A 122,636-nucleotide genomic window follows, 5' to 3' on the forward strand; every position below is an offset into this window, starting at 1 on the left:
AACGTCTTAAAAATGGAAAACTGCAGCTTATAGTGAATTTGTAATAAGCCTTTTAAAAAATAATTAACTTATTTTCCTTATGATGAATACAGATTGATGTGTGTGAATTGCATTACAAATGCAATGATGAATAGTAAGAATTAACAAAAAAAGATAAGAATTGCCTTTAGCTGAACTACGTATTCAACATTGATCGTAATTAACTCTTATATCACTAATTTGAGATTTCTCCTTTTTTCAGTTGCAGGTTGGAGAGGTATTATTTGGGATTTTCTTGTTTTTCTCTTTCGTGTTATCAGAATCTGAAAATGGATGTCTGCTGTACATCCTCTTTAAAAAGAAATTCAATGGATCCATAGGTTTGTACCATGTTTATTTATTGTACATTTGAAGTTGTTGTTGATCATTTATGTAATCCCATGCTAGAAAAAACTAATTTTCCTGTTTGGTGGTTAAAAAGGTGTGCGTGTTATTATGTGTTTATGTGTTTATGTGTTTATTTTTTAACCAGACAAAATATTGAGAGATAAAAAGTCAAGGTCACATCAGCTGAAGATAGACTGAAATTTCGAAAAACGTGATTTTCCGTATTTTATATTCTGAACCATGTCAACATAGCTTGACAATCTATAGTGGGTATCGGATGCCACTAGTTAACTTAGGGTTGCAAGGTCAAAGTTCAAGGTTATGGATAGACGGAAATTTTGGAAAAATTTGGGTTGTGCGTGTTAACATATTTCACCCTTATGTTTGGTGTGATTATCAACAATGTGTAAAGAAAGACCATATTGCTTTTCAGATTAGGTCGAAGATCAAAGTCAAACCAGTCATAGAATTTGGGTTACATTTCGGTTGCAGAATGCAAACTTTCAAACCATTAGTTACCAATCTTGATTAGATACTCCAAGATTGAGAGTTGAAAGACTTTTTTGTGTTAGAATTCATATGTCAAGGTTACAGAAACTATTAATATACTGAATATGGGGCAAATTTTTCCCCCCTGAAAATACGTTTTGAATTACATGTCCAATATCATACAAATGTCTCTTTTATCCTCTGATCGCCTAATTTAAATATCTTGGTCAACTGCTTTTTGCAGGGACACATATTTCCAAACTCTAAATGCAAATGATTATAACATAATGAATTAAAAAAAAAATAAGTCCTTCATAACAGAATGAAAATTAAAATATCTAAAAAAAATTTGAATAACTTCCTTTAAATACAACATATACCACAAATTACGATCGCAAATCGACTTTTTCGCCAATGGTACATCAATAATATCTTGTAAAAATAATATTCAATCTGTAATTAATGACTGGAATTGAAATGCTGTCGAAATTTTAATCAAGTTAAAGACTATTAAAGATACATTAATATTTTCTTTTGGACAAATGACCAGTGCAGAGAAATTAAATAATCAAGTCAGATAAATACATTGTAGAAAACAAGTGAGATCCTGGAAATAATGCTTAAGACCGTATTGTGAACTATTGTTTGTATAACATAAAGTAACTTATACAGATTGTTATAATTTTTCTGTTTATTTTAGGAAACTGGTTAAAAGTTATAACAGTTGCCAATTCATTGACCGGTATCTGCTTGGTTTTACCACCATGCATTACTATGATAGATGAAACTTGGTTAAAACATGAGCTGATTTGTCAAATTCAGGGATATCTTGGAAATGTATTTTTATCAACTACCTCCCTACTATTGCTATGCCAGGCTGTAGAAAGGTAAACACGATATGTATTGTAATATGAAGCGATGAATATGGAATAGTAGAATTGTCTGCAGCTAATTTGATGAAAACATGATTTTTTGGTAACCAATCTTTGTGGAGACGAATATACATGAATTCGTGATTTTAAAAACTTCAACTTAAAAATCTGTATGAAGTTTGTATACTATTTTGTACTAAAATGAGACTGAGACCAAATTTCATATTTCAAATTTTATCATTTCAAATAGGCTAATTTGGTATCATTATAATGAAATCGTTGATATTTGCCATAAGCAATACTAGTGTAATAATGTAAAAATGGCTTCCATGTCTAAAGTTACACCAAAATACTCTCAGAGGTATTTGTACATTAAAGTGTTTTGAACCTAAGAGTTTACTTGGTAATTAAAATACAAACGTCTAGATGTCTTCTGTGCGACGTTTAAGGTAGATTCATGGTATACCGCCATCTTGGATTGCACAATCGCAGTACAAAATCGGTCTAATTATTTACCTAAATCTGCAAATTTGGAGACAGATTTGCAATTCAATGGTTAGACTGTTTTTTCTATTTGAAGACAAATTGTTAATTAATCGTATTATTCAAAATATTTTAACAAATATCAATTTTTTTGGTATAAAAATTATTTTTTTCAAATGAGCCATTTAAGGGGAAATAACTCTTTTAGTACAAAATTTATACTGGGCTAATAGGGAAATTTTTTATTTTCACTTGTAGCAAGAAAACAAGTTCGGTGACACCATGTTTTCTTTTTATTTTCTTAAAACATATTATGAAACCTTTATTCTCACAATTTATTTCAAAATTCTATCTCATAGAATTTTTTTTATGCACACTAATGTGTTTTTTCATGAACAAACTAACCAAATTGTGGCAATTTTCAACGACCCATAGCTTGAAAAATAGCACGGTGACCCATACTTTTTATTAAATTTTTGAAAAGAGCATAATAAAATCTTCATTTTGACAAATTATGAAAAAATTCTGTCTCAAAAAATATATACTTGTGATCTACCTTAACCAGAGCAGCTGTCGATCATTAAGGACAACATTTCATGCCTTCGTCTTGGTCGACACCCTTTAATTATCAATGCATTGTTGTCCCGAATAATCATGATATACTTGCAACTAAACATAAATAAAAGAGCAATCAATTAGTAAATTCATTCCCCTGTGTATTTTTTTTAACTTGCATAATTACTTGATCAGATGAATATCTCATGAATCCATTTTCCATACTATGCGTTCCATAACACATATAATGATATATGTCATACAGGTATTGGATAATTCATTTTTTAGATATGCTGTTGTGAAAGGTTGTCGATGTGAACGACTGGACAGATACTATGGAAGACTGATGGTTGCTATGTTCCCAATTTCATGTATGTTTCCTTTGATAATATCTTTTTCTAACAGTTGTGTTTTTGTCGACTTCAACATTGATATTGTAGGGTTCAGTGATTTCCCAGACTCATTTTTAATGCAAATCCTTCTTTTTCTTCAATTTGGAAGTGTTTATTACAGGAAAACTTGTTTTTCAAGACGATGTATATATGTGATATTATAAATCATATATTCCTAGGTAAAACAAATCCTTGTCTGTCTTAGTTTATTTCTTCTGTTTTATTTTAGTAAAATTTATATTCATACATACATATTTATTAAAAAAAGGCGTGTTCGGGTTTCTGTATTTTTCAAATGCATTACAACTTATTGTTTTAAAAGGTATGCTTTAACATACTGTTTTATTCTTATTTATATGAAATATTCGCTTGATAATACGTCTATATGTATATAATTTGATGAAAAAAATGTAAGTTTTCTACCATAATTATTATCGGACCTTCCAATAAATGCAAATAAAAGTGTTCACAACATACCAATCAGTATATAAATGATTACATATTCCTGTCATTTGTTCAGTTAAGACTTCCACGATACGATCGCTGAACTTATATAATTATACTGATCTTATCTGATTAAAAAATCATCCAATAGTTTTTGCTACAAAATACTCACCAGTGACTCTCGTATCAGAAAAAAGGTCATTTGTTCATATGAGGCTGACTTCGTACAGGGCCGGAGGTTCTTTGTAAGAAATAAAAAGACGCTAGCATTATCATTTAGTTTTATTTTCCACTAAATTATGTTCTCTGATCTGCTTATACATACGAAGCACCTGGGATCAATCTGTTTTTTTTGGTGGGTCTTTTTTCTATGTTGTGATACTGTTGTTTGTCTTTAGATTTTCGATTTTTGCACGGGCGTTTTAAGTTTGTTTTGGTTTATAATATTGAGCCTCATTTTCAAATATTTAAAAATCGGCTAAAAACGGTATCTTTCGCCCCTCTTTTAAATTTTCAAAATCATGAATCACATATGTTCATGCTTTTCATATCGATATGAATTAATACAAACAAACAAATGGCAAAATTTTGGTTGATAAGCATAAATGGTATACGACTTAGTAGGTATAATCAGCCTTGGTTTAAACATGTTGAAAATATGTCTAGTGTCAAACGTGATTACCCAATAATGGCCCCTAATCTCTTTTTAGGCATTGCAGTTGGATTTGTGTTCATGAGAGAAGATCCCATTTCGTATATTCCTGGTTATTTCAGCTGTGGCATAACGAAGACGAAATTATCAATAACAATTTCAACAATCACGCTAGCTATTCCTTGTCTTCTCTGCATTTTGATATCGGTGTTGGTCATATACAAAGTTCATTGCAATGAAGGAAATTTGGTAGAAGCAGACTTCACAAGAGATAATAGTTTGGCGTCGGGACACTTACATTTTGTACAACCATCACGTATGGTAAATGAAATTTACAGACAAAGAAATAATAACACGCCTAGAATTTCGCATCTCAAACGTTCAATAATGGTGATATCCTACCTACAAGTTCTTCTAGCTACGATAATTTTTATAATATTTATATTAGATCATTTAATGACTGCAACACATGAGAAACTGTACAATACTCGAATATTTCTAACAAGTCTCACATGTTTACTTCAGCCGAGCATAGTGTTGATAATATGTAGGCCAATACTAAAAAGAGTCGATGAGATATTATGCAGTCGTCAGAGGACGATAAACGGTACTCTTGAACCATTTTCTTTAACGTCCTCGGTCCCTATGCCAAGAGTTGATACCAGCTATTCAAATATCTTGCCCAAATTTCTAAATGATGGCAATGGCTTAAATATTGAAGTGCAGATAGCTTCTGATACAATTAACGAAAATGCAACAAAAGATGATACAAGGAGACACACCATCGGTTCTAATTTTTCATACGATTTCAACATAAAACCTAGATCCCAAACTCGCGAATCTGAACAAACCGGATTAACAAGACAAGTTGATGAACGGTTGTCAATCAGAAGTTCGAGAACTAGTACGGATTCCGTGTTTGTTCGTATAAACACTTCTATCGAAAGGAGATTGCCATTTCAACGTTCATCTCAAAGAAGTCTCAAGTCGAATGGCTCGCATATTTTTAAAACCTATTTATCTATAGAAAATCTGACCGATATGAATAGGCCGTATTTTGAATCAGCAGTATCTACTCCGGACCAAGATTTTCCAAGGCGTCATACCAGGCCAATATTGAGCTACAACATGGTACATAAAATACTTCCACAGGTTTGGGTGTCGGAACACAAACAGAAAAGTCGGCCTTTATCAAGGCGACACTCTATGCAGATTAGTTCAGCTAGCTTTGAACATGGACATCATGATTTGCCCACCCCAGTGGAAAGTGTCGCATCATTGGAGTATTCACCTCCAATCAGTATACAGTCAAACTCATCCTATACCCGCCGTTCTTCAATTAGAACAAATAGACTTAACTACTGTCTTGGAAAATTGCAAGAATTTTCATTTGATCCTTCAGTAGCTGGTTCCAATCCAGAGCTATCTCATTCATAAGAATTGTCGTGACGAAAAAAAAAAGCGAAGAAATAAAATGCTTTCTGTGTGATTTTAATATATGCAATACATTTCGTTATTGTGATTTTTGTTATCTTGAACTAACGAATGATTATAAATGCACTATGTGTTTTTGTAACTGTTGCATTTTGTCTATTTTGTGTGTTTTCCAAATAAACGAAATAAGAACTTTTACGTTGTTCAAAATCACTCAAACATATAGACAGTGGAAAGTAAAATCACAAAAAAACTGAACTCCGAAGAAAATTCAAAACGGAAAATCCCCAATCAAATGGAAAATCAAAAGCTCAAACACATCAAACGAAGTGAATACAACTGTCATATTCCTGACTTAATACAGGTATTTTCTTATGTAGAAAATGGTGGATTGAACCTTGTTTTATAGCTAGCTAAACCTCTTACTTGTATGACAGTTGTATCAAATTCCATAACGTTGACATCGATGCGTGAACAAAACAAACAAACATAATAGATAAAAATGTCAAAAATAGGGGTACAGCATTGTGTTTAAATCTTATTCCTAATTAAAGGAAAAAAATATTTAACAATGAAGCACACGTCAGAGTTTATCTGACGCCCAAATGTCTGTTTTAAGGACTTGAAAAGGTGTCTGATCATCCAGTCTTTAGAATTTGTTATATGAATCAGCTTAAATCCCATCCAATAAAAACGATAGAACATGTGTTTGTAAAAACCAAATTCTCTGCAAAGACCATATCTGAGATTTTCTAATGACAGATTGTACCATCTTTGCGAAGGAATATTTCTATGTATGTTCTTCTATGTTTTCCTTGCCAATAGACACAGTCAAACAAGTTACAAGATAAAGACAAGTTATTTTGAAATATTCATAATCAATGGTGGCTATTCGTGTCAATCTGACGAGTCAAACCATTTCCAAAAAATATTTACAGATTGTTGTTCTTTTGTTTTGTAACACCTCTGTCACAATGATAAGATTTAATTTCAGTTAGGTTTACAGGCATTTTTGAGTTATAGCTGCTTTTAATATTACTCTAGAACATGCCTCTTTCTTGTGAACAAGTGTGCAACTGGATAATCTAGACTTGACATATGATTTAGCATAGCGATTACCATGACATAATAAACTTGATACTTTTTACACGGAATGTCATTTTTGGGAAATGAATATCAAAAGCCTTAGAAGTTTATTTCGTTCCCGCTTCAACAGTGAGATGTATTTGAATAAAAGGTATGAACAGAAATACGAAACTCCAATATTAATTTGAAAACTTGGAAGTATTTAAAACATAACAATATCGAACCCTCATCTCTACCAACCTAATGAAACAACTGCCACGTTCTTGACTTGGTACCGTTCTTTTGACAACATTGGATGATTAAGTCAAACAGGAATAATCTTGTCAATGATTGTGATCCAGCAGACAAAACTAAGTAAGAAAACATTACGAGCATATAGACACATCTGACTTAAACATTTTTAAAAATAACAATAAAGACAGAAGCCTGTAACTAAGCGGTTGCTGTATATTAGTATCATAATTGTGTTTTTTCATGACGTTTTTTTCCCCTCGTTTGAATGTGAATATAATTGCCATTTCATGATCTTTTATAGCTTGGTTACGGTATTTGCTTTGGTTATTTTTGAATGCATTACTTACCTATAGTTGCTTACCTCCTTTGTCATTTGGTCTGTGGTGGAGAGTGGTCTCATTTCAATCAAACCACATCTCCTTATTTTTTAAACAAACTTGTATATCTGTGTCAAAACTGTGTCAACATACATAACAGACATACAACACAAGTTACCTAATATTCAATCATATAAATCTGCATAAGCAGTCAAGAAAACCCCGCAATATGAAGTCGATAGGGCATACAGTATAGTAAAACATAATGGTATATACGCTGTTCCGATAAAGGTAAATTAAAGTACAATGTAAGTAAAATATATACAAAATGAAACCTTTTGCGTTAAAATCGTCACTCTGGCCCTCCTGCATCCGGAATGTTCGAGGCAAAATCTGAATGCACGAATAAAAAGCCATGTCAAAATGCATACGACCAAAAAGGAACATAATAGTACAAAGAAAAATAAAGGGAAAATGTATATAAAATGATGTAAAACGTCAACAGATAAAAGCTTCAACTTAAGACAATTGTGTATTATTTTTGATGTAGATATTAGATAGTTATCTATGAGGTCTTGGTACTTTTAGACACTACATTAAACCTTGGGCATTAATTGTTTGCTAAGACACCGATGACGTTTTAAAAGGTCTGATTATTTCGAAACACAGGTGTGCGTTTGAGGCATTAAATGTCAAAACTCCTTCCCCAATCAGAAGAAAAGGTTTCCTTATATGTTAATCACCATTTAAATGACAGAACCAACAGAGACAAAATTAAATGTCCTTTACATAACACAACTCTCCGGGAGAAGGATTAAAGGTCGACAAACATCCGCTTAATTTCCTCATTTCTGATAAACTTATTCATATTCTATTTTGGGTATTTCTCCTTCCTTGACAAAAAACAAAATTCGCCATTAATAGCTGAAATATCGCGTTTATTGTTGAAAACATACATGCATAGAATGATTTAAAAAACAAAAAAAAATCTATTGACATAAAAATTATGTCTAAATGAAATCATTCCTATGTATACACAGGAACATTTATATTATTAGGTATACTGTTCCCAGGTATACACATGAGATATTATCGTATTATGTTTTTGCATTAATGATTTTCGTTCTTAGTATTTGTGCAGCATTGGTAGCTGATTGGGACACCTCCGTGGCGCTTTATAAAGTTCGAGGGAAATGGACTGAATTTTAATACATTTGGATCATATCCGATACCATCTGTGAAACGAATATTTCATAACGGTCAGTCAACTCGTGATGTCGTCCGTAAAAGAGGGTCGAAAGATAACAAAGGGACAGTCAAACTCATAAATCGAAAATTAACGGACAACGCCATGGCTAAAAATGAAATAGACAAACAGACAAATACCAAAAAATGTAATAGTACACATGACACAACATAGTAAAATAAAGACGAAGCAACACGAACCCCACCAAAAACTGGGGGTGATCTCAGGTGCTCCTGAAGGGTAAGCAGATCCTGATCCACATGTAGCACCCGTCGTGTTGTTCATGTGATTACAAACCCGGTAATAAGTAATTTGGTAGGTCAAATTCATGAAAGGAAAGAGGGTTGTAGTTACGACGTAAGGAACATATCCGATATCACATGTGAAACAGTTATTCCATCACGGTCAACCAACTCGTGATGGCGTCCGTAAAACTTACGAAGGGATGATTTCAACTTCACCATTTGGAACTCTTGGTTAAATAGCTTTCTTGTGAGCAGCAACCCTCTATCAAGAAAATCATGATAGGAAATACAAGCACGGGAATATCGTATCAATTGGGAGATGTAGGTGCTGCTGGAATGTTTCTACTTAGAAATGGAAAGTTCACAATTGTGAAGCTGAAATCATCTCTTTTGTTGTAAAATTTTGTTTCCAACTGACCCCCATTGTCAGTTCTAGATGTAAGTCAAGATATGAGACAGACATAACTGTATCTCTTGTATCCGTGGAGTATGAATTAAACAGAAAACAGAATCACCAATTTTTTTTTATTATTTAGTGAAACAATATCACCTTTAGAGCGCAAATTAAAATTAAAGGATAGTGCTACCTTCTTTTCTTTCTTCCTAAGAAGTGCCTGTTTGATGTCAGCCTCATATGAACAAAGGAACAAGTCGACAAGAAAATGTGCACCATTGGTTCCCATGGAAAAGATAGCTGGTTATAAGGAGTAAGAAGGAAATATTCTATTTTCAGAAGTATTCTAACTCTCTGTTCCCTGGGGTCAATAAAAGGAACAATCCTATTAATGGCATAACAAATAAGTTTGGTTAAATGAGAGACAGGACATTATCATTAATGTTTTATGAGACGATGCAGTAGATCTTCAATTGACTCTTTAGAAAATTGATCTTGTTGTGAAGAGCATAGATTATTCAAAAATTTCGATAATACTTCAAAACTGTTGAAATTGTGATTGAAGAATTTAGAGAGAACTTTTTTAATTTTAAAGATGACCCACCTGAGTGACGATAACAACTACTCATCAGAATTTTTCTGAAAACAATCATATATTATAGAAAAAATGTTGTAGGAAAGAACTTTAGAAAGATGTTTAGTAGAACATCAAATCAACCCGGTAAACGTTTTCTGAAGTTGAGATACAAATATGCAAAACATGTCACATATGTAACGATTGTCACATTGTATTCTTGTCTAGTATGAGCTTTAACGCTTCACATTTGCATGAAATTTCCTTCTCGGAAAGAAAGCAACCCATGTATTTGCTTGGTTTTATGCAAGGCGAAGTTTGTATTTTTTCTTTCATGAAAAGAGTATACTGGTAAAATTTGTTTTACTCCTTTCATGTTGTTTTCATTTTTTATCTCAATCAAACTTTAATCAGTGTCCCCTCTGAATTGATGGTAAATCAATATCTGGATTGTATTCCCTATAGCGTGTTCTTAGGCACCTGCAATGAAAATAGTACGTATTACGAAATATTATCAAATCGGTCTATCATTTACACTTATGTCTTTCAAATTTAAAAACGATTTTAACAAAAGTTCAAAAAGAGATTGAAGGTTTATATGAATAATGATATGGAATTCATCACATTCGTTTCACATAAGCTTCGAAACCTTCAATAAAATCTGTAATAAATCAAATGAACATTCCTAATGGTAAATATTCTTTTGTCATAGTTACCCAGTAGAGACCAACTAAAACAATTTTTGGTTGCTTGTTGGAATGTCAGACAATATCCAAACCATAAAATATACATATTTGCATTTTAAAAATACTTTAATATCATCCAATTTTGAAAAGATTTGTTGTCAAATTCAGCTTTTGAAAAACTTTAAACTCCATTAAATAGTTTTAATGAAAACTTAACAGTATATTTATTGATTACTGGAATAGCACTTGTTTTTTTCATAAACTAGATGTAGTGGTATTTGATAGATATCAACCAGAACTGTCATCTTGGTGTTTTGTGTTAGTCTTTCCCACGTTTTATAGTCTCCCATTACGTATTGGTTCAACAATATGATATGTCTACGTAGTCTGTAGTAATTTAAGCTGTAGTTTTACTGATTGTTACTATTTCCACGTAGTGTTTATTCGTATGGCTGGTGATGCATGCATGCAGGAGACGATAACAATATCGACACAACCGGTATTGTTCCTTTTTAGAATCATGCGATTTCCTCAGTTTCTATTTTTTTTTTTTAGCTTTCTTTGTCTTCTGAAACGATTTATGGGGTATTAACATGGGAAATATCTTGTTCCGTATATATATTGACTTTTAATGACAGCTGCCTGATACTTTAGATACCTGTACTTTTCTGTTGTAAAGTTGCTGTCTCATTGACGGACATTACGTTGTTAGCTTTTTTCGATTTTTTTTTTAATTTGTTGTCTTACATTTTGTATAACATCGTTTCTAGCAAAATTACAGTCCTTACCATGCAATAGTTATTAAAATCATCAACAGCACAACGGAAACAGCAGCTATAATAGGAGTTTTTTCAGGAAGTACATGTTTTTGATGAAAAACTTTTATTTCTAAAAAAAATAATAAAATGGTATTACTGATAACACATTCTATCAAAAAAGCACCTGTTTATGCATGTTTTCGAGTTGTATGAGAGTACTTCTCTAGAACTATAAAATGTTATCTACTATTGTTATTCCATTTACGATAAAAGTTCCGAATGAAGAAATAGAATTTACAATAATACACCAGTGATCATCCAGTCTGTCGTAGACATTTTTTTAGGAATACATGTAATCAATTCGGTATGTACAAAGTCGGAAAGACTTCACTTGTTTGAGTTTTTGATTTTGCCATTATATAAAGATCTTTACGTTCTAAATATTCCTTAGAGTTCATGATTTTTTTTACTTTACCTTTTTTTTAGCAGAAATTGCAAGAAAATGAAAATGATGGAGATACAAATGTATACTAAAGATATCGTTGTCTCTGTATATGAAACACTGCCAAGTCTATTAGTGGTATGTACTACAGAAAATGGCCGAAGGCATATTCTTTTGTTTAACGGAATTATTGTTATTTAGAATCTTACCACTGGGCCCTGTGTAGACAGTGAAATTAGTTGCTGGCCCATATTTAAATGACCTAGATCTTATTCTCCAAGAAATGTTATAAATTGTATTGTCCTCCACATCATTCAGTACAATATTCCTCAGATACGGAGAAGCAGCAACTGTTATGTTCTTCACTATAATACAACAAATAACATGAGATGATTTAGTAAAAGCAGTGTGATCCTAAAAATCCACCCTCTACACTGGTAAAAATGCCACACATGTGAACATGCGTGACACATGCGTTTCACATGTGTGTCGCACGCATGTGAAAGAGACGTTTCATGCCACGCATGTGACACATGTGTGAAAAACAAATGTGATACGCATGATATACACATGTGATCATGCGTTTCACATGTGAATCACATGTGTAAGGAAAAACACCTGTGATACATGCGTGATTTCTGCATACAAAAGGCATGGTGCCTGTATCAAAAATTTTGCAAAATGTGTGATACGCATGATATACACATGTGATCATGCGTTTCACATGTGAATCACATGTGTAAGGAAATACACCTGTGATACATGCGTGATTTCTGCATGTAAAAGGCATGGTGCCTGTATTAAATATTTTTCAAAATGTATTCCTATTTGTCCAATTACCATGATCGTTGACATGTATCGAAGTTCTAATGTGAATTAAATGGGTTATACATGGGTTTTCCATATATATACACAGGCAAATTTTGTTCAGGTAAATTTCATGTGAGATTCACCTGAAACAAGCTTATACATGAAACTCGCGTTCAATTAATGTGAATTGAGCTCAGCTAACATGAAATTCATGTTAAATTTTTCATGTGAAGCTAACCTGAATCAAGCATTCGTATTAATTTTTCTAAAATGAAATGAAGGTGAATTGAGCACCAATCACACAAATTCACAGTATTTGAGCATATTTTAGATAAGTCAATGCTAATCTAGTGCACATTCTATTTTGATATAAATAAATATTCTTCTTGGTCTTGACTATGTGTTCATACTTCAATTGTATTTTACTTTCTTGATCCTTATCAATACAAATCCAAACTCACAATATCTCCAATGCAAAAGATAAGATGTAATAAAACAAAGAAGGCAAGCAAATATCCAGGTTACCTTAAGTTCACTCCTAAAATTTTGTTGGTTATGTTCAAGTCGCAATATTTTTTTAAAAAGTGATGTAAGGATTGGTAATTCAATTATAGAATATGTATGCACTGATGAATATTTCATTTTTAATATGTATATATATATATTTGTGGTTATCAGTCATGAGACAATCCAATCCCATTGTGGAAATTGTCTTACTTGCAAAAGATGCCAATGCTTCTTTAAAAATTTTGAAGAAAAAAAGTAGTTTACCCTGCCACATATTCGTGTGCCTGTTTTAAGCCAGGGTTTCAGTGGTTGAAAAAAAAGCATATCTAAAAAAAATTGTGTTAAAAGCAGCTCTTTGATTGGTATAGACTCTGGTTAATTAAGTAGATCATGACATTGTTTAGACAACTGTTTATTGTTGAGGACTGTATGTTAGCACCTTAATGCCTTTCATATGTTTTTGTTGTTGTGTAGCTGTCTGATTGATTTATACCTCATTTCGCATTATATTAATAAATTGAAATAGAAAGGTTCTGTTAAATATATTTGATATGCCATATTGAATGCCTTACAGTTATTTACAACTGTTTCCTTCTTATTTCAAAACAAATTTTGACAAACAACAAACATATCTGGCTTATACACTAAATTTAGTCCTGGTATCTATGACGAGTTTTTTTATACCATTAGAAAATTTCAAAGTTTGGCTTCACAATAATATAAAAGTTCTTGTTATTTCAAATATTTATATAAAATTCAGTTTAAAACATGCATTATTCATTTTTAGACTATAATTGTCATTTTGACACAATAATTTGAATTTGAATTGTCATGATTGTATTATATTCTGAAAGTACTTGTGTTTGAAAAAATATACACAATATTTAATTCCATGTGTTTGAGATTTCTTGCATACATCACTCCCATATCATGTCTTTGTTTAAGAGTTCTCTCCTGCATGTATCTGCTGTAATTGCTATTTGTACCCACGGCTTCCTTCAAACATTTGCACTTATCCTTCTAAGATGTTGCTTGAATGATAAAATCCTGTAATACATTATCAGCCATCAGACTCTTGGCATGCTTGGAATACAGTTGCTGTAATTAAAAAAAAAATAACCATAAAATATTGGCTTACCAATCAAGCAAAAATGATAACATAAATTTGATAAGTAATGATTTATCAAACTTACATATATATATATACATAAATATCGTGTGAACAACTGGAGTGGAGAAATAATAGTTGTTGTTTTTGCTACATGTATTTATCATGGTTGTTTTTTTTCGCTTTTATGTAAATCAGGCCCTTAATTTTCTCTTTGGAATTGTTTTACATCTGTCATTCCAGGACATAGCTTGCTTGATGCTGTATTGGTTTTGCTCATTGTTGAAAGTTGTACATACATGTAAAGTGATCTTTAGGTGCTAACATTCAGTCATTTTGACCTGATGAATAGTTGTCTCATTGACAATGATACTACATATTTTCCTTTTTTTTTTTAAATAATGAAAACTAACTCTATTCATGCATGTGTACTACACATTACCTGTGTATATAATATGTATGGCATTTGGACCTAAATTGTGACCAATTTAACCAGATACTCCGCAGGGTGCAGCTTTATACGACTGCAGAGGTCGAACCCTGAAGGTTGAGGCAAGTATGGACACAACATTCAAGCTGAATACAGCTCTGAATTTGGATTGTGATTAAATAGTTGACACATCATAGGTTTCTGACACAGAATAAATGTGGTCTAATGAACTTAATTGTTTTGCTTTTGAGCAATTTACTATGCTGTTGAATATTAATCCTCTCAAAGAAAAAATATTTGAAGAAATTTTCTTTTTTAATTCTGAAATCTAAAATGAGAAAAAAAAATTGACCCCCACCCCAATTTATTTTCCACGTCCCCCTTTCTCTTATTCCAAAAATGATCTCAATTCAAAATTCTAATGGAGTTTGCAACAATAACTACTCATTTAACAGTCAAGGGACTTACTGAAATAAGTGATTTTTAAATCACTTATTTAAGTAGCAAATTCGAGATTTTGTCACAAATTGGGATTTTGTAGTTTTTTCAAAATTTTAAACACATAGGTTTAAATAACATCTTTTAATTAGTAAATTAAAAAAAATATGAACTTTTTTCTTCTTTTAGGTAGCAAGGTTTATGACTTTGCTATCATTTACCTGAAAATTCTATTTTAGTTGAAAAAATGCTATAATAATGGCTTTAAATAATGAACTGATACTTTCTTAAAAGATTTTTCACAGCAGTGGGAGTATTTTTCCTGTGAAGTTCAAGGTTTCATCTTTCAGATTATGTAATAAAATTCTACTGTTCGGGATAAAAATTTCACTGTTCGGGGGTGTTGAAATTAGTTGGGGTTATTAAAAGAATGATACTTAAAGAAGTGATTTTTGGGAAGGAAATTGAGGTCTGATACTTAAACAAGTGATTTTTATGTCATTATCCTAGATTCAGTACAAGGTCATCACCTGAAATGACCTGGTCATCCTAGACAACACAGATGTTGGTTCTGATAAGTTTAGAAACATAATTAGTCCCTGGATCATTAGTATTCTATATTTAAAGCTACACTAATATTAAATCACTTCTTCTAGTGATTAATTTGTACTACTTAAATAGGTGATTATTAAAGAAAGACAACTCTAACTTCCAACCTTTATGGAAATAATGTTACTTGAATCAGTGATTTAGAAAATCACTTGTTTAAGTAAGTCCCCTGACTGTTTAAATACATCATAAAATATTAAAATATAAAATGTCATACAGTCATGGTTAGAATTAATAGTAACTTCTAAAAAAAAAAAAATGGGGAATGTGTCCAAAAGGACACAGATGATGCCCCCGCTAGCATATACATGTAACAGGGACATAACTCAAGAACTGTAAAAGTGAAGATGCCAAAAATTGAACTTAAACTGAGTTTAGAGGTAATAAGCATTATATACACATTTCATTAAATTTAGTTGAGACAAGCTTAAATTAAGAGAACAGAAACTAAAAAATTCTTCAATTTTTCCACTTGTAAAGGGGCATAACCCTAGAATGGTAATCAGAGTGCTTGTAATCACTGAATGGTGAAGATTGCTTTAATTTATCAGTTGGTAGTTAAGTGAATATTGCATTGTATATTGTACATTTTATATAGCCGACAACGTGACACCAATATAAGAACGCAAACATTTTGCGGTCGTATAAAAACGGGGACCAAATTAAAAAAAACTTAATACAGGGTTTGATTCAGCATATTAAAGAACCCCAAGAATTCAAGAATAAAACCCCATTGAAATTGGTCTAGAAATAAGCAACTTATACAAAGTATTAGAGAAGTATTGTTTTTGGCCCCTAATTCATTAACAGTTTGTGCCATAACCATTGATAACCCCCAAAATCAATCCCAACCTTTTTTTTTTTGGTATGGAACCTTCAAGTCCTTGTGGTACAATTTCAGAAAGATCCATACACTTATACACAAGTAATTGTCTGGAACCTAGGAAAATACTTATTTTGACCACTTTTGGGCTCCTTGTTCCTAAACTGTTGGGACCATAACCCCAAAATCAATCCCAATCTTCCTTGTGTGGGTTCAAACCTTGTATTTAAATTCCATAGAGATAGAGATCCATTTACTTAAACTAAAGTTATTGTACGGAAACTATGTCCAGTGGCAAATATTTTATGTATTCAAAACAAGAACAATTTGTCAATTCATAATATACATTGTATAGGCCAGTCTGACTAGGTAGGTTTGTAATATAAATGCTGATTATTTGAACTTCTGAGTGTGTGTGTATGGAGCAGGAGGGGATCAGGGTAAGGATGACTTGAAGCATACTTGACATTAGAAAGAGAGAAAAATAAGCAAGTGTACATGTACAATTATACTTGAGAACAGAGTGCATCAAATTATTTATATTTACTGCAATTCTGCAGATGAACATACTTTGATATCAGTTCTTTTTGCAGGACATTCACACCTACATGTACAGTACATGTTCACCAGTGGTTTTAATACTGTACTTTCCATTCTTTTGGTAACAAGCTAAAATTGTATAAAATCTAAATTATTTAATCAAGAAGTCCATGAAGTCCAAACAAAAATTAGATGTAGTATGAACATATTGAACTGATGCTCACTAATTTATACCTTTACATATAGAATAAAGGACTTTTTGTTTTTGATACTGACTTTATCACAGTAAAATATCAGGTGAGCCCGAAGGGCGAGCCTGATATTTTCTGTGATAAAGTCAGTATCAAAAACAAAAAGTCCTTTATTCTGTTTATCGGTAATTCAAAAAAAAATTAAAATTACTACAATAATAGAGAAAATAACAAACGAACTTCTTTTTCGCGTCGAATCACGGCGAATCACATTTGACGTCACAGGCTGCATTACGTCATTTGAAATTTTGTCACAGTGCAGTAAACATGGCGTTCTCTTGCACAAAGTATTGAAAAGGAATTATTGCATGTGTTTCATTAATACTCTGCTTTGGACATGACTCTAACAATGGCAAATATAATGATAGCATACCGGTAAGTCAGATTTCTTTATTTTTCACAAAGCATCAACATAGAGGGGGGATAGGAGGGTCCTGATCCCGAAATCCCGGGTTTAAAAACGAAATCACGAGGTCCCGAATTTAAATCACAGGAGTTTGTAATCCTATCAATAAGGGGTTAAAAATATACCAAAGTCGACTATCACAGTAGAGCTCTCGAAGAGCTCTCTTCGAGAGAAGCTCTACAGTGCATGGAGCATAGTAAGTCAGAACATTAAAATGATACCGGGATACGATATGAATCTGCAGATTTTTCATCGATCATCATTTTTAAGTTCAACGACGTCAAGTTATAATTATATTTTACTGAAAGGCTGACTGTAATTTGTAAATTATCTGAACAAGCTCATTTCTTGTCTACTTCATAATTATTTCAAACATTTTAATAGATGGTGCCCCGGTTACCCACTTTTTAAAATTTATCCCAGATTCGCATATGAATAAGTTCACTTTTTTGTTCTTTGTTGATGTTCTATGAATATCTGTCTTTAAATTGACAATGAAACCACATCTTTTAAAATTGTATATGATGGTCCCACATTAGACAAAAATGTCGAAAATGAGTAATTTCATTTTTTCTAGCTTCTCTCATGCAATACTGCCGATAGCGGTACCTTTTTGGTCACTATTTGTGTGTTGCGTTTAAATATGAATTGTAACACTTTATAGTGACTGAACAGGTAAAACAAATACTTCTCAAGAAACAGAAAAGAAAACTACTAGGAACGGCACCAGGCTATGTATTGGTATTGTATGAATAAAAACTCGAATTGGAATTGTCGGCTTTTTCATGCATTTTCTGTTCACATTTTCACAACAAAAAAGGCTAAACTAACTTTGTGAAAGTTATAATTAATGTCAAGTATTTCATTCGCCAAAAATCTCGTGCGATTCTGCGATAAAAATCACGCGCAATTTTGTAAATGAAAGGGGAAAGTAGATCCTTACGCGTTGCATTCGCGCATGTCATTTGCGTACTAACCCAATAATTTTTATATCACGGCCAGTCCACTGATACTGACATTATCAGCGAGTACACATCAAAGGAAAAATGTACAAATTACCGATAAAGAACTATATGTACTTTTACTTTTGAGTGAATGCAAAGAACATGTAAGCAAACAACAGAAAGAAGATCAACAGCTTAGCTAATAAATATATGTACAGTATGAACTTTCTGGTTTTAATCTATCTATTCTGCTGTATACAGTTAAAAAATCATTCTAGGCATTAATTACTGTCAGATGTTTATTAGATCTTGTTTTGCTGTTTTAAGTTAACAGGCAAAAATGTTAAAATACACCATTTTGATATAGGAAAGACTAAACTCGTGAACATTAGAGCTGGTAGAAGTTTCTATAATTTTGATATTATTTGTCTCACTGGTAGTACACTACACTGTAAAAATCTTTTTGAGAAAGAGCAGGTGAGATTTTTTTAATTTGAATTTAATGCACTACGAAAGAACTGTGTTCTCGGGCCTGTTGTCATTTGTGTTATAATCCGTACTTCAGGCATTTAACAAAAGAACAACTTTTCAATGTACATGTATCTTGCCAATGTGTGAATAAATTTACTGTCAAAAAACACGTCTTGTGTGTGTTTTTGTTAGATGCATTTCTTTTTTGTATACTGTATAGATCTGGTGAGTTAAGCCCTTTTCACATCAATATACATGTACCAGGTTAGGTGGGTTTGGCACCACAAACTGCTAGCTATATAGTCTAGCCCCCATCACATCCTTCAATTAGTATGTGCCTGTCCCATGTCAGAAGCCTGTAATTCAGTTTGAATTGTTTTTCGTTTTCATTTAGGGTCTTTTTATATACCAGACTACTGTAAATTCAGAAATTATTGTGAGGTTTTTATTAGCATGATTATTGCTAAAAATGGGACAGAGTTTAGTTGTAAACGCAATAATTTAAACTCGCATTTTGAAATATTTTTTATGAATTCAACAGGATTTTTCTCAAAATCCTAAAAATTAAACTTTCATTTAAGTCTTAAATGATAAAATCAGAGGCAGATTTAGGTGGGGGCCAGGGCCCCCTTTTTCTGGGAAAAATTTGGTTGATTATATAGGGAATCACTGAATCATGACCGGAGCGAGCCCCCTCTTAGGCAGTCAGTGGGCCCTCACTTATGAAAATTTCTGGATCTGCCACTGAAAATGGCAATGGTGGCAATAATAAATGCACACAATATTTCAGAATTTACAGTATATATCGTCGCTGTTATGCAAAAACCTTGTATCTCAATTTTTTGCGGAAATCTTTTTATCGATTATTTAGGATTAAATATGTATGTTCCACTGTGTGCGAAAATATCTGATCTTCTAACCAATCATTAACACGAATTCTGACATGTGACGAAAAAGTGAAGTCGGATTGGTGAGACATTTTGTTGTGCGAAAATATCGTATCTCAAAAGAAAAACACATTGCACGGCAGCGGACATTATACATGTTATAACAGGTACAGTTTTATCAATTTTAGGTTCTCAAAGCTAATATATTAGCTTAAAAATAATGAAAAACTTTGAAAATACAATTTAAGTGCAGAAATATTTGCTCGTCTTGGTTATTGATTTGTTAGAAGATCAGATATTTTCGCATACAGTGGAACATACATATTTAATTCTAAATAATCGATAAAAAGATTTCAGTTTTTACTGCCTGGTGTAAAATTGCCAAAACCTTAAATACGAGGTTTTTGCATAACAGCGACGATATGGTATAATGTATGGGCTTTGCTCATGGTTAAAGGATGTATGGTGACCTATAGTTGTTAACTTTGATGTCATTTGATCTCTGATGGAGAGTTGTCTTTTCTCATTAGTGTAAACATTTTTTTTTTTTTAAATAATTAGGTAATTTAAACATTACAATATAAGACACTTTTATTAGTATTAGGATTGGAAAACAAGTGAATTTTCACTTTTACAAATTCCTCTCTTTTCTTATTGGCAATCATACTACATTTTCTTATTTTTATATTTACATTACCTTTCATCTTCTTGAGCGGTCCACTTCCTCAGTACAACAAGGAGTCCTAAATGCATGATTTTGAGTTGGCTAAAAAACCTATAAGATATATTATGATACAATTAACAGGTTTCTTTGCAATTATCTGGCAAATCAATAAAAAAATTAAGCATATAAGAGTAGTTAAATAAATGTATTCTCCAATAAATACATACATTTCCCCAGTTGACAAGGCAAAACTAAGGAGGGAGCCGCAATATTGAATTGATTGGATCAACAAAGGTTCGATTTACTACAATGTTGTCATTAATAGAACAACACCATCTCCAATTCACTGTTTTATAGTGATTTTATCCAAATTTGAATCGAAGAGGCAACTTATTAACCTCCAATTTGTAAGTTTTCATTTGTATGAAGTCATATTTAGCCATGACGTCTTTGCGCGAAAATCATTCATGAAGTTTCACAGATTTTTTTGTATGTCAAATTTATACATTTTTTCAAACTCCATCGTATTATATCTTTTTGTTATGAATTAGAATCGGAATACCAGTACTGTAGTTGAAGAGTTGTCAACGTCAATTGTGGATTTGACGGTTGCAAATGCAGTTTTACTGGTGACAGTCACATTTTTTTTTAAATCTGGGAAGATAAGTTTTCATTTTTTAAAGTAGGGCAAGTTGGCAGACCTTTATAACATATACATGTATATAAAAAAATTTAAATCCCACCTGCCTTTCTCAATGAAATTTTTACAGTGTGCTGTACTACTTTTGGGACAAATTATATCAAAATTATAGAAAACTTCATCGGCTCTAACTCAAAATATGGACAATTTTATATATAGGGCGTCTTGAAATCTTTTGACAGCTTCCGAGGTGCTAATTTTTAACCTTTTTCAGCTGGACCAAACTCTACTTTCCTAAAAAAAAATTAGGGATCCAAATTTTTTTTAAATGTAATTTCACCCCCTTTCTTGCAATTTGAGGCATTAAACATGGAGAAATAAATTTGGAAGGGGTATAAAAATTAATGGCAAGTAACCCACTGTCAACACTAGGGACTATATTCGTGAATAACGAAAATCAAGGGACGACAATTGCGGTCTCGGACCTTATGCATCTTTATTGACAACATATATCATGTATACAGTAAAAAAAAGAATATGAACTCGTGATACACACAGAAACGTAAACAAAAGAAATGAGCAGTGCCTTTTCCTATCATAAAAAAGTGCCCTGCCCTCCACTGGCACCCTGCCCCTTTTGATTTCTAGCTGGAGCACTGTATATTGATGTATTCATTTAGATTTTTCCCAAGTAAGGTGAGTTGCCACTGTCATGACTGTTGGCAGGAGTATAATTAGGGATTGAAGTATGAGCATAAAAGCATAAAAGATTTATTTAAAGTCAGTTATACATATAACAATACAACATAATTAAGCTCTGTAGAGCTTTTATCCGACATATAAGCTGTCGGATAAAAGCTGAAGTTCAAATTATGGCATAGTAGCCCACATCTTATATTTTTTACACAATTTATATAGTTCTATAAAAGAAAAGCAGAAGTTTTAGAAGCCCACTCCAAATTTTAGGGGCATTTGGGCCCCTGCTAATTTCAAACCTGGATATTTAACTGGATTTGATCCAAAGTTGCATATACATGATATAAAGTGGGGTGAGTTGGTAAGGTAGTTCCCACTTGGATTTTCAAGGGTTTAGGGGGGGGGGGGCTATGATGAAAATGTTATCCTGCATTGTCGATGAATGAGACTGAGCTCCCTAAAAAAGAGTGGAGCAATTTAAAAAACAGGCCGTGTTATTAAAAAAAGTGGGGCGTTTGGCGGGGTGGGTCTTTTCACCACCGAACACCATTGCACACCGCCGAACACCTGAAAAACCACCAACCACTAAGAAAAACTTTGATATTATACAATAAAACGATAAAATAAATTAAATTACATATAATTTAATCAATTTTTCGATTTTCATGGGCATCATTTTTATGTTAAAATCGAAAATCAATATAAGGAAAAACGTCTCCGGATTCATCACTTTCCGGATTACATTATGTGTGTTATAAAATTCAAATATATTCATAATTAGTCATCAGTTCAAGTATCCTGGATCTCTGTTCATTGGTTAGATTTTGAAATTTTCTCTTTTATTATTATTGGTACAACTATTTTATAGAAGAGTTAGAAGAAGAAAAAATGGAAAAAAGTATATTTGAGGTGTCCATGAGGGCATGAGGGTCAGCGGAGTTCAAAAAGTGGGGTGTTCTAAGACTCTTCCTTTCTGTTTTCTGTAGATATTTGGACTTTTAATCTTCTGATTTGTTGAATTAATAACATGAATATTATATTTTATTCACATTGATAACGATAAAAGACAAAATAATAAACTTTTGGGGTGTTCGGTGGTGTTCGGCGGTGTTCGGTGGTGAAAAGACCTACCGCGTTTGGCGTTTTACCAGCATGACCAGTGGGGCGAACTGACTTGCTTCCGTTTTTGTCAATTTTTGACTGATTTTCGGGGTTTACATGCATGACGTGGATAAAGTGACTATATATTTTTTCATGAAAGTATAAAACGTGTCTAACATCGTCCTAAAAATGTGCATGATTATATTTAGTCCAAATAATTATGACGTCTTGAAAGGCTATTATAATTTTTTTCTTTGACGCCTTACTTCGACGTCGAAGTAAGGCGTCTTCTTCTTCTCTAAGTAAATTCCTCCGCAACGGAGCACCCGTGTCACACAGTATAAAAAAATCCCTTAATTTTTATTTATTGCTGTTTAAAAACATGGAGCAGACTAGATTAGAATATATACACTCCTTAAAAGATAATTGTTGTCCTAAAACCATTTATTAATGTAAAAGAACACTAAAATAAAAATATTTACACCTACTATTTTATGTACATTAAGCATATAAGCGTCAAAGAAAAAAAATTATAATAGCCTTTCAAGACGTCATAATTATTTGGACTAGATTATATTTACCTTTCATTGGACAAGTACAAAAAAGTTATCCGGATACACTTTTGTTGCGATGACTTTTTAAAATGTATGTTTCGTTCCCCGGTTTCTTCCAGTTAATCGGTAATGTAACCCATTTCAGTATATCTGTTTACAATAGCTTTTTGAACCATCTGTTTGAAAAACCAAAGTTCTTTGTATCAACTGTCTGACCATTTCAAACATCAGCAGACGAGCGTCCTTTCGCGTCATATTATACAAAAACGACCACGGTGAAAAGATTTCCGGTTTTCCGTATTCAAGGATCCAAGCTTTCGTACATTTACGTATAATATCATATCATTTATGTGAGAGTTAACTTAGTCTGGAATCGAGAATGGGGAATTAAATAAGGACAAAAAAACAACAAAGTTAGTTAAAAAGCAAAAATATAGAATAAAGGATCATTATTCTCAGAGCATATATATAGTGTCTCTGGAAGAATCATGAGAATAAAGAAAAACTAAATAAAGGATATTCAATCAATTATCTATTATTTATAACTCATTCACATTTTGTTCCATTCATAATTAAATAACTGTGCAGAGGGGGGCATGATGGTGAAGTTTGGAAACGAGAATTACTCTAAATCAGAGAATAATTAAATGTAACTGTTAGACAGTTAGAGTGTAATAAATAAAATATCATGTACATATATTTTACAAAATGAGGTCACAGAAAACACAGATTTTTGTTATTACTAATAAGAGTCTGCAATTTGAGTATCACTGTCAGTGGCGGTTCCAGAGGGTGGGGGCAAAAGGGGGGGGGGGGGGGGCGTAGAGGGGCATACGCCCCCTTTGCTTGGACATTTTTTTTTTGTAAACTGATTAATCAGACAAGACTTCAAGACAAGACTACGAGAACTTTGCCATTTCCCATGTATTTTTTTTTCATGCGACAATTCTTTACCTTAAATGATGTTTTTTGCTGGTATTTACTGATTATGTTAAAGTCGTGTGATTCGCTATAGTGGAGTTGACCAGTTCGCCGTAAAAACGTCACTCAGTCATTTTGAAATTCAAATTACAGTAACACATGGATAGACTGAGGATGACAATCATGACATCTTCAAAGCGACACAGGATTGAGCAAGAATGTATTGACTTTAATTCACAATTCCACGAGACAGAAACGGTTATACTCTATTACACTTTCATAAAAAAAAAAGCAATATTATTTACCTACGAACATGTGTTACCCAAAACGCCTCAGCCTATTTTAACTAGAAATAACATAGCTGAATGATGATCCTCAGTCAACATAAGCTCTAGATACGAACCATTTGTTTGAGAAGGCAGTCTGAGATATTTGAAAGAAAAAATCTGACTCAAACAAAAATTATGGCCATATCTGAATTGAAAACAATAATCTTGTCCACTTTTTTGCTTTAAGAAACGAAAATTTCGAACAGAATCATTTAGCATTAAATAAACATGATGAATAAAAAACCGGGCATATTTTTTTGGGGCGGGGTTTTGCATGTGTGACTGGAATGTCAACTTGTTTCGCCGAACTGATATATTTAATACCTTTTTTCAAGACCATACTGCAAGCAGCTGCTCAGTGGCCGGGTTGTGGCCTTTATGTCTCCATTTTTCGATCGTCATTCATAAACTCGTTGTCATTTTAGACTTATTCGTAGCCTTTGGTTAATTTGGAACCCCTCACTTCCCTTAATTTTGTTGGTTGAAACATTTGGATAAAAATTGCTTGTTTGTCTTTCTTAAATCGTGTCGGTCGTATTGTAAATTTCATCGAATAGCCCGGCGTATATCTGGTTTACAGCAAGAAATCTGTGAGGTTATTCTAACTTAACATACAACAAACGAGAGTTTTCCATGTCTATTTTTTACTGACAATTCCCACATGTAATTATATATCAGTACATAGCTTTGGTTCCATACTATCATTTTATGAAAGACAATTAATAGGGAGAATACAGCATAAAAATTTTAAATGTCCAACCCTTACACTTTACACCAACTTTAAAATATACATGCCCAAATAGGGAACCATTAAAAATATGCATTTTACACTTATTTTATGTTTTTTAGCCCCAAAAAGTCCCATTTTTCTTCAAAAATCTTTAAAAAACTTCGCTCCACCCCCCTTTCTAAAATTCTGGATCCGCCCCTGCCTGTGACCGTGTCCAACAGTTGTCAGTGAATTAGAAATTTTACTATAAATCTGACACAAGTTCAGTTAAGAATCTGTGACAATTTGGATTTTCCTTGTAATATTCTTAGGAAATGTCCTATAAATATAAAAAAAGAAGATGTGGTATGATTGCCAATGAGACAACTATCCACAAGAGACCAAAATGACACAGAAATTAACAACTATAGGTCACCGTACGGCTTTCAACAATGAGCAAAGCCCATACTGCATAGACAGCTAGAAGTTTCAAATTCCTACTGCCTCATTCGCCTCCTTCATTTAAAATTACATCATAGGCGGATCCAAAAAGGGGGGGGTCTAAATGTTGGACTTGATCTGTTTGTCCAAGGTTAAACAATATATTTTGTTTTATAATTCTCAACTCATGAACTATGCAAACATTTTTAACACTATCTTCTCATTATATTCAACAAAAAGCTCACCAGTTCTTATCTTCACATGTTTGTCAAAATGACCAATCAAATCAAAATTTTATTTACTAAATTTGCCGTGAAATATTCTAAAACATAAGTTGCCAAATATTGAAGTTCCTAACTGTTCATAATTCACAGTACCTGAATTCACTCATGTATTCCCCCCCCCCCTTTTTTTGAGAAAAAAATTGATTGATTATATAAGGAATCACTGAAGCATTACCGGAGCGGCCCCCCTCTTAGGCAGCCAATGGGCCCCCACTTATGAAAATTTCTAGATCAGCCACTGCTTATGAAAATTGCTGGATCCGTCACTGGCACAATTTTAGTTTTATGTCATCGTAAGTCCAACGGGTTACTGTTGTTTTTATCCTTCATTCTTTTGACTTTTCTCAATTTATTGGATTTATGGCTGTAATTAACTACTACTTTAATTGGTATCCAGTACCGTACGGAACGAAGTATGTTGACTAAGTGTATGTCGTGATTTAAACACGATAGTAGTGTTTCTTTCCCCTAAACATTATGAGCCGCATTGAACAGGATAGATAACCTCAGACCTCAAACAGTTACACTCTGAAACATTTTCAAGTACTTTCTATATGCTCATGTGTATTTTCTTGTTAGCATAGTTTTGTACTTGGACAGATAATCAGAATGATCAACAATCATGTATTGGCAATGTTAATTGGTCACGTTTGTTTGACTGAACAACCAAACCAGGTAATTTTTAATTTTGACATGTCATGCATGTACAATGTTAATGTATATACATTCAGTCATTTTTATAACACAAGGGTTACAAATAAGAAAATCCTAAATAAAATATGCAAATCTATAATCAAGTGCCATAACTTACTGTATGAAGCACGGGGGGGTCTCAACATGGGATTTTGGGTACAGGTGTGCAGCTGGGATTTTAAAAACACCCCCCATTCATATATTGAATAATTGTGAAATCCCTACCTATACATATATTTCACAGCGAAATCATAACCCATTCATATATTTTATGAAATTTATGACCCATTGATATATCACAATCGGTCAATTACTACCTATTGATATATTTCCTCGGTAAAATTGCACCCCATTGATATATTTGACGGATAAAAAAAGGGACCCATTCCAGCGGCACATATGTATATACCTTTATATAGGAAGAGACCCCCCCGTGGTATGAAGCACCTGTTTGTTCTGAGACTACTATAACACACATATATATATATATATGTGTAACTGTTATAGTATTCTCAGATTTGGTTTAAGAATTTATAAGGATTAAAGACATTTTTCAAACTCGCAAACATTACCAAAGGACTTTATTCAGTTAGTGAGTTAATCGCCCTGGTTTATACATCACTAACCTCTAGAAAAAATGTTAAATCCTAAAATCATTGAGATATTTAATACTGATAAAGCTATAATATATTACTATATAAGTCCTTCAAATTAATCTAGGTATCTGAAATTTGAAATCAAAGATGTATACACACATATATATTTACAAATTCCACCCTTATGACTCTACAAGAGAAAAACTTGAACAATATAAAACTTTTTGTAGTTGCATCTAATCCACTATCAAGGGAGATAATTTATGCCAAATAAAAAGATTAGTAATAAAATCTTTTGATGATTATATGTGCCCCTTTAATGGAAAATCTTCAGACAAAGGTGAACAGCTTTAATGATTAAATTCTTCAAATAGAAAATGGAATAAATATTGGAATACATAAAATTCAGGTGAATTTGTATCTCATACTTGTATGTTACAAAAATTGAACTCAAGAATGTTAAATTTCTGTAATGAATTCCATGTTTTAATTCAGTTAACATTATAAATATAACTTTTTCACATGAACTTTGTCATGTTTGTTATTGTTAATTGTTCACATGAATTTCACTGAAATTAGATTGTTTTTAACATGTTTAAAGTAAATTAAGATTTTCAATGGAATACATGTCTTGCAAGGTATAAGATGTTAATAAACGATTTTAATTTTTTAATTTTTAATTTAATTTATTTTTTATGTGAATTTCACGTGAATAATCTATCGTAAAAATCATGTGAAAAATTTAATTTAACTTCATGTCACCAAAATTTGCCTGTGTAATTTACACATGTGTTACACATGCGTTTTACTATACATGTGTTACACATGCAAATATCGCATGTGTCACATGCGTTATCCAACACATGCGTGACACAGGTGTATTTCTGGCACATGTGATTCACATGCGTGTGTTACGCATGTGAACGCATGTGTACAACACATGATTCCCATGCGTGGCAAGAAACATGTGTTTTACGCATGTAACACACCTGTGACACATGCATTTTTAGGCACATGCGTGACACATGTGTGGCATTTTTGCCCTAGTAGGAAGGGATCTTTAAATAATTTGAAAATAACATTCAAAGGACAATGTGTCAGAGACAAACAATAGGCTAAGTACTTTTGGAAAGCGAAATAGGAAAAAAAACGTTATCCAAAATTGTCGCATAGTTTGTATGAAGAAAATGAAATCTTGTTTTGATAAAGTTATACAACCCCAACACGTAGAAATTGTAACCAAATAGAAATAACATGTGAATTCTGGACAAAACAAAGTTTTGTATAATAAGACATTTAAAAATTCGACCAATTCAGAATTACCATGAACTTTTTCGTATCTCTTGTATAAACAAGTATTGTTGCTTAATTTTATTTTCAGTGCATTTTTTTTGTGGACTTGTTTTTGTCCTCCTATTTTTGTTTCATCTTTACCACATTTCAAATTAAAACCTATAGATATACAACAGTTTTTAAGCAAATGTTAAGTATAACATCAATCATACATCAGGCTGTGTTTTGCTTTTAGGTCGGGTCGTTATCTTTTTTTATTTTATTTAAGCGTTAAGTTTCTGGAAATGAAAAGTAACCTTTTTCTTTTACGTTACCTAGTGATACATCATCCTGTGGATAGTATGTAATATAATACGATACTGGAAGCCATTGGTTCTGGCTACAGAAATCCTCAGTCAGAAACAAGTTCAATGTGTTCCGTATTTTCTTATCTCTATTTGAGATTGATGGTCCTTTAGTTGGAACTAAAATTAAAAAACATTACTTATATAAAACAAGCGAACACTATTTGGACATTTAAAGGAAATAATCAAAGCCATTATTGTTTTGGTTAGTAATATTTACTTTCATTTAAGCCAAGTAGATAATACTTCTGTGCTGACAAGAATTATCATTGATATATGGTCATAATTATAAAATTAATTGTTTAATAAACTTTACATTTTTGAAAAACCAAGGCTGTTCTACCTCAGGAATAGATTACCTTAGCTGTTTTTGGTTAAAAAAAATAGGAATGTTTGATCCTTAGCTGTTTTTGGTATAAAAAATAGGAATGTTTGATTCTCAATGCTCTTCAACTTAGAACTTTATTTGGCCTTTTCAAGTTTTATTCCTGCGTCACTGATTTTGTAGACCAAACGCGCGTCTGACGCAAATACAAAATTCCACTCCTGGTACCTATAATGAGTATATTACTGGTCGATGCCACTGCTGGTGGAGATTTATTTCCCCGAGGGTATCACCAGCCCAGTAGTCAGCACTTCTGTGAGGACTTGAGTTATCATTGATTTGTTCATAATTATAAATTAACTGTTAACAATCCTTTGAATTTTTGGAAAAACTAAGGCTTTTCTACATCAGGAATATAATACCTTAGCTGTATTTGGCAAAACTTTTAGGAATGTTTGGTCCTCAATGCTCTTCAACTTCGTACTTAATTTGGCCTTTTATAACATTTTTGATTCGAGCATCACTGATGAGTCTTTTGTAGACGAAACGCGCGTCTGGCGTAAATATTAAATTTTATTCCTGGTATCTATGATGAGTTTATTCATAAATGATAATGATTTATATTTCGTAAAAAAAGCATATGCCCTTCTTATGGTGAATGTCAAGGCAAAACGTGAAACTTAAGGTTGATTATCTTAATGTTAACAGAAATCTTAGCACGTTGTTAACCTTTATATGAAAAATCTACGCAGCGATTTTCCAAACAAAAAATCAAAAGAAAGCCACTTATTTTCCATATTCATATTAACATTTACTTACTGACTTCCTACACATTATTTGTTAATATTTTTGTCCGTCATGGAGATGTTCAATTTCATTCATCATTACAAGGGTAAAATTTTCAGCGGTTTAAAGATACTGATTTCAAGTGATATCTCCTATTTGCATGAGCAAACAGTTTTTGGAACTTTTCCTTTCATTTCACCTTTTATTATAACAGTTGTATTATTCATAAAACGAGCAATATTTACTGCTTTCTAAACTAACTTTCCTTTGATGAATGAAACCACAGTCGAACACACAATCATTTCAACTTTCAAAAATGAAGGAAAGGTATGTTTGTATTTGAACGCTGTCTGCACTACTATTCTTAAGCTTAACATTATAATTGACACAATAAGGCATCCAAAAGTTAAAATAAAGAAAAGCTAACAAGCAGGAAAACAGTATATTGAAGGTTATACTGTTCAAATGCTTCCTTAAACATAAAAAATTAACATGCAACCTTCCACAAAATGGTATACATGTATATGACAGAATTCCAACAATATAATAAATCAATTCGATAACTTCGGTTCTAACTCGGACCGAGTAAAACGTTTTATCAAATTTCAGACAATAAAAACATGTACAATTGATTACAATAAGTTACACTTACCACACAATCTACAATTAAAAATACAACTCTGTCGTGCCCAAACCATTCCAGGTCTATCTTTTAAGGCTACACCGAATTGCCAGTGGTTGTCCGATGCATTATAAAGTTCTAATCGCACATTTTGATCCGGTTTAGTGTAATTAAAACTGGACTGAATGCGTCATGGAAAAAAAATCAGCATGAGTTGGAACTCGCTAAGGAACTATACAAGTTTTTATTAACAAAAATGCAGTTGAAAATATTGGTTGTCTGAATTCCAGATGTAAAGAATATGCATAACATAGAATATTATATTGACACATTGCCTGTTGCTGATGACTTTTTAAGATATTTGCATTAGTTACTGTCTAATTAAGTATCCCTTATATACTTTAATGTATTAGTTTTGCAAAGACACTGCCTGCGCTTAACAATGTAATATGTATCGTTTTGACTGTGATTAAATGCAAACACACGACGGGTGCCAGATGTTGAGAGGTTCTGCTTACCCATCCGGAATCCCATTTTGTTAGGCTCTTGATGCTTAATTTTTGTTTTGTTTTTCGTACTGATATATTTGGTTGAGCCATTTTCAACCGACGTTTACAGTTTGTTATTATATTGTTTTTCTAAAACACCACTGTCCCAGACAAGGGGAGGGTTGATCGCTCATACACATATCTACACACAATGTAAACAAGTGAGCAAATAAATAAAAAAATAAAGGCAAACATATTACATCATATAGTATATGGATATGAACTAACTATTTATTTACCTGACACATCACATTTCCAGACATGCTGACTATTCCCCTACACCAGTATAAAGTAGTCACATTGTTTGATGAAACTGGGTCAGTATAAACAGAGAGCCACACATAGCTACTGTTCTTTTCCTTTTCCACAATAACTGTCACTCTGTCGTTTTCAACTGTACAAGGTGAAAAGAGAATATTGGTGTACGTTAATATCTAATTTACTGCAGTTTTCGTGATACTATTCCGATGTATTTGTCATATCATACGGTGACAATCGAACAGCGGTATACAACTATTGCCTTTAGTTACCGATGTACAAATCTAATGGTGTCATCACACAAATTTCAAAAGGATAAAGACTGAGTTCCTCTTGCCAAGACTTTTCGGTGACGCTCAGATCAAAATACTTAGAAAGTACAAAGTTGAAGAGCATTGATGACTCAAAATTCCACAGAAGTTGTGCCAAATACGGATAAGGTTATCTATGCCTTGGATAATAATATCCTAAATATAAGCATAAGACTGTGAAAACATTTCGTTTGTGAAATAAAGTACACCATTTAGTTCTTGATGGTTACCGTAAACCTTATGTAGTATCGATATCAGTCGTTATGTCGCATTATTATAAGACATAGTTATAACTTGGCGTGACATTTTTAAATATTTTTTTTTATAAATAAAAGATATTTCGCTGTCAAGTGTATGTGATTAAACTTTTTCTCATATTATCAAATTATCATTGCTTTCGAAACTCACTTTTTTTATTGGTGGTATTTACTTGCAAGGAAGTTGGTTCCAATGATGTACCATTGATATTCCTGGCAAAGATGTAAACCGTATGATCGTTCATCATATTTTTATATTCTATTTCAAGCGTAAGGTAGTCTGATGTGTAGTTTACTGTAACATTGTTTGGGTAAACGACTTGATATCCAATAACTAGCCCTCTCGACATTTGCAAATCCATTTTCTAACAAACGAACAAAAATGGAATGAAAGCGAGTAAATATTTTTTAACGAAGATGTCATCAGGTATGCTCATATTCCGGTTAACATAAAATCATTATAAGAATGGGAACCAGAAAGTGCAGCACCAAAAGACAGTGAAACAACTATAATATTTCAAAATAGGTTAACCGACCTTTATTTGTTATTGTGTCGATATACTATAAAACAAAATATGTACAGTTTACTGGTATTGTATTGAAAAATATTTTTAATTTTTGATAGTTATTCAATAGAGTGTTTTCTCATTTGATAACAACCATTCCTTTGAAGAAACTTTTTGAATGTTTTAACTGAGATCAGTAAATTATACGTGTACCCATGATTTTGTCCGAACTTATTTGACGTCTTTCTATTTTTACTAAGTAAGAACAAGAGAGCATTAACAGCTCTGTTAAATTAAGAAGTACCTGGGTACTTAATTTTGCCAAATTTGACATCCTGTGTTATTTAACATGGAACTCATCAATTTACATTACATGTAGAAATAAAGTCAAATTTTAGATAACTTTAATTTTATATATCTAAAGCTTTCTTGAAATATATTGTGTTCGTGTGTTTTCTACATTTGAAAATGCCTGTACAAAGTCAGGATTATAACATTTGTTGTCCATTCGTTTAATGTGTTTTATCATTTGATTTTGCCAGTTGATAAGGGTATTTCCGTTTTGATTTTTTCTTGGAGATCAGTATTTTTGTGATTTTACTTTTTTTAAAAGGTCAATACAAAATAAGGTTTCTTTTCAATATTATTTAAAATTGTATATGTGTCTTCAAAGAAGATTCAGAAAGCTATGAGTAACAAGAGGCACCAAATCAGCAGTAGTAATGCCACGTGGACAAAACAAGACTAACGAGAATAAGTTACCTTGAAATAGAGGAGTATTGAATTGTTAATACAAATAAAGGAATTGGTTTCCAGCTCTGGTCCAACAAGTGGTCCTATAGAAACAGATATAATAAACAGATTATAGTATTGGTCAATATTATATTTTTATTTCAAATAAATATTTCAAAAACCAATTCATGCAATTTATTAGAAGATCGAAAAGCTATATAAGCGCTAGTTAGGTTGTATTAACACTTATGTTTTTCTTTAATTATTAGTAAATTGAAAAATATTTTGCAAATGTATGCTTCCGTCTGAAAGGAAATTATTGCTCAAAGTTTGAATGCAATTAACTGTTGAAACATATGTTTTGGTCTGGTGTAACACTCGATTGAATTGGCCAATTTGTTTTTTTATGTACTTGAAAGTGTAAAAAAATAGTTTTTATATATTTTGTTTATTACTTAGATAAGACTACTACGTATGTAGCACCTCCCATCACACAATGTTTTGCCACTGTTTTAAAGAATGATGCAATTCACAGAAATTTTATTTCTGTATTTTTTAAATTTCCTGATAATTTACTCTATTTTTATTTAGATTGTATAACAATGCAATTAACTTTTTTGGTCGCATTTTACTTTTGAAATATTACAGACAATTCTTGAAATTAACTTCGTGAAGTTAAACCAATCTTCATCTTGGAACAAGACTTATTTGGTTCTAATAAGCCCTCACAAGACCAGTACCTCACTCATCTCGAGCTATACAGATCTGTTGAACATCTTGTAGACCCCAGTCATTTGAAAGCTTTACAAAGGGTTAGGGGTTTATGGAGATTATATTTTGACAATCAGGAAGACCGAGATAAAACACTCACAAATGGTCTTGTTATTCGTAAAAAGCTAATACAAACATATGCTAGAAATCCCAAAACTGCTGAAAATGAAGATCCTAACAATGTTCGAGTAAGAATAAAAAATATACCTTGCTCAGCAGATGACGGTCAAATTCAAAGAGCCCTTGAATTTAATCACTGTGTAGTACATACATTATTTCGTGAAAGGCTACGAGTCGATGGACGCGTAACAAATTGTCAGACTGGCGATCGCATTGCAATATGTGACCCAATACCAAATCCTTTGCCAAAAACTTTATTCATAGGTAAATACAAAGCAGTGGTACTCCATCGAGGTCAAGTTGACACCCGTACAAACATTAAATGCAATAAATGTCTACAAGAGGGACATAAATCTTATGAATGCCCAAACGATTGGGTGTGTCGAACATGTGGTGGCAGCGGTCATAAAGCAAGCTATTGCTTTACTTGCCCAGATGATTGGGTATGTCAGACATGCGGGAAGTCCGGTCATACAGCAAAATACTGTAATGCAGACTCCGATTCTTCTAGTGAAGATAGCCAATCTGAATCAGAATCAGATTCAGACATTCCCACACATCCAGAAAGCTGTCAAAAGGATGCGTCACAAACAACCCAAGCAGCTGAAGCAGAACAAAAAACGCCTAGCTTTACTTTTAACAAACAGGCAAGCAACAATCTTGAAAATCATTCAAACCTAAGTGAAAAAAAGGAACAACGACATGTCAAAAAGGCTAAACGAGCAAAAAATAAAAAGGACAAACAAAATTCAAATAAAGATCAGCCGAGCATGGAACGCTTCCTAGCAGAAGCCTTTAGAACTCCATCAAATAAAACCAATGAAGAGAAAAAAACACGTACTAAACAAACAGCAAGTACTCCTACTGATGAGCTTCACAAGAGAGAAGAACCAGTGAAAAAAACAAAATCCTAAGCTCATCTTAATTATAACTATCAACTACAAATCTTCATGTGTTTTAAATTGTATATATTGTATATATTTCTTTGTTTACTTTGTACTATAAACATAGACTGTGTTTATCAAGTGAACAAAATTGTAATTTGTGAATGTGATGTCTATATTGTAGATAGCATACATTCAAAAGAGAAATATCAGAATAGTTGTTTATTTAAAAATGTAGTAAATACAGCATATATGAAATTATTTGTAAATGAAAAATGTATAGACTATGAATATAAAGGTGGTAAATCTTCTTGGATAAAAAATATTGTTCCATGCACATCTAAAACAAATGAAAATTGCTTAATTGGTTGGAGCACTAAATTAACGAAATGCAGTATTCATAGACACACTTTAATCCTTTGTCATAATATATTCTTGGAATCAAGTAAAAAACAGCCAGTCTTGAAGTATAAAAGTACAGTTTCGGTAAATGACAATCTTCCGATGTTCTTTTCTTCAGGATACGAACATATTTCTACACAGTTATTTTTTATAAACATTAACGAAACAGCCAAAAATATCCAACTGTTCTTGAACTTAGATATCACACACTTCTTTGTTGTGCACATATTTCCAGAATTAAGCACTTCTAGTAAAGTCATTTGGCTAACAACATTCTGTGACACGATTAATTCCATATCTGTAAAAAAATATAAAAGTTGTAAATACAAAAGAACCACCCGCGCTATCAAAATTACAGTAAATGACAATGCTAATGTTTACAAAATACAAGACGTTTTCAGAAAGTCAGTAATGAAACTAAAAATAGAAATTAACTTTACCTGTGCTATTTATAGGTCTAAAAATAACTACATGTTTATCTGGGTCACGATACATAGAACAGGTTTATACATTTTGCTAGATTTAAATAAATCGTTTAAGAGATCAACAATTAAACTTCTTTAATACTATAATGAAAACAAAAAACTTCCACATTTGCTCACTTAATTGTCAAGGTTTAGCGAGAAAGGAAAAGCGCTTTAGATTATTCTCTTGGTTTCAACAGCAGAAATGCGACATTTTAATGGCACAAGAAACTCACTTGTCAAAAGATTTGATAAAGCAAATTAACAATGAATTCCATGGCAAACATCTTCACAGCCTAGGCACAACAAATTCAAGGGGAGTTTCTTACTTTATTAATAAATCACTAGACTTTAAATTAATTAATGAATTTTGTGATAAAGAAGGGAGAATTATTATAATTAATATAGAAATTCAAGATAAGATTTTTACCTTAGTAAACTTGTATGCACCTAATGAAGTTCATGCAAGAAACCAATTTTATAAAAAAGTAAGTAAATTAATTGAAGAACACACTCTTGGTGCTCTAATAGTAGGGGGAGATATGAATGATTTACTCTCAGCTTTAGATACAAAGAACAATAAATTACATAAAAAGTTAAAAAAGCCAGTCAATGGTTTAAAACAATTAATTAAAACACATAAATTGATAGACATTTGGAGACAATTAAATAAAGATAAAAAACAATTCACATGGAAAAGAAAAAATTCTACAAATGAAGCTAGTAGAATAGACTTCTTTATAATATGCACACAAGCACGCCTAAGTACTGTATCTGCTGATATCAGGCCTGCACAAATTTCATTCACAGACCACCAGGCTATTTCGCTTAAATTAGACATTTATGCAAATAATCGGGGTAAAGGATATTTTAAAATGAATAACAGTATATTGACTGATACTCAGTACAATAAACTAATAAATAAGTTAATTGAAAAGTATGAGCAAAATTTTAATCTTACAAATGTCCTAAATCAGTGGGACCTGCTAAAAACTGACATAAGAGAGTCTACTATCCAATACTGTAAATCAAAAGCCAGAGAAAGGAAAAATAATATTTTAATAATGGAAAACAAACTAAATCTTTTAAATGAAAGATTAGACAAATTACCTGATAGGAAAAATAATGAACTTTTTAATCAAATAAAAAATTTAGAAAAAGATTTAGAAGAGATATACTCTTTAAAAGCCAAAGGAGCCCAAGTTAGATCAAGAATAAAATGGGTAGAGGAAGGGGAAAAAAATACTAAGTACTTTTTATCTCTAGAAAAAAATAGACAGGCTAAAAAATCTATTAATAAATTAATGACCAAAACCGGTGAGGTTACTGTTGATCAAAGTGAAATTTTAGATGTAAGTAAAGAGTATTATAAATCTCTGTACAAAAGTACATGTCCCGAAACTGAAATTTTAAAGACATACATAGAAAATACCCCCATTGATCATTCTTTAACTCCTTGTGAAAGCAAACAAGTGGATGGTAAATTAACTTTAGAAGAGCTAACATCTTCTATTTATAATATGAAACTAAATAAGACTCCAGGCAAAGATGGCTTAACAGTTGAGTTTTATCGACAATTTTGGCCAAATTTAAAACATATTGTATTGAATGTTTCTAATACATGTTATGATAATGAAACTTTATCTGAGACCCAAAAGATTGGGATAATATCATTGATTTTTAAAAAAAATGACCCTTTGTCCTTAGATAATTACCGTCCAATTACTTTATTGAATACTGATGTAAAACTTATTACATATACTTTAGCACAAAGACTAAAAAAAATCTTACCCCTAATTATACATAGAGATCAAAATGGTTATGTTAAAAATCGATATATAGGATTTAACGTACGCCAAATTCAAGATATTATAGATTATGCTGAAAACTTTAATATTGATGGAGCTATACTATTTATTGACTTTTCTAAAGCGTTCGATTCACTCGAATGGGACTTTATGCTGGAATCATTAAAAAAATTTGGATTTAATAAGTCTTTTCAAAAGTGGGTCAAAACACTTTACCATGATATAAAAGGATGTATTTTAAATAACGGGTGGATTTCTGAAACCTTCGGGATTCAACGGGGAATTCGACAAGGATGCCCTTTAAGCGCGTTATTGTTTGTTTTATCAGTTGAAATACTGGCTTGTAGGATAAGGGATAATAATGATCTGAAAGGGATACAAATAAAAATTGATAAAAATACTCACAGCCTAAAAATCTCACAGCTAGCAGATGATACAACTCTCTTTCTAAGATCTAAAAATGAAATAAAAAATGCACTTAATTTAATAGAAACTTTTGGATCTTTTTCAGGGCTTAAACTTAATAGAAATAAAACAGAAGGTATATGGTTAGGTAAACTAAAACACTGCAAAGACAAATTTGAAAGTATCAATTGGAAAGATACGGTGAAAAGTCTTGGCATTTATTTTGGCCTGAACAAAAAAGAATGTGAAACAATAAATATAGAAAGACAGTTTGAAAAATCAGAAAGGATACTAAATGATTGGAAGAAAAGAAAATTGAGTATGATAGGAAAAATAACTATAATTAAAACACTAGTTATTCCCAATATAACATACGTTGCTTCATTGATAAATCTCAGCAGTGAAATTATTAGTCAATTTAAAAAAATCTTATTTAATTTTTTATGGGAGGGTGGTAGCGAGAAAGTTAAACGCTCAGTGTTAAGAAAAGATTATATTGAAGGGGGATTAAAAATGACAGATATTGACGCATACATTGAGGCTATTAAAATAAATTGGGTTAAAAGATTAACTGATGAAACTTGTGCTAACTGGAAAATCATACCTACTTTTTATTTTAGAGAGTTTGGGGAAAATAATTTAATATTTAAAATGAATCTTAATACTCATAAGTCACTAGAAAACCTTAAAAACTTACCTACATTTTACTTTGAAATTTTGAAATGTTGGATTAAAAATGGAGGTGGAAAGACGAAAGTACCTGATAATTATAGAGATATAAGAAAGCAAGTTATTTGGGGAAACCAATATATAAAAACAGGTGGTAAAAGTTTATATTATAGTAATTGGGTAAAGGAAAACATAATTTTTGTAAATGATGTAATTGATGATAAAGGAGAAATTTCTCATAAAATATTAGATAAACTTAAAAAGAAACAAAATTGGATTTCCGAAATATGTTCCCTTCGGAAAGCTTTACCCAAAAGTTGGATCCAAAAATTAAAGAGCAATATATCAAAACATACTAAAATCAACATTACACAAGACATTAAAATGTTAAGTAATGGATTGTATTACGATCTAGACAAAATTAAGTTTAAAGAAATTTATAATATTATTATCAGGTCAAATAAAGAGCTTCCAGTAGGTTTTTGCTCATGGAAAAACCAACTATCAGGTGAAAATGTTATATATTTCATTAAGAAAAATTTATCTTTCACCTTTCTTTTTTTAAAAGATAATAGATTAAAAATGTTTAGATGGAAATTACTGCATAATATTTTAGCTATTAACCATAATTTGTATCGCTGGAAGGTAGTTAATAGTGAAAACTGTGAACTATGTTCTAAATCTGATAGCTATAATCATTTTTTCTTTGAATGCACATGGGTAAAAAATTATTGGACATTTCTACACAAAATATTTATGTATCTTAATATTGGGCAACATGTTTTTTGTCTACAAAATCTTGTAGTAGGGTACAAAATTGAAGATGTGGATTATCATGTACTTAATCATATTATAACAATTGTTTGCTTTGTGATTTATAAATGTTTTTATTTATCCGAAAAGAGAACCAAATATGTGAATATGATGTCAGTCCTAAAAAACGAAATTGATACACAAATTTTATATCATCCGGAAAATTCCTTTTTGAGAAAATTTCAAAGAAAAATTTTAGAAAATTGATTCTTTGGCTGTCATATTTATAGTTGATTGACCTACATTTTTGAGAATCACAAAAATGTCATTGAAATAAAAAGAAGACAAATTTCTAACGAAATTGCCTTTTACTTTTTTTGTTTGATTATCATATATAGTATATCATTCAATGTTTAGCGTACTTGAAAGATAAGACACTATCTAAAAACTACCATAATTCAATTATACTGACCTCTTAATCCGATCGAAACCATGCTCTTTCACTTTCGATTAATCCAAAACTAAAAGCTAAACAAAAGACGGTCAAAGTTCCGTTTTTCTTTTCATTGTGAAGTAAAGTACATGTTGTAGACAGCTATTACTCTGTTAATTGTAACTAACACGCAATACTACATGTATGTAAAATTATAAAAAGTTTACCAATAAAATCCCCTGGTTTTATTGGTAATTAACCATACAGGGCAGAACCTTAATGCCATTGTTGTAACATTAAGGAGATTTGTTAACAACTATTATCATAGTAAAATAAAGTATCTGAAGTTGTAAAAAAAAAAAAAAAAAAGACAATTCTTGAAATTAAGTATCACGCTTCATGTGTGCATGCTAGCCTGTATTATGTGTTACGTATTCACAGTCATTGCATCACCTTCTATTTACTGTAAACTTATATATAAACCATTTGTCTTTTGCACAGTTTACACAAGTATTCCCCATTTCAAACTAATTGAAAGAGTTGGTATTGCTTTGTTTCATTAAAAAAAACCGGCCAACGTAGATACTAGTAACTTGTCTTGGGGAGGGATAAATCCTACTTTGTAAAGAATCACTCTGATTTAAACAAAAATATTCTCTGAAACTGACACCATAAAGATGCTTGATATCTTGATTGAGAACATTTTTGCAACTTTTTGAGGACGTGCTTTTCAACAATCTATTGGCATTCCAATGGGAACCAATTGTGCCCCTCTTCTTGCGGGCGTGTTCATCTATATTATTATGAGTCTGACTTCATACATGAACTTTTTAAGAAGAAAGATAAGAAGTTAGAAATATCCGTTAACTTTACTTTCAGCTATACAGATAGTGTTCTTTCACTTAATAATTCAAAATTTGGTGACTATGTTCAACGCATCTATCCCATCATATAGAGACAAAGGAAACAAGTCTGTCTCATATCTTGAATTACATCTAGAAATTGACAATGAGGGTCGGTTAAAAACAAAACTTTTCGACACAAGAGATGATTTCAGCTTCCTAATTGTGAACTTTCCTTTTCGATGTAGCAAAATTACAGCAGCGCCTGCATACGGGGTAAATATCTCCCAATTGATACGAAATTTCCGGACTTGTGTTTCCTATCATGATTTCCTTGATATAGCTTTACTGCTCACAAGGAAGTTATTAAACCAAGAGTTCTAAATGGTGAAGTTAAAATCATCCCTTTGTAAATTTTACGGACGCAACACGAGTTGGTTGACCGTTATGGAATTTACGTTTCACAGATGATATCAGATATGTTCCTTATGTCGTAACTACAATCCCGTTCCCTTTTCACTAATGTGACCTACTGAATTAGACTATTAACCGGATTTGTAATAACATGAGCAACACGATAGGTACCAAATGTGGAGCAAGGTCTGCTCACTCTCCCGGAGCACCTGACATCGTGTTAATTAGTCTTTAGTTTTCTATTTTGTGTCTTGTGTACTATCATTTGTCTGGCTGTCTTTTTATATTTTAGCCATGACACTGTCAGTTTGTTTTCGATCTATGAGTTTGACTGTCCCTCTGGTATCTTTCGCCCCTCTTTTATAGCGGTATCATTATTTAGAAGTAGCATATTTCTGCGGGTTTATAATTATAAAATTATGTTTTTTAACCTTTGCAAATAACATATATACATTTGTCTAAATTTTATAGTCAAAGTAAAAATCTTACTGTCAGATTTTGTTGAGAAAATTGCTGACCGAGCTCCAGGACTCCAATATGCGGACTTTGAAAGTTTACACTGTACTTGTACTATATACTGTGTTGCTGGCATCATACTGCTGATGTTAACTATCATATTTTTTTGACGGATATTAAACATAACGGATTTCTAAAAAGAAAACCTACTACAGTTTCTAAAGTTGATATACATGATTTAAAATGATGATCTAATATGAACAGACGTTTTGAAAAAAAAACCACACTTCTGAGTTAGATATCAAACTTATGTTAAAAAGTAGAAATCAGATTTATTTTGTGAGTTTATTTGAATTAAATGTAATTTGTAATTTCTATTAGAATAGAGATACCCTGATAAATACGCTTTATTATATTAAAAGTCAACCACTGTTTTCATAAAAAAAAATCTGAACAACATATACTTACCTTTTCCCTACTCGTATTGGAAAAAGTTTCTACCAAACATGTGACATTAGTACTGAGATTGAAAGGCTTTGGGAGAATTGGCATTGTCCATGAAGCTTTTAATGTATCAACAGTGGTAGTAACACTCAGCTGCTTGACTGGATCTAGACATGCTTCAAATTATATTATTATTAGTTAGCTTTCATTTTACGATAAGGCTATTTTCATTTTGTCAAAATTAACTAAAAAATATCGTTGATGAATTATTCACTTTCAAGACAATAATTCGACTTTATTGAATCCGTATTCACGTGGTTGATCTCTATTTATAGTTAAGCTTATATCGGGTTAAAGACCTTCTAAAGTCTTCAGAGTTATCATCTTGAGAGTTAATTACTAAGTAGATGACGTCTAGACAAAAATACACATGAAATATACATGTACATATAATAAAGTCCATAAATGTTAATTGTTTATTTAAGACTTTTTGCAATTTAGATATACGTTTTAGTATGTTCTAAATTAAATACTGGAACTTGAGTCAAATTGATGAGATTAAAACACTTTTATGCAATACATGTATTTATGTAATTGTAAATGTACAAAATCTATATCGACAGAATTTTACTTTGGTGAACTATTTTTTTAGTAATCTTACACGGAACAAGCATTTAAAAAAACTGCATGATTTCATTTCTATGGTGATTGCAAAACATGGTCTTTGAATTGTTATATATTTGTGTTTTCGTTCAACGCCACTAAAACACCTCTAAACCTTATATTTACTTCATTAAAATAATTTTCAAAACTGTGTTGTCAATATATAACTTACTGATATTTTCTTGAATATATATTGATCGATTGAACTTAATTTCACCCCAGAGGTTCTGGGCATGAAATGATAAAACCAGTTTATCATTTGGTGTTATTTCTGTTAGCTGTATGACACATCGACGACACAAGGAAATGTTTTTGTTATCATATCTAAGGTAACATAGTGAACTTCGACATTCTTGTTGCTTACAAGTATCTGAATCAGAAACACAACTTCCATGTGCAGAACTGAAACGAAAAATAAAATATTGCGCATAAACAACAGGATATAATCATCATTCTCATAAAAGTACTATTTCCATATCAATATTGGCTCTTTTTTGGAATAAAAAACAATCCACCAAACACACGAGTAAGACTAAATAAATGTATTATTACATAATTCTAACAATAGTAATGAAAGCTTAAAATGATTTTTGCTGCTGCTGCTGATACTTATAATTTTTTTTCACTCACAAGAATAAGATTGTAAATTATTGATCATTTTTCCTTAGGGTTTTATGGAAATGGCAAAACAACTTCACTACTTTTTGAATTGATAACTCTATACTTGGAGAGCAGAAAAAAACTTTTTTGATTTTGAAGCCCCCATTTACAAGCAAAAGATTTTAGTTTTACTTTTTCAAAATTGTTGTTTTCTGATCTCATCTATTATCCAACAGCTTGATTATCTGCACTCTATCTCGACCAAATTACATTGTAAAAAGAACCCTGTCTCGCTCGTTTTTGACTTTATGGGATATCCAACCTTTTGGTTTTACCTTTATTTGTATCTTCATCGTGGATTAACGATATTTGAAAATCGATAAACTGCTGCTGTCTCTAAATTGACAAAAAAAGTATATCCAATTCATTTAACATCAATAATTAAACATTGGCCTTACATTGAAGAATACTTTACGCTCCATTGTATGCAGTCATCATCAGAACTCCAATTGCAATGTAATGTGCTATCACTTTTTAGAATACATTCTACTGTGATCATATCTTGTGGTTTTTCTAAAATAATTATAAAACAAACAATTATGGCTGCATGTCAATAATAGAGATAAAGGAATAGTTTAATATCTATCTTCGTGAAAACAGTTACTAGAATAAAACGATATAAAATCATCACTAAAAAATCCGTATACAAGACTTTATTAAAAACGACAAAAAATGAAATGAATTCGAGATGTGTTTTATTTAAAACAAATGTCGCGTTTAAAGAAAATACACTTTAAATAAAATTTGTATTTGCCATTGCAATGAGTAACATGACTTGTGCCAATAGAGAAATATATACCTTATTGGTTCAGATCAACCGAGTTCACCACTGGGTTTTTAGCAGGATTGTGATGAAACGAGTAACACAAAGTGTACCACTAGAGGAAAAGCACTTACTTACACAAATATAAATGTTCTACCGCTCGAGCCACACCTATCTATCTTAATTAAGTTCTAAATACCCTCCTTGTTAATTTCTAAATGTGAGTACAACAAAGGAAACAGAATTGGTATAAATGCGATCAAGATAGTCACACAACTGTAAACTATACTGCGTGTGAATATCAATAATAATTTAGCGTTAAATTACAGGCTAGCTTCTTTATTGGAGACTCTTTTTTTTCTCAATTTGCTTAAGCCTCGGTCACACCTTACCGGATAGCTCGAACGGACGCCTAACGGATAACTTTTTTTCAATCCGTTCATGTCCGTTAGACGTCCGTTCTTATTGTTCTATATAATAAGAATGTTCTTATCCCGGGCATAAAAACAATGCCGTATTTTGCGAAACCTTTTCAACTTTTGATCTTCAGTGCTGTACAACTTTGTACTTTTTTCACTTTCGATCTTTTATATCTGGGCGTCACTGGTGAGTCTTGTGTGGGCAAGGCGCGTTTTTGGCGTATTGAATTTTAAACCTGATGCTTTTTGTTATCTATTAATCATGTTTTTCTGTGTCTAATATGTTCTCCTATTTATTTGTATTGTAGTCCTGTAATATTATGTTGTCATTTCAATGTTATATTTAACTTTGCCATTAAAGTGCGAGGTTTGGCATGCCTTAAAACCAGGTTCAACCCACCACTTTTATTCCCCTTTAAAAGTGTCCTGTACCAAGTCAGGAAGATGGTCATTGTTATATATTGTTCGTTTCTCTTTGTGTTGCATTTTAACGTTGAGTCGTTTGTGTTTTCTCTTATTTTTGAGATATTGAGATAAGACGTGGCACGGTACTTGTCTATCCCAAATTCATGTATTTGGTTTTCATGTTACATTTGTTATTCTCGTGGTGTTTTGTCTGATGATTGGTCTGTTTCTGTGTGTGTTGCGTTTCGATGTTGTGTCGTTGTTCTCCTCTTATATTTAATGCGTTTCGCTCGGTTTTGGTTTGTTACCCCGATTTTGTTTTTTGTCCATGGATTTATGAGTTTTGAACAGCGGTATACTACTGTTGCCTTTACTTATCCGTTAGACGTCCGTTCATATCAGTTGCATGTCCGTTAAGCGTACGTTTTATCCGTCGGTGTCCGTTCTGTCCGATGGAAAATTTTGAGCATGTTCAAAACTTTGAACGGACGTCCAACGGATAAAATGTCCGTTGAACGTCTGTTAGGCGTCCGTTTTGTACGGTACTCGTTCGTTTCGTTTCCGTTTTGTATCCGTTACGTGTCCGTTATACATCCGTTGGAGGTCTGGAAGATAAATTCACCAACGGACTTCTACCGGACGTTTAACGGATAAAACGGATGAGAAACGGACTTCTACCGGACGTATAACGGATAAAACGGATGATGAACTGATCTGAAACGGATAAATGCAAATTGAAAATTTCGCGTCAGAAATGCCAATTATTGCAGATTATGTCAGATTTCTTAAGGTTCATGAATTCTTATTATTCATAATCGATCTTAGTGTATAGGCACGTCTTCACAATCAAGCAGTTTTTATTCAGGCCAGACACTGCCCTTTGGCGGAATTTTGAAGAATAAACCAAAACCAGTTACACAGAAACATTTTGAATATATATGCGATTTACATGTATTATTATTGTCGTCTTTGATTTTTCCGTATATCTTGTCCATCCGTTTTAACCGGTACGCTTCCGTTAGGTGTTCGTTTTATGCGGTACTCGTCCGTTGGATGTACGTTCGACATCCGTTCTGTCCGGTACGTGTCCGTTTCTCGTACGTTGTATATCCGGTGTGTGTCCGTTATGCATCTGTTACACGTCCGTTTTATTCGGTCAGCACATCAACGGACTCCCAACGGATAACAATGTTATCAACGGACAACTTTTATTTTCATCCGTTAGGCGTCCGTTCGTGCTATCCGGTAAGGTGTGACCGAGGCTTTACTTATATCGCAGATACAGGAAAAGTGACACATATAGCAACTAACTGATATAAATATTGAAACATGTTTAATTTTATTGACATCTACTTTTTTTCTGTAAAACTTGTATGTATACTTTTCAATGTTGTAAACTCCATAAATTTACATAACAGCTACAAGTAGTGTGTACATAGTAGAGAGAACAGAATATATTTTACGGAGATATTACGCAGAAGATAAATTACAAACAACGCGAAAAGTAGGAAGAAAAATAAGGCTTTGAGTTATAATGGTTCCATTATATCTAGAGCAATATGGGTTGACCTGGAAAGGGAAGCACATTTAGCATTTCAATGCCAACGTATTTTTCTAGCGGTAAAAAAACGATTTTTAGTGTAATGATTTTTTTATTTCAATTTTCACCATGTAATTGGCTTAGCAGTCCATTTTTAATAAATAATCATCTAGTAAGTAAAATATTCACTACTACTAACTTACCACCAACAATAACTGGTATGCTTCCCAGATTTTTGCTTAAGTCTGCACAGTTTCCTGGGCAACAACAGTACCATTCTATTGTATTTTTGTCAACAAGACTTGTAACTTCTGCGGATAGCGAATGTTCCGATCGTTTGCTGGTAACATTGAAGGCTGTTCTGTTTGAAATGCGAAACAAATCATAGTTCACGGCTGAGGTAAAACCTGTCGTATTACAGGTAACTTTGAATAAAGATTCTTTGCTAATAATCTGGTCATTAGCTGTAACATGATTAGGGCTGTTTGCTAAATGATACAAGAAGATAATAAAATGTAAATTAGAAGATACATAAACTAAAAGATAAAATATGTTCATTGCTTTACGCCTTAGAAAGTACCGTAACCAACTAGAATATGTAGCAATATGATCTCATTAATGTCATTCAGTGATACAAAATCCAAGAAACATCAGTTAACGGATTATAAATATGAACATTGAACTAGAGGCTCTAAAAAGCTTGTGTCGCTCATCAAGGTCTATGTTCAACTTCAACGATGAAATGTGTCCCACTATTGTGATCAGTAACTGAAACTTCTTTTTTGTTGATCTTAAAATTGAGAATGGAAATGGGGAATATGTCAAAGCGACAACAACCCGACCATTGAACAGACAACAGCTGAAGGCCACCAACTCCCGCACCTTGTAAAAGCTAACATATATTTTTGTCACTGTCTTCTATAGTTTTCGCCAAAAACACAAAAAATGAGTAAATTATATGTAAGTATTACATGTATAAGAAGACAAATAGACAATTTTATCTATGCTGACTTATTATTTATCTATCTTTTATTGTTTTCAAGGTACTGAACTAAGTGTTAGGAAAAACACATTACAATTATCTTTTAAGGGTAGTAACTCCAATAAAAAGTTGACCAACGATTTCCACAAATTCTACTTATTTGTAGATCTTGCCTCCTTGTGGATAATTTTTAAGCCACAAAAATTATTCACAAGAATGCAAAATCTCTTTTTTTCTTATAGTTTCAAAAACAATGGGCAATAACACAAATCATAAGTTTAACAGTTAATCAATGGCTACAACTCCTGCAAAAATCGACTGATGATTTTCGTTTAAAAGCAATTACATGTAAATAGACATTTGTTATGGTAGATCTTGGTAGATTTAATTATTCTCAACATTAATACGTTTGTCAGATTTCTCTAACAATAGCGGTTTTCAAGGGAAAACAATCAAAACTTGCATGTTACACTGAAATTGTTCTATTTCTTGTCATTTCGACCATGTTGGTTGGAAACATTCGTATTTAAAAAGATACACCAAAACGATACACCAAAGATGAGTGGCTCCATTTGACCCAGTAGTTTCAGAGGTGAAGAATATTTTGTAAAATTACTGAACGACGACGACAGAATGCAACTTGTGAATGCAACGTTCACACTGGCCCTTATGGTTAGGTGAGCTATATTTAATGATGTGTCAACATATTTTATTATATTTAGCAATATCGAAAACATTTGATTTCATTAAACATTTGTAAAATATTGAAAACATGATACCGACCTAGATTAATTTGTTACAGCATTAAAATATACAGGTTTTTTTCTCCATAGAAATGCTGATTTTATCTGGATCATGTGATAAATTTTATCTTTTGATAAACACAAAAGATTTTGATATTGTGAATTATAATGAAACATCCACCTTTTTAAAAAGAAATGACCTTGCTTATGAAAGACAGACAAAAATATACCGTTGAAAACCGCCCTACTTCTGTGCACGTGTTATCTGTCATTTAAGTTGACATGTTTACAATCTAAGATAACATTCAGCTAAATGTTACATGTGACGATATAAAAAAAAACCACATTTTCTGATATTCTCTTTAAACGATGGTCGTATCACTTACTCGAAATAAATATTGATAAATCGTTTTACCATCATAATTGTTGAATTTTCTAAACATATGAAGTGGCCAATTTAAGAATTCAGAGACTGGTCTTACATGTGGACACAAAAAATCATGTTCATGCTCAGTGAGACTTACAGTCAATTACTGCTTCAAAAAAATGTCAAAAGAAAATGGTTGTAAAAGTACTATCACACATGACGACTAACAATACTAAGGAGTATGAAACTTTCAAGAAAATGGTTTCAAACGAGAGTTGTTGTTTTTTCCGTACAAATGGCAAATCAGTTATCAAAGTCCACAAGTCTTACATAAAAAAATAAATGTCCATTTAAAAACGTACAAATGTAATAATAAATAAACTCATCATAGATAGTATATACGCCAGACGCGTTTCGTCTACAAAAGACTTATCAGTAACGCTCGAATCCAAAAAAGTTATAAAGGCAAAATAAAGTACGAAGTTGAAGAGCATTGAGAACCAAAATTCCTAAAAGTTTTGCCAAATACAGCTAAGGTGATCTATGCCTGAGGTAGAAAAATAATCTACACTCAAGTACAAAAATGTCCTAAAAATTTTCAAAGCTTTCTGATGTATGGATTCAGAATATTTCCCGAAATGTCAATAAAAGACATTAATTGGCCACAGCAAAAAAAAATCAAATTAAATAAGCGGTAAGTTTTTTTCCAACTATACATGGAGGATAACGGTATCAGAGGGGTATCGTTCACTATGTGTCATCATGATGCAACAGAGTGAAAATGGTCAAAGTACTATAACCTTATTGTCAAAGCAAAAATACATGAAGTCCGTAACAAACAATACTACCAGACTTCCGGCAATAGGGTTTTGGGTAATAGTGCGACATGTTAGACAAGGAAGATAAAGGTATACAATACCAAAATACAGAAGAGCATGATAATAAAATTGAGAATGGAAATGGGGAATGTGTCAAAGAGACAACAACCCGACCAAAATAAAAAAAAACACAACAGCAGAAGGTCACCAACAGGTCTTCAATGTAGCGAAAAATTCCCGCACCCGGAGGCGTCCTTCAGCTGGCCCCTAAACAAATATATACTAGTTCAGTGATAATGAACGCCATACTAATTTCCAAATTGTACACAAGAAACTAAAATTTAAATAATAAGTATGCCTTTCAACATTAGAAAAGTATCAGTCGGTGAATAGAAACACAGATAGTGTACTCGGTGATATTAGTTAAAGAACAATTTATAGACTTTGATAATGACATACCACAAAAATTATACACGCAAACCTCATTTAGTAACTTTTTTTTTTTTTTTAGTTTTTTAATAAAATTATTTTTATTAACCTGTGTAAGTTAGTTTCTTTGGCGGCATTATGTCCAAGGTTATGGTGTCTTTCTTGTATTGCTTTCCATCTAACCCCTTGTTTTATTAGTTTTGTATTAACATTGTGTCATAGATCTTTATTCGTTCAGTGTATGTTCACTTGTTTTTTGTTAATATGTCTTTTGATTGAGTTAAGCCGTTTCAATTCATATTTTTAAGTGTGTCTTTCTATGTTGTGATGTTACACCATTGTTTCAGGTTGGATGAAGGTTGTCGTCTATTAAAACGTTTAAACCCGCTGCATTTGTTTGCACCTGTCAGGAATTTGATGTTCACTGGTTGTCGTTTGTTGATGTGATTCTCGTTTCTCGTTTTTTTAATATATTAGACCGTTGTTGTTCCTGTTTTAATGGTTTTACACTAGTCGATTTTGTGACTTTTTATAGCTTGCTGTTCGGTGTGAACGGTTGCTCCGTGTTGAAAGCTCTACTTTGACCTATAACGTTTTACTTACAAATTGTGATTTTGATGGGGAGTTGTCCCATTGGCACTCATACAACATTTTATAACCATTGTTCACGCATATCTAAGAAGTTTAATCGATCAGTTTGACCAAATTAAAACGGAAAACCACCAAAAACTTCCCAAGCGTACACAGTGAAGTATACTGTAAATTCAGATATTATTGCGTGCATTTATTACTGCGATTTTTCAAGAATGGACAAGATGCGAGTTTTATTATTGCGATGTTTGCGATTTCAATAATAAAAAAATACATGACAGGGTTACGTTTCAGTTTAGTTTTCAGAATGACAGTTCTTATTATTGCGATACTCTACCAGTAGCATTTTTCGCATAGATAAAAACCTCGCAATAATTTCTTAATTTCTGAATTTACATCAATGTATAGCATAAAACGTTTTACTATCATTTAATGTATTTTTGACAACGTACTTTTATCCAAAAAAAAAAAAGAAGCCCAATCAAATCTCGTGAAATAAACAATACCTACGATATCTACATGCTGGGAAAATATTTGACATCGTCGTCGTCGCAAGTACTAAGAATTGACATATCATATTTCCGATAGCATATTCTAAATAGTGTCAGTGGTTCATCGTTATCGTTCATTGACATCATTTGCCATACCTTTAGGTTCTGAAAAAAAAAAATACAGTCATGTTCATGATATGTAAAATGAAAAGGCTTATGGGATGTAAAATTATTATATTGGTTCGCATCACGGTGCGGACTATTAGTTTCATACGATATTCACGCCATCTTGAAATTAGGACTTAACACATTTTGGCTCTGATTGGTTGCCTTAAGATGAAGCTAAAATTCGATTGGCTAGAATGAGATGTAAAAACCTAGAAGGTACATCCACAGCACAATATTCGATTTTAGTATGGTTATACAAGACCCGATCAACCAAGTATCTATGGATTCATATTGGCATATTTTATGATATTGTGAGATACTCCGTACTTTTTAGAGAGGTTTTAGACATGAAAATGTACTACTTTCCACTTATAGATGACGCATCAGTCCCTTGAAACCAACTATATAGAACATTTAAACTTGAAATGTCGCAAATTATTATTAAGACTGTATATAAGTATTAATTAATGTTACTTGTCTTATCAGGAGTTTACCAATCATCTGTTGCATTAAAAATGTCAAAGGGTTTTAATCAGGCTCCGGGTTTTAAAGGTACATCCTTTATCGTTCAAAAGGTAACTCCAGATCTCTTTTGTTGGATAATTTTATAATAAGATATGGGTTTTCGAAGTATAATTCATATAAATTGAAATGAGGGATCAAAATTCAATTCATATATATATATTGGAAAGGAGGGATCTACATACATAGAACAAATCTTGCATTGAAAACAAAAATGTGTAAGAGCATCAACAATATGAGACCAACGTTCCTGTTTTATCAATGACACCCGATGTGACTCAATTTTCGCATTCCTACCTAGTCAACAAAATTGACTGATTTTCGATGATAACATACACACACAAAGATCATAACATTTAACAAGTACAAGGTCATACAAGCAACATCATTTTGACTCAAAGTATATCGTATTTTGTTAAAATGGCAACATGTTTACATAGAAATAATCTTGAGTTTCTCCATTTCAGAAAAAAGATGTAATTCTACTTTGTAAAAATGAATTAAAATGTGTACTTACTGTGCACACCTATGTCACATTGTGAATTAAAGGGATTTCCAAAATTGTTAACCTGTATTATTATGATTATTTTATCAACTTAGATAAAAAGAAGATTAGCCGCACCTAAAACAGATCATATCGTTTATAAATGTTTTTGAACATAATAATTTTCGATACCAGGAAACAAAAGACTTATTATATCAGGTCTTTTCAAGCTTTAAAAAGGGCTCTTTTTGACCTGAAAATCGGAAGTGTCATGAAATATTTATATATATATGTATATAACAATAAAAGAGATGTATGTGCCATATTTTAGATTATTGTTTTTCAATATATTAAGCCACAGCTTTTTCATAGTAGAGAAATAGCATAAATCTACGAAATATTCCCAAAAATGCATTAGTTTGAGTATTTATGCGAGCAAGTGAAACACATTGGCAATATCGAACACGTGACGGTGCAAGTAAATATTAGCACGTGTCAATAAAATTTCAGAGGCTTAACCATAAAATCTGTAAAGACAATTTACAAGAGTGATCACAATCGATATGGCATTCACAATAAAATGGGTAAAATATGCAGATGCACTTAAGGATTACAAATATGCAACGTTATTTGCAGGATCTAGCTCATATCGGGTAGATTTATAGAATTAGCACAGCTTCACATATTCGAAGAATCAAATGAACATTGCTTTATAGTAGCGATCTTCGGCCTTTCAATGGTTTTCAACTGCTATCCTGCAATGGCGATAACGCCTTCAAGTTCATAGCGTGAATGACCGATAGTTTTATAAAATCTGTTGAACAGTAATGTATATATACTCTACAAATATTTGAGTTAACTTTTACCCTGTAACCCTCATTTTAAAGTTTCTGTCTATCGAGCCAAAATGCAAAATAAAATAAAAAGGGTAAAGATCATCATTTCAAAATATATAATTTGGAAACTCGACAATTACGCCTATAAAAAGACGTCTGATAGTTTTGGTGAAAACAGAATTTTACAATTATGTGTTGTTTCCCAATAATTGTTCACTTTTTCCACATTGAGACTTACATGGAAAGTTGTCTCATTGCACTCATACCACATCTACGTTACGTATATCTAAGTAGGTAGATTACAAACGATCTGAACTTTTTTGCTCCGATCGGATTTTCTCTATCCATAGCAGTTTTCGATTTAAAACACAAAACTAGCATTTCACCCCTATGTGTTAAACTAGACACGTCAGCAATGTTGGTTGGTAGGCGGGATCGTCGGACATATTTCTAAAAGCTGATACCCCGATGAGAATTGCTGCAATTTTGGTTAAATTTGATCCAGTAGTTTCAGAAGAGAAAATTTATGAAAAGTAAATGAATGGAAGCGACGAGTTATAGACGCAAAAATGACGATAATAGCATTTTTGTTGAAATCTCGTCCTTTATTTATAAAACTTAACACGTTTTTATTACTTATAAAAACCATCCTGTATTTCAGGCGAAGTAAATAACAGTTCAATGTCATAACTTACGATTGTTATCATAACTGTTTTAAACGATGACGTGTATTTTCAAAATTTAAAGGTTATATTTTTAATATTATAGCTGTAAATATTATTTTACTTAAATGCCAAAAACTGTAAATTTTTGTGACAATAAAGCAATTGAATTGATTTGATTTTAATCCAAAGTCCAAATGATACGTTAATCGGACATTCCAGGTGTTAAATCAATATATGTCCGTGTGACAGGAAGGGGATGAAGCGTAAAAAATATTTACAATTTACAGAGCTGTAGAACAGAAGATATGGTATGATTGCCAATGAGACAACTCTCCACAAGAGACCAAAATGATACAGAAATTAACAGCTATTTTAACGCCACTGAATACTATACTATCTGAGACTCGAGAATGGATGTGTCTGTATCTTCACGTTATCTTAATGTTTAGTTTGCTGTTCTAGTTATAATAATCCAAAACCAAGCATTTAGCCAAATCGACCTCTTCCATAGTTTCTTTTTTCAAATTGGGTGTCTTTCTTGTGCCATGTTACCAGCATCTTACCAGGAACACATATTTTGTTAATATTATTGTCTGAAAATATAAAATAATATTATATTATATTGCAAAACTATTTGGATTTAAAATCACTTAAAGAAATATAAAGAAGTTAAAGTCAGTTATTTACACTTGATTTAAAGTCTCATAAATATGGGATCACGTTTTACCATTGACGCGTTATTAAGTAAGCAATGGATAATCCTAAGCTTCAAAATTATTATTACATAACATCTTTAAATATCTTATGGCACTTCACATATAGATTTAAGTCAATCTTTCAAATTCTTGTGCTTGCTGCTTAATTGTAATTGTGTACTGTAAAAAACTGTAATTTCATATTTTGTTCCATAATGGCCGACAAAAGTTTGTGGGATTCCTTCATTCCAAAAGCAAAAGTAATCGGTAGTTTTGCAAGACATTGTAAAGATCACAAAAAGGAACGTGCCGAACTGATAAAATTTGTTGAACACATGGTGGAAGATTTGAAAGAAGACGAAGAAGATATAGACATAACGGAGCGGTATCAGTTTAGAGTACGAAAACTATCTGTGGTACCAGCGCCAAAAACTAGAGACGTAGAATACACGGTAGGTTCAGCCAATTCATAATAACACTTGATATCTTTATTATGATTATTAGAAAAGACATTTAACAACATCAACTACAAAAACAAAATTATTTTTATATGTTTGTCTATTATGTATACTCACAGTTGAGAACAACTTTAAAATATATTACCATCTTCTCAGCAACGCATAAGATGCCAAGTAGAGGTATTCACTATTTTCTTTTCTATACATTTTGTTTATCATATCACGAGAATAAAGACGCAGTGGGTTGGAGGTAGGGTTGGGGAGGAGGTTGTAATTACAAAACCGACCAATATTCATGTGCATGTTCAAAGTAAGTCACATCGTCAGTGGTTGTTTTTCGTCTTTTTGTCATTTTAATGTATTTGATGTAGATGGTAGATCTTAAGATTGGCAGTCTCCATAAAATTTATACAACACTGTTTCCACCAAATGCATCACATACGATTAAGTCATTTGCTAGTTGTTGATGAAAGGATGTTGACCTATAATTTTTTTAAGTTTTTGTTGTGTCGTTGGTTCGCTGATTCCCGGATGCAGTACCTACAACTTCCAAAACCACGTTGAAAGCACAGAGTTGCTTCACAAAAGAATATAAAGATTTCTACTGCAGTCTGGGATTATCAAGAGAATACAAAAGTCATTATGATTTAATATACCAAAATGTTAATGATGATTATTACTTACAGCTTAATAAGAATGGTCACGATGAGTACTGTTTTGTTTGCGAAGAACCTTTTCCTCACTTTAGTAAGGAGGATGTATATCCTTGTCGCGTGTGTACCCGTGCCTTCCATAAAAAATGTGTAGAATTGTTGAGTGATTCAGAATGTTCCCAGTTTGACAAGGAAACCATGGATAGAAGACATACAAATAGTGGCTGGAGCTGTTATAAATGTGTAAGTACAAATAAATTTACTCACAAGTATTCATGTTCGGAGCTTTTTTGAATAACATTAAAATCAGCAATCTGGATACTGTATATTATTTAATTCTCAATTTCGTAGAGACAACAATTTGGATGGCAAGTCAAATATGTCAACACTTCATGGTCATTGACATTAAGTCTTAAAAATACAAACCTAATACAATATAATTTAAAATATATTTTCGGTTTATAAAGTTGAAACCTTCGTTTCATTAAAGACAGGAAATCTCTATAAACTGAAAATCAATTTGGCTACGACAACATGGCAGTTGCTACTAGGACCATCAATCTAAAAGTATGTACTTCTGGGGTGGGCACATTTACATTTTTCTGGGTAATTGTTAAATAAGGGACTTAAACTTAAAAATGCAGCATACTTTGGAAAATAAATGATAGCAAAACACGCCAAGAACAGATGAAAACCAGCTATAAATTTTAAAATACGAAACAAAACAAATCGTATGGTATCGATTCTCGTGTGCACGACACGTGTTCCCGGAATAACCATTTTCATGTACATTCGAGACCAAATTTTGGAAGGCTAAAATTATATGTATTGAGTTTAAAGTACAAGCTTACAACTTATTACCAGGCATACATAACACAAAACCGGTGTTATTCTTGAAAAGGATATTCCTTTCTAGCATTTCTTGCAAACTATTAACATGTGTGTGTGTTTGATTTTGTATGTGTGTTTTATTTGTCGTTTGATTTTTTTACTCTCATTAACGTGAAACTAAAAAGGACCTTTCTTTTAATCAAGAATAAATAGTAATATTTCATCTACATTTAAAAATCAAATTATGTCTTAAATGCAGTATTAAGATAAGGAGATGTGGTATGATTGTCAATTATAAAAAAGTTCTGTTGCATTCCAGGAATCGATACCGACTTTTATCTTGTCGATAATTAGTTGTATTGATCTATTATTGATAGCTTTAGAGTTTGGCACCGATCACATCAATTCCTATCTTTTAATATTTATATTTCCTCATTTTTCCCAGGTAAACTTATCTCATCTTCTAACAGACAAAGAAACCTCAACTCTTTTTGAGATATTTGATGAAATAGACACTAATGGCGGTAAGTATGCTTTTCATAGAAAAAATGGCATGGTTTTAAAGCGCAAAGATAATTGCATATTATGCTATATATACAATTCTAGACGATCATACTTTAGAATTTTTCAAGAATGATAAAATTGTAATCTTATATTTTCAAATGTTTAAGTTATAAAACTTAAATCTGTTCTTCAACTTTTACAATTGTATTGATAATTAAACCTTCATGGAATTACATTGCATGTACTAAAATTATGAGTATATTACACACGATATTTTATAATTCAGATTCGTATATTTCGCAAGAAGAATTTGTAAATTACAAAAATAAAACGGTTCACATGGCATCAACAGACAGCGGAAAACAACAAATCGTTTTACAGTTTAAAAAAATAGATACAGACAAAGATGGACGTATAAATTGGTGGGAATTCCTCAGTCATGAATCTAGGTTATTTCTGGCAAAAAGACCAACGGTAAGTAAAGGTACTAGCATTGGTAAGAGATTTCATATCAGGAATTCATAAATTTGAGCTTGCTTTCAATAACTGCGGTGTTTTGACGTTGTTGTTGTTTTCACGCGACGTTCTTTAAGCATATTCAACCCTCCAGTTGTCTTTATTTACGCTGAATTACTCATATAACGGTAAAATCGTGGTTTTCCCTCAGTTATTCCAATTACTAGTACATTTCTTTCACTAATCATTTCCTAATTTAGTGATCTTGATAGTGTTACTGTGTATCTTATATTAGAAAAATACGCTGTAAACGAAAACAAACAACTCAAAACTGGCAAAAAATTCACCTGAGTTTTTTTACAATGTCGAGTAGAGTGCGAATGGAAATTGGGAATGTGACAAAGAGATAACCCAACCAAAGAGCATAAAATAGCACGAGGCCACCAATAAGTCTTCAATACAGCGAAAATATCCACACCCATGATAGGCTATAGGATTATTTTGGGGGCTTCTGCAAACGAACTGATTTTAAGATGATGATGACGTATATAAGTTGGACGTGCGATAAAAAATTTCTTTAAACACCTTCAGTTGCTTTAATTCGCAGGACGAGTTATTAGACATGCTAACAGAAAAGGAAATAGTTCATGCGAAGGCTGTGTTCTCTCACATGGATGACGATGGCGATGGTCTAGTGACACATACCAAAGCTTTGACGGCATACAGAAACTGGTACAAAAGATTAGATGTGTCAGTATTTAGAATTTAATGTATTGCATTTTTTAAAGCGATTTATGAATATGAATATTTTTTTAGAAAATATTTTTTTTGGGGATTAAATGTGATAATTAGTGAACGTTGACGATGTTTTAGTTAGTTAATTAATCAATCAATATACTTCTGTAAACATCCCCATGTGAATGGATTCACCAGTTATAAGAAGGTTACAAGAGCGCAATTATCTGTACATTTTACCGGCATTTTTTTTAAGATGGTACTCAGAATAGAATCCTATTCTGCTTCTGATTGGATGATACAGGATTGGAATTACATTTTATTGAAAGCTTATCCAATTAGGTTTAAAAAATTCAGAAAATCATATTCGCATTTTACAAAGTATAGAAAATATCTTCCATTTCTGCACGTCGGACCTTTTAAAAATATGCATTTTTTCATTGATCAAAAAAACATATACGATCTTTGTCAACTGCATTTTAGTCAATTTTTGCCGCATGACCATATATATATATTTTTGGTTAAAATACAAAACTGGCATCTGTAGTAATAGGAACTGCTACCCGTTTTTTCCTAGTTTGTGTAGTCTTCGAGGGAAAACAAATACGGAACACCAGTGATTCCCTATGTAATGGAAAATGCATGACGAATAATTGCGCTCTTGAAACAGAAACAAAAAGAAAAAAGACACAGTTGTCTTTCTTTGGAGCTTATAGTCTCAGCAGGGTCAGTGTGACAACTTTGTTTGGTTCTAGCAAACAATATTTATGCATTGCTTAAATACGTGTTTGTCAAACTAAATGTCGAACGTTTAATTAGTAATTTTAAAGAATTGTTAGCACTTAAAATTCTGTTGATATACATGTACATATATTAAAGTACAGTTTTGAGCATATCAGAATTTTGAGATTGAAAAAATACCTCCCAAGAAATTCTAAACATACGAATTTATGATATGCAAGCTTTGAGAAATATATGCCTATACACGTAAAAAGACTTAATTACGTAAACATCAGAGAAAACATACACATTGTAGTCACAGAAACAGATTAGCATCTTTATATTACCATGCCGGTATTAGAATAAATATGATTTAAAATATCAGCAACACTTTTCATCTATAAATATAAAGTATGTAGTCTTTATTTCATACAGAACAGACTCGTCGACTTTAAATCTTCATGCAGATGTAGCTGCGCAAATGGTAATGGAACATGACAAGAAAAACAAAGGGTATGTCAAGTAGACTTTATAGCTGACTATGCGGTATGGGCTTTGCTCATTGTTGAAGGCTGTACGGTGACCTAAAGTTGTTAATGTCTGTGACATTTTGGTCTCTTGTGGACAGTTGTCTCATTGGCAATCATACCACATCTTTTTTTTTATATTGATATGATACAACAAGTCTTAATATCAATTATCAGCCTGATACCTTTGATAACTATTAACACCACTGGGACGATGCCACTGCTGGTAGACGTTTTGTCCCCGAGGGTATCACTAGCCCAGTAGCCATCACTTCGATGTGACAGGAATATCAATTGTTTAGTCATTTTTATAAATTTACTGGTTGGAAAAGTATAAATTATTCGAAATACTTTTCTTATCCCAGGCATATATTACCTTATCCGTATTTGGCACAACCTTTTTGGAATTTTGGGTCTTCAATGCTGTTCAACTTTGTAATTGTTTTGGCTTTCAAACATTTTTGATCTGAGCGTCACTGATGAGACTTGTGTAGACAAAACGCGTGTCTGTCGTATACAATTATAAGCCTGGTACCTTTGATAAGTATTGGATACTTAAGGCGCTTATTGCATTTTAATATCTGCATGGCTTTTCTGTTAAAAATATCTGAAATGAAAACATTGAAAACAGTTACAACTAAAATATGACCAGATCATAGGTCGATTAGAGTGCATTTCTGTATTTGAATGAAGTAAATATAAGCAAAGGACAGCCATACACTGTACCACACAGGTTTATTTTAAAATGAAACTAGAAGAATGACTATGTGCGTAGGTTATTGAAATCAGATCACTGATTGGCATAAAACGAAACTTTCATTTACAAAGGAGTAAGTACTTTTGCTTACTTTTGCAGTTTAAATTAAAAAAAAAAGGTTTTAAACTTTTATTTTTTCCTACCTCACATAAACACTTTTGACCAAAACTTAAACAATTTATTTGCCAACCTACTGCAATTTTTTTTTTTGAAATGGAGGAAACATATATTGTGAAGTATAGGATAATGGTGTCAACTTTAATACTGCACCATTGTGTTTAATTTATTCATAGTATGACGATTCGATTAAACACAATGATTGTACTTATTCCAATATTAAAATAGCAATATAAATATTTGAAGAGGAATGCTAGCCCCTTGTCCTAGCTCCGCGCCTATGCGCGATTTAATAGAATTCAAAACTTCATACTTGCACCACTGACATAGTTACTCGGTATGTAACTTGCACATTTAATTGTGAATGTTTGAACTAATTTTATGATTGCTCAACCTTCTAAATATACACCAAATCAATCAGCTGAATAACAAAATTTAGAGGATAACACAGAATAAAAACAAATCGATAAAAACTTAAGAGGCGACAAAAGCACGGCAACTCGAAACACATGCTTGCATTAACTGAATTAAAGCAATGGTCAAAATAATACACCTAATTCGAATTCGATTCGCATTAATAATTAGTTTAATTCGCATTCGAAACGTTTAACGTCATTACGTCAATTCTAATTCGAATTGCAATGTGCGTCAAATTCACTTTACTGTCCGAATGACGTTAACTTTTAATTCGTATTAACAAAAATGTATTTCTAATGCGCATTGGATAGTTCGAATTAGCCAATTCGAATCAATTCGAAAGATGAGTGTGTGAACGCGATTAGCGAATTCGATTCGAATTGAATTTGAATTAAATTTACGTGTGAACGAGGCATAATATACTTTTTTCGTTTTATTTTTCAATCATGCCTTCTTATACTCTAATATAAATAAAGCACTGCACACACTATCATTAACACTTCATTTTATGAGTGACATGGCTATACCAAATAATTTTTTTTTGTAGAACCGTAACCTGGGTTGAATTCCTGACTGGACAAGCCTTGTATATAGTTTGTGGAAGACCTAATTTATAATGTCTGCTGATTTGTGATTCAGTAATTTTTTTAACGCAATTTTCAAAATCACAGAATTTTTCAAACGACATAATTACCATAACCGTATACAACTACATAAATGAACAGAAAAGACAGCCAGACATCAGAAAGCTATCTAGTCATCACAGGCTATTATGAAGATATCTAATACTTTATTACTAGTGTGCGTTTCTATGTTTTGATTACTCACATTATATAGAATTATAGAATAGCTAAACGATTCTTTGAAGCCAACTGCCATCATATGCAACATCCCAATGGTGGCGTTCATTCTCCCTACGTCATCCGCCGTCGTCTGCTTCACATGTTTCGTTTTTTGTTTCATCTATGTGGACATATTTTTAAAGAACTATCAATTTAAGTTAATTACACTGTATAGAGGAACGTCTGTCTGTGACAGGGTTAAACTCAAGGATCACAATTGGTTCCGTCCATTAAGCTACATGACTGAAACATCTATTAAACGCAGGACAGGAGATTTCGTCTTCATTGCAGTAGTTTCAACATAAATATTAAACAGGTTTATTTACCAGACAGTTTTATAGAAGGTTAAACCCATACTAAGTTTCTCAATATCTCTATTGCAGTATTCTTCATATCTTTCTGATTTTGGAGAGATTCTTTAATGTTGTACTTGACCGTAGACAAATCTCTAATCAACCTCTTAATGAACAAAAATGAATGTAGCTGAATTTTTTATCCTATAATCCTATAACATAATAGGATACAACATATATTGCTTTTATTCAACATATGTACGTATATGTATAAAAGCTGATCCTAATAAAGAAAATTCATATTATATACATTTTTTTTTAATTTTAAGAAATAGAAAAGTTGATTTGACACAAGTTTTAACAACATTAGAGACGTCCTCGCCCTATAAATGTTTTATATATTTATGTCTTCTCTTGATGAATGATTGATCAGAATACAAAAATGTTTTTTTTTTATAATGCAAGTTCTTGGTCATATTTGTACTTGTATATCCGCCATCAGTACAGGTTAACTGAGGCCAATGCCAAAGCAATTGTTGTATGGCGCCTTTAGATCCCAAATAGCGACAGGACCTATTAAATGTAACACAAACAAATGCCTTAACAATATAATAACCTCTAAATGATCATGGTTTTATACAGACTGTATGGGGATTGAATACCAGAAAAGAGAGGTAGGAGATACATAAAAAATGCAAACAGTAATTCACAAAACACTGCAAAGAAAACTTAAGATTTTGGAAGAAGGATTCTTTTATACACAAAAGGCGCCCGATGAAAAGTTGACATTCAACAAAATCATGACTGTAGAAGAGAGAATTTTCGAAGAATTAAATTCCGATATGGAAAGTAACGCAGTTCTAATCACGTTAAGTTTTATAAATGATTGATTTGAACGTTAGAAAATTAGGTTTCATGTATTATAATTTTAAAATAAAACAAAGACAAGTAAGATGAACAAACAAACATCTTGTAATATCATACAGTAGGTTGAATTACACCAAGTTTACAACAATACCAGTAATAAGATTTCGAATCATTTTCCAGTACCGATACTGGTCACCTTTTTACCGATTACCGCATCCCTTCAAATTGCAATATACTTCTATGGTACACTGGAGTGAAATATCCTGGGTAATCCTGTAACTTGATTGGTTATCTTGATAGGGTATATGAGCCCATATATCCAGTGAACGGAATGAAGGATCAGAATTGAAATTTATATTGTAATCAGGACGCTCCAGTGTAATACAATTGCCAAGTTATTTGTGCCTCACGGGATGTGGGACCACATTCCATGCAAGTGCCTGATATCCTCATCGACTGGCAGCTCATTATATATAACACACAGACAAGAAATATGTGCAATATCCCTTTTAAATAATCCGTATAACATATAGTATCCCTTCACATTGCGATTATTACTCTGTATCCCTCATTGTAAGACCTCTAGCTGTTAATACACAAATCCACAGTTACCCGTAGCCCTTGTAGGACACCGGAATATCAAAATTTAAAAAAATTATTAAGCTTTTAAATTAAAAGAAGGACAATTAAGTTATTAAATCTGATATGTTTTGACGATAAAATCAGTGAATTAATGTACATAAATTCATGTTTTGTCACCTGTTTTAGTTAAAATATGATTTTACACGTGACACGTTCCTTGTTTAAAGTAAGTTAACATAACTGTTCTTGTTAATATGTCACGAAAAGAAGACTTATTGTCTTTGTTTCGATGTTGAAAGCCACACAACACGTTTAGTCTGAGGTAAGTTTATCTATTTTCAAAACATTTAAAAATGAATGCAAGGTGCAACATGGCATTTATAAACATTTATGCACAATTTGTTTAAATAAATTGCATATATCTTTTTAAAAATATTAAAATGAATATTAACGAAAGCTTGCCAGTAAGCTTAATATTTGTTTAACTAGCGATACTTTGTAAAGTGAAGTTACGCACACTATAAGTTAGGAAACGTTGAAGAAATTGATTTAAAAGTCATATGAAACAAGTTTCTTGTCACTATAATACTGTGGATATTATTGAATTAGAACCAATGCAAGCATTTATAGTGAACTAAGTCCTATATCCACGTTTTCTTACATTTATAGACGAACCTTTTACGTAGTTTGAACCAATGATGTTTCTTCGGTAATTGTTGATCGCAAGCTTATTAACTTCGACTTTGTTACCGAGGTTTACCGGATCGTAATCAATCAAAATGAATACAAATCTCATGTAAAAGTACACTGATAGAGCCATATTTTTTCAATTTTCCAAGCGTTCCCAAATGTTAATTTAACTTTTCTTAACAGTTAATAATTCAAAAACATTTAGCATACTTAATTTGTTCATTAAGAATCCTTCCAGGGAATGTTTGTTCCATCGCCGTTTTCACCTTGCGCCATGCGGTGGCAAAAATTTCAACGACAGGTCTCGTTGTGAACTCAGTGCATACAGGAAATGTCGGGAATTATAGTACGGGGAAGACGATAATGTAATTGCAGTACATTTATGAAAATGTTGATATTTTAAAAGGATTGTTTTTTACGTGGAAGTTCACATACATTTGTTTTAAAGTTAAACTTAGTTATATCAAGCACATTCAATATTTCTTGTTTCCCATTACAATAAGAATGATAAGAAAAGGTGATATGTAAACTCTGAGACTACTATATGTTATAGTAGTCTCAGGTAAACTGTATATATTCAATTGGCCTATCAAGCATCATGAGATTATATTACGACATTTCCATTGGCTATTCGTTAGTTCACAGAAGACTTCCAAAGGTAAAGACGATGTAATTTCGTCCCTGACCGGAAGTAGCCGTCCGGTAGTAAAATCCTTGCATTGGAATGTGCGAGTATGTAGACATGCACTGTCGAAATGATGAGTTTAAATCTGAAGCTATGTGAAGGAATAGTGGTATGGTGGTTGCATATTGAAGGGCTATTACAATAACTTTTCGAGGGTTTCAAACATAACTTATTTCAAGGTCAAATATCTTGCGCTTCCTAACAAACCCTCTTAGCTCAGTGCACTCCAAATTTCCAGCTCTTCATCTCAATCAACAAACTTTGCAAAAATACTTATCTAAACTGACATTTTATTTTGTCTTGAATATTCATGATATATTTTAAACTGATCTTTACACAAAAAAATCAATTACTAATATCTAATTCTGTGCTAATTGACGTATTGGTATAAACATAGAAAATATACACAAGATAAAAAAATAAAAAGCTATTCTAAGTTATAATTCTATATATAAATCTATAAGTTATATAACGCCAGTATCTGTATAGAGTTGTTTTTCAAAATGAAGTTCTTTAATCCACACTTTAAATAGAAGCCAAAGATACCAAAAGGGTACTTCAAACCCATTAACCGGAAAACCAATGGCAAACACTGTACTCTTGGTTTAACATAGAAATACGCGAGGATAAAGAGTAAATGCATTAACGAGACCAGCTAACGAATAATTATTTGGGGTTTTATATTGTACCGGTACCCTCAACCTTTATTTGTTATATAACAAGAGAAAAATTTAAAATATTGAACTCATCCGACTTTCTATATCAAGAGATTTGAAAATAAAGAGTTAGTCTTATCGTTTCCTGATCATTTGCTCTTTTATCATACACCATTTAGGGTAAGCTATTTTAAGTTCCAACAAAGATGAAATACAGATTACAGGGTGAATTGTTTGAATCCGGTATTGTCTTTCCTGATCCAAAATTTACTTCCTTGTACAAAGTTTTTGTGTACCTGATATAGACTTTACTGCACTGGTAAGGCAATCTGGTGCATGATAGATGTTTATAATTGCAAATCATTATTTAACTTGATACTCATGATATAAAAAGTAAAATCACAAAAATACGGATCTTCTTTTTTATATGAACTCTGAGGTAAATTCAAAAGGAAAAGTATCTAATCAAATTGCAAAATCAAAAGCCCAAACACATCAAACGAACGGAAAACAACTGTCATATTCCTGACTTGGTACATACATTTTCTTATGTAGAAAATGGGAGATTAAACCTGAATCTATATCTAGCTAAAACCTCTCACTTGTATGAGAGTCGCATCAAATTCAATTATATTGGCAACGATGTGAGAACATAACAAACAGACACAAAAATATCATAGAGACAAATCATGGGCTTTGCTCATTGTTGAAGGCCGTACAGTGACCTATAGTTGTTAATTTCTGTGTCAGTTTAGTCTCTTGTGGACAGTTGTCTCATTGGCAATCATAACACATCTTCTTTTTTACATTAACAAAAATGAAAGACAAAAATACGAAAGAATGATAGCGTTCTTGGTAAATCGGAAATTGTCTCCCTACAATAAGTACACTATGTTAAAGTTATGCATTCTGGTTTGTCCGTCCTTTCGTTCGTCCGTCCGTCCGTTTATCTGTCCCGCTTTAGGTTACAGTTTTTGGTCAATGTAGATTTTGATGAAGTTATTAAAGTCCAATCAACTTGAAACTTTATACACATCCCTGTGATATTATCTTTCTACTGTAAATTAGAGTTTTCACCCCATATTTCACGACCCACTGAACATAGAAAATGATATCGATAGTGGGACATTCGTGTACTATGGGCACATTCTTGTTTATTACTAAATTTCGGCATGAACACTCAAAACGAAATCTTTGAAAGCTCAGTAAAAATTCACGAACTAAATAATCATAGAACAGTAAAATCAAAATATTATACGGCGAAATTTATCAAAGTGAACCAGAACAGTATTTTTTAAACCTTTAAAGTCATTAAGAGAAAGCTTGTAAAAATCAAGTCAGTATCAAAGCACTGCTAACTTAAAGATGAAACCCGGCTACTATTATTTTAAGTGTTTTGTTAGCAGAGTTGTGGTATTCTATAAACTTAATGATAAGTAATAATAATACTAGTAGATCATCCTATGATCAGTTTCAGGAGATTGGCATGGTACATGCACGTTAATCTATTGCAATAAATCCGAGAGTATCGAACGAGACTTATTTGAAAGCCAAATGGTTTACTCTTCTTACGCACTATGTGTTCAGAAGAGACACTTTAAATTCGGATGAAAGGGTCCAGAATGCATGTTCCCTTATGGAGCGACATAAATGGTTTATTGCATAGTTTTGGGTCCCCATGCTCCCTTTTTCAAACTACTGGCAAATTTTTTTTCCTTTAACTGTTTTTTAATTTTGTTCTAAATACGCTTGAAATATTTGTCGCTGAACAAGCGAAAACGATACAATTACAGAGGAGGTAATGACGTTGCTAAAGTGAAATGTTGTTTTCGCGACGTCAAACTTTGACATATCGGGAAAAGATTCATTTTTTTGAAGATCATTTGTACCAATTTTCATAAAAAAGTCAATAGTACATTTTTTTTCATTTGATAAACAGTCAGCAAAAGCTATTTTCTTCTAAATTTATGAACATTTGATAAAAAATAGTTATTTCTACGAAAAAATGCACAAATTTATAGGATAGTTATATAAAAAAGTTATTACAAATAATTAAACAAAAAAAACAGCTTGTGTTTATCTTTTAAAACAAAAAAGTTATGTTATTCTTACGAAAGGAAAAATACGTCATTAAATCCGAATTTTAAACAAATATCTGTAATTTCGACCTTATTTTATACAACAATTGACACATGAAAGTATTTTGTATTACATATTTGAATTAATCTGGCAAAAAATAGCCTACATGCAAATTTTCATCAAAATTTTAATATAGGATCAAAACTGTATCGTATGCCGTTTTAAAGAAACAATCAGAAACCTAGCTATGCTCATTTGCGTATATATCGTGGCATTAACACAGAAAATAGAAACCATGTTAAAGAATTAAATCATATTTTACGGTCATGTTATAGGAGTTTACAAATAAATTATACATATGAGGAACTCAGTACCTGCAGATAAAAAGTTGTTTATTACGTTTTGTATATAGATGTTTTCTTATTTCCTATAAGTTAAGAGTTTTTTTTTGTTATTGAGTTGTGAACCTTGAACTTTGTAAATTATATAACAAGAGAAAAATTACAATTGAAACATTTTTATATCTTTATAGATTAAAAACAAGTTTAGACATCCTTTCCTGATTATTTTCTCTTTCTAAATAAAACCACTTCAAGTAAGCTATTTCAAGTAATAACAAACAAAATCCGGATAACTGGTTAAATTGCTTAATTCCGCCTTAGTCTTTGCTGTCATCCAAATCACTTCCTTATGAAAACTATTCGTGTGCCTGAATTCAATTGTAAGTTTGTAATTTGTTCTTGACAGATGTTTCACTAGCAAATCATTGTTGAAATTTATATTATGAAAGCGGAAATATTGTCGTTTTAATAGGTAAGCAGTAATGCAAGAGTTAGTGTAAAATGAAAATAATATTTTGTATATACAAAACGCCGGGGATGGAAACTTACTGTGCCCGATTGTAAGGATTTTACTAGCGGAGTCGTATAATATTAGTAGTCTTTCATTATTGAAGAATATTGTGTATGCCCGAATTTATTTCTAAAACCAGAGTAATGTGGAAAATCATGAAACATATAAACACGTAAAGCATAGGCTTTATTTGATAAAAGTGAATTATTTTAGGTGGTACATCATTTATATTTTAATCTGTAGAAATTCTAACAGCAACCGATAGTTTCAAATAGATGTACACTGATGATCATATGGTGTACTGTCTCGACTCTGTAATCGTTTCTATATAAACTAGAACACACCCGCGAAATCGCGGGCATTCAGAGCGTAGTTTAAAGTATGTAAAGTGTTGTTGGAAGAATTTTGTGAAATATTGAATGACTGGAGAATTTCAGCAAAATTATCATAAATCATAGGTTATTGGGGACAGGAAAATGTTTTTTTTTTAATCCCTCCTCCTTTATTTCCAAAATTCCCAATGTGTGGTTTTCTATCGATTTCAATATGAATATACATTTAGTATGTTATGAACATTTAAGTAAGTAGCCTGTACTTCAGTGGTTGTCGTTTGTTTATGCGTTACATATTTGTTTTTCGGTCATTTTTTGTACATAAATAAGGCCGCTAGTTTTCTCGTTTGAATTGTTTTACATTTTCATTTCGGTGCCTTTTAAAGCTGAGTATGCGGTATGGTCTTTGCTCGTTGTTTAAGGCCGTACGATGACCTATAGTTGTTAATTTCTGTGTCATTTTGGTCTCTTGTGGAGAGTTGTCAACATGGCAATCATACCACATCTTCTTTTTTTTGTAATCAATGAATTTTGTAAAAGATTTAATGACTGGAGAATTTCAGAAAAGGTATCAAAAGTGCACATGAATAATTTTAGCGCTTATCTGTATATTATGAACATTCACTATATAAATAAAGTGTATTTACTTTCAATTCTAAGTTTTCTAATCGATCCATGGTGGTCATTGATATAGTATACAGACCCTCTCTATTTAATAAACTCTGTGACCACCGTGGATAGTAAACTTGAAAATGGTAGCAGATAGAATTCTGAAAATACACTTTATTCGTAGTATATGTATGTTCAAAGTATACAGAAAAACGCAAACAGGAAGTATAATCTGACTTAAAATTTTGTCCAATGACGGGACAATATTCGGATGCCCTTTTTCTCGATTTTCTCACAAAATAACTCAATCTGAATAATCATATGAATGGATGACAAATGCGACTATGCACTGTACCTATTAGGACACAGAGGCGTGTTGATTAATTTATTGTGGAAAGAAGAGAAGCAACACCCAAAATGAGGTCTTCTCGTTTAATAGTATAGATATGTTCAAAACAGTAAACAAATTATAATCTATAATAGAACAAACGAAGGAAAATTTTCTGCAAATATTCAATCAGTTGGCCGAAAAAAACCCCCAACTACAAGATAAAAAGTAAATAAATAGATAAATCACCACGTCTCTCACAGAACATATATATATTAAGGTATTCTAAACTAGTTTTGGAAAGGAACCTATTGTGAATAGGTAATTAGAATTATCATACTTCACGTTAACATGCCATATTTTGATTGTTTAATACGAGGGTGTTAATTTACTTTGGCACATTTCATTAGTTTTAAAATTTATATAAGTTTTGGCTAAAATAATGTAATGATGTATTAGTATACTATAACTAGCAGCAGAACAAACTATCTCACGAACAGACATTCAGTTATAATTGTTAAATAATAAGGCGCATATGTTCCAGAAACGTACAGATAGTTATTTTTATGTGTCGGTCCCGAATCAGGTATTTCAGTGGTTGTCGCTTGTTGCTGTATATCATATTTATTTTTCGTTAATTATATTGTACATAAATGAAGCCGTTTGTTTTCTAGTTTGAGTTGTTTTACATTTGTCATTTTCGTGGCCTTTTATAGCTGAAAATGCGATACTTACTTACTTATCCTCTTCATCCCCAGTGGGACATAAGGCCATAACAAACTGCCTCCACTTCTCTATGTCCTTGGCCATGTACTGGGTTTGGCCCCAGGTGTAACCCATTGCTTCTTATTCTGCTGTAACAGTTCTTCGCCAGGTGATTCTAGGTCTCCCTGGTTTCCTTTTTCCTAATGGTGTCCAATATAGAACTGTTTTAGGTGTGCGGTGTTGTGGCATTCTCAGTACATGACCTAACCATCTAAATCTCCGTTTTTTAATTTCTGCTGTTATGCTCTTAGCATTACATTTCTCCAAAAGGCTCTTGTAGCAGATCTTATTTGGCCAGAATATTCTGTTGATCTTTCTTAGGTAGCTTGTATGGAATGCATCTACTTTTTGAAGGTCACTAACTAAAACACGCCAAGTTTCTGAACCATACAGTAGGACAGATTTAACACTGCTGTTGTAAATTCTAGTTTGGTCCTTAAACTATACTGGTTGGATTTCCAGATTGTATGAAGTCTTGCAAATGTTGCACGTGCCTTAGATAGTCTTGCCTTTATATACTTCCCTGTCCCATTATCTTTACTTATGATGCTTCTAAGGTAAGTGAAATCTTCAACACTGTCCACTGACAGATCATTGATTTTTATTGGTGTTGTATTTCTGGTGTTTATTGACATTACCTTGGTCTTCTTGGCATTGACATTCAGACCAGTTTGCGATGCATAGTTGTTAAGTATGTTGGTCTTCTCTTGGAGGTGTTCACTTGTTGTTGATAATATGGCAATGTAATCAGCAAAATCAAGGTCTTCTAGCTGGTTAAACATGGTCCACTGGATATCCCTTACCTTGTCTGATGTTGTATGTCTTTGTATCCAGTCCAATGACCAATAAAAATATGATTGGTGACATAATACATCCCTGTCTTACACCAAATTTAACTTCAAATGAGTCTGAGATAGAGCTATCGAGGATGACACTGCATTCAAAGCTGTTGTAGAAGGCTTTTATTAGCATCAAAATATTTGGTGGAATTCCATATGATTTCACAATTTTCCAATGAGTTTCTCTATGTATACTGTCAAAGGCCTTTTTGAAGTCAATGACATTAATGAAGAATGGTGTGTTCCATTCAATGCATTGCTCAATGATGTTTCTCAGAGTGAAAATTTGGTATTTGCATCCTCTGCCTCTTCTAAAGCCAGCTTGTTCTTCTCTAAGCTTTTCATCCACAATTATCAACTTTGTACTTGTTTGGCTTTATAAATATTTTGATTTGAGCGTCACTGATGAGTCTTATGTAGACGAAACGCGCGTCTGGCGTACTAAATTCTAATCCTGGTACCTTTGATAACTATTTATCAATTCTTTTTAGAAGAATTTTGCAAAATACCTAACTAGGGACAGAAAGTAATGTAATCCCTCTCCAGTTGTCGCAGTTGCGAAGATTGCCTTTCTTTGGTAATTTCACAATCAGGCATTTGCTCCAGTCTGATGGAATATCCCCTTCTTTCCAGATGACAAGGAAAAGATTGTCGAGAACTTTGGATGATGTATCTAAGTCTGCCTTTAACATCTTTGCGTGAATGGAATTAATGCCTGGTGCCTTCCTTGTCTTCAATGATTTAATGGCATTTCTTACTTCTTCTATAGTTGGTGGTTCTGTGTTGATGTTTAAATCGTCTTCCGATGGCTATGATATCAGGCTCAGGGCAGTTTAATACCTCTTTGAAATGTTGGACCCACCTTTTTGCTTGTTCCCTTTCTGTTTTCAATGCTTTGCCATTTTGTCGTTTACATGTGCTGTCTTTGCATTTGATGTTCCACAGAGTTGTTTGGTGATTTTGTAAACTGTGCTCAACTCTCCAAGAATTGCTGCCTTTTCTGCTTCTTTTGCTAGGTCCTCCAGATGTTACTTGTAGTTGATCTTGTAACCTTTTGGACTTTGCATTCAATGATTTCTGTTTTATAGTCTTTCTTTCTTCAATTTTTTGCAAGGTTTCCGATGTTAGCCAGTCCTTGTTCTTTTTTGTTTTGTGACCACTGTCTTTTCTGCCGTTTTTACATAAATATCTTTGATGTTATCCCACTTCTCTTGTACACTGCCTTCTTCATCATCAGAGTTTTCTAGCACACTAAACCGATTTTTCAATTCTAAGCAAAAAGCTTTCTTCACATTTGGTGACTTCAACCTTGCTGTGTCTAGCCTCTTTCTATTCTGGTTTTCAGTAGGTGCCTTTCTTAGTTTTAATTTGATGGTAGCTTTCAGTGATCGCTATTTACATCTGCACCCCTCAGTTCTCGTACATCTCTTAATGATCTACGCCACTTGTTGTTCACCAGTATATGGTCGATCTGGTTAACTGTTCTTCCATCAGGTGATTTCCATGTTACTTTATAGATGTTTTTATGTGGAAAGATGGTCCCTCCTATCACCAGTTTATTACAAAGACAAAGTTCGATAGCACGTTCACCATTCTCATTTTTCACCCCGCAACCATGCCTGTCCATGAAATTTTCAGCATCAGTGTTGTCCGATCCTACTTTTGCATTTCGATCTCCCATTATTACCAGCATGACGTGTTGAGGTACTTTGGAAATGGCAGTCTGCAGTTGTTCGTAAAAATCATCCTTGGTCTCATCTTCGGCATCATTTGTTGGTGCGTAACACTGTATGATAGAAAGTTTACAGTAGTCAGAGTTAAATCTTGCTGTTACTAACCTTTCACTGATTGGTTCCCATTCTAGTAGTGTCTTTGCCTTTTCTTTGCATATGATATTTCTACACCATTAATATGTCTGTCAGTGTTTCCAGAGTAAAGAATGATGTTTCCACTATTTGTTCTAGTCTTTCCTGAACTAGTCCAACGACATTCGCTCACACCAAGAATGTCCAACCTTTAGTGCTGCATTTCCTTGATGACCTGTGCAGTCTTTGATGTTTCATACATGGTTCGAACATTTCAGGCTCTTATATTTATTTGTGCTTTATGACCTAGAAGACTCATATTCATTTTCCTAGTTTCCACAATAGGGCTTTCACTAGGAGAAGTCATTCCGCTGTGGTTTGAGTCCCCCATTGAACCTATAACAGAGGGTAATGTAATTTCATTTGTTGTGGTTTCTGTAACTGTAATAGTTTCTACAGGATGGGGAAGTTAACCCCATGCCCAACACTCCAACCTGGAGGGCCAGGGAATTTGTGTTCAAGGTTTCCATCCTCTAGAAGGGCTGCTGTCCTGAGCTAATGAATCCATTCTATCCAGGTTTGTTATCGAAGTTACCATCTCCTAGATTAGTTGCCCGACTGGGCTACGACTCTCACCTAACCGCCTATTTACCCATAGCTGGGACAAGGTTGATAAGTGCTAGGGCATGTCCACACACAGGTGGCCCTACACACTGCTTCTCTAGGGACCTTGCTGCTCCGAGATATGAAAATGCGGTATGTGTTGGTAATTTCTCTGCCATTTGTTTTCTTTGTCTCTTGTGGTGAATTGCCTCATTTTCAATCATAGTTACCACATCCTTTTTTTAATAATTTAATTTTTCATGCTTAAATGCACCGTATAGAACGTTTCTCGGGATACATTTAAACACACGAAATATACAGACTCTTACCCTGTCTCGCTGTAAAATTTTGAATGTTCTTTTTACCGTGATACACATTTCATACATCAGAGTCATTAACCTATTATGCCAGAGGAAATGTTATTGTACAATGCCCAAAGTGTTAAATAAAATTGTGTATAATTAGAAAGACCATATTACTTTCATTTCAAACTATACTATATAATATGAATAATAATTATAAAAAGTAAACTAGAAGTAAGCGAATTAATGTCAGAAAATGGATAGAAAGAAGGTGCAAGTTATAAGCACTAACGACTTTGCTCTTGACCTCTCTATGCATTTCCAAATAGCAAAATTAAAGAAAAAAAATGTATTATATACTATATTTTAACCACATTATTTCAGTTAAACACCTTTATTATAAACCATAAAATGGATATTGTACACATTAACCTATTTCAGGTGACATCAAAAGCTGTCATAATGTGATGGGAAAAGGTAAGTTTGACAACATTATCTTATATAAAAACAACAACATCAAATTACAAATTCATTTTATATTCACATAGGAAGTCAGAAGAGTATGCACTTTAGCTTAAGGATACTAATTTATTTTAGAAGGACTTTATATTTATATAGATAATTACATTTTGTTTTATTATAGAAAAAAACTTGTCAGATTGACAAGATTGTTTTCCGTTGAGGTCGCACTGTATAAACCCTTTTTATTTCTTATAAACATGCAGCACTTAATAATTTCTTTTGAAGAAAAAACCTGACAGATTATTTTGTGAAAGATATTTAATTTTAGACATTTGTGTTCGCTAGAAATTAATCTGGAAGGTTGAACAGCTGTTGTGTCTTCAGCGATTTATCGGTACAGGAGTTTGACATTTATAAACTTTTGACTATTTACTGGTCGATTTATCGTTGGATTTTAAGGTTATAACCTTGCTGAAACCGTAAGTATTTCTGACTATTTCTTTCCTATTTCACTTAACTAATCATGTTTTATGAAACCATATTGATGGATTCAAATGTATTGGGTCATATTTGGTTTTAAAAAAGTAACGTCTTAGCACTGAGTCTTAGCATCTCACTTCCAGTAAGAGTCATGTTAATTAATGGGCATGTAGTGGGGTTACTCCCCCTCCATTCCGTTATTTTGTGTACAGTAGATCACAACCGAACATGATTTTTTTAAAGCTTAATTTTTTTTGTGAAATAGGATCAGGGGTAATATAACATATCTTACTGTAAATAAATAATGTGGTTTTTTTTCTATTTTTTTCCAGTGTTGTTATAGTAGTTTTTTGCATTCACTGTTATTTACCTCCGAAAGGGGAAGTTCAAGATCTAGGCCAACTTGAATGAAATGCAATTGATAATCTTTAAAAATAGATTTTTTTTCTCAAAATGAAAACCAAATGTACGCAAAAATACATGTACCATAGACTTTGACATAACTGAAATGAAAATCAAAACGAGCAAACAGTACCAATTTAGGAAATGAATGACGAATTTCAAATCATACAGATTTAGTTTCTTATAATACATGTAATAATATTATGGAAATTATTGAACAAATGCATGCAAATATAATAAACTGAGTCCTCTATGAACGATATTTTACATTTATTACGACCTATAACGTTTTATGAACACATAATATTTCATTTACTGATAGTTGATCGCCAGCTTATTAGCTTTCGAGTTTGTTGCCTTAATATATCGGATTATGCCATTGATAAACAACCAACTCATGAGTGTGGACCACGTTTCTATTCATAAATGATTCCTTAATCAAGGTTTTCCATGTGCACTTGCGCTGTGTGGGAGGCGGTGTTCTAACGAGAGGTCTTGTACTTGCGGAAAAATATCTGCGAATTGGAGTACGAAATGACAACTTATAGTTTTGAAGATTTTAATAAGATTAAGGATATCATTATGCAAGAACATCCATGTACATTTAAGTACATACAACGTGGTATTTTTTTTTTAAATCTGAATTATCATATGACTTTAACAATTATGACTTATGCGTATTTTATAATTAATTAGATAAACTATACATTATGAATTATGAAACTGCACTTCATTTCATTTCCATTCGTCCCGAATTTTGACTGAGCAATACCAAATTATTCTACTGATGAGATACCAGCTTCAAAGACTATATGGAAAATAATACACATTTTTACTGAAAAACGTTTTTAGTTTTTAGCATTTGAATAAGTTTTACACGCTTATCGTGCAGTGATGTAATAAAACTACCGACCGACATAATAGCCTGTGCATTTTCACTTAAATACATCCATTATGACATGTGATATATGTAACTCTATATCTGATTTGTTTCTATTGTTCATTGCTTCAACATTGCTTTAGTGGGAGAAACAATTTGTTGAATTGTCCGCCATTGTATAGTTTTGTTTAGTTGATAAATACTGTCAATGAATGGACAATTATAAATTGTCAAAAAACTAAAACACAAATTCATGTTTATCATTCGTAATATGATACAAATATTGATCATTGTAATTAAAAGGAGTAGATTTGTAAGGTCTTAAATGAGAACGATATAATGTGGCTTTTAGAAAAAATCCCAAATATCTATTGTACCATGGGTTTTGATAATTTTCTTGGCAATATTTAAAACGCGAAACGATGTTTTCTTTGGTTGAATTTTCACACATAAAACTTTTCTGAAAAAAAAGTGTTGCCAAATTATTAATCGCACCATGCTAAAAAAAATAGTTCATCCGAAACGAAAAGAACACTCGATTCTTATACATATATCTTAGGAAAAAAAAACTTAAATCAGCGTAATATTAAGTTTCAATTGGTATCTAATAATATTTCAATATTCTAAAGCATAACAAACAAGGTCAACAGGTTAGGTATTTTGAGCTTGCTTTCAACAACTGCCAGCATTTTTGGATAATTATTGCTTTTTGTGCGTACTTGTGTTTCTTTGCTACCGTGGTCACCTGTCTGTCCAAAGTTGAAAACTTCACTTGGAGATCTTGGGGTTGATGAAAGTGCTTGATTTTCTCACTGCGTTGAAGACCCATTGATGGCCTTGTGCTGTAATCAGCTCTTTGGTCGGTTGTTGTACCTTTAAAGCATTCCCCGTTTCCCTTCTCTTTTCCATAAATGTAGTACAGCATATTATTTATTATAGTTTCACGCTTCACCTTCTTGTTCTCCGTGCTGCAAAATTCTAGCATGTCGTTAAACATTGTTATTTTTAAGAGAGAGATATTATAAGAAAAAAAAATGTCGAAAAGGTCTAATCTATTTCCATAACGTTAAATCCATTTAGATTTTATTTGTTTGATCTTTAATGAAATGCACTTCTATACTTATTAAAATGAGAAAAAAAATGAAATAAAATTGTATTCAAATATCAGTGATATAAAACCAATTCAGAATAGTGTTGATGACATTTAAGTAAAGTCAGATTAATTGGAAGTTTAATCCAGCAAAATATCAGACGGTCTATCCAAATACGTGTAGGTATTATAAACACAAAAAATTAATAAAACGGAATTCATATAACAATGACGAAATCTGCTTTAAGACTTCTTCCACTTCTTCACTGGAAATTTGTTGAAATGATTTACCACATGACCACCTCTATGGACTCCAGTTTGACATATTTTATCAGACACCACAATTGTCGGTGATCGTGTGTTGACCTCGGGCTGTTGTGTTTTTAGTTGTTAATTTGTTGTCTTATTTTATTCACATTAAAACAAATCTGTAGTGAAATTCTCTCATTGCCTTATGTTTATTTTAGAAAATAATGGTTACAAATACAAAAAACACAATCGAAATCACGATCAGGACTATCAGAAAAGTTTTCTTTTTCTCACAGATATGTTTGTTTTGTATTTATCAGCGTACGAGACAAAAGTGTCCACTTATTGAACAGTCCTTATTTTGAAAGAAGAGAGCAATACCAATTTGTCGTTAACATTCTGTTACAAAACTATCACGCCTTTAAAAAAAATGTTTGTTATCAACTGACTTTATGCTTCCCTTATGCAAGGTTGACCTTAGATATATTGATTAAACCACTTCTAATCGTATAGCTCTTCAAGTGTTAAGATATCTATACACCCTGGCATGCAATGTAGTGGGTTGGTTCCTGGTGAACGTAGATCCGCAATACGCGTTTTGTTTGCAACGGATCTATAAAGTATTATAATCGTTTTCATTAATCTGAAATTTGAAAATCAATTTACACGGTGGTAACCTTTAGTTCACAAGACGTGTTGTCATAGTTTAGGTAATCATCTCCAATCCGTGCCTTCTTTGAGATCGTAGGAATCGATTTCTATGTACCTTATTTGTATTTTGAATGTTATTGCCTTATGATATTAAGACGGAAATGTACTAATAAAATTGTTAGGGAAAAAAAAGAAGATTGTTTGTCATCCGTATACGTTGAAAATGACTGGCCTTCGTTCGGTTGTTCAATTGATAACGTTACTAATTAGTAATTTACGGATCAATGTGTGAAATTTGATGGATAAATTCTATTGAAGCTGACTTATTAATTGCGTATCAAATAAAAGATAATTCTGACGCGCACATTCTCATAGATTTGTTTGCTTTGAATTCAGAATACCAACAATACGTGTATTGCTTTACATAGAGCAGATAATTTAGAATATCGGCTTCCAAATTGAAGGGTTTTTATAATTGCTTTAATTGTTTACGTGGGACAAATTAAAGGACAACTTAAATTGTCAAACAGGCTTTGTTAATTTCATTCTTATGTTACAGAGATTAGAAAATAGAACGGTAAAAGTGGGAATGGCTATCAAATTTTGAATGCCCACGCTCGGTGCGCTCTTGATTCCCAACTTGTTTTTGAACTCATATGAATTGTATCTATAAGAGAATCGAAAAATACCACAGGGACTTTCAAACTCATATTTTAAAAAAATGACAACGCCATGACTAAAATACAAAAGACGAACATACAAACAATAGTACACAAAACACAACATAGAAAACTAAAGACTGAGTAACACGAACCCAACCAAAACCTGGCGGTGATCCCAGGTGCTCCAGAAGGGTTACAAGATCCTGCTTGACATGTGGCACCCGTCGTGTTGCTCATTTTAGCACAAACCCGGTTAGTATAATTCAGTAGGTCACATTCGGGAAAAAGGGTTAGAGATTGTAGTTACGACATTAGGAACATTTTTGTTATCACCTGTGAAACGGATCGATATACCATAACGACCAACCAACACGTGATGGCTTCCGTAAAATTTAAAAAGGAATGATTTCAGCTTCACTGCTTGGAACTCTTTGTTTTAATAGCCGCCTTGTGAACAGCAAGTCTCTATCAAGGAAATCATGGAAGGAAATGCATGCCCTGGAATAACGTATATATGTATGCAGATACTGCTGGAATATTGCTACATAGTAATAGAAAGTTTAAAATTAGGAAGCTGATCTCATCCCTTTCGCCGTAAAGTTTTGTTTTCAAACGACCCTCATTGTCAATTTTTAGATGTAAGTCGAGATATGAGGCAGACTTAGCTACATGTATATCTGTAATTTCCTTTATCTCAAGATTGATGGGATAGATGCGTTTAACATAGTCTTCAATTTTGAATTATTTAGTTGGACAACATCATCTATATAACGGAAAGTATAAAGTTAAAGGAAACTGCTAACTTCTTAATTTTCTGTATTTCATATTGGTAACTGCCCATTTTTCAGAAGTGACATATCGTTTACTCGAACCTATGGCATTAATGTATCACCAGTTGATCATATATGATAGAGCGTCATTTCGTAATGTTGATTTCACTAACTTTGAAATAAGGTCATACTCTAACAAGGCTACCAGAAAAAAAATGACCGTAACTGTCACATCATATATTGTAAGTTTCACGGTTCTTAGACAATTCAACCCCACCACAGAGTCAGAATTTCTCAACTCACCTTTGACTATAGGTCCAGCATATCCACTGAGTCAATCTGACACAGGCGCCCATTAAGTCATGTTCCTTCTGATGATAGTTACTACTTTGTACATTTGAAATTGGCTGTTCGGTGATGTATGCAAATCTTTGTGCGCTTTGATTCCTTGTCGGAATTTGGCAATACTTTTGGTCCATTTTGGTTTGATCTGCTTTTCAACATTTGTAATAGGTTTCGGATATTTCAATATATTTTTACCTCGAGCATCACTAGAGAGACATTATTTGTCGAAATGCGCATCTGATACATCAAAATTGGTCTAGCTTATGTTATAAATTAATGTTGACCATCTCTTTGATATTAACGTCTATAAATGTACATTTTTTTCTTCTTCAAATTATTAAAGCACTTCAAAGTTTGATATTTGCATTGCAAATGAGATATAAGAGCAGGATAGCAGACAAGACAGTAATAGGATAGAAACAGTGTACAAAAGCCCTTATTTTAAATGGCGAAACAGATGAAACAACATGGATTCACAATGGAAACAACATAACATTTCAATGATAGACAAACGGTCACACCATACTACATGACCTTCAAGATTTGCTATCTTTCTATCGATGTGATTTCACTGCGGGTTTTTCTATGATGAATTTTCATATATCTTTCGTTTTGATTTGTTATATCCCATAAGAATAATTGTCTGCCCTTACTTTTACATTATTAGTATAAAGATGTTTTGGTATGTTAAGCTGACTCTAATTTCATTTTGTCTAGCTGTTTTGGTATTCGATCAATCATTTCATTATCCTGTGATGTAACTATATTTTTGTTCCTACTTCTTAGCCATGGGATAAGTTTTGACTCTTCTGGATCAAATGTTGCACGAGATTGTATTGAAGTCACGCACAATTTCCCTTAAGGTGAATACCATATTGTGACTAAAATTAACTTGTTTAACGCTAGAACTTAGTACAATTGTGTCAATTTAAGGGAAATGATTTCCAGTAATATTTATATTATTAAAATATTTTCATACATGGACGTTGAGAGTGAATTTGTGATATATTTTATTCTCATGCAGATTTATTTTTGGTTTTAAAATGAACTCATCAAAGATGAATATATAGGCCGCATAGAATCATTTCACAAGGATAATTTACATCAGTCTCTCAAAGCATGCTTTAAAAGATATATAATTTTCTGTTGGATCATTTTGTTTTTATCGTTTGCTGATGTTTCGCACACAAATATGAAGATTATATTTTTTTTAAGTCAGTATGTTTGCATTGCTGGGGTGTCTTATGTGTTATGTAACGTGATATTTAATCATTATACAAAATAATCAAATGTCAATAGTAATTTATCGATGTTGAAAACTCGACAATCCATTTTGAACATACAAACAAGACCTTAAAAAAATAACTGATGGATTTGCTTGAAATCCCCCCCCCCCAAAAAAAAAGCGAGACAGGTATCTTAAAACTTTGAGGCATATATATCATATCGTGGCAGTCAACTACTGTGTGGATGAAACTGTTAAACCTGTGCAACATTAATTAGTTAATGGAAATGGGAAAATTGTAATAGTCAAGTTTGTCATAGATCTTAGTTTTAAATAGTGCATCTATTCCAAATTTAAGGAAAAGATCAAGGTATGAAGCTGACTATCCGATTAATAAAGTTCACTGTGATATATAAAATTGAGAGTTGAAATGAATACTATGTCATAGAGATGACATCCCGACCAAAGGACAGATAATAGCCGAAGGCCACCAATGGATATTCAATGCAGCGAGAAAATCCATCTCCCGGAAGTGGTCCTCATGTACATCAGATTCAATTACTCGCTAAAGTTTTAGTTTTTGAGCGACAGGACATTTTAGATAAATATCCTAACATGAACCTGAAAAAAGTGGCGAGATGATGTATCTTTTCGTTAATTATTAATCCAGGATACTCGACAAATATATGATCGATCCAAAAGGCGTTTACAAGATATCGTGGTCAGAGTTTTCTTGATGAAATGTGTTGATTTTTTCGTGACCTTAAACAAAATTATTAATCTCTGATTCATATTCAGAGGAAAAAGCACTGTGTATATAATGAGAATATGGTGTCGATAACCAACATTGAGTGTTTCGAATAACTCCTCATTTTAATTAAGCTTTTCGTTATTGGATTTAGACATATTTTCTAGTTTTTATTTTGCTATTATTTTGTTTATTTCATATGTGTTATATGTCTCATTGTGTTACAAATAGCGATTTGATTTTAAATCATGAACTGATTTAAGGAGTTTCGTATGATACAAGTTTACCGTTTGTTGATAAATATAAATGCGTCATAATAACCAACGGTTATGTCTGTAAAACTCGTTTTATTCAGTCATGAGTATAATCTGATAAAGAAGCAAAACAAAAATGTCGATGATTTTTTTAATTTTAGAGTGTGTATTTGAGTTGTAAGTGATGAAGGATATTTTTGATCATTTTATTGATTTTTAAAACTCGGGTTTGCAGTCTGTCGGAATTATTTAGTTGGTTAGCGAAAAGGTCCAGTTTGCACATCAATAATCTACTTAAAATTATTTTTATTGCTACAGTAATCAGCTTTCGTATGATCATATGATTTCAGGTGAACTTCATTTTTATGCTCATTCTTTAATGTCGTCGTTTTTCTCATGGTTGGTATAAACTGATTCTTTAAATAATGTAAACAGAAAAAAGAATCTCAAGTTAAAATTTATGTATTGTATTTTTTGATTCAATTCCAATCTGTAATGCGTTTAAAATCTCCTTCAAATTTATAATATTACAAAAGTGACATTAAAATGTACTCCCCAATTTGGTTTTCGTAATATCAAAGAAATGATTGGCCTTTGGTGTTTCTGGTCTTATCAACTTTTGCTAGCGTTAATATGTAAATCCTTTATGCATTGCATTTAGCGGATTTTGATACTAATCATTGATAGATTGTTGTACTCAACAGATAGACAAATTCCATTGGGATTATAGGTAACCTCTATTACCTCTCCATATGTAGGTGGATAATTGTGTTTATAGTTTTGTTTTTGTTGTATCAATTCGTAATAAGCATTTCAATTGACAATTCTATAATTACAAATCATGAAAATGTGATAATGAAAGTTATTAAGACTTGCTGTCTCTTGTGTGTGCAATATATCCTGTTCAGGGGGTTTGGTACCATTATAGACAAGAAACATGTACACTGCTTCCAGGTTTAACTAAGTCAACCGCATTGTATTTTTAAGTATTTCAAGTAGATGTTATATAGTTGGAGGCATCGACTCACATCTTGACACGATTGAAAGAATCGGCAAATGTTTGAAAAGGTGTTGTTACAAGATTCAGTTCTGAAAATGGTATGCAAAAAGTAAAATGGCAAGAACACAGAGCTCTACGGACAATAAAAAACGGAAAGTCCGTAAAAATGTCATATTAGTATCCTCTGAACTATTGCATATTTTCTTGGAAATCTCAACAAGCTGATATATTTTAAGATACTTATCACATAATTAGATGTGTCTATTAAGTTCATGTTAAACACTTTAGGGCTATTTAACTTGATCATTCACTTGTAAGTGTTTTGATCGTTGTAACCCGGATGACACTACCAATTATATATCTTATGAAACATAAATTAATCGTTTGGTGTCTTCTTAACATCATTTGAAAGGATATGTCGAATAGAATGCAAAAATTGTTTCCTTGCAACAGGAAACCTGAGGACCGTCATAGAATTGTTGAAATGGGGTTTACCGCCAAACGAGCACTTTTCTTACTCACGAATTTTAAGACTGGATAGTAAAAAGTTTAAGTGGTCATTTTCTATAAACAATTAACCCTTCCGATAGCTGATTAAAACTAACGACATAGAAGGGTTCACATTTGACTTTTGTGGGACCTACACATTTTGGGATTTTGAAATACTAAGGATTTCTACCTCGGGAATATATTACCTAAACTTACCTGGCAAAACCCTTAGGAATATGTGCTCTTCAATGATCTTTAATTTCGTACTGTAGTTGGCATCTTTAACTTATTTATTCGAGCGTACCTGATATGTATTTCGTATACCAATCACGAGTCTGGCGTACATACTTTTAACCCTGAAATCTATGATGATGTTACCCCGACACTCACAATAAATTTAAAATCAGTTTTTTAATTCAAAGATTTGGTGATTAAAGTTAGATTAAACATTTATCAAATAGAATATAAGAAAATAGATGTTAGATTTTTCACCAAAATATTCCCGTATTTGATTATATCTAGTGATAATGATTGAATGATGTCTTACAAAATATTTTTTTTCAATTTGAAGCCTACCAATGCTGTCAATGATAATCATCAAACTATATAACAGTAGGATACCTTTGTTCAAAAGTCATACATCGATTGAGAGAAATAAATCTGGGTTACAAACTAAAACCAAGGGAAACATATCAACTATAAGAGGAAAACAATAGACACTGGAGTGCAACAAAAACCAAACGACAATGCAACATACATATACCAAAACGATCGTTATCTTAGAAAATGTATCAATGTGCCTAGAAGACAAATTCGACGCGAGTAATTAATCTTTTGGATATTGTACATGCACTTTATCCCCCCTTCTCCCCATTTTTTAAAATATAAAATCAATCCAATAAAATATCAGCAGTGTAGCTACAAGCGTTATATCATTATACATCATTAGAAATGTCAAAACAAGGTCTTTTTGAACGAGTCAAAAATATGAATTTAGTTGATGCTGTCGTTTTCTATATGAAAGCACATTTGTCAAATTGATGAAAGAATATTAGAAAGGCATACATTTAAGATTAGCTAGTAGATCGGACGATGCAACATGTATTCACTGAAAAGTCGTGCAATTTAACCATACTTAGTAAATCGACAAGCATTTAGTCAATCTATTACACATAATGTCTCGTACTATAAATATGTCATTGGTTCTATATTACTTAAATACTGTGATTTATGAACAGTTCTAATATTCTTTTTAATGTAAAATATGATTAATTTATAATCTGGATTAAAAGTATAAAAGCATGAATTTTGTGACTTGCATATTTCTATGGTTAAAGTGTAAATATAATTTAGTATATAATCCTTACTTTTCCAATACTATAATTAGAATTAAGACAAAGTGATTTTAATACATCACGAATATCGAAATTTCTCTGAATATAAAATAAAGCTGTACTTTTACATGATAATATTTTATCTGATGCAGACAAAACGTTAATTTAAGCTCTTTTTGCAAATTATTCCATCATCATTCATTAGTGATACTGTTGATTAAGCTTACAGTTAATAATCGATCAGCCTTGCCTTGTTCAATCAATGGTTATTTAACATTTTAGTCTTTTAAATATGAATTATATAACGGTGTTGTCAATGATTGTGCTTGTTTTTATTAAACTAAATTGCAATATTATGCTAGATAAAACAATGTTGTTTTATTTTCAAAGCGTTGGATTATTTTTTCATTATTACTTGTCTCAATTTATGGGCTGTCTTAGCCCTTAATGTATTCCCTAAGACGTAATCTCTTTTTAGCTTCTTCTCAACGGTTTTTTTTTTTTTTTTTTTTAAATCTATCCACTGTGAAATTGTGTAAGTCGTTCATATAAATATATGCGCTCTGTTTAAGATAGTGCAAAACTGTTCTTGATTTGGACTAAAATTGAAGTCATGAAATTAAGGAACATGTTATTTTATTTAAAATTACAAATACTTTTGTTCATATTTGACGAAACCGTATATATACCATGAACTCTAATACCATACACTTCGGAGGTTTTGTGAATTTTAAAACAAGCTTTAACAAAAAAAATAGTCTTTACAAAATGATTGCACAAGGCAGGTATATTACAGTTGTTAACAATTCGGACCGTTGGTTAATACAGTCTAACGTTTAATTTTGTAAAGTTATATCTTTTTAAATTTACGTTGGAGTTGGGAACCGTATATGGAGTATTGTATTTTTGTTTATACGTTTTCTGATATCTACTACCTGTTTGTTATTGCAAAATAGTCACTTAACATATATTTATTATGCATGATATATCCAACGAAATGAGTAGTTGAAGGAAAGCACTAGGTATTTCCAGTCTTGATTGGAAGTCTATCATAACGAATAAAGGGAACCATTGAAAAGAAGAAATAGTTCCAATGCTAATTTTCGATTAAATAACACTTCAGAGAAATGTTTTGTCAATAGAAATATCTCGATTATATTGAAATGATTTTAAAAAACCAACATAATTAGAGTGGTTCCATTGAAAAGAAAGATAGTAACTACATCTTTCGTTACTCTTAAGAAAACAAATTTGATCATACCCTAGTGATATCATTTGGATTTTTTTTTAAAGGAACGGTACTAAACAATATACAGGATAACATAAGGAGATACCTTTAAATTGAAAATTTGAAGAAAATAAACAGAAACCGTAGTGTACTTCCTCGTATATTTGATAAATCCATTTTCGATGACATTATTCTTATAAGATTTCACATAACTTAATAACATTAACAAGTTTAACAATGTATAAACCCTTTACGGTCTGATTGGATATTATATAGTTTCAAGATCACCAATTAATTAATATAGAAAGCACAATTTATAGACAGAGTGAATTAACAAATAATAACTATCACATTATCTAGACAAAAATGCTGTTGTAAAAATTAAGTATTCCATTCCATTAAATTCTACAAAGTACCAATTACTCTGAGGAATAAAATATTTTATCAAATTTGTTTGATCAAGAATATTATGTAATAATAATGTACTATATTTTCTATGGGCAACAACGATATTTCTCGCGGACATTTATCGTTGTAACTTAACATGTTATGGATAAAAAGACATAACAGAAATATCCTCTTATGAAAGATAGCGGTAAAAACAAGGTCTTACAATGTTTAATATAGATTGCAACAGAGCTTTGTTCAGACAATAGCAAAATATTTCCAGAAATGTTCATACAGCTATACTATAAGAAAATCAATTAATCGTATTCTGCATAATTAGTTATCAAAGGTACCAGGATTATAATTTAGTACGCCGACGCGCGTTTCGTCTACATAAGACTCATCAGTGACGCTCTTATCAAAATATTTATAACGCCAAACTAGTACAAAGTTGAAGAGCATTTAAAATCCAAAATTCCAAAAAGTTGTGCCAAATACGGCTAAGGTAATCTATGCCTGGGATAAGAAAATCCTTAGTTTTTCGAAAAATTCAAAGTTTTGTAAACAGGAAATTTATAAAACATAACCTTTGTTTTTTATCGCTCTTTTTCGTCTATAAATCGTCTTGTATCTGAACAAAACATTTACCACGGAACATAAGCATCCACATAGCATTATTATCACAACTTATGGTAGACTGGTTCGACTATCTAGATCAATGTTCATATTACATATTTCATATATATGTATAATTGATGGCTCAACTTATAATGTTATATATATTATAACATATTTTTGTAACATAAGCTTAATATTTTAATTGATAATTTTAAAGAGGAGGCATGCTGTAAAAAATAGTATTATAATTAATACTAATAATCTATGTTTTTGTTTTTTCTTCAATGCTACATGTTTGTAGTGTTTAATGACTATCGTTTTGTAATTAATATGCCACTGTCTGTTTGTTTGTTTTTGTTGTATATTTTAGTAACAATCCTATTGTTTGGATTTTAGACTAATAAAATTCTTATTCTTATTCTTATATCATTTATAGAACAAGGTGATTATATAGCGGAATCCCAGTCTAAACGGATGGTCGTTCTCGTGAGTTTAATTTCCGGCTGAGGACTGATAAAACACAGGCACGCGCACAACGTTGAGATAGTTAAAATCACAGAGGGTATGTTTCTTTTGGGTTATGGGCAACTTACAATAGGAAAACTGATTTCTATAATATTGTGTTTATCTTAATCTAATCATCTTTAATGTATTTAATATAGGAATCTTCACAAGTAAGATTTTTCATGACCTAGAACAAATTTACAAAAGTATGCAAGTAACGTTTATCAAAAACTGCGCAGTTTTTTTTATATTACAGTGATATGCAATTTTACTCATTGCATTTAAGTGTTTACAAATATATATCATGACTCATTTATAATTGGTTCAATCTTAGATGCGCATTAAGAAACGTATGAAAAACAGACCAATTCAATAATTTTAATATACATAAATTAAGTTACTGTATAATGTGAATATATTGGTAAATAGTATATATGGAACGCCAAAACTGTCTTGTTATGACCATTTTCATTATATGATGTGCATTTACCTTTATATGATGTGCACTTGTCATTATATGATGTGCATTTACTTTTACATGATGTGCACTTGTCATTGTATGATGTGCAAACACCTTTATATGACGTGCAAATATGCTTATATTATGTGCAAGTATCTATATATGATGTCCAAACATCTCTATATGATGTGCAAATATACTTATATGATGTGCATAAATACTCATATGATGTGCATACATACTCATATGATGTGCAAATGTTCTTATATGATGTGCAAACATACTTATATGATGTGCAAACATTCTTGTATGATGTACAAATATCCTTATATTATGTGCACATATACTTATATTATGTGCAAATGTACTTGTATGCTGTGCAAATATACTTATATAATGTGCAAACATCCTTATATGATGTGCATTTTCCCTTATATTATGTGCAAACATCTTTATATGATGTGGTTGTGTCATTATATTATGTGCTTGTAATCTTATATCATGTGGTTCGATTAACTTCATTATATGATGTCGAAACGTCATTATATGATGTGCTTTCATCGTCGTTATGGTCAATGAACATGATTACGATAAGAATGATTACTGTCTACGTCATAACTGATTCCGATCTGCTTCTGCAGAATTAATATAAACCCGGATCAAATATGTAGCTATCGTCTGGAAAATGATTGAGATGTAAAAAGAAAAAAACCTTAACATGCTTGTTTCGAGATTTAAGATGAAAAAAATCACACCAGATATTATTGGAAAATTTTCAAATTGTGAATTGCAAAGTTTAGTTTTAATCAATGGGTCTACAATAATGAACATACGAGGTTTGCAATAATCGGCATACAGTTAAAGTTATTAAATTAAAGAAATGATTCTTTTATGCCATGCTCTATGCTCATTGTACTAGGCTTATATTTGACAATATCTTTATATCTTGCGTTAGCGGCTTTTGTTTTTTAAAGAAGTAAATACATGAATTTCCAGTATGTTCATTGTTTTGTAAAGTTTGCTTTGCTGATCATTTTAGCTGTGGAAGTTTGTCTTTATGTATCACTTTTCTGAAGAAAGACACAAAAATGGACAAAAACCGGACATTGATAGGGTAATGACTAATATGATGGACCGGTCATTTGCAACACCCATAAAGAGGGGATAGGAAGAAATTCAGGGAGCCTTTAATTTTGATTTTTTTTTAAAATAAAATGGTGGTATTTAATTGTTTATATTTATAGATTTGACGCAGTATAATGTTTTTGCGATGTGTTCGTTGTCCGTAAATACTTTGTTGCCAGACAAAAACTTTTTAGAAATAATGGGCCAAAACGGCACTTAAAACAAGCAATTCTTATGGTTCTTTGATATGCTGAATCTAGCAATATATTTAGATTTCGGATATTGGACAATATAATAGGTATAATTGCCAAATTTCAACTTTTGGAAATCTTAGACCACATTTATTATGTGTCACAAACCTATGATGTGTCAGATATTGAATGATAAATTAATTCAAATTCAGACCTGTATAAAGCTGGAATGGTTATGTCCATACTTGCCCTAACTGTTTAGGGTTTGACCCTCATCGTATTCTGTCCCCCCCCCCCCCTTCCCCCCAGTAAAAATAATAGTTTCGACTCGAAAGACGTCAATTTTACGCATAGCTCCGCTAGCCTCATCTGTTAAAATCTAAATCCTTATTTTTTCAACAAATACTTTCTTCTAGCAGAGTATGGTTTCATCTGAAACTAGTAATATTGAATGAAGGTGTGATAAATATCAATGAGACCATAACCGGCATATCCAAATTAAATTCAAAGTCGCAAACAACTTCTACACTTGAAGTTTTAGATCCACTATTGATGTGCTATTTTAAACTTATATAATGCAAAAGGAATTTAATGTGGTTTTTTTTCGTTTTGTTATTACGAACAAATGTATTGAGAAAGGTGTATGTAATTGTTCTCTGGTGGTTTTTTTTTAGGGGGGGATGTAAAGTTTATGTCTTTGGAATGATTGTGTTTTTTCCCCCTATTTCACGGTAATTCCTTGGAAAAAAATAGAGGAATTTCCATCTTTCCTACCCCGTTCCCACCACCAATGATGAAAATGACAATAATTATAATATACTTATTTTTAAATCTGTTCTTACAATATAAAAAAAAAAAGAAAAGAAGATGTGGTATGATTGCCAATGAGACAACTCTCCACAAGAGACCAAAATGACACAGAAATTAACAACTATAGGTAACCGTAAGGCCTTCAACAATTCAAACGAGAAAACTATTTTGCTAAGAAAAGGTTTCTCTATAAATAAGTATCAAGATAATAGGCAATAAAACAACAAAACTCATAAGGGCCAAAATGGGACCATAAAACTTACCATAGAATATATTCAGACACATTGCACTATTATTATTTTAATCTATTGAAGTTGCCGATAAACGCAAAATATTAAAAGTCACCGCCGTAAATCTTCACTTAGAAAAATTGAAAACACAACTCTCTATCTTTCAGAGACCACCAGGCCTCAGTAAACAAAAAAATAAATACAGTGTTTTTATGTTCATTCAGACACAAATCTAATTAAAGTACAGATATTGTGTGTCCAAGCTATGCTTACGCGGATCTGAAAACGCTCCATTCTATTTTCTGTTTAAAGACCATTGGGATTCTTGGTTTTGTCGGATTTATATACACCTTCAAAAATGTGAAGGCTGAATTTCATTGGCTGATGTAATATTTACTAGAACAAACAGTATCAAAGGACTGAAGTACTGAAGATCGGATGACCGCAAGTTCTCGCGGATGGTCACACGCACTTGTCTAAAAGAAAATTACATCTCAATACCTGAAAGTGAGGTTAATTTACAGAAATATATTTTTTCTGAGACAAGTTCGTGCTTGGATGATGAATAAATGACAGGGAATTCAACCTCACTATAATCACAATTATATTGTAGTGATACAAATCAGTATACTCTGGTTTGTTGTTATATATTAAATTAATACTTGTATATAACAGTTACATGTATACATAATTTTGATTCAAATGCTATAGCATTCTATTCTACTATTCTAATAATAGTGCAGTGCAAGTGCATGGTGAAAACTCATCTGTAATAATTCGGATTTTCTAATAGTTTGGATTTATGTAGGCATTCATTTTTCCCGCATAAACGTTCTTGAGATATTCTTCCGCATGCGTTAACACAAAAAACACAAAAGTCAAAATATCTGTTGCGACAATACATCGGAATGCCCTCACGGTCATCGTGATGTAAACATGAAGTGTGGGCAGGAGGACGTGTACTTCCTTGTTCCAGGACAAACATATTTTTCGACTTTAATGAAAAAACTCTTTTTTTTTTAAATAATATGGTTATTTTTTTGAATTTCATTATTGTTTTATTTTTTCTCTCATTTTCAATGGAAACAATTATTTTGATTCCCTCCTGAAAAAAGATAAAATATCTTTCAAGAAACTTGGAATCAAACATTTACAAAAAACATGCCCCCCCCCCTTTTCCCCCGCAATCACTCCCCAAAAAAATCAATGGTCAGTATCTTAGCCCTGTTCACGGAGTTGTATATCTGAACGGCTTTCCTTTTATATTATGGGTAACTGTCTAGTGGCGGTGCTTTCATGGTAGCATGTTAGCATCTAGTGTTAATGGTCGTAGGTTCGAATTCCGGCCGGTTCAAAACCAAAGAATTTAAAATTGGTATTTGCTGCTTCACTGCTAAATTAAGGAGTAAAATCGAAGACTTGTTCGGCTCGGAATCAGAATAATCTGTCCGGGTAACACCGTAAGGTAAAATGGATTTCTACGAAGTAGCATGTTAAAAATCCGACTCAGGGTGTCGGTCTATTACAAAACAGGTTAATATTCATTTCACATTAATATGTTCCCAGACGAATATGCACCTGTCCCAAGTCAGGAGCCTGTAATTCAGTGGCTGTCGTCTGTTGATGTGTTACATACCAGTATTTGTTCTTCGTTCATTTTTTGTACATAAATAATGCCATTAGTTTTCACGTTTAAATTCTTTTACATTTGTCATTTCGGGGCCTTTTATAGCTGATTATGCGGTATGGGCTTTGCTCATTGTTAAAGGCCGTACGATGCCCTATAGTTGTTAATTTCTGTGTCATTTGGTGTCTTGTGGAGAGTTGTCTCATTGGCAATCATACCACATAGTCTTTTATATATATTGAGAGCCCAGGTGGTCGTGTGGTCTAGCGGGACGGCTGCAGTGCAGGCGATTTGGTGTCACGATATCACAGTAGCATGGGTTCGAATCCCGGCGAGGGAAGAACCAAAAATTTGCGAAAGCAAATTTACAGATCTAACATTGTTGGGTTGATGTTTAGACGAGTTGTATATATATATATATATAAATTTTCCGCTGGACGTCAAGCACACATTCATTATCATGTAAGTGTTCAATAAATGCATGAAAACATAATAAAAAGATGCAAGCAAATGTCATGCACCGAGTTGAAGGTCATCCCATATCTCCTTTAATTCCTTTGGGGGGGGGGGGGGGGCTCGATGGCCGAGTGGTCCAAGTATCTAGCCTGTCAACACTTACATGTAGGTTGTGAGTTCGACTCCCACACGTGGCAGGTAAACTCGACTCCAATCTCCATTGAATAGAATTATTAGTTTTCCTACCGAAAGTCGGTTGTTCTTTCCGGGGACTTCAGCTTCCTCCATCAATATAAACTTACTGCCACGAAATGCCACATGTTAATGTTGAAAGTGGCGTTAAAAAGCAATCAATCAACAAATTAATCAACCAATCAACCATACCGGTATAATTATATATGCAAGAGAGGACAATTTTGTAGCTATCGTTATAAAATATTTTTTAAATTGACTTTGAGTTCATTGGTGTCTTTTGCAATGAATAGAAATAGGAAGATATGATATGAGTGCCAATGAGACAACTCTACATCTAAGCCATGATGTGTTAAAAGTAAACAATTATAGGTTAAATTACGGCCTTCAACAAGGAGCGTTTACTCAAACCGAACAGCAAGCTATAAAAAGAGCCACACAATTTGTTTTGTCATATTTCCGCCGCTGCCGAGAAATTCTTCAACTAGTTCCTGCATTAATTGATCTTAATCTTCCGCCGAAATGTTTGAAACGTTAATTTTTGTTAAAATGCACTGTCTCACTTTATCTTAAAAATGCACTTTCGCTTAAAAGATTTAAAACGGAATAAGTTAACTGTATGCTCATTATTGTAGATCCCGTATATTCATTATTGTAGACCCATCGATTAAAATTCATAATTTGACAATTTTCCATCAATATTTGGTGTGATTTTTTTCATCTTAAATCGAGGAACAAACATGTCAAGGTTTTCCTCTTTTAAGATAAAATAAGATTTGATCCGGGTTTATATCAATTCTGCAGAAGCAGATCGGAATCAGTTATGACGTAGACAGTAATCATTCTAATCGTAATCATGTTCATTGACCATAACGACGATGAAAGCACATCATATAATGACGTTTCGACATCATATAATGAAGTTAACCGAACCACATGATATAAGATTACAAGCACATAATATAATGACACAACCACAACATATAAAGATGTTTGCACATAATATAAGGGAAAATGCACATCATATAAGGATATTTGCACATCATATAAGTACATTTGCACATCATATAAGGATATTTGCACATCATATAAGTACATTTGCACATCATATAAGTACATTTGCACATCATATAAGTGTAGTTGCACATCATATAAAGATGTTTGGACATCATATAAAGATGTTTGGACATCATATGAATATACTTGCACATCATACAAGTACATTTGCACATAATATAAGTATATGTGCACATAATATAAGGATATTTGTACATCATATAAGAATGTTTGCACATCATATAAGTATGTTTGCACATCATATAAGAACATTTGCACATCATATAAGTATGTATGCACATCATATAAGTATATTTGCACGTCATACAAAGGTGTTTGCACATCATATAATGACAAGTGCACATCATATAGAGGTAAATGCACATCATATAATGAAAAATGGTCATAACAAGACAGTTTTGGCGTTCCATAAGTATATGTCATGTTATCGATTCTGATACAAAGTACTACTTCCTTAAACAAAAGTTATTTTGAGATACACGACGAAATAGAAACATTTTAAGTTGTGTTATCAGAATTTGTTAGAACACGTTTTTCTGAGAATACAATCATATACTACCGAGTAGTTTCAACTGTCAACTACAATGTATACTGTGCATTTGTACTTCAGAGATCTGTGCATAGGAATATCATTACAAGATTCATTCAAGAATTATACTTTTGGCAGCAAAACCGAATATTATAAAAGTGTTTTAAGAACTCTTTTTGTATCTAATACATGTAAGAGGATATTTATGTATAATAATTGTTTGAACTTCACTGGAAATCAAAATAAAACGCATATCGTAGATTAGCTTGTTTATGATGAATAATATTACTCAAATAATTTGTCCTTTATCAAAGAGTTTAGTTGACAAAGGGAAAGTGTATATGACTTGATCTTATCAAATGCAGATCAAGGATTTAAAAGGGGGAAAACGAGACAATGCAATGTTTGGAATGAGACGAGTAAAACAACTTTTCTGTAGTCATATGGATAGAGCTCCATAAGTAGCAATGATAAGGTGCCCAAACCCACTTCTAAATCTGCCTCTGCTAATGTGATGTATACCTAACAGTTTATGAATTAAAACTTAAACATAAGAAATTATAGTTTAAAGGTGACAGGTGATGTTATCAAAGGTACCAGGATTATAATTTAATACGCCAGACCCGCGATTCGTCTACATAATACTCGTCAGTCACGCTCAGATCAAAATAGTAATAAAACCAAACAAGTACAAAGTAGAAGAGCATTGAGGACCGAAAATTCCAAAAACGTTGTGCCAAATACGGCTAAGGTAATAACATTAACGATGCCAATTTTCCCGCACCAGATGCGCATTTCGACAATACATGTCTCTTCAGTGATGCTCGTGGTCAAAATATGTAACTTCCAAAGCTTATATAAAAGATGAGGAGCTATATTCCAAAAGTTCAAAAAAGTATAGCCAAATCCGTTAAAGGAATCAGAGCTTTGCATGAGGGAGATACATTCGTAATCTATTCCTGGGAATGGAAAGTTCTTAGTTTTTTGTGAAATTCAAATACATACAGGAAATTTATAAAAATGGTGTAAGTCATTTGATGCATTGGTTTTTAAGTTTTACAGACAGTTTGAGCATTTGAAACTGTTACAGTATATAAGTTCGAAATTATGTAACTTCACTATTCAAATAATTTACGAGAAAAAGAAATGGCCTAGTAAAAGCTAAAAAAAAAAACTTTCAAAAGAAGGAAAAAAAGGAATAGTTTGAATCATGCAGGAAACAGTTCACATAAAATCCTAGCAAATGATATAAGCATTCGTAGTAACAGAGAAAAAGAATAGTCAATCCGCAAAAAATTCTCCTTGACCCCCTTACCGCTGGAATATTCAATGTTTGTCCCCTGATAGAAGATAATTACCATCAATATGTTTCACTTTATTAAAATCTTTCTTGAAAACAAAGATGATAGAGGTATGAGAATGCAGTATAGAAATTGAATCTCCTCATGACACGCTAACAAGCAATCAAATCATAGATACTATTTTATTCTACTTTTTTTGGATTAAATGTAAGTTGTAAATTTGACAGCAAATTGATACCTTATGACATGTTGTTTTCATTTTTCTTAAGAACTTTATTTATGACTTAACACCATTCATATGACGTGATGGAGGTCAACATAATTTTTGTTTTCAACATTATATCAACATTTGTTTCTTCATTGACTCCTTTTCGTAATTGCACATGCATCGGTTTTAATATGTTATGTAAGATTTCACCTTTGATGAAATGAACCGTCTGACACCATATTTAATTTATCGTACTAATATACTTATCCCTTGCTTTTTACTCAAAGCTGTTTGAAGTTGACTTTTTTAATGTTATTTTTTATGCTGTACCAATGATAGATCACAAGTGAAGATAAGGACAAGGATTTTCGTGTTATCCTGGTGCCATGGAATCAAAATATTATAAATCAAAGCTATTTTATAATGATATACATAATGAATAGATTTCATTCTTCAGTTATTTAGGGTAATGTTTCGCTCGTATAAGTCTTTCTGTACAATTTAAAACAAAAGTAAAAAGCATTATCCCAAAACAGGTACGAAGTCGTCAAGTTGTAAAATAAATCGTATTTTTTCAGTAAACCAGTCTCTTATCGGACATAGCGTTGTTTTCATAAAGTCCATCTGTTGTATTGAATGAAGTCGTTTGATTGCTTAATTTTTATAGTTAATATATTAGACATAATTGTGGCTTATAAATAATAAGTAGGATAACAACGATATAAATGGGTCAATCCATAAAGTCAAAAAAGAATAACAAAATCAATATTGTTGAGAAATCAAAAAGAAGAAATTAGTTTCAGTGTAATATTATTAGAATATTATATTACTTTGGTGATTAACTTATTGTGTTTTACGCCCAGCGGCAAATATTAAACACATTTATTGTGATGAAATGTAAATATTAGATGAAAATATATGATACCCTAGCAATACACATCATTCCTCTTGTGTGTGTAATTCGACCTACAATTAAACGTGTACATATCAGACCGTCGTTGCGGTAGCTGTTGTGTTTTGTAGAAAAAATAACAGAGATTACCCGAATTTTTTATCTGCATCGAAATGACCATCAGTTGAATTGATGTTTGAGGAAAAGACTTCGAAATGCACTTTTTATATGGTTTTTAATATTTTTGCATATTGACTACCCACATGTAAATAATGTAAAGAATCAGCTGACAGGATCATTTTTAATGGTTGTGGGATCTTATGTTCTTTGAGGAAGTAAATTTTATAAACATGTATACTTTGAGTTATAAAAATCACAAGTCGAGCAAAAAAAAAAAAAAAATCAACCCAAAAAAAAAAAAAACAACAGAATAAATATAAAAAGCTGTCTTACAAAAAAGAAGAATATATAATATGAATCCAAAAATCAGATGATTCTCCTTTTATATTGAAAATCAACCAGTTGTCCTTTGAAATATACATATGCGTTTGTGTCATTCGGTTGTTGCGCTAAAACAAAACAAAACATGTCTCAATGAAAGGGACACTATTTAGTTTAAACATATTTTATTTGCAAAAGTAGCAAAAGGGATTGGACACAAGTAATAACAACATTAGTGACGTCCTCTCCCAATATAAAAATAACAACAAAGTTCATTAGATAATGACGAAAAAACATAGTAGGAATGCATGTACAAACAAAATGAATTTAAAAAAAAATACAATATAATAAGGAATAATACAACAATATTTGATACATCCAAACGGTTTAACCCCTTTCCTGTTTCTATAAAAAATATTACAATTATCCCTTGAAACAAACATTTATGTACGTTATGCGTAACTTCGACGGTTGTGCTATATTATAATTTTATTATAAAAATTGATTCTTAATAAAATTCAAGTTAACATATCCGAATAGTTGCAATAAATAAAATCTGCCCTTTTCTTTCTTATCATTGGCAGCAAATACAAATATAACAAAAAAAGATCTTCTATGAAAAAAAGTATTGATAATTTAATCACTGACAGCTTCGTCAGTGTTGATTAGATGGCCATATGTTAATACTAAAATCTAAAGGGAAACCGACTCCAGTATATTATAATGGTTCGATTTATTCGAAATATATTAGTGTAAGTGTCTATCAAATGTAAAGTGACTGCTCAGTATTTCACTATAGGGAATAAGACATACAGTATATACTAGGATTAAGGCTCACAATGACGCAGTTTGTGGGCCGACTTTATATTAGATTAGTGCAATGCTTATACTGATAAAAAGGTTGAAAACTTCTTTTGGACTTTTTTTACAGTTCGTTCACTTCAAAACATTGGAACATAAAACACAAACTGTGTACACACTATTTACACCAACTGCACAACGATTATCCAAACAAATATGGTTCAGCAATATTAATCGTCGCAACTTGTGCCACATTAATTTAGTACATTTATATTCCTTTAAATGCAAGGTATAATGTATTAATTTTGAATTGAACAAAAACCTATTTTCAAACAAATGTAATATTACCAATATGGGACATACATCAATTAAAATAATCTGAATTAATATTACAGAAATTAAGTTCAAAAGCTCAAAATATTCAGCTATGATCTAGTGCCTTTGAAAAGTTCACTGTTTTATTTACGTAATCTGAGGTGGGGGATGGGGGCTCCATCTTATTTAGGAAAACATCTTATTTCTTATAGTTTATATGTTTCTCTCGGTTTTAGTTTGTAACCCGAATTTGTTTCCTATTTATCGATTTATGACTTTTGAGCAACGGTATACTGATGTAGCCTTTATCTAGAACTGTTTAGAAATCTTGTTGATTCCTTTAGGTTTTCAGAAACGACGGTGGTATTTTAGTTTATTATAAACTTACTGTTGTATAAGTCTCTTCAAACAGGACCTCACAACCCCTTGAACACAACTTGTTTCTCCTTTTTGGTTTATGTCCATTTTTATTTGAACTTGATATAGATAGCCTGTTGCAATTATTGTTTGTTTTCCATGGCAGTTACACTAATCATATGCAAGAGGAAAACAAGTTTAACTTTAAATCAATGATGTAGTTATAAGAACGAAGGTGATGAAGAGCAGGACATTTTAATTTTCACTCTAGTATGGTACGATAGACATTTAAACTTGCAATATGTTACCTAGGGACCCTACAAATAGTTATTGTAAAGTATGTCTATATGTGCACAGATCATGGCATTTTTGCACAATAGTCAGATCAAATTTAACATACTCATTAGGTTGCTAGTTTAACTATATATCCTGAACAGCAAAACAATCCCCTCCCGAATCACGGGTATTACTCCCGGATGGTAGAAATCCGGTGACCATTTTTCTATATCCATTTCATCGCTTTGGATATGTTTAATATTGCCTTCTGTATAATTTTTTTTAAAATGTGATTGACAAAGAGCCAGAAAGTAGCATGTGGACAGTCAACAACATTTAGTCGAAGAAACCAAAAACATCATCTTGGCCAAACAAATGATAATAAAACAAACCACTACACTTAAATTTAAGTTGGCATAACTCGAGCCCCAACAAAAAAATTGCTCAGAAAAAGTCATGTTGTCTTGTCATTCAAGACAAGCAAAATCGGATGCTACGTTGCGTTCGGTGATGTGTCGCCAGTAAAGTTAATTTGCGACCATCAAATCACCTATTGATGCCATCGAAGCTTAAAATACAAGACAGTTATCTCCTTAATGCATGGTTGCATTCCATAACGGTCAACCATTATGGCAGTTTATGGCAGTGAATGCCCTTGTGGAATTTTCAAAGAGATGGTTTTAACTTTTCCATAGGAACTTCTAGTTATATAGATTTCTTAACTTGTAAGAAGGAAAAATCAATTAGTTAAATCATCATCAGTAAGATCTGGGAGACTTTTCAATTAGAATGTATGTATATATATACGTACACTCCATGTACAGTACATGTGCTGTTATGGATCCTGTATAGTCACTGTTATAACAATACATATGATATTTAAGATACATAACATACAATTGTAAAAGAGGGATGTGTTTATGTATATTGGCGTTTGTTTTTGTTGCACTTCGGTGTTTCTGTTTTTCCGTTGTTTTCCGTTTATAGTTGATGTGTTTCCCTCGGCTTTAGTTTATAACCCATATTTATTATCTCTCAATTGTTTTATACTACTGTTGCCTTTATGTCGAATAGAAATTATTTTTCGTGTGATTAAAATATTTGTTTTTTTTTCTCAGTGACAACCTATGTATATTATTTTTCTGCAGGTTATTTAAAAAATGTATATACCTTATTTGTCGTGTGACGATAACACACACAACAAAATTGGATCACCATTCTTTTTTAAATAAAATTTAAAACAAACAACTTATTTGTGCAAATTGAGCATTTTTTAAATTCTTATCCGGAATTGAAACAGCATATCATTTATATTTGCACACAACTGCATGTATAAAGTTAGTCTAGGTTTTATGTGAAATTAATTATCCTGAACAGGATATATATACAGTTCATAAAGAATATTTATAGATCATTTAAATTTTAGTAGTAATTTGATGCATCATCACTCACTATAATAACCTATAAATGAGAAGTATCATATCTACGACTTTTTTTTAAATTTTCAATAGAAATCTGAAGATGTTAGAGTGTATGAAAATAAATAGCTCTTTTTGTGGGCGTATAAACTTTACTAGGACTCAAGTACATTGTAATTTTAATAATTTACTCAAATATTACCTATAAATGTACTATTATATAATGGTGGAATGTGATTAAGTGGCTGAAATATAATTAACCAAACAATTTTTCATCTTTGTTTCAGGAGTGTGGAGTCGAAAAAACCAGCTAGCTGAAATTATCTATTGATTGCTATTTTTATCAATTAATGATGACAACCCGTTATGGGATAATTTAGTTGAACAATCGATTGAAGTTATTCAATGGATCTACACTATCTGACAGGGAAGTTCGGAAAATGATACTTCAAGTATAAAAATAGTTGTACACATGTGATTACCTTTATTTTTCAAATATCCTAGAAATGAAAAACTATCGGAAGTGTGTTTAAAATTGGATTAAGTTCTAAAACATACTATTAAAAAAATGGAAATCAGCAAAAAGTGAAAAATACCAATATCTCTAATGGATGAAAGTAATTCTTCACCGTCAGCATTTATTGGTAACAATACTACAGTTTTGGAAATGGAACCGCACACTTCTTTGTCTCCAATAGTTCCCGCTTTAATGTTTGCAGCCGGTGCAATAGGCAATATGACTGCTTTAATAGTGTTATTTAAATCAAAGAAAGAAAACAGAAGAACGATATTTTACCGACTCGTAGGACTTTTGGCAATTGTAGATCTCTTTGGAACAATTTCAACGTCACCTGTGACATTCCTCCAGTATGCACATTTCCCACATTGGTACGGTGGAGACCATTTATGTAATTATTTCTCTTTCATGTTAATATTTTCCGGATTATCAACTATGTTTGTGGTAGCTATTATGGCGTTAGATCGTTATATAGCTCTTATGCATCCTTATTTTTATGCCGGATTTGTAACAAAAAGAAAAGCCGTTTATATTTTATCATCTCTTATCATATTTTCTATAGCTATTTCAAGCCTACCTTTAATCGGAGTTGGTAAAAATGTTCTACATTATCCAGGGACATGGTGTTTCTTTGACTTTAGGAGTGAAGATTCAACGGGAAAAGCATTTACATATATCTATTCATTGACAGGAATATTAATCATTGTTTTGATAACCGCTTCTAATGTGGCTGTGATAGCAACTTTAATACAAATGCGTGACACTTCTAAAACTATTTCCTGCAATAAAGATGAAATTTGCAGAATAGACCGTGAAATGCAGATGATGATATTTTTGATAGCAGTGGTGCTTATATTTATCATATGTTGGGCACCATTAATGGTACGTTTTCTTAAGTTTTTTTTTATTTTGAATACAAACATATAACTAATTCAACAGCGTCAAATCTCAATATCTTAGCATAAACTCATGACAGATACAGTAACTCAAACAATTACAATAGACATTTTTTATGAACAGTTTTGATTCACAAATATAATTGAATGAAGAATTTCGTCAGAATCATGCATAGTTATATATTCTCATCAATAACGAAGTTTTTCCTCGGTTTTGTTTTTTACTTTTCTATTCATTACCAAATTGTTGATATTATATGATCATAAATTATGACTTCATAAATTTTCAAATCATATTTGAACAACAACAAAAACACAAATGCCCTGTTTCTTAGAACAGCACCAGTACATTCTCCAATAATTGTTTGTGGGCAATCTAACAAAATCCTACTTTCTAAGATGAAAACAAAAACTAGGTAGTTGTTACATTTACGTTTGTTTGAATTAATTGGTTCTTTCTTTATTCAAATAAAATACAGGTTTAGCCACATATAAAATGGTCGATAAACATATATTGAATGGTATGCACAGAGGCTGATTTATTGAACACCAGGGACATTTTCAAAAAGATTTTCAAACTTAAAAAAAATTGCAGAATCACAGCATTATGTGTATTCTCTAAGGTTCTAACAATATTATGGCGTTTTTCTGAACATTAACAAAATTTAAATGCCATAAGATGGCTCAGATGCAATTTTGATTGATTTTGACAATTCATTTTAGTGATGCTCACAAATATGAAAAGAAGGTTATTTTCAACCTAAATCCAAAAAGTTTCTTGAAAGAAAAACTATGTTATCACTTTGTAAATTCATGTCAATTCACAATGGGTAGTGGTGTTCTTTTTTTTTTTTTTTTTTTAAATATGTCAATTAACAAGAAACCTTAATATCATAATTAACTTTTATTAATTATCATTAAACATTTACAATGTTTGTGGCAATACAAATTCAAACAAATAATAAACAACAATATCAATAAAGACGTGTTTGATTTTTGTCAATGGGACAACAGGTGTAGCTAAAAAGATATCTACCAAAAGTTAACAAATGAAAATATTTCGAATTTAACAAAAAAATAAATTGACAAAAAAATATTTCACTTGTAAAAAATATGCTCTTTGACATAAAACGATCACTTGGTTTGATCAACTTTCGGGTTCTAACATTTTGAATTAAACGATTTCAGGGGATATTGGCCAATAAAATAAGCCTCTTCTTGTCAAAAATATAGATAATACGTTAACTTTAAGAATTCGAATTTTAATATCATCTGTAATTCATACAAAAAGAGCTCATGTATTCTCATGTGTGCAATCAGCAATATATCTGTTTTAAATTTTACTTGAGCAAGTGTAGAAGCAGCGGAATAAGCGACCAGAAATTTCGTAGACAAATTAATAAGATATCTGATAAGATTAATTGTCAGAATCATCAGTGGTTGTCGCTTTCTAATAAACTGTTTTACTTTTTGTTTTGCATCATATTAAGTTTACTAGTCCTGAGTGATTTAGTGAACGACATACCGTTCATTGTTGTAGACTGTATATTAACTCCTTAAAGTCTATTTTGGCTGTTCCGTGTATTTGATTGGGTGCTGTTCTATTGACATATACCCGTTCTCTCTGATTTATAAAATTTGAAAGTTTTCAGAAGTTAGCTTGACTGTGAACATATCCGGCGGAAACCCGGTTGAAATAGAACAAAAGAATCGAAGCTCTTTGTTAGAGAAGGCTATAAATGCTTACTGTAATATTGACTATAGTAAGAAAATTTTTAAAAATTAATAGAAACAATCAAAATGACAATTTTCTGCTCAATTACGAAGTATTTTATTTTAAAAACACCATTTGCATAAGTTTTGAACTTATCTTTCACAAAGTTGAGCAGAACAATCAGATATCAAGTCGACGACATGGGTATCTATCAAGTTGAATGTAGAAAATGCATAACCTCCAATTATTATTTTTTGTTTACCACGGACGGAGCAATCTATTAATTCCAGTAATTTTCGTGTCTGTCCTTCCATTATGCGACTCCTGAAAAAATTCCAAAAAATGGGTGACATTTGTATCGAAAGAGAAAATCGAGTTATGTTAGGGCGTGTTTGAGTTGAATATTTTGTCTTGAAAACGTATAAAGCAAGAGTATTTCATACATCATCTCGCTTCAGACTCTATCATTTTTATATATCAAGGCTACAGGTTGACTTCATAACATCAAAAGTTCATAGTACTAAAAGATGAAATATATTGGTCAAGTGGAATACCTTTCTAATGAATCACAAAAACTGAGAAGGTGTGTTCGAATAGCTAATTTTTACTAAAAGCACTTGACAACAGTCTTTTAAGTTGGATGTTGAAAATGCATATCTTCGAGAAAAAAAAACATATTTTGTGTGTGATAATTAGGGTTTATATTCTTTACGAAATATTTAATTAGAATTTTTTCAAATGTTTTTAAATTTTCGAAAATTCCACCTGACAACCGATCAGATAATAGTTTTAAGTTGACTCAATGCAGACAAGAACATTAACTGATACTCATTAGCTAGTAGATATACATTTGTCTTTTTAAATACACGTAATGGTGCTATGTAGATAAATTTATCGGTTTTCAAGAGCTAAATTGGCAGCGCGTCATTCCTACAATAGCTTCCATTTCTACGATTGTACAAATGAACTGGCGTAATGGGGAGATAATTTTGACGAAGTAGAATCCTGACTGATATAATTACACACATTCAAATATTAGTATTTTTGGTTAGTTTTGAATTATACAAATTATACCACTGTCCCAGGATAGGGGGAGGGTTGGGATCCCGCTAACATGTTTAACCCCGCCACATTATGTATGTATGTGCCTGTCCCAAGTCAGGAACCTGTAATTCAGTGGTTGTCGTTTGTTTATGTGTTACATCTTTGTTTTTCGTTCATTTTCAGTACATGAATAAGGCCGTTAGTTTTCTCATTTGAAATTTTTTTACATTGTCATTTCGGGGCCTTTTATAGCTGACTATGCAGTATGAGCAAGCTCATTGTTAAAGGCCTATAGTTGTTAATTTCTGTGTCATTTTGGTCTCTTGTGGAGAGTTGTCTCATTGGCAATAATACCACATCTTCTTTTTCATATGGACAATATCAACAAACGGCATGGGATTCATCTTCCAAAGTTGACCTATAGCTGCTACGAATCATTTGCATTATATTAGATTATTATCTAAATTTAATTTGAGTAAAAGATGAATCCCTAAACAGTGTTTAATGTGACATTTGATTATCCTTCTACGCCAATTATTTGATTTTCAAGCAATTGATATCTGTTTGAGTACGAACAAATATTTAAGAAGGGATAATTACATACACCTGATCAGTGGTGTTGTCTGCAATCCTGATTACAAAATATTTTGCCAAGTCAGCAATAAAATTTAATACTACTAAAATTCAACGTACACATAAAAATAAAAACGAAGATTGATTTCTGGTAACAATGATCAATATAGTTTGCAAATTAAACAAATGTCGAGCTTGTGATATCAAATTTATGAAACGATGAAATTAGCAGCAACTTGTCATGTGAATTTATTTTACTAGTAAATGTTTTATCAAAGTACAACTTAACCGACATTCTTACCGTGATAAATATATTTTGTTTTCTCTGTTTTAGGTTGTGGTGTTACTCTGTACTACAGGGACAATAAAACATAGTGATGAACTGGACTTGTTGGTAATTCGATTGGCGTCTTTTAATCAAATACTTGACCCATGGGCTTATATCTTATTAAAAAAGAGACATATCATTTTATGCATTCGATGGGCCGGAAAAGCTTTGAGAAGTGCAAGAGGAAAGTTGGCACTACAGACGAACTCAAGTAATGAAACACCTGAAAGTCGACCTCTTCCTAAAATAGGAGTTTCAGATATCAGTCATTCGTTTGAGAAATCTTTGTCATCAAGTTTTCGTGGAGAATGCACAAAACTGTAAACAATTTTCCACATATCCTATTTTCCACGTGCTTTCATACATTTTTTTACAATAAAATAAGTGTACGTTTTGGCATGTTTTTTTTTATTTCAGTTCAACGTGTCAAATACTAGTAGTCGTTTAAAATAAGCTGACGCGCATCGTAGCGTATGTCTACGCATTAGAAATAGAAATCCTCGCTCTGACATTGAAACGTCCGAATGGTATATGAATAGCCATATCAATGGCATTTGGTTTTTTTTTTTCTTCATATTGTGCCGATTTCATGTGTGGTCGGATACAATCAATTCGCTTAAATAAATAAATCTTCAAAGAATACTGCATAAATTTCACTCTATTTACAGACGACTGTATTAGTTCTGGATCATGCACTACAATACTCATTTACTACTGGGAATAAAGATATGACTATTTTATAGCAAGTTTCAATTTATTTCTAGGGATGAATATTACTAAATCATTTCGTTCATTTATTTGTTGACATTAAAATACGCGAGGGACTGGTTACGGATAATCACCGGTAAGCAGTGTTTCTGTATTCATCCAATTGTCAAAACTTGCAAATAATTGTGTAACTTTTGTCAGAAAAAATAAACAATCGCGCATGACCGGAGAATATTTCAATTTACGTCACTTAGTACTAAAATTTGTACATATGTCATATTAGGTGTAGCAGAGGGCGTTATTAATAAATATGTAATGTGCAATGTAAGGTTCAGTTAGGTTAATTACCAACTTACACATCTGCTTAAAGTCACAACATCAAAGTGTTAATACATGTGTACATGTACGATTGAAATCGTGTGTTTGTGTGAAATCTGTTAAAAAAGAGGATAACAGAGTGGGAGGATTTAACATCAACCTAACAAGTCGTTGAGATATGTTTATATTGAAGTAAAAGATATTCTAACACCAACATCTAAGACCGCGACTACAAGTTAAACATTTTGACTAGTACCGTATCAATGACTACTGCTAATCTGCTAAAGATATACGATCTACAAGCATCGATATCGTTCCCTCATATACTTCCACGTTAATTTTTGACATAAAATCATGGACACTACCTAAATAATAGACATTTGTAGCTCCTCGATGTTACAATCCTATCTTTAATATACACTAGAACACACCCGTGATATCACGGGTCCGTGATTGAATTAAAGTATATAACTATGCGCAAGCCTTATTTTAGTATTAGTATTGTCATCTGTTAAAGTCATGCCGATTATAAGATACACAGTTTTTCTCTGCTTTCAAGTCTTTCTGTCTGAACCCGTCGAACTGGAACTTATCAATTATTGGTAATATTAATTATTTGGAAAACAAAAGGTCCTGGAATGGAGTATTTTTTAATCAACAGCATTGTCCTATATAATTTATAAGTAAAGTTATATTATTTGCCTCGCTGTTTTACGTCATGCCCACTAACAAATTGAAAACTGTACCTATACGCCTTATTTTTAGTCCAGATTTTTAGTATTCGTATTGTTATCTTAGAAAGTCTAACTGATTAAAATACTACAAAAGGTAACAATTTGACAATTTAGTGGTGTCAACCCTGTGGTTATGACCCGTGTATATAGCATATTAATCCTGAATACAACGTTTGGTGGTGCGCCTGTCAGATGCGGAACGTACAGGTAAGGTAATAGGTAACAAGTGAATATACTATTGGTATCGGTAGCGGACTCGACCCGGAACTTCTTCATTATTGGCAATATTAATTACGTGGAAAACAAAAGGGCCTGGAGTGGTGTAATTTTTAATCTACACCATTGTACTATATAAGTTATATATAAAGTTGAATTCTGTGATTCGTCGTTTTTACGTGATGATGGCTGACAAATTGGACCTCGTAATTTTAGTATTATAGATGTTTAAATCTAGAATATCAAAAATCGACGGAAATGGAAACCGGGTATGACTGGATATAAAAAAAAACACTTTTACTTGAACGAGCAAAATCAAGGCGTCAGTAGTTTACATGTGTTCAAATCTCGTAAGGTGACTGGTGAATAGAAATATATATTAATTTCATGTATTATTCCGACCTGCAGTAAAACCTTTACCAAAGTGGGGCGTCCGTTAGGATGTGCGGACTGTACATGTACACATCCACGTCCAGTCTGAATTGGGACGTTAAGGCCGATGTCACGTGAATGCAGGGTTGCACGCTTTTTGCAAGTTTACTTAAACAAAAACTGAGTGTATCGTATGCACACAAAAAGCAGCGAAACAGGGTAAGCATACATCGCCGGCATTGATAATTCACAATCAACTTAAATAATCTACTCGGTAATTGTACAAAATCGAAAAAAAAAAATACAGATCAGACGTTTTTTTTTAGTATCTGCAGACATCGAAAACATGCCGGTATTGAGTTGAGACATCGACATATAGTATAGGTCAACCAATTCGTCACGGTGTATAGTCGATTTTAGTCTTTCCTCCACACGTAACTATGTATGGAGATTTTTTGTGTTTGAAACACGCCCTGTTTAGTTCCGTATAGTGCTGAATATGCACGAGCGTAGCTTAGTTACCGTGATATGTAAACGTCATACGATGGAGAATAGGGTATGCTATTGCTGAGAAATGAGTACTAAAGTAGTTGACAAATGGAAAGCTGAAACCATGACGTTTGTCATTGATTCAGGTTTGAGGTCGTACATATGTGTCAATATCGAGGAATCGAGATATTCAGTAGCCCTACTTTTGTTAGTATCCTTATATCAAGTCTACTAGAATATATTTAATGTAAGCACTTGTTAAATGTGGGTTATTGAGTGATAAAACATCATCAATATATCTGAAAAGCTTTTTCTTTTGTCTTTGATAAGGTTCAGTATGAATTCTGCTTCATATGGTTTTAAAATAAGTTGGCCGGTAAAGTTTCGATTCACCAATGGATCATGGCGACCAGTAGTGCGAAGCATAGAAAAATTAAAAGTTTTGATATATTACTGCAAATTTGTAAAAATTGTGATTGAAGACTTTGGAGTTAATCTTAGGAATTTTTAAGAATACATATATGTTGACACCACTGGTTGAATAAACCTATCATGATATATCTGAAGGCAATATTTTTCTGTAGAAAAAATGGTGGTAACTACTTTAAAAATATGTTGAGTCGCATATATTGACAACCCGGATGGTCAGTTATAACCAGGAAATAGTAATAGAAAAATATTTCAGTCGTTTTTCCACTGTTTGAAACTTAAAATCAACATCGATTATCGCGACTAGTTCAGAAATATGGTCGCCAATACATGTTCTATCCGGCAGCAAAGGCAATTTTTAGTACAGGCTATTTGGGATGCATAATAGTACACAGGAACGGCTGCAACTCGTGTATGGTGAGTGCCACAAGTTACTGATCTTTTGGATGACCCTATATAGGTTACTGAAGGCAAAGCAACGTTTCTGACCCTTTTCAAGTGATAGTCAAACTTACTTATTCTTAAGATTTGATGCATTGAAAATATAGGCAACAATAGTATACTGATGTTCAAAATTCATAAATCGATTGAGAGAAAACAAATCCGTGCGACAAAATAGAACCGAGGAAAACACATCAACTACAAAATGAAAATAAAGGAACAACAGGAACACTGTTTTGTGAGATCGCAACCATTCTCTATACCTCTAGCCAATGCAGAATTAACATAATACACATAATACAACCAGATAAAATCAGTTGAAAATAAGTCAGAATCCGATGTCATAATAGGTAACAAAAAGTAACATAGCATCATGACAGATATGTAAATTAACAAAGGACTACTAGTACTGACTGTCATGCCAGCTCCAGACCTTAATTAAGCTTATGGAAAAGTTATGTCTTCATCATATGAAAATCAAGCACAATCCCTCCTGTTAGGCGTTTAGTGTCATATCATCATTAAATATATGAGAAGAACATAACCCGTACCATGCAAACAACTGGTTTTAGAATAAATGTGTTTATTTATTTACGATACATTTATATAAGATGTTAATATGTAAATCCTAACATAAGATGTATTACATTTTGACAGAAAATGCCACATTTAACCTAACAATGACTCTGTGGTCTCATTTAAATCAGTGCTTTCCTGTTGAGGTAATTTATGATGAATTAGACTTCTCAGCAGACAACACTACATGTTAGTATAACTAATAGCATAGTCATTCTTTTTTTGTTATTACACATTTCCAAATCGAGAACAGGAAATCAAAGACGATTTAATTTTAATGGTAATGGATTCTGAAATTTTAAAGAAAGAAATATATATACTTATAATTCATTTTGATAAATTCAAATACCTTGTGTCGTCAATTTTATTTGATACGATATCATTTTGTTTTTACAGAAATCAATATCATACGTCCAGGCTGCCAGGTAGTTGATACAAATCAAATAAAACAATTTTGAAGTATTACATAAGTAGAAGAACTTTCCAACAAAGATGAAAAATTGCATATTCCTTCATTCTACTAAAAATTTTAAAAAACCGGTATGACCTTTAGTGTTACGGAAAGGTAAGCAGTTACTCCTTCACTTGACTTGATCTACTAAAACCGGTGGTGATCACATGCGTTCGAGAAGGGCAAGCATTTTTTGCTTCTCATGTGACACCGTAGTGTTGCTCATGGAGTGCAAGTTCGGTAATAAGTATAATTCGGTTATGTCAGATTCAAGGATTTGATTGCAATTACGACAGATGGAACATATCTGCCTTTATCTGAGGTGGATATTTCATAATCGTCAACAAACCCGTGACGGTGTACATGTAACCCTTGGTTAAATAGCTTTCTTGTATGTAGCATCCCACTATGAAGGAATTCAAGCTTCCGTTTTTGATTGAAGCAACCCTCTATCAAGAAAATCATGCTTCCTTGTATGTGGCATTCCTCTATCAAGGAAATCTTTATAGAAAACAGATGCTCATGAATATCAATTGGGAGATATATATCTATTTGTTGTATCCATTATTTCAAGTTCGAAGGGATTGATGCGTTCAACATAGTCAACAAACTTTTATTTAGCTAGAAAGATTTATATATGTAGCGGAACCTGAAGTTTGGATATTACTGGCATCTTTTCATATTAACCAAGATGCTCTTATATAAAGTGTGCCCGGAAAGAATAAAGAAACAAAGCCTCAAGAGGGGAACACAGTTGGTTATCATGGTAATGATAATAGTCTCAACACGTTACCAAGATGTTTTCAATTAAGAATTCAATCATTTTGATTATCTCAGTTTAGTTTAAGAAATAATTAATGCAAGCTATACTTTATTGTAGTTTTCACATGGGTAGGCATTATATTCGTAATAATTTTTGCCCGAGCGATAGTGAGGGCTAAAATAACACGAATATAATGCTTACCAATGTTAAAACTACAATAAAGTATAACGTGCATCAATTATTTCGATTCTGATTAGGACAATTTAGGTATTTTCTATGTCCGATGTGTATACGGGTAAAGCGATTATGTAGGCTCTTCCATGAACCTCCCATTTTTTTTTTAAATAGGGAGGAGCTTTTGAACAGCCAGTATGAACGGTTGTCGTATCAAGGTCAAATATGTCAATTTCGGAATGCAACACATTACAGTCATAATAAATGAATTAGTAACAACATGTGCATAATTTAAGAGTTTGGAAGTGTTTTAAGTTAATGAAATATATTGAATGCATGCCAATTTGATAAAATTCATTATTCTGCAGTAGTCAATATACGCATAAGATTTTTATCGGATTTAGAGCATGGGTTTCTTCATAAAGCAAAAGAAGCACGTCACATTAAAATGATAAACAATCAATCTGCATTTCTATTGATATAACATTTTTTGCCGACCTTTTTCCTTTATTCAGACTTCATCCCGTAACTTCTAAGCAAGCAAACAAAGAAGTTAGCAGTATCTTATAACTTTTTTCAACTATATAGAAACTATTCTCTAACTAAATAATTTAAAGTTTGGTGACTATTCCAACGCATCTATCTCATCTTAGTTGATATAAAGGATGCAACAGATACAGTTAAATTTGCTTCATGTATTAAATCGTATCTAGAAATTGACGATAAGGGTCGGTTGAAAACAAATTTTACGACAAAAGAGATGAATTATTACCGAGCTGTACTTACATAAGCAACACGACGGGTGCCACTGGTTGAACAGGATCTGCTTACCCTTCCGGACCACCTAAAATTTAGTAATTACATGTTATTTCTGGTGCAACTACTTAATACAAGTAATTCCTTAAACTACAAAGTTATAACCAGTAATTACTAAATTTTAAATGAATCTTTACACTTATTTACTATTGTTTAAACAATGTTGTAATATCAAAATAGTAAAATATACCTTGATGTTAAACAGTCTTAAACATATTATTTGTAAATGGATGACTTCACAATTATAAACTTTCCATTTCTATGTAACGTGGGGGTAACCAAAGTGCACTTTTTGGACAGTTTTTTTCACCTATTTTTTTAAAGATCCAGACACAAGTTCCCATTCTGCGTTTATTTTGTAGATGTATCATTATTCACTAGATGGTTTCACCAAAATTTTGAATCTATACTGAATCTTACAAAATGGATTGGAACAGACCTTCAAACTACCCATGATTCTGTAATGAGGAGTACACAAATTGCATCCATGTTTCAATTTAAATCCTTAGATAATCGAATTATGGTTAAATTTTCTTATATTTCTTCAAATATTTAGAACAATTTGACATTAATCTATGCTTACTATTCATCTCTCAAGAAATCAATAAAATTGAGAATGGAAATGGGGAATGTGTCAAAGAGACAACAACCCGACCAAATAAAAAACAACAGCAGAGGGTCACCAACAGGTCTTCAATGTAGCGAGAAATTCCCACCCGAAGGCGTCCTTCAGCTGGCCCCTAAACAAATATATACTAGTCCAGTGATAATGAACGCCATACTAATTTCCAAATTGTACACAAGAAACTAAAATTAAAATAATACAAGACTTACAAAGGCCAGAGGCTCCTGACTTGGGACAGGCGCAAAAATGCGGCGGGGTTAAACATGTTTGTGAGATCTCAACCCTCCCCCTATACCTCTAACCAATGTAGAAAAGTAAACGCATAACAATACGCACATTAAAATTCAGTTCAAGAGAAGTCCGAGTCTGATGTCAGAAGATGTAACCAAAGAAAATAAACAAAATGACAATAATACATAAATAATAGCAGTTGACTGACATGCCAGCTCCAGACTTCAATTAAACTGACTGAAAGATTATGATTTCATCATATGAACATCAGGCACAATCCTTCCCGTTAGGGGTTTAGTATCATACCATCATAACATATATGAGAAGAACATAACCCGTGTCATGCCAACAACTGTTTTTAGAATAAATGTGTTTAGTTCCGATGCAAAGACCTTATCAGTGACTCAATATTAACGCCAAAATATGCAATCTTTAATGACTTGACAACAGTATCGTAATTATATCCCTTCTTAATAAGTCTATTCAAAGTCTTGTTGCATATTTTATTTGCTCATTTTTTAAAGATCACCTTTTTTGTACATTTGACCTTTTCCAGTGATATTTCATTTATTGATGTATACTGTGATGTATACTGTGAACGTTTTGTGCATAATCAAATATATTTATAACTATTTTGATATGAGCGTCACTGATGAGTCTTACCTTTGATAACTATTTACACCACTGGGTCGATGCCAACGCTGGTGGACGTTTCGTGCCCGAGGGTATCACCGGCCCTGTAGTCAGCACTTCGATGTTGATATGAATATCAATTATATGGTCATTTTTATAAATTTCCTGTATATAAAACTTTAAATTTTTCGAAAAACTTAGGATTTTTTTTATCCCAGGAATAGATTACCTTAGCTGTATTTGGCACAAATTTTGGAATTTTGTGTCCTCAATGCTCTTCAACTTTGTACTTGTTTGGCGGCATAATTATTTTGATCTGAGCGTCACTGGTGAGTCTCATGGAGACGAAACACACGTCTGGCGTATTGAATTATAATCCTGGTACCTTTGATAACTATTTCACTTATGTTGAAAGACGCGCATAATGTCAAATAATAAACATAAGAAAACATGCAAGGTTTCCGTTGCTATTTTGCAAAATATGTGCAATTTCGTTACAGTGACATTAGAAACATTTAAGCATGGCCTCCGTATGGACTAAAAATTACGCTAATCGAAAAACTGAGAGTCATTTTATTTTTCTCTATATGAAAAAGTACCGAAACATTTTGACAATTAAAATGATGTGAAAAACCCAAATATATATAAAATATGACTTTATACAAACCTTTTTAACATATGAAAATAGGAGAAGGTTTAAACAGTACAAATATAGTTCAAATGCTTCCATAACTTTTATGCTTGTGTTTTTCACACATTGCTGTCAATATAATGGAATTATCTACGACTGTCATAACACGCGAGAGATTTAGCTAGCTATAAAACCAGGTTAAGGAATATGACGGTTTTTCATTCGTATGATGTGTAAGAGCATTTGATTTTGCGAATTGGAGGTTTTAATTATTTTTTTATTTATTAATTTTACAATTTGACTGTTCTCATGCAAGAATTTTCTAGATACTTGAATGCTGCTTACATGGAAGCTTTTAACCAAGGGTTTCAAGTTTTGATGTTAGAGTGATCACTACAAACGCCATCCCAATGTTTTTAACTGTAATGGAATATATGTTTCACAGATGACGACGAATATGTTCAAAAAGTCGTAACCGCAGTTCTGTTCTAATTTCAAAGAATTAGACATCACCGAAATAATCTCGTACGTGCAACACGACGGATGCAAAATCTGGAGCAGGATATGCTTGCCTTTCCGCAGCTAGGACCATCACCGGTCGTTTTGTGGGGTTCGTGTTGCTCATTTGTAGTTTTTTATCTTATGTTTGTTTACGGTTGCTTGTCGTTTATCATTTTCCCGGGTTTTTTTGTCATGACATTGTCAGTTTGTTTTCTGATAGTGATGTTGGTATCTTCCGTCTTTCTTGTCTGATTCGTCAATGAAATACATAATCTAATGTAAAATGAGAAAGTTATGGAAGCATTTGAACTATATTTGTACTGTTTAAACCTTCTCCTATTTTCATATGTTAAAAAGGTTTGTATAAAGTCATATTTTATATATATTTGGGTTTTTCACATCATTTTAATTGTCAAAATGTTTCGGTACTTTTTCATATAGTTAATTAGTTTTTGACATTCCTTTCGTGAGATTTACAGCACCGTATATTTGGCTATATTTAAAAAAATCATTCTTGTCTTACCACTCCTAAGTATTTTGTTTCGAACGTCTAAACTAGAGTTACGCTGTTGGACAATCTGTTCATAACTAAATCATGAAAGTGTAATTAGACAAGTATTGAACGGTCCCGTCATGAAAGAATTATGTATATAAAATAAATTACAACACCACCATAATAGATTCATCTCTCAAATGACAGACACTGCTTCTCTTTATCTTCATTCCATTGTGTATTCCCGATCTGTCAGTATTTACTTTAGTAATAACCGTATTTGTAACAAAACTCTATCTAGACGTCATAAAAAGGAAACCAACCTAATAATTCAGTGAAAGGAATTAAAGCTGTCATACTTATGTCAAGTCATTACAGAACGAAATTGCGTCCATTGAAACATGAGCTCTATTCACACAGACAAACAACATAACTTTGTTCGGTTTATGCCATTTCTTTGTAAAACAAAACCATTTTTTATGTGAAATATAATTTAATATTGATGCTAAGTGTTTCTTTTATTTTAAGAATAAGAAGTCCCGTTTCTATTATATAAGAGGGACGAAAGATACTAAAGGGACAGTCAAACTCATAAATCTAAAACAAACTGACAACGCCATGGTTAAAAATAAAAAAGACAAACAGAAAAACAATAGTACACACGACACAACATAGAAAACTAAAGAATAAACAACACGAACCCCACCAAAAACTAGGGGTGATCTCAGGTGCTCCGGAAGGGTAAGCAGATCCTGCTCCACATGTGGCACCCGTCGTGTTGCTTAAGTGATTACAAATCCGGTAAATAGTCTAATTCGGTAGGTCATATTCATGAAAGGGAAGGGGATTGTAGTTACGACGTAAGGAACATATCCGATATCATTTGTGAAACGGTTATTCCATAACGGTCAACCAACTCGTGATGGCGTCCGTAAAATTTACGAAGGGATGATTTCAACTTCACCATTTGGAACTCTTGGTTTAATAGCTTCCTTGTGAGCAGCAAACCTCTATCAAGAAAATCATGATAGGAAATGCAAGCACGGGAATATCGTATCAATTGGGAGATATATACCCCGTATGCAGGTGCTGCTGGAATGTTGCTACTTAGAAATGGAAAGTTCACAATTGGAAAGCTGAAATCATCTCTTTTGTCGTAAAGTTTTGTTTTCAACCGACCCTCATTGTCAATTTCTAGATGTAAGTCAAGATATGAAGACGACTTAACTGTATCTGTAGTATCCTTTATCTCTAATTCGATTGGATAGATGCGTTCCACATAGTCACCAAATTTTGAATTGTTTAGTGAAAGAACATCATCTATATAGCGGAAAGTAGAGTTAAAGGATATTGCTAACTTCTTATCTTTCTTCCTAAGAATTTCCTGCATGAAGTCAGCCTCATAATAATAAAGAAACAAGTCGGCGAGTAGAGGGGCACAGTTTGTTCCCATTGGAATGCCGACAGTCTGTTGAAAAACACGTCCTCCGAACGTAACAAATATGTTGTCAATCAAGAAATCAAGCATCTTGATAATATCAGTTTCAGAGAATTTTTTGTTTGAATCAGAGTGATTCTTTACAAAGTAGGATTTATCCCTCCCTAAGACAAGATACTTGTATCTATTGACATACATGAAATATACAGTTTTTATTGATAATAAGTATATATATCCATGCGTTTAAAAAATGCCAACAAGTTCAAGATATGATGCAATGAATTCGTCAAAAGATACGCTCAAACGGAAATCATAGTTTCTTTTGAAAATATAATGGCATTTTTAAGGAGAAAATACTTTCTATTGTTGATTTTATGACACGTCAATGTTTGTCAATGTCCTGTAAACGTCTTTAATTCATCTCCTAAAATTCTTATTTATCTGCTAAACCACTAAATTGTGAGTGACAAAAGGAAATGTTATTCTATGAATGTTCTTTTTGCTTTATTTAAATTGACAGACTTGAGATGAACCTTGAAAAATAAGTCATATCACAAGACACTGAATTACGAGGTTAATTCAAAACGGAAAGTACCTTATCAAATGGCAAAATCAACAGCTCAAACACATGAAACGAATATTGGATAACAACTGTCCTATTCCTGACTTGGTACAAGCATTTTCTTGTGTAGAAAATGTTGGATTGAACCTTGTTTTATAACAAGCTAAACCTCTCACTTGTATGACAGTCGCTTCAAATTCCATTATATTGACAACGATACATGAACAACACAAACAGATATAATAGGTAAAAATGTCAAAAATACAGCAGTCAACATTGTGTCTGACTCTCAATCTTAATCACTAAAAAATGCAAATATGTAACAAAGAAGCACAAAAAATGGCATATAGACCACGCATATTATCAAAAATCAAAGACAAGAATATACAAATTTACCATAGTACAATAACACAATGACGGGATTTATAAGTACAGAGCCACGCCAATATATGTTACAAAGAAACGTTAAAAGGCACACAGACAAAGCCCACAGCAAAAATGAAAGACAAGTAACAAACAAGCTTTCGAAGTTACATCAAAAGGCATATAGACAAAGAACCCTCGCAAGAACGAAAGACAAGAATACAAGAATAGCATAAATAATAATGACAGGATGTACAAATACCATAAGTATCTTAATAACAATCAAAACAAACAAACATTTAACAAAGAAGCACAAAAAGACATATATCAAAGATATGTGTTGGTTTAAACATGTTGTTTTTAGGGGAACCCATTTTGTCAAATTAAAAAGTTTTATTTAAAATACAGTTGCTTAGTTACAATGGTTCTCTGCGATTAAGTTGAAATTATATTTTGAAGGGAATTAGGGACGCTTTATACTGCGATTTAACGTTGCAGAAAACTTTGTCACGGATGGCCACAATTATTTTCTAATTGTAGTAGCTAAAATCCCGCCACAGGGTTGGTTTACTTGCAATTAGCAAAACAATAGGTGTATACTATTGGTGTAGAATTAACCTAGCCTCCGATGCACCGGAGTTTACCTTTAGTTTTTTAAATGTGTTCTTGTTGCTTTTGATTAAGTTAACATATTTTGTTTACGTTTCAGAAATGTTCAATGTCCCTGCCCCTTACCTGGATATCTTTTACATTTTGTGCATTTCTGTTTCTTTTAAAACTAGGATGCACGTAAGGGAATTCTAGATAATGCTATTCACTGATTATAACACAATGTTGGTGGCTGTTCTTTTATTTTGACAATTTTACCTATTACATCAGTTTGTGTTGTTCACACATTGTTTTCAATATAATGTAATTGTATGCGACCGTAATACAAGTAGGAGTTTAGCTAGATATAAAACCACGTTTAATCCACCATTTACTACATAAGTAAATGTCTATACCAAGTCAGGAATATAACAGTAGTTTTCATTCGTTTGATGTGTTTGAGAATTTGATTTTGCCTTTTGAGAAAGGACTTTCCGATTCAAAATTTCCTTGAAGGGAAAATTTGTAATGTTTCCCTGGAAACGAAGATGAACATGTAAAAGTCCAGGTTTCCAAATTCCAAATTTCCGACTGGAAAATTGTAAGATTTTTAAAAAAGATGAGATTTTTCTTTGAAGGGAGAAATGCTAAGAGGTGACAAAACAACTATACAAGACAGTTTCGAAAATAGAACAACGTATGTAGGCTGTTTTATGAAGAATGAAATAATAATTGAAAACCACAGCATACAAAGTCAACAGTAAAGCTAACTTGGTATAGATATTTTGCAATAATTATATACTCCTGGAGTCCCTGTTGTGGTTGGACTGTCTAAAAAGTATTAGCCGTCGGAGGCAATATATCTGCCCTTATTCAGCATGTTCTCTTTTTATTTAATTTTTATATCCGGTCTAATATCTCTGTAGACCTATATTTTTTAGATTATTTATTTTTTTAGTTATGACCATAGAAAATAATTGAAACTCAACGTTAAGAAAACATCAATATCTTAGAGCAATCCAAGAAATTGTACGTTGTTTTGTCATGGTTTTGTCAACTTTTGATGCGACTGTCATACAAGTGAGAGGTTTAGTGCTATAAAACCAGGTTCAATCTACCATTTTCTACATTTGTAAATGCATGTAGCAAGTTAGGAATATGACAGTTATTGTCCATTTGTTTGATGTGTTTTATCATTTGATTTTGCCATTTGATTAGGGACTTTCCGTTTTGAATTTTCCTCGGAGTTTGATTTCAACTCGTGGTACCTTCCTTGTTCTTTTTTGTGAGTGGTCTTGGTACGATCATTCATTAAACTACAATACCAATGTTACCATCAGATTCTTCTTGAGAAGTGTGTTATTATGTTAAAGCTGATACAGTTAGTAAGATAAAAGAAGAATGAACATTCTTGTATCTTGTATCGATTATTGAATGGATGGATTTATGTTTATGTTGCTTAAGATTGATTTATCGATGAATGTGCTTTTCCTTATTTTATTCCACTATAGAGTTACATTGACGAAGTTACTTCATTTCCTTTGAATTGGATGTAGATTGTTTATGTCTAACCTATCCTATGGTTATAGTACCTATGGGATATGGAAAGCAATCGGATATACTAACATGATTAATAACATGTCGAATAATTATAGGTTATATAACTCAAAGATAACATAATAGCTGACGATGGCACCATAACACGTGAAAGTAAATTCTGCAAATCACTTAAGTCGTGATCAGATATAAAGTCATGACAAAGAAACATTCACACGTCTATACAAAATAATCAACAGATTGAAATTAATGCACTTTTTTATATATACAACTGTCATTGACTGTATAATCTTCCGTATAAATCGGTCACAGCAAACGTTTGCATGATACAAACAATTATTGTACAGCAACAAATATCTATAAGAGATGTGGTATGAGTGTCAGTGAGACAACTCTTCATTCAAGTCACAATTTGTAAAAGAAAAACAATATAGGTCAACGTACGGTCTTCAACATAAAGCCTTGGCTCCCTCCGAGCAGTAAGCTATAAAGGGGTCCAAAAATGACTAGTGTAAATCACTTAAACGTGAAAAAACAACGGTATAATCTATAAAGAAAACGAGGAACCAGAAACACTTATGAACCACATCAACAAACGACAACTACTGAACATCAGGTTCCGGACAGATGCAAACAAATGCAACGGGTTTAAACGTTTTAATAGATACCAACCTTCACCCCGAAACAGTAGTAACATCACAACACAGAAAGACACACTATAAAATAACAATTTAAATGGCTTAAATCAATCAAAAGACATATTAACACAAGTGAGCATACACTGAACTAATAAATGTGATCTATGACACAATGTGATTACAAAATCAATAAATATCGGGGGTAAGTAAATAAAGGCAGTAGTAGTATACCGCTTTGAGATGTTAAATAATTTCAGAAAGGTAGCCATAACTTTGAACAAATAACCTTACCGACAAATAGAATAATGTACCCTGGTAAAAGAAAATAATTTTGTTGTAATGTATACATTACTTTAAATAAAGCTAATACTAACAATGACCACTGCCCTTTCCTCGATCTTGATATCTATATCACTAACGGAAAGCTGAATACTAAAATTTATGATAAAAGAGATGATTTTTCATTTCCTATCGTTAATTATCCATTTTTAGATTAGATGGTGACGTCCCCTTGTCACCATCTTACGGTGTTTATATATCTCAACTTGTACGATTCGCTCGTGTATGTAACAATGTTTTAGATTTTAACGAGAGAAATTTATGTATTACTGAAAAATCATTTCACCAGGGTTTTCGATATCACAAACTAGTCAAAACATTTACTAAATCTTATCATCGGTATAAGGACATCATTCGTAAAAATAGCTCAACATGCAGACTTCTTATACGTTCAGGTATTTCACATCCAATTTTTTATGGAAATACTCTTTATAAAGCACAAAGGTGTCAGTATTCACCTCAAAAACTAACAAAACCTTTGAATAGACTTATTAAGAAGGGATATAGTTACGATACTGTTGTCAGGTCATTAAAGATTGCATATTTTGGCGTTAATATTGATTCACTTATAGGGTCTTTGCATCGGAACTAAACACATTTATTAAAAAACCAGTTGTTGGCATGACACGGGTTATGTTCTTCTTATATATGTTATGATGGTATGATACTAAACCCCTAACGGGAAGGATTGTGCCTGATGTTCATATGATGAAATCATAATCTTTCAGTCAGTTTAATTGAAGTCTGGAGCTGGCATGTCAGTTAACTGCTAGTAGTCTGTTGTTATTAATGTATTATTGTCATTTTGTTTATTTTCTTTGGTTACGTCTTCTGACATCAGACTCGGACTTCTCTTGAACTGAATTTTAATGTGCGTATTGTTATGCGTTTACTTTTCTACATTGGCTAGAGGTATAGGGGGAGGGTTGAGATCTCACAAACATGTTTAACCCCGCCTCATTTTGCGCCTGTCCCAAGTCAGGAGCCTCTGGCCTTTGTTAGTCTTGTATTATCTTAATTTTAGTTTCTTGTGTACAATTTGGAAATTAGTATGGCGTTCATTATCACTGAACTAGTATATATTTGTTTAGGGGCCAGCTGAAGGACGCCTCCGGGTGCGGGAATTTTTCGCTACATAGAAGACCTGTTGGTGACCTTCTGCTGTTGTTTTTTTTCTATGGTCGGGTTGTTGTCTCTTTGGCACATTCCCCATTTCCATTCTCAATTTTATTGTAAATGGAGAACGAAAATATTCTTTGCAAAGTTGATAATTTTGTTGTTCATAGTACGAGAAACAGAAGTGAAAATTTATAGTCATACTAAACACTCATCAAAGCTGGTATGTATTTAAAATAGAGAAACGAGATATAACGCTAAATGAATAAACATTAAATAACAAAAAACATTACAATTGTATCAACAGATCAAAATAACACGAAAGTACGGTTTGTGAACACTCGCAATTAATGAAAGCTAGTTAAAAGCCAAAAAGAACTAATGATAAAAAAAATATGCATCAGAGTCTAAAATCAACTAAAGCCTGTTAAGTACTTTGGGTTTTATTAAGTTTACTGTATGTTAAATTATGATGTGGATTTGGTCTTTACTCAGATAAAGAACTATTTTCCAAGGAACAAATTCAAATAAGGACCTTGTTAACCTTACTGGGACACAGTATTACTTGTAATTTGAATTGTGGATCATCACTGCTATTCAACTTTATACTTGTTTGGCTTTCTAACTTTTATTTTATCTGAGCGTCACTGATGAGTCTTATGTAGACAAAACGCGCGTCTGACGTATCAAATCATAAGCCTTATACCTTTGATAAATATTGTTACTGAAGAGACTTTGTATGTTTGCAAAAAAGAAGAAAATGCTTTTTTAATTTTAAAAAAAGTAAAATAACAAAAATACCCAACTGCAAGGGGATTCACAATGGACAGTCCTTTATAAAATGGAAAATTCAAAAGCTCAAACACATCTAACGAATGAAAAGCAACTGCATAAACACTCTCACATCTTTCAGAGACGGTCAAATTGCATTGAATTCTTTTCTCTCGGAAGACAGATTGAAGATC

At 32.3% G+C, this 122,636-nt stretch overlaps 6 protein-coding genes and 1 long non-coding RNA gene across 12 annotated transcripts in view; 3 read left to right on the top strand and 4 right to left on the bottom strand.

The window, feature by feature from the left end:
* The window catches only part of LOC139492148 (uncharacterized), a 6,164-nt gene extending 317 nt beyond the window's left edge, over positions 1-5,847 (top strand). Inside the window, exons 2-5 of the mRNA XM_071280331.1 lie at positions 242-359; positions 1,556-1,742; positions 3,054-3,136; positions 4,312-5,847. Coding sequence (XP_071136432.1) covers positions 242-359; positions 1,556-1,742; positions 3,054-3,136; positions 4,312-5,690 — 1,767 coding nt within the window. The 3' untranslated portion in view covers positions 5,691-5,847. The remainder of the gene's footprint in view (positions 1-241; positions 360-1,555; positions 1,743-3,053; positions 3,137-4,311) is intronic.
* A 3,474-nt stretch (positions 5,848-9,321) lies between these two features.
* Positions 9,322-52,517, bottom strand: LOC139515839 (uncharacterized). Of its 3 annotated transcripts, none has more exons than XM_071305570.1 (15): positions 52,447-52,517; positions 51,259-51,404; positions 47,022-47,225; positions 44,090-44,204; positions 43,204-43,433; positions 42,393-42,544; positions 41,958-42,117; positions 33,534-33,607; positions 32,417-32,630; positions 31,679-31,833; positions 30,922-31,072; positions 29,129-29,278; positions 11,879-12,034; positions 11,258-11,357; positions 9,322-10,263 (listed from the first exon to the last, which is right to left on the bottom strand). In XM_071305570.1, exons 2-15 carry the CDS (start codon positions 51,323-51,325, stop codon positions 10,194-10,196), a joined length of 1,998 nt encoding a protein of 665 aa, XP_071161671.1. In that variant the 5' UTR covers positions 51,326-51,404; positions 52,447-52,517; the 3' UTR covers positions 9,322-10,193. The 3 variants fall into 3 exon arrangements, with proteins under 3 accessions (XP_071161671.1, XP_071161662.1, XP_071161678.1); XM_071305561.1 differs by having other exon boundaries at positions 47,022-47,306; XM_071305577.1 differs by lacking the exon at positions 29,129-29,278 and having other exon boundaries at positions 47,022-47,306.
* Positions 13,713-23,822, bottom strand: LOC139515853 (uncharacterized). The gene is made up of 4 exons (XR_011662857.1): positions 23,576-23,822; positions 20,591-20,668; positions 16,965-17,063; positions 13,713-14,084 (listed from the first exon to the last, which is right to left on the bottom strand). It is a non-coding gene; the product is annotated as an uncharacterized lncRNA (long non-coding RNA).
* A 2,259-nt stretch (positions 52,518-54,776) lies between the features above and the next one.
* On the top strand, positions 54,777-62,353 carry LOC139520191 (PHD finger protein 24-like). The gene is made up of 7 exons (XM_071312666.1): positions 54,777-55,061; positions 55,754-55,963; positions 56,997-57,075; positions 57,342-57,529; positions 58,119-58,261; positions 59,402-59,479; positions 61,332-62,353. The coding sequence occupies exons 1-7, from the start codon at positions 54,825-54,827 to the stop codon at positions 61,399-61,401; spliced, it is 1,005 nt and encodes a 334-aa protein (XP_071168767.1). The 5' UTR covers positions 54,777-54,824; the 3' UTR covers positions 61,402-62,353.
* A 5,792-nt stretch (positions 62,354-68,145) lies between these two features.
* Positions 68,146-105,863, top strand: LOC139495802 (prostaglandin E2 receptor EP4 subtype-like). 4 transcript variants are annotated; one of them, XM_071284203.1, is made up of 4 exons: positions 68,146-68,199; positions 74,355-74,390; positions 100,685-101,796; positions 105,476-105,863. In XM_071284203.1, the coding sequence occupies exons 3-4, from the start codon at positions 101,005-101,007 to the stop codon at positions 105,791-105,793; spliced, it is 1,110 nt and encodes a 369-aa protein (XP_071140304.1). In that variant the 5' UTR covers positions 68,146-68,199; positions 74,355-74,390; positions 100,685-101,004; the 3' UTR covers positions 105,794-105,863. The 4 variants fall into 4 exon arrangements, with proteins under 4 accessions (XP_071140304.1, XP_071140286.1, XP_071140294.1 ...); XM_071284185.1 differs by having other exon boundaries at positions 68,161-68,291; XM_071284179.1 differs by lacking the exons at positions 68,146-68,199; positions 74,355-74,390 and adding exons at positions 74,557-74,854; positions 87,624-87,749.
* Positions 70,727-71,146, bottom strand: LOC139492217 (uncharacterized). The gene has a single exon (XM_071280418.1). It carries the CDS (start codon positions 71,144-71,146, stop codon positions 70,727-70,729), a length of 420 nt encoding a protein of 139 aa, XP_071136519.1.
* On the bottom strand, positions 71,713-73,835 carry LOC139492284 (uncharacterized). Its single transcript, XM_071280531.1, has 3 exons — positions 73,661-73,835; positions 72,603-73,084; positions 71,713-72,012 (listed from the first exon to the last, which is right to left on the bottom strand). The coding sequence occupies exons 1-3, from the start codon at positions 73,833-73,835 to the stop codon at positions 71,713-71,715; spliced, it is 957 nt and encodes a 318-aa protein (XP_071136632.1).
* Positions 105,864-122,636: the final 16,773 nt, after the last annotated feature.

The sequence above is a fragment of the Mytilus edulis genome, chromosome 1 (assembly GCF_963676685.1).
Source record: "Mytilus edulis chromosome 1, xbMytEdul2.2, whole genome shotgun sequence".
NCBI lineage: Eukaryota > Metazoa > Mollusca > Bivalvia > Mytilida > Mytilidae > Mytilus > Mytilus edulis.

Excerpts from the sequence above, each read along its gene's own strand:
- LOC139515839 (XM_071305561.1), bottom strand. The coding sequence starts at position 51,325 with ATGATATGTCAATTCTTAGTACTTGCGACGACGACGATGTCAAATATT. Across the intron at positions 44,205-47,021 it reads CATACCAGTTATTGTTGGTG|AAAAACCACAAGATATGATC; the intron begins GTAAGTTAGTAG and ends TAATTATTTTAG. Across the intron at positions 10,264-11,257 it reads ATTTTAATAACTATTGCATG|GTGCCTAAGAACACGCTATA; the intron begins GTAAGGACTGTA and ends TTTTCATTGCAG.
- LOC139520191 (XM_071312666.1), top strand. The coding sequence starts at position 54,825 with ATGGCCGACAAAAGTTTGTGGGATTCCTTCATTCCAAAAGCAAAAGTA. Across the intron at positions 57,530-58,118 it reads TTCTGGCAAAAAGACCAACG|GACGAGTTATTAGACATGCT; the intron begins GTAAGTAAAGGT and ends TTTAATTCGCAG. Across the intron at positions 58,262-59,401 it reads TGGTACAAAAGATTAGATGT|AACAGACTCGTCGACTTTAA; the intron begins GTCAGTATTTAG and ends TATTTCATACAG.
- LOC139492217 (XM_071280418.1), bottom strand. The coding sequence starts at position 71,146 with ATGTTTAACCAGCTAGAAGACCTTGATTTTGCTGATTACATTGCCATA.
- LOC139492284 (XM_071280531.1), bottom strand. The coding sequence starts at position 73,835 with ATGATTGAAAATGAGGCAATTCACCACAAGAGACAAAGAAAACAAATG. Across the intron at positions 73,085-73,660 it reads CAACCTTGTCCCAGCTATGG|AAAAGGCAAAGACACTACTA; the intron begins GTAAATAGGCGG and ends TCATATGCAAAG. Across the intron at positions 72,013-72,602 it reads GAGAACTGAGGGGTGCAGAT|CCATCGGAAGACGATTTAAA; the intron begins GTAAATAGCGAT and ends CTGATATCATAG.
- LOC139495802 (XM_071284203.1), top strand. The coding sequence starts at position 101,005 with ATGGATGAAAGTAATTCTTCACCGTCAGCATTTATTGGTAACAATACT. Across the intron at positions 101,797-105,475 it reads TATGTTGGGCACCATTAATG|GTTGTGGTGTTACTCTGTAC; the intron begins GTACGTTTTCTT and ends TCTCTGTTTTAG.